Source organism: Acipenser ruthenus, chromosome 3, assembly GCF_902713425.1.
Source record: "Acipenser ruthenus chromosome 3, fAciRut3.2 maternal haplotype, whole genome shotgun sequence".
Taxonomy (NCBI): Eukaryota; Metazoa; Chordata; class Actinopteri; order Acipenseriformes; family Acipenseridae; genus Acipenser; species Acipenser ruthenus.
Window position 1 is genome coordinate 10379994 of NC_081191.1, and position 123064 is coordinate 10503057.

The 123064-nt window shown below is 38.8% G+C and overlaps 2 protein-coding genes across 6 annotated transcripts; one reads left to right on the forward strand and one right to left on the reverse strand.

Annotated features, from left to right (window-relative positions):
- The first annotated feature begins 14425 nt into the window (after positions 1–14425).
- LOC117394214 (islet cell autoantigen 1-like) lies at positions 14426–40942 on the forward strand. 3 transcript variants are annotated; one of them, XM_034920922.2, is made up of 15 exons: positions 14427–14598; positions 15044–15107; positions 16513–16549; positions 16853–17024; positions 17374–17446; positions 17785–17908; positions 18300–18498; positions 25303–25428; positions 25597–25695; positions 33449–33558; positions 34964–35010; positions 35959–36036; positions 37795–38067; positions 38757–38852; positions 39507–40942. In XM_034920922.2, exons 2-15 carry the CDS (start codon positions 15095–15097, stop codon positions 39626–39628), a joined length of 1569 nt encoding a protein of 522 aa, XP_034776813.2. In that variant the 5' UTR covers positions 14427–14598; positions 15044–15094; the 3' UTR covers positions 39629–40942. The 3 variants fall into 3 exon arrangements, with proteins under 3 accessions (XP_058868084.1, XP_034776813.2, XP_033848186.3); XM_033992295.3 differs by lacking the exon at positions 15044–15107; XM_059012101.1 differs by lacking the exons at positions 25303–25428; positions 25597–25695 and having other exon boundaries at positions 14426–14598.
- Positions 40943–41365: 423 nt separating this feature from the next.
- Positions 41366–116620, reverse strand: glcci1a (glucocorticoid induced 1a). 3 transcript variants are annotated; one of them, XM_033993487.3, is made up of 8 exons: positions 115859–116620; positions 97408–97559; positions 70297–70386; positions 60113–60253; positions 55717–55866; positions 51586–51799; positions 44910–45030; positions 41366–43613 (listed from the first exon to the last, which is right to left on the reverse strand). In XM_033993487.3, the coding sequence occupies exons 1-8, from the start codon at positions 116238–116240 to the stop codon at positions 43289–43291; spliced, it is 1575 nt and encodes a 524-aa protein (XP_033849378.3). In that variant the 5' UTR covers positions 116241–116620; the 3' UTR covers positions 41366–43288. The 3 variants fall into 3 exon arrangements, with proteins under 3 accessions (XP_033849378.3, XP_033849381.3, XP_033849379.3); XM_033993490.3 differs by having other exon boundaries at positions 60113–60226; positions 115859–116617; XM_033993488.3 differs by having other exon boundaries at positions 60113–60229; positions 115859–116617.
- Between the last annotated feature and the right edge of the window lie 6444 nt (positions 116621–123064).

Consider the following 123064-nt stretch of genomic DNA (forward strand, 5'->3'; position numbering starts at 1 on the left):
TTAGACATGTTGCATTTTTCTACTCTGATGCATTATGATCATCAACAATTTACTCAAAGCCTCCACTAGTGTTTTCTACTATTATAACAACCTTGACTTGCATAAAGAAGTCCAAAGCACCTTTGACCCTTGTTCCATAGTCCAATTTCTGTTTTTGTGCATATTTTAGCCTTTTAGTCGTGTTCCCTTTCTTAACAGAGGTATTCTTACTGCAACACATCCTTGAAGTCCTGATTTCAAGAGTGACCTTCGTACTGTTGATGGATGGACAACGACACCTGTGCCTTCTGCCAGTTCTGTTGTCAATTCAACATTTGTATTCTTTCTATTCCTAAAGGATATTATCTTCAAGTATTGCTCATCCTTATTAGACAGCTTTTTGGGTCTTCCAGTCCTGGGTTTGTCAATTACAGGTGATGTTTCTCTGTACTTGTTGATTATGCTTCAGATACCACACCTTGAAAATCGACTGATGCAAGCTACTTCACTCAATGTTTTTCCTTCTTTATGCAAGGCAAGGTTGTTATAGTAGTAGAAAACACTAGCGGAGGCTTTGAGTAAATTGTTGATGCTCATAATGCATCACAGTAGAAAAATGCAACATTTCTAAGACTTTTGCACAGCAGTGCATATGAAATTGGGATTTCACTGCTTCAGGGTATCTTGCATAGTATGTAGCTGCATTTTGCACAAGTCTGGAGGTTATCTTTTGCCAGTCTTCTAAATGATTAGTTTCAACTGCCAGTCTTCTTTTCACCCATTTCCTGAAGTATTATACCTGAACGTTTACCCTTAATCAGGGACATAACATTGCAATTAGAAGAGAGTGCCAGTACCTATGGACACCACTGTATGATTATATAAAATACATTTAGAGAGCAAGATGAATATAATTTTATTGTATAGTTTGTTTACTTTGATACCAACAAAGTTAAACCAAAAAAAAAATACAGTAAATGCAACCCTGCAACAAACAAAAAGCTATAATCATTAAAGCCATTTTTCACACATCTAATAAAATAGGCCCCTATTTTGTTTATTGTCATCTGATGTTATAGCATCTGGTTATTCCTGCTAAGCCTTTCCAATGGTATATTAATCCTTGGCTTTACAACAGAATATATCAATTCAACATCATCTCCTGTTTGCTCAAAAGGGTAATAAGAAACTAGTTGTGCCATGAGGTCACCACTGTTCACTGTGTAATCAGAACCTTTAGCTCCTCATCCAAAGACCGTAACCTCCCTACAGTGCCCCATAATACAACAGAACTCTGGCCTGAAGAGAAACAATGTGTACAAAACTCTATTATACAGTATATTAGTATAAGTGTTTCCACCAGGTGTACCAGTATGTGCAATTGTAAACGGATGAAAATGTGAAGGCATCATCTAATTATTTGACAAGAGTTCACAACAAATGCCTCTCATCATAATTTCTAATTTCTCTGTGATTCAGCAGTACAAACAGATTGATACATTACGATAGTGTGAATAAGGGAGTATTGTGGTTGAGGAATCATCATAAAGAACAACTGTGGGTGTGTACCAGTTGCAAGCCTGTCACGTACCAGTACTGGTACAGTACCACAGGCTGAAAACTATGGAAGGCCACCTGGGCCAAAAACACAGTACTTAGTATACTTTCTAATTTGACTTTAGTATGTGTTGTGATTCTAATTATTACACTACTAGTCTGGCCAATCAGATCACTGAAAATTAAATGAGAACCAATGACTTTCAAGAAAATAGTAACCCCACTGTAACTAATATGTAATTTTAAACAAGTGTTGAAAAATCTGACATTGAATCTAATATTACCTATGGTAACTTAATATTTTAGTCTAAAACTGACATAAATATAATTAGAAAATAAAAAACGATTGTGTACATTGTCAAAACAAACTGAACCGTGTCACAATCAACATTGTCTGTCTCAAGAAGTCGGCAGCACTCAGCAAATCTATATTTGCACCATAGAAGAAAATCTCTCGACGCCATGATTTACAATTTTCCATATTCTTGATTTTTTTTAAGCGTATTTCATTTAAAATGGCTACTCTTGTAATTACGCTGCATTACTGTAAAATGACCAGCCCCTACGTAGGTACTACTGTAAAATGACCAGCCCCTACCTAGGTACTACTGTAAAATGACCAGCCCCTACCTAGGTACTACTGTAAAATGACCAGCCCCTACCTAGGTACTACTGTAAAATGACCAGCCCCTACCTAGGTACTACTGTAAAATGACCAGACCCTATGGAGAGACTACTGTAAAATGACCAGCCCCTTCATAGGTACTACTGTAAAATGACCAGCCACTACCTAGGTACTACTGTAAAATGACCAGCCCCTACCTAGGTACTACTGTAAAATGACCAGCCCCTACCTAGGTACTACTGTAAAATGACCAGCCCCTACCTAGGTACTACTGTAAAATGACCAGCCCCTACCTAGGTACTACTGTAAAATGACCAGACCCTATGGAGAGACTACTGTAAAATGACCAGCCCCTACCTAGGTACTACTGTAAAATGACCAGCCACTACCTAGGTACTACTGTAAAATGACCAGCCCCTACCTAGGTACTACTGTAAAATGACCAGCCTCTACCTAGGTACTACTGTAAAATGACCAGCCCCTACCTAGGTACTATTGTAAAATGACCAGCCCCTACCTAGGTACTACTGTAAAATGACCAGCCCCTACCTAGGTACTACTGTAAAATGACCAGCCCCTACCTAGGTACTACTGTAAAATGACCAGCCTCTACCTAGGTACTACTGTAAAATGACCAGCCCCTACCTAGGTACTACTGTAAAATGACCAGCCTCTACCTAGGTACTACTGTAAAATGACCAGCCCCTACCTAGGTACTATTGTAAAATGACCAGCCCCTACCTAGGTACTACTGTAAAATGACCAGCCCCTACCTAGGTACTACTGTAAAATGACCAGCCCCTACCTAGGTACTACTGTAAAATGACCAGCCTCTACCTAGGTACTACTGTAAAATGACCAGCCCCTACCTAGGTACTACTGTAAAATGACCAGACCCTATGGAGAGACTACTGTAAAATGACCAGCCCCTACCTAGGTACTACTGTAAAATGACCAGCCTCTACCTAGGTACTACTGTAAAATGACCAGCCCCTACCTAGGTACTATTGTAAAATGACCAGCCCCTACCTAGGTACTACTGTAAAATGACCAGCCCCTACCTAGGTACTACTGTAAAATGACCAGCCCCTACCTAGGTACTACTGTAAAATGACCAGCCTCTACCTAGGTACTACTGTAAAATGACCAGCCCCTACCTAGGTACTACTGTAAAATGACCAGACCCTATGGAGAGACTACTGTAAAATGACCAGCCCCTACATAGAAAATGTGTACTTAATTTATATTTATTTAGAACACATAGTATTTTATGTATTCTGATTGGTCCAAATCAATACGTGTACTAAATATTAGAAACGTATACTAAATAAGGCGTTTTTGACTCGGATGGCCTTCCATAGAAAACCACTGGTATAAAGTATGGTCATGCATGTAATGACTAATACTGGTAACACTATAATATTTGTCAGTGCAATGGTAAAGGAACATGAAAAAAGCCCTCTTTGGAACATGCGTTAAACTTGCTTCAGTTACTGTGTGTCTTACTGCCCCTTCAGTGTACCTCAGCCCCAGTCTCAATGGACTATTCCTTGCTGCATCTGTCTGTGTACTCTTTCTGCTCCACTCAGCTGAAACTGTTGAACTTTGTGCCAAGAGTGCTGTTTGCTGCAGCTGTCTGTGATGCAGACCCCTGTCCACCAGGGTATGAGCTTTGACCATTAAAACCTGTTTATTTTGCTTAGATCCCAACATGTATGCAATCATCCACATGGCCTCGATTTAAAAGGCGAAAAGCCACTGCCATTACCATGGGACATGTATGTATATAACAAACCCTCTGCACACAGAACCAGGAATAAGATATTTTCACACACTTTCTACTTTTGTTTATTGGTGTTTCAGCAGCTTAATATTTCTTACATGAATTCATTGACATTATGCTATTTTTTCAAGGTGTAAGATATCTATTCATATATACAGCATATTGTACTGCATTTTTATAATATATCACAAATAAGATTATACACATATACACTTCATTTACTCAGGTAAGCAGTATAAATTATTGTTACCTCTCATCTGTTTCAATTATTATTATTATTATTTTTTATATTCAGAAGGACTATTTCAGTTTAATAAAAGGACAACACATGAGCAAGAATATTATATGTACCCATTCCTGTAAAGAATACAAAGCAGTGTGTGTATATACACACGTCATAGGGCTTCTTGCCCAAGCAGGCCTTTACATTGCAAAACTGACACTGCTTCCAAAAGGAACAGCACAATGTCAGCAGATTTCAAATGAGAAATCAGGAGCATTGCAGTCCTATAGCATCATCCAGTGGCTGAAAAGATAACTGCTCCAAAACATAGCAGCCCATTTGCTGCCCGGTGCACTCAATGGCTTGGTTTACATGCAAAACATTAAGTACCTTTCAGGCAATTTGAGTTGACATGAAGTTTTTTTTAAGGGAGAGAAACCCCTTCTACTATGCATATTTATTTATTTATATTTTGTCAAAGAAGGTTGCCAAGGTTACTTCCAGCAGATCTCAGTTGTTAATATATATATATATATTGCATATACAACCTTATGTGTAACCACGCTACATTTGGATGTATGAAATGAGGGAGAAAATGAGGGAAAAATTGAAGTGTGATTCTAGAGTTTGAAATATTAACTGTGTAATGCATTGTGATTGCAAAGTATTTAGCTTACAGGGTGATATTACATGTCCACCATCTCAGGTCCATATTTCAATTTGGCTAATGCATTAGATGTCTTGGATGAGAAGCAGCAATAAATATGACAAATTAGTATGCAAATGAGGGCATGCAACGCATGATTTCAATGTACCAGTTTACAGATTGTACACAGAGAGCAAACAACTTGCACACATTCAGAAAAGCTGTTAAGACAGTTATGACCAGTTTTAATAACTAGCAAATATCATAACCATAGAATCTGAAAACTTCTATTAGGATGTCAAATGACACTAGGAAAATAAAAATAAAAAGCACATTGGAAAAGCACAGCATTGCATGATACAGTACCCTATAGCAATATAATGTAGCATGTATTCACTGCTACATACTGTACTTACACCTGCAGCCTAACTCAGGGCCACGTTTGCTCCTAAATTTCCAAGTTGTAATTACATTTCAGTTAGGACATCTCTATCTCATTGTCATACAATCTCCAAATGACACAAATTTAATTTGATGTTTAAAAGCTACTATATGATATTTGAAAGTTACCTTGTGTACACAATTTGCTGCGTATTCAATTTGTTTCACAGGATCGTCATGCCGGTAAGTATTTCTGTCAGGCTCCTTTATAGTCTGCAGATCAACATCATGAGTATTTTGTCACTGAGTGATGGTTTCATTTTCAATAGAAATGATAAGAATGTCAAAGAACTCCAAACACGTCAAACATCTAGAATATATTATAGGAGGAAAGCTTTAGTAAGCAGAAGCTGTAGTCATGTAATAAAATCGTATTTCAGGGTGAAAAGTCTATATAAAAAAACATATACAACTAAGAAAAACAGCTGTTGCCACAAACTGAAGTGATATGATAAATTAAACCAGTCTCATTTTCTATTTAAACTGCTACAGTATGATGTACACACTGCCTTCATTAAACAGTGCCATTTAAAAGCTATATACAATAATGGTGAACATTTTAATGTACATTGAACATAAAATATCATAGTGGTTGTGATCAGCAAAGCACAGTCTAATAGCTACAACATTAAGTGCCATATCTACCAAACCAAGTGCTGTACATCTGTACATTCTCTTTACTCTACTGATCCAAGGTTCTGCATGAACCTCTGTTATATTTCTCTTCAAGTACATATACTTTTGTAGGGCTCAGTCTTGTACCAACTCCTCTTACCCTGTGCCTTAAAAAAAACATCTCGCTAGATTTTAATTCAACAAATGCATACATAATGATTTCTATTACACGAGAGTAGATGTTAAAACTTCATGCTGATTTGAACTCGGCTCTCGCCAAGATAAGCACCAACTAAGACGTAGCTTTACAGTAAACTAATGTGATCCATATGTGTCTCCATCCATTTACGTTTCCTTCCATATGATAATGTAGATATCCTTCTGTCTGGTGTTAATGGCTGAAGTGTAATGCTGGCTCCAGGGATCAGCTTATTTTGCCTCCCTGGCGCATCAGCACACACAACGGCTGCGATGCTGGCTCCGGGGATCAACCACAGTGCGGCCTCCCCAGCGCATCAGCATGACAACCGTCTGGATTGAGCTAAGTAGGGTACATCTCTGGGGTTTTCAAGTGGGCACCTTCCATCCTCAGTGTTTCGTCGACTAGCCCACGACACCTCAAGAGGGCTCGACGGTGATTCTGGCGTCCCAGCATCACCCCCCTCCGTCCCCCACTCAACTCAGCCCAGCTTACTTACATATACATCAGCGTTTCTTTCTTTCTATTGTGCTTGAGATCCCCAGCCAGAATCTTTCCGTCTCAACCACAGCCAGTTGCATATAGAACAATTAAACGTAACATTACAATGTAAGTATGTAAACCAGAAATAACAGTTCATTATGTTTGCTTTATATACTTCATTACATTAAAACATGCTCACACTGCTAGCAGGTACAGCTTCACTTTACAACATATTACATTTTCTCAATGTGTTGCAGATTGTGCCTGCAGGCGATATCAAGTTCACCAGATAGTGCTGCCTTTATTGCTAAAACAAATACGGTATACAAATACAGTTATCTGTGGCTTTCAGTCTTGAAATGAACAGCTGCTAATGATATTTAACCCTTTCTTTTGCGAGATTGTGACTATCAGCCAGGTTCCTTTTCACTGAAGTGTGATGTATATTCAAAAGCAGTTTGTAACAGACAAGTTTACTTCATATCTTTTTAACCTTGCTTCTTGATTTCTCAATATACCCTCATTTTACTGGTACTGGTACTAGTATTTAAAGGAATGCTTCTTAATTTACATGTTATAATATTAGATTTGTTACCTGCCTAATATCCTATTATATATCTATCTATCTATCTATCTATCTATCTATCTATCTATCTATCTATCTATATATATATATATATATATATATATATATATATATATATATATATATATATATACATGTCCCTCCTAAAGTCCAACTTCCACTGCCTCAAAGTGGCAGGGGGGTGACAACGGGTTCTCAAGACAAAATACAGCAGGGTCCCCTGACTCTAGCAGGTTTAACCATGCTATGAAAGCTTGAATTAAATTGACAACATACTCACCAACAAGAAGCACACCGTACAAGATTTCTCAGTACTAAACAATTTTAACACAGGAAGTGACCACAGACTTGTAAGATGCAAAATACACCTAAACACAGGAGAGAGCAAAACTTGTGATGATGAAATCCAACAAAATCAACATTGGAATGTTCCAGAAGCAAAGCTTGGTGTTTCCACTGGAACTGAAGAACAGATTCAGTGCTCTTCAAGATCTGCAAAAAGATGAAGCAATCTAGGTAAATGATGCAAGTAATTGCACAAACAGGAGAAAAAAAAAACATTGCTGGAACAGAGTACCAAATGCGACCAGAAGATCATACAAGAGACAAAAGACCTCATGAAGAAAAGAAGGGACATTAAACAAACAGCAGCTGTGAATTCAAAGATTGAATACATTGAGCTCTGCAAGACAGTACAAAAGTGCATTACTGAGGATATACTGTCCTTCAATTGTAGGTTGGTAGAGAAAACTATTGAAAACAACCAAAGCATGAAGAAAGCAAAACAAAGACTAATAGGCAGAGGAAAAAAATGATTTTAGCAATCAAACAACAGGATGGGACTGTCATCAAGAACCGCAAACTGATTTTTAAGAGAAACGAAGACTTTTACAGAAAATTATGTCAAGATGAAAAGAGCAGCATAGCAGATGACGAAGACGAGACGGAAAAAACACAACCCGAGGAAGAAGTTCCAGTCGTTCTACCGGAAGAAGTGAAACATGCTATCAAACATATGAAGACAGGAAAGGCACCCGGAGAAGATGGCATAACGATTGACATCGTGAAAGAAGGAGGTGAAGAAATGACAAAAAATACTGTCACGTATTTTTACAGATTGTATTAAGCAAAAGAAAGTGCCAAACGACTGGAACACTGCATCGCTGATACTTTTACATAAGAAAGGAAATAAAGAAGACTTCAAGAATTACAGACCTATTAACTTACTTCCTATAATCTACACAATTTTTACCAAGATACTCACCAACAGACTTCAAGATAAATTTGACTCGGCACAATCAAATGAGCAAGCAGGATTCAGGAGTGGATTTAGCACAATGGATCATCTTTTCGACCTGAAAAAAGAAACAAGGACCAGGGGTAGATAAAGGGGCATTCAGAACAGAAAATAGGGGGCACTTTTTTACACAGAGAATTGTGAGGGTCTGGAACCAACTCCCCAGTAATGTTGTTGAAGTTGACACCCAGAGATCATTCAAGAAGCTAATTGATGAGATTCTGGGATCAATAAGCTACTAACAACCAAACTAGTAAGATGGGCTGAATGGCCTCCTCTCATTTGTAAACTTTCTTATGTTCTTATGTTCTTATATTCAAGTTGTACGGCAAGTGATTCAAACCAGCAACGAGTACAAACTATCACTTTGCTTAGGATTCATCGACTATGAAAAAGCCTCTGTTTACACAAGATCTGTATTAATATCTCTGAAAAAACAAGGAATTGAGAAAACGTACAGACACTTGATCAGCACCATAAGAATGCAACATCCACAGTAAAACTCCAAAAAACACAGTCAAAATCAAGATTGAAAAAGGAGTTTGTCAAGGAGATACAATTTCGCTAAAGCTCTTCACGGCCACCCTAGAAGACATTTTCAAAACACTGGATTGGGAAAATAAGGGGCTGAAGATCAAGGGAGCCTACTTAAATCACCTACGATTTCATGTCGACATCCGCATATTTGCAACGTGCCTAGAAGAATTACAAACAAGAATACAAGAACTACGCGAGGCTAGCATCAAAGCGGGTTTGAAAATTAACCTGAAGAAGACTCAAGTCATGTTCAATAAATATACCACTCCACAGGCAATTGAAGTCAGTGAGATCAAGCTTGAAGAAGTCAATAACTACGTGTACTTAGGACAGTTAGTTTCGGCAATGGAGAACCAAATGTGAGAAATCAACAGAAGAGCAAAAATGGGCTGGAGTACCTTTGGAAGATTAAGCATGGTTCTGAAAGGGAAACTACCCTTATGCCTCAAGAGGATAACCTTCGACCAATGCGTGCTGCCAGTGCTAACTTAACAGATAGGAAACCTGGACCCTCAATGCAAAAATGATTCAACGGAGTATGGAAAGATGCATGCTGGAAATAACAAGAAAAGACAGGAAAAGGAAGGAATGAATAAGAGCGCAAACAAAAGTACCGTAAAACTTCAATTAAACGGCCCTGGCGTTTATTTACAATATTTGCCAGCAGACCCAGTGCGTATTGGAGACCGGCAATTATTTGAGACCGACATTTATATTAGATCTCTAGCTTCACATGCTTTATGCAGTCATTGAGAAGCCGCTAACACACAACCTTGTAGCATCGTAACTCCATTTAAACATTCCAGCAACTTTGTTAAAAGGTTGTGTGTCAGTGGGAACTAAGTAACAGTTTTGTTTCATAACAAAATTACACTGTATTGTACACCCTCAAGTATAAAGAGAAAGTGTACAGTCTTTTTAGGCCTATATGCACTGGTTAACAAGGATACAGTATGCAAAACGCTGGAAAATGAACAAGCAGAAGTCTGAATTTGTATTTAAAAACGAAATTAGATCTACCATTATTATTATTATTATTATTATTATTATTATTATTATTATTATTATTATTATTATTATTACTATTAATAATAATAATAATAACACTATGTAACACAATTTTTGTTCCTGAGTAGTAAGTGTTATTTCCTAATTGCTTATGCCTCAAAAGTATAGAAAATGGCTATTATTCCCCACAAACTTTGCTTTTGTGACCAGGACAGTGATATTTTGAAATTTACCTATTTCCAATGAGAAAATGGGCGAATTTGTGTCTTTTCGTTCACATAAAGTCAGAAAAAAACAACATATGAATCCAAATTAACATGTATTTATACTAAAGTAATACAAAAATGACTACAAAAGATTTAGAAGTGAGTAGTTTTTCGAGATTTACGATTATACTGTAAATCACTTTCACGCATCAGCCCCCAAATGTAGTCTCCCATCATGTTCTCGTTATACTGTCCTTGGTAGCGGCATTCAAAGTCCAGTATATCCTGGTGGAAGCGTTCGCCTTGCTCCTCCGAGTACGCTCCCATGTTCTCCTTGAATTTATCAAGATGAGCATCAAGGATATGGACTTTGAGGGACATCCTACAGCCCATTGTGCCGTAGTTCTTCACCAGAGTCTCAACCAGCTCCACATAGTTTTCGGCCTTGTGATTGCCCAGGAAGCCCCAAACCACTGCGACAAAGCTGTTCCAAGCTGCTTTCTCCTTACTAGTGAGCTTCTTGGGGAATTCATTGCACTCCAGGATCTTCTTTATCTGTGGTCTGACGAAGACATCGGCTTTGACCTTTGCCTCAGACAGCTTAGGGAAGAAGTCTTGAAGGTACTTGAAGGCTGCCGACTCCTTATCTAGAGCTCTGACAAATTGTTTCATAAGGCCCAATTTGATGTGCAGTGGTGGCATCAGCACCTTCCGGGGGTCCACCAGTGGCTCCCACTTGACGTTGTTCCTCCCCACAGAGAACTCGGTCCGCTGTGGCCAGTCCCGCCTGTGGTAGTGCGCCTTGGTGTCCCTGCTGTCCCAAAGGCAAAGATAGCAGGGAAACTTGGTAAAACCGCCTTGGAGACCCATCAGGAATGCCACCATTTTGAAGTCTCCTATGACCTCCCAGCCGTACTCATCATACTTCAAGGTGTCCAGCAAGGTCTTGATGCTGTTGTAATCCTCTTTGAGGTGCACCGAGTGAGCCAGGGGAAGAGACGGGTACTTGTTACCATTATGGAGCAGCACGGCTTTGAGGCTCCTGGATGAGCTGTCAATGAAGAGGCGCCACTCATTCTGGTTACAGGCGATTCCGATTGCCTCGAACAGACTGGTCACATTGTGGCAGAAGCAGAGCCCATCTTGACGGGTGAAGAAGCTGGAAAAAGGTTGGTGACGCTTCCTCTGATCTGCGACTTGCACACTTTCATCCAACAAGTTCCACTGCTTGAGCCTAGACGTCAAAAGCTTGGCATTGGACTTGGTGAGACCAAGATCTCTAATCAAGTCGTTGAGGTCTTTTTGGTTGGGGTAGTATGGGTTTCTCTCCTCAGCTCCACCTCTGAAATTGTCATCTGGATCTACAACATCTTCCTCGCTCTCTGACCTGCTGCTCTCTTCTAAAGACGGCTGCTCTCTCTCCGGAGGAGTGGGTACGGGGAGCTCATGGCAGTGTGGCACCGGGGCGATGGATGAAGGAAGGTCCGGATACGTGATAGCAGGTGCATTCTTGCCAGTCTGACGTTTGGAAGGGTCCACCATGCAGAAGTAGCAGTTGCTATCTTGGGATAGCGAACTTCATGGCTCTCTTTTCCCCTCTGTACCATCCTACAAAAATACATTTATTTCACCCATGACTAATGTGTAAGAGATTCTCGCAACATTTTTCATATATGATATATTTTTTCAATAACATTGAAAATTGTAAAACATTTTAAAATTAAAAACTTTTACAATTTTAAAAATGTTAACAAATTTTATAACATAAAATTCTGAGCAACAATTGTCCATCTTACCTTCCAGAGTTTTTTTGCAGTGCTCGCAGGTGAAATGAGGTGCCGAGGGTTTGTCTTGAACCCCGACAGGCATGCCGAAATATGCCTTGTAGGCCTCACACATCTTAGCAGATGCTCCCACGGAGTACTTTTTCGCTCTTGTCTTGATAAATTGGCCGCAGACATAGCAAAATGCGTCTGCCGGATGCTTGCAGCCTCTTGATGCCATCTCAGAAAAATGCAGATATGTATCCACTTAGGAACTAGCAGCTGGAACTAAACTGAACTGGTGGGCTTAAGGCCCCTGTATTTATACTACTATTTATATTACTGGAAAGTTCTAGAAAGTTCTAGAAGTTACTCCAAGTTTACTCAGCATTGAATCTATCTTGAATGTTCTGGAAAATAGGTAAATTTCAAAATATCACTGTCCTGGTCACAAAAGCAAAGTTTGTGGGGAATAATAGCCATTTTCTATACTTTTGAGGCATAAGCAATTAGGAAATAACACTTACTACCCAGGAACAAAATAATAAAAAAAAATTGTTACACGGTGTAATAATACAACCTTCTAAAATGTTTTAAAAATGAACAATAAAAGCAATAAGTAATCATTATCAAAAATAATTTATTGTTTAATCTCAAACTTGTTTATTGTTAACACAACAAAACACGTTAAAATACACCTAGAGGTTTGTATCTGACCTACTTTCAGCACGCTTAAAATCGGACGCTTAAAACTGCAGACGTGCAGTCTCAATGCATGGGCAGGTCCACACCAGACAGAGAATATCGGCAGCAGCTGCTGGGGATGTTGCATGCTTGCCTTTTAACAAATGACAGCACTCTGTTTTAGTAAGGAAGCAAGTACCACCATTTTTAGGCTTTTATAGTGCTGTGAAATATTATCTAGGTGTATTTAATGTTTAAACAGGTCTGCAAAATGTCCGTGAAATCCTAATTATAATCCTAATCCTAACTGGATGATTTGGCCATGCGCATAACATCCTTTTTGCCGATGACATAACTGTAGAACTCCTTGCAGCGCATGCTGAAATTCATTTTTACTTTTGAGCTTCGATTACTCGCTCAAACTTCAATCTGTCACAACAACAACAACAACAATAATAATAATAATGTTGAATCCCACCGGCGTGATGCTTCACATCCAACTCGCCGTCCTGTGATGACGCGCTCTTTTTTTACACAATTTACCAAATGCCTTTGTAACACAGTCATACGATCGAATCCAGTTTTTTTTTTCATGTGTTTTTTGCTTTAGTGACAAGATCGTCAATAACCAGCCACCATGACACTTCGCCAGTAAAACCAGACGCACCCAAATAAAACACATGACGCATCATATTATGATTGCAGGTTAACGTGATTGGATAGCCGCATAGATGCAATGCAAACAACTCACTCACTCAAACAACACGTCCTGTATGCTGTTGCACTGCGAGACAGTACAGCAGCCACATATACGAAATTTCCTAACGAAAAAAAAATTACATTTTACACAGGGGTTTTCAACGTTTACTCTAAAAATCGCGACAAATGGCGTCCCGACAGTACCTCAATCGGGACGCGGGACAAAGTCCCTATATCGGGACGATCCCGATTTTATCGGGACGTCTGGCCACCCTAGCACTGTGAGAATTTGTTACCAGCAGTGTATGTTCGTAGCAAGTACTGTACTACAAGTACTATCAGTTACCTCTTGGCAATAGAGGGAAATAGTGGGGTGGTACAGGTAGTACAAATATTAAGGCACACTTGGTCTGCTCAAGGATGGTCCAGGTCTATCTGATTCTTAGCCCTTTGGCTGTTTGGAACAGTGTATTCTTGTTGACAAAGATTTAATGACAAAATAAGAATATTTTTGTAAAAAAATTTGTTAGAAAAAAATCTATGTTCATCCTAAAACGGAGAAGGGGTGCATGCAATGTCAGCAGCTGAGTCGTGGGGTGTGTGCGCGAGTGCCTGGGGCTGGGGGAGCCTGAGTGGGTCGATGTATGTGCGCTCAGCTGGGGGCGGGACCTAAGCTTGAAGATTCGAGCGGGGCTACAGTCCAGGTAGTCTGAGAGCGAAATTTACGTTCCCTTGTTTTTATTTATCTTATTGTTATTGTACAATAAATTTGTCTTGAGCCTACAAATTACGCCTGCTTCATTCGCCATCATTTGAACCCCGAAAACGCTACACTATATAGATATTCTGTATATAGGCTTGAAAGGAGGTGTAACTGTGTCGTACAAAAATGGGATGTACACAAAAGGTTTTTTCAGGTCATCACGGACAAACGCCCTTCTTCAGCTGTGTAGAAAGAAAAGTAAACACGGTGCAGTGGAAAGTAAACATACTGCAGTGCATACGGTATATATTTTAAATAACCATCTCCTGATTCCCTTGCTAACTCCCACAGCACGGTATTTGTTTAAGCAACAGGTGCACCAGGTCCCCTCCCTTTGCTGTTGTGGGAGCAGCGCCGAAATGCTACGTGGCTCTTGTATATTCGTTGTTGACGTCAGCACTGAGTCATCAAGAGCTGATGCATGGGCTGAGACACCTGAATGTTTTAATGTAGTGATGGAGGAGGCAAGTTTGTGGGATACCCAAAGGATATAGTCTTCATTAGGTAGGTTTCTTGTTAATGTTTCTCAGAGATATTGCGTATGGGATTTTTAGTTACAAATCTCAAACGCCTGTTGTATTAATTATTCAGGCTGATGCAGGGAGCCTACTCTCTCGTTTTGGTGCACATGCAAGAAAAGCAGTTTGATTCTGGCGTGCCTACGTACGGAAACAAGTGCACCATTCTACTTTGCAGGTTGATTATATATCATTTGCTCCTGTGTGGAAAGTAATGGCAAGAGGCCTGACGAAAAAATTAAATAAAGAATAAAAACTAAAATGGTTAAGTAGTAGTAGATTTTTTTTTCATTGTTTTGCTCAATCTTCATGTATATCCCAAGTTAACTACGAAATTGCATGCCATTTCCATGTAATATGTCTTTTAAAAGACAAACACGTGTATAATATGAAAGTGTATTTTAACAAATGTAAGCTGCTTTATGGTCCAGTCAGGGCAGAGAAGGGAGAGGTTTCTCATGGACCGCAGACTGCACTAGCCTATGGATATTGTTGGTAGGTTTCGTGACTGTTTCTAAACCCCATATCCCACATGGACTGATATTAACTATTACAAATCATTAAAAGATCATCAGGATTTAAATGTAGAAAAACGCATTGTCTTATGTATGCTGTGGTATGAATGCTGCACATCATGTATACATACAGAAGTAGACTTAACCCCTAGGGAAGGTGATATTACACAAACACTAGTTTTCCAGTGCCCTGTCATCAGTCGTGTTTAACTGTACAAGGGACTTTATTGTATAAACTAAAATGGATTGTGTGGGCATATGGCATGGGATGTACACCCTGCAAAGATAGTTCTTCCTACAGTCTTTGAACAGCTTTGGGTAGCCTTTTGTGACAGGTGTTCCCAAAACCTGTGGCAGGTGCAAGTTAAAGCTGGCATGTCCAGCAACCATGTCCAGTTCTACACTAAAATGTAAATACTTGGTTTCTGATTCTATTCTATTTTCTTTCTTATTTTTGTCCACTATTAGAGAACACACCTTGCTGACTTTCCAGTTTGGTCACACATTTCCTCCTAATGCTTTATCATTGCTGTTTCTGCATTATTTACCATGCTTTATTCCAGCACACATTTCCTTTTCAACCAATTTTTCTTCTGAAAAGACTCCTGAAACCACTTAGCTTCAAAATGTCACACTTCTGTATGTATTTGAAAGTAAATGTCCCTCCACCACGACTGTTGTTGAAACAGAGAAAAAAGCAATGAAGTTGAAAAGGACAGAAATGTGTGTTATTGAGATCCATAGAAAGACAACTTGTCATTTTCTACCAGCACAGTACGTGTGGGAGCTAGTGAAACTGTTTTCTATTTAAATATTTTTGTGTTCTTCACAACAGCACTGTTTAATTTTACTTTTCGTCTTGTTAATCAGCTCTTGTATCTGCCAAATGTTGTTTTACAGCTACACGAGCCCTTTGACAACTATCACAGTGTCATAAACAAGGGCAAATAGACCAAGCAATAAGTTGTAATCTTTGCACTTTTACCTACAAGTTTCTTGTCTGTTGTTTTTTTTCTGTGGCTGTCTTTTTTTTCTTATTTTTTTTTTTTTTAAACTAATCATTTTCTGCTCCTGGCAGGCCTGTGTCCCTCCTGGTTTTTGTTCTAACTCTGCACTAAATTAATTAATTGGACCAATGCAGCTTCTAATAAGCACTTAATTGGTCCAATTAAGTAATTTAGGGTACAGTTGGAAGAGAAACCAGGAGGGACACCGACCCTCCAGGACCAGGTTTGGAGACCCCTGCTCTAGAGTATGCTAATGGTGATACCAGTTGATTATTTTTTTACTTTTTTCTTTTACTTTATCCAAATATAATAAAAAGTTGAACTTTATGTGGTACACGTATTTATAAAACTAAAGTAATGATGTAATTTGCATTCCAGGTTCTGAGGACATTACAGGAAACATGGATAGACGATGGTGAGTTCTTTTTTATTTGTTTTATTTTAATTGCCAAATAAAGGTTATGAAAATATGCTGTATAGTAATGGATTATGTCACAAATGTACTGAAAAATGTCATATCAACAAGTCTTTTCCTATTGTGGCTTGGAAGATCATTATCACTTCACTTGTCTCTTTAAAAAATAACACACCCACGAATATTGGTTCACATAACTCCTACTGGTTTTACTATTTGGTATTGTATTGTTTTCACTAATTTTACATAATACTTTTGTAGGTGGTACTGTGGTTGTAACGTTTCCTTTTATTTATATTTCAGTGGATACTCTCGGGAACAGTATGACCGATATGTCTTAAGCCAAGATAGATCCGTCGTGAACAAATTTCAGCAGAAATACTGGAAAACCAAGCAGACGCTGATTAAAGTGACTGGGAAGAAAGAAGATGAATATGTTGTTGCATCCGATGCAGACCTAGATGCAAAGCTAGAGGTGTGTTTTATTCAAGTCCTTTGCTAATCGTGTCTATTTCTCTTCTTCTTGGATCATGACAACAGTACATTCATAGTCAACTTGTTGTAGTTCTGAATTGTGTTTTGGATTTTAAGTAATCAAATCACTTCACAGGGCAAAGTGTGTTTGTGCCTGTATGTGCTCACCTAGTGCACTGTAATCAGGCCCTAAGAACCTTTGCCTTGGTGTTAGTGCCTTGCCCTGTAATCAGAATTGGGGCCAGTGGCTTTAAAGTTGGCATTGGTCTTTTTCACATATTATCCAATCCCCTTACTTTACATTATTCTTTGGATTTGTTAACTATTTTTGCTTTTGTTTTACATTTTAGGTGTTCCATTCTGTCCAAAGAACATGCCTGGAGCTATTGAAGGTCATAAAACAGTACCACAGAAGAATTTGCTGTAAGGATTTTAAAGCTTTAATACTATAACATGTTTGACATTTTCCAAAAAGGATCTATAATACAGATGGACACATCCCCTTCCATCCTCAGATTCTGATATTTTCAATAATTTCTGATAAAGAATGTGGTAAAATCTCTTGCAGGGCATGATTAGGAAATCGCCACAGTTTGTATATAACTACAGTGCAAGGTCTTGTTTATTTGCTTAATACCACTCAAGTAATTTTGTGTAATCTCACATTTGAAATGCTTTATGAGGTTCCCAAATATGATGAATTCATCTATATGGAATAAACTTGGCTTGCACAGAAGTAATGTATGTCCCATTTCTATTAGTTTTATCTCAGGAAGAAAATGAATTGGGAAGGTTTCTCAGATCGGAGGGCTCACAAGATAAAACTCGAGCTGGAAAAATGATGCAGGCCACTGGAAAGGCTCTCTGTTTCTCCTCTCAGCAAAGGTATTGCATTTGATTTATATTATCAGTGCTTTCATTGATATGCATTAAAAAATGACATCAAGACTGATATGTCTTGCCTCAACCTTTCTGTTTATTTTGACAGATAACCCTTTTTAAAATTGTGTGTGTTTGGTATAACCCAGTGGAACCATGAATATAATTAGGGCTCAACCTTTTTTCAACCTTTTTCAATGTTTATTTCTGTAAAAAAAACCTGAGCACTAATTTATCATTTATAAAACTAATTGGAATATTTAATTTGCATACTGTACAGCTTCACCAGGAACTACAGCACGAAAGACATTTGTTAGTATGCACTACCTGTGTTTTGTAGTTGCTAGAAAATGTTTACCTTAACTGATGTCTTTTTTTTCTCTTCCTCCATTTGAAGACTTGCTCTCCGTAGCTCTTTATCTCGCCTTTTTCACGAAGTGGAGACATTTAGGTACAGGGCTGTCTCTGACACCTTGCTGACAGTGAACCGAATGGAGCAGTCCAGAACAGAGTACCGTGGGGCACTGCTGTGGATGAAAGATGTTTCCCAGGAACTTGATCCTGATACCTTCAAGCAAATGGAAAAGTTCAGGAAGGTGTGTATTAACTGTTGTGTGTGTATTCTGTCTTTCTTTTACTTTGCACAGGTTTGTAAATGTTCATTGCATTATGATATTGGAGAAGTTTGTACATGCTAATGCATTATATTTACACAATAAATCTTGAATGCTGCAGTAATTTGTCCTTCCCACTGGAGGGAGCAAACTGTTCAAAAGATGAAGTGTATTTAATAAGTTGCTTTCACTTCTGCAAGTGGAATTTAAAAGAAAAGTGAATCAAAATGCCTGCCTTGAAAAGATGGCTTACTAATTGTTCATCCATTATGTTTGCATCATCAGGAACACCTTTAACATTAATTAATATTCATGAACATGTTTTCGAAATGCACATTGGAAACGGGGGGCTTGGTTTTCACACTCTGGAACAAATGTACAATCAGCATCAGTACATGTACTGGAGGGGCCGTGTGTTTGCACTGTTCTTGCAGCACTATTGTAAGGTACTTTATCTACAGTATGCTGAGGTAACAAGTCAACTCTCCCCTAAAAGAACTTGCCACCAGGCAATAGTTTTGCATATATATATATATATATATATATATATATGTGTTTATTCACCATTCTTTTATGAAATTAAGTAAAACAATAATAATTTTAAAAAAGAGTGGAGGTGGAGTTGAGACACCAAAGATTCAAAATAAATTCAGTGCCCTCTCGGATTTCAATAATTTAAGATCTGTGTTGGAGAGGGGTCTTTGGCATTTACAAACCACAAAAATACATTATTTGAAGTGAAGAAGTCAGGGTGAGTGTGTATATTCACAGATTCCCCAGTTTTCTTTTAGTTTAGACAGCGGTTTATTTCAGCTCAGAGACTAATGTAGCTTGACATTTTATATTCATCTCCTTGGACGTTTCTTACATTTCCATAGAAATACCCTAGTATTTTGTTAAGATGTATATTTTCCATAATTGAGAGATGTATTTTAATTTTGTTTCTGTTTTAGCCAGTCCTGAAAGAGGGCACTTTGTACTTTTTTTATTTTTCTCAGTTTTGCTGTCATCCAGATCATTCAATTGTTCTTCATTGAAATCGGCATGTCGACTTACTAATTTTGGGATTGTTTTTTGTTGGTTGAGTATGTTTAGAGACATCCATATTTTCAGGTAGTTTGTCACTCAGTAGTTGCTGTAACTTAGTAACTGTAAACAAGATGGCTGCCAGTACTGTAAATTCTTTGAGCCAGCGCAGTAATTTCTAATATGTGATAATGTGATAAGGCTTGAACTGTCCATATCCATCCAACATACCTTCAATCCTGGAACCTTGCTTGACCAATCATATTACTTGTTTTACATTCCATTGCCAGCCGATATAATATATATATATATATATATATATATATATATATATATATATATATATATATATATATATATATAGATATATAGACACACACACACACATATATATATATATATTGTAAAAGATTCGCACCCACTTGGGTTCGTTGCCCCTTTAAGAATAGACCCGGCACACAGAAATGGATTTTTTCAAGCGCGTTTGCGCAATTTTTTAATAAACAGTAAACACAACAAATACAAAAATCAAAATAAACACCTAGCTCTTCTGGAGCACTAACTCGACTTTCAGGAACACCCTGACTAACGCGGGACAGCTAAGCTGTTTTCCCGTCCTTCCTAAACACACTGGTTTCAAACAGCACTTACTTTTTCTTCATTTGGCTACTCGGAGACAGCGCACCTACTGCCTCCTTCCACTCAGCAGCCCCGAGCAGACTGCTTGCTCTCCTTTTAAACTTCCGCACCTGGATCTAATTTTTAATAATGCCCAGGTGCGGATAATAATTAATAATAAAACAATTAAACTAAACAATAAGCAAATCAATTAAACAAAAAGGTGCATTTCCACATGTTTTTTTTTTCTTGCAGGGAGGTTAACCCCCTCCCTGCCGTCTCTCACAACCCGCTATATTACACATCCCCCCCCTTGTCTTTCCAAGACACCGGCCATGAGACGGCCACCTCCTCCCCTAAAACACAACCACCCACCCTCGAGTCCATAAATGTCAATTTTCGCCCTCCTCCACGGGCGAACTCGAGGGTGGATCGGTCCACGTCCTGGGTCAGCCAGGTAGGGACCGCGCACCGGCGACGAGGGACCCCACCGGTTTGTCAGGGGCGACCGGCACGACAACCGGGGCACTGGAGGCTGCAGTAGCGGGCAGAGGTCTGCAGCTGGGACCCAGTGCAGCGACGTCCGGTCAGCAAGGGGGAGCGACGTAGCGACCAGGGGGAGCGTACGCGACGTCTGGGAGCAGCACAGCGACGTCTTAATGTCCGGGAGGAGCGGAGCAGGGGACCAGGTGGAGAACTGTGCCCGATCCTGCCGACTCCTGGGCTCCAGGTCAAGTGAAGGGAGGTCCAGGCTAACCGACAGGGTGTCCAGGAGCAAGGGGTAAGGGACTGGACGCAGCGACGCCGGACTGGACCGTAGGGGTGGTGGTCGGGGCTGTGGTGGAGGTACGCTTTTCACCTCCTCCCTAGGCTCCGGAAGCGGCAGCTCCTCCCCTCTGGGCTCTGGCAACGGCAGCTCCTCCCCTCTGCGCTCTGGCAGCGGCAGCTCCTCCCCTCTCGGCTCTGGCAGCGGCAGCTCCTCCCCTCTGGGCTCAGGCAACGGCAGCTCCTCCCCTCTGGGCTCAGGCAACGGCAGCTCCTCCCCTCTGGGCTCTGGCAGCGGCAGCTCCTCCCCTCTGGGCTCTGGCAGCGGCAGCTCCCCTCTGGGCTCCGGCAGCGGCAGCTCCTCCCCTCTGGGCTCCGGCAGCGGCAGCTCCTCCCCTCTGGGCTCCGGCAGCGGCAGCTCCTCCCCTCTGGGCTCCGGCAGCGGCAGCTCCTCCCCTCTGGGCTCTGGCAGCGGCAGCTCCTCCCCTCTGGGCTCTGGCAGCGGCAGCTCCTCCCCTCTGGGCTCTGGCAGCGGCAGCTCCTCCCCTCTGGGCTCTGGCAGCGGCAGCTCCTCCCCTCTGGGCTCTGGCAGCGGCAGCTCCTCCCCTCTGGGCTCTGGAAGCGGCGGCTCCTCCCCTCTGGGCTCTGGCAGCGACGGCTCCTCCCCTCTGGGCTCCGGCAGCGGCAGCTCCTCCCCCTCTGGCTCTCGGGACGGTAGCTCCACCCCCTCTGGCTCTCGGGACGGCAGCTCCCACTTTTGTAGCAGCCGCTCCAGTTCCGTTGGCTCCCGCTCTTGTATTATCAACGGGGCCCCGCCCAGCTCCTGTCTCTGCCTCTCCATCTTCTTAATCTGCTCCACCTGAGCAGCGGTGTTTTTATTGAACATCTCAATTAATTCTTTAAAATCCATTTGGGTCTCCAGGGGCGCCCACAATCGCTGCCACCAAATGTAAAAGATTCGCACCCACTTGGGTTCGTTGCCCCTTTAAGAATAGACCCGGCACACAGAAATGGATTTTTTCAAGCGCGTTTGCGCAATTTTTTAATAAACAGTAAACACAACAAATACAAAAATCAAAATAAACACCTAGCTCTTCTGGAGCACTAACTCGACTTTCAGGAACACCCTGACTAACGCGGGACAGCTAAGCTGTTTTCCCGTCCTTCCTAAACACACTGGTTTCAAACAGCACTTACTTTTTCTTCATTTGGCTACTCGGAGACAGCGCACCTACTGCCTCCTTCCACTCAGCAGCCCCGAGCAGACTGCTTGCTCTCCTTTTAAACTTCCGCACCTGGATCTAATTTTTAATAATGCCCAGGTGCGGATAATAATTAATAATAAAACAATTAAACTAAACAATAAGCAAATCAATTAAACAAAAAGGTGCATTTCCACATGTTTTTTTTTTCTTGCAGGGAGGTTAACCCCCTCCCTGCCGTCTCTCACAACCCGCTATATTACAATATATATATATACATACACATACATACACAGTGGCCCCGAATACCACACAAATATCTGCAATCTCAATGAGACTGTGGTCTAATGAATTAAGAAATGAAATATTTGCAGAAATAAGTCTGTATCTATCATAACATAAGTAAAGGATACACCATGAACATTCATAGAGTACTGAAGGTTGATGCATTGTTTATGGCTGTACTCGTGAATATGAAAAAGTTATTTCATCTGAACACTTGTTCTGTAATTATATAAACACAAACACACGTGTGTGTGTGTGCGTGTGTGTGTGCGTGTGCATGTATGTGTGTGTGTGTGTGTGTATAAGAAATCCAGTGACTGAAATGGAGAAAATTGAGAATATCTGCAAAATAGTAAATTTAAACATTTTTTGGCAAAAGCAGTTTTGTCCATCAAACACCGAAGTCCAATGGGAGTTCAATAAATAAATACCAGAAATGTCCAGCAGATGGCAGCAGCATCATTGGCTATAAAAAGTCAATGGGTGCCATCACTATAGCAGAGCATTTTGTATCACCGAAATATAGTCATCTTGACACATCCAGCCTATTGATATGCTGTTTCTACCACTCGTGGCAACCTTTCCATGGGTTATTTTGTATGTCATGTTATGAAAAGTTAGTGAACAGATCTTTTTTTTTTTTTTTTTCCCCCATTGTGACACACTGCCTGACAAACACATTATACTGCTAAGCATACTGCATGTTATTTAAAACCAACACGATTTACAAAGTGCAGGTAATGAAGATATTTTAATAGAGGAATTTCCGAAAGACTTTACAAAACACAAAGTGTGAAGAATGCACTTCCCTTCGGAATGGACGAGCGCCGTACAGACTGCTCCGTATTGCCTTGTAAAAAGTAATAGATTACGGTATTTGTGATAGACGCAAGGATAATAAACAAACCTTCAGGCTGTAAGTCATGGTTTTTCATGAATATCCTATGTACTTCAGGGGTGATGTGGAATGTTATTTAGTAAATGCAGCCTGTGGTGTTGGTTTTGAGAGAGATTTCTTTTAAACAACCCATTGTAAACTAATGTGGTGGCGGGCAAACTCCACCATGTATATGCACTTTCCATGGAGGTATAGAGGGGAGCTATTCAACCCAGAGGAATGACAAGCCTGATTTAGTAAGCGGAGGGGTGAATCAAAGGTTACCTCCTTCCTTACTGAAGTGTATCTTTAGCTAATTTGTTTGGTAAAGCAGCAACCTTCAGACTTGAGCACTGGAGCCTTTTGTCATTTCCTCTGCAATTGCATGGCTCTGCAAGTGAACCGAGTTTTAGGATTTTGGAGTGCCAGGAGTTTCTAATAACATGTTTATTAATCTCATGAGCTGGAAGTTTGGCTTCACTGAAAGAACATCTGTGCAGTAGATGAAAGATGTATAGTGATGTATGTTTACAAATTATGCATTTGGCAGTATTTCTTGCTGTCACCCCTAAGGACAAAAACATAGCGATTGACGAGTTCCACAGTCTCTTTAGCTTACAAGAGTATAAAATGGGTTTGGGTTTGCAGTAGTGTGCTGCTGTTCAGTGATGCATTGACATCTTAACCTGCTTCTGAGTCCAGTCCTGTCTGGCATGGATTCAGCTGTGTGAAGCTTCTAAACTGACAGGGAGACCAGTAAAATGTAATGCTGACATTCATTAGGATTAGAATCCAGAGCCTTAATACTGTTACGAGAAAAGTTCACAGTCCAGAGTATTACCTTGGCCTTGGAATTTCTTTCAGGCTGAGATACTGACTGTGTTCCTCAAACCTTAACTGCAGCCCATGTTTTATTGAAGGGTATACTCTTTTCTTGCCTTTCACATTTGAGTTATCATTGGTGTGGTTTCCATGCAGTTTAGAAACTCCATTCTATCTCCGTTGGTTGTGAGACTGTGACGTACCGTGCACATCTCGCACGCATTCCTCTCACTATAGGAAGTATGCGACCAAAACATGGCACGACTTAAAATTGCAATAGTCAAGTCGGGAAGACACAAAAGCATGAATTAGTTTCTCAGCATCAGACAAAGATAGAAATGACCTAATTTTAGCAATGTTTCATAAATGTTAAAAGGACACTTTGGTGACATTGTGACTATGCAACTCAAAAGATATAAAGGGGAGCACTGTACTAGGTCCCCAATAACAAAAACTATAACAACATTCTTCTGGCAAGAGCCTTGCACTGTCCCTGCGGAATTGGAATTTAGGTTATTATTATTATTATTATTATTATTATTATTATTATTATTATTATAGGAACATTATGTAGTGAGAAATGTGGGTGAGCAGGGTAGCTTATTGTAGATTTAGTACCAATGTTTTAAAAATGTACTCTACTAACATTTTGACTGGATATTTTTTATATTAGTAATGTACAGTGCTGGATATTAGCAAAGTTCCTAGACTACCATAATGATCAGCATTTCTGAAGCTATCCTTCTGTAGGTAACCTTGTATATTATTATTTAGGTAATTTGCATTTGAATTAGAATTTCTGTAACTAAAAGAAAACTACATGTAAACCCAAAAAGTTCTACCAAAATAGTGTGACAACAAAGTGAGACGTATTTTTATTTTTGCATGTAAACCCCACCATTGAGTGAGGCCTTGCTTACTAAGGGTTTCACCAATATATGATGGTGAAGCTAGCCCCTTTGATTTAAATTCTGATGTGGTATAACCTTCAGCAGAAATAATAACGAGTATAATCATTGCTAGTGTAATCCAGCTTTAGTCAAGCTTGGCGGTGGAGCATTAGAGAATGATCCGGGAAGCTCTTGTGGCTATAGCATTGTGGCAAGTGCCATTTCCTTTACACCTTTCAAGATGGACTAAAGTTATGTACGTACAGTACAAAATAAATGTTTTTTCCAATTTTTATTTAAGGTTCAGTCTCAGGTTCGTCATTCTAAAACAAGTTTTGACAAACTGAAGAATGATGTGTGTCAAAAAGTGGATCTCCTTGGAGCAAGTCGATGCAATCTTCTGTCCCATGTGCTGACAACCTATCAGGTACTATGCCTAAAGAAAAAAAATGAATGCCTATATTGGGGCGGCTAGTGTTGTGGTTTTTCTTGTCCCATCACCTTCTCTCTCAAGATAACCATGACATTCATTTGACTGATATTAGAAGTATGTGAAAAAAGTGTCCTTAATTTTTACTTTGTTCTTTGTTTCTAGACCACACTTCTCCACTTCTGGGAAAAAACTTCTCACACAATGGCCACCGTTCATGAAAGTTTCAACGGCTATCAACCATATGAATTTGCAATGATAAAGGTAAAACGATTGCTGTCCTTACAGGTTTGCATAAAACCCTTTTTAGGGAGTAAAGGGTCATAAATATAAGAAGGACTGACAGAAGGCTGTAGACAATGAAAATATTTTTAAAAACTAGCAAATGCAACTGATTCGTCACATACATGTGATCTTTCCTTAGATCTGCACGAAGAGCTGTGCATACGTGTTTTTTAAAATCTTGCCCAAGACTACAATCTCACAATTTACTGCCATGATTGCTCATTAAGGATATGAGCAAAGTGAAATAAAAATGCTGTCTCAAAAGGATAAACGAAAGGAAAGACAAATAGTCGCTTATAAAAAACAAATGAGTTTTAGCTAGTTTGATTGCGATGGGTTCTATATTAAATCACACTGTCTGGTTGTTGATTGGTACTCAGTTATATAAACGAGGTGTCGCTTTGTTTGTGTTGAATAATTAATACGTTTTATTCCATTTAATTAATACCTAACAAAGGGAATTACTCTGAACATCCAAGTATTTGCACACCCCTAATCAAAACCTTTACTTTAAGTTTCTAAACACTCAGTGCACTTTGAGTTATTCTCGTAATGTTTGGTACACTTTTTACAGTGTATATGTTTTTCTAAATGTCTGATCCCTTTATTATATCTTTGTTGTTTTAATAGGAACATCTTTGTTTTTCTTTCCAAAATTTTTTGGCAAATTCCGCTTTAGCATAATGACCTTAACAAAACTGATCCAAGGAATCTAAAACAAAATAAATCAAAAGGGGATTAGGCTTGCCCTGTACAAGAGCCAGAAAACTACAACATGCTGTTTCATAAAACTCCATTCAATCTGGACCCCTTGCCTTTACCTCACAGCTTTCCCTGCATTTCTTGTGCCCACATTTGGCAGTACAGGCATGAGATGCATCTATTATAAACTGCTGCTTCGCCCCACATGAGGAAGCTGACAGTATTCATTATTTGCAGTGCAGAACTCCCATGCTGGGTAAGTCTGCTTTTTTGATTATGCAGGGATATAAAACACATTGAGCACTCCATGATGATTGTCATAATAAAAGAAGGCATATTGAAATGCTATATATAGAGGCTGACAACTGTGGTTCGGAAAAGGATTATAAACAGTCAGAATACATGACTCGGCCATATGCTACAATCATGGGAGAGATCTAGGATTACAGCTATGGACTTGATGAAGCAAAATTAGTTAATTATATAGGGTGATGCAAAACTTTTGGCAGTAGCTGTAGTTTGTTCTTGACTTTTGTATAAACTCAAAATGTGATACAGACAACATCAGTTTCTGTTGTTTGCTACAGTATTGTTGCATTACTTTAAAAAAAAAAAAAAAAAGATATTTTATTAATTACACAAGTTTGCTTCAATTTGATTTAAAATGTATGTAAATCCAGCCTTCTCATTTCCAGCCATCTACCGGTAAATTGCCGTCTACTTTGCCAGATGATCCACCTAAAATAGTTGTTTCAAAAAGTTTTTTTACAGTGCTCATATGTTCCAGTGAATAGTATTCAAAATGTTTATGCTCTTCCCATTTTTTCTTAAAATAGCTGCAATTTCCACATTTCATTACGTATGTAAGTCGAGGAAAACATTCCTTCTCTGAAGGCATTTCGTTTCCGGAGTTATGTTTCCATGGACACCATGAATCGCGATGGACCAATCAGTTTCCAGCTTACTAGCGATGTTGGTGATGAAGGCTGAACTGTACAATCATATACCAAAGCTAGTAACCATACAGCAGAATTATGAAATTGTATAATTTTTTTTTTTTTAAAACAAACGACCTGCGTTTTCTATGTAGGATCGTCTTTTTTTCACTCTAAGTGTATGAAATACAGTGAGTATATGTTATAGCATTGTAAAATGTCTTGTCATGTCATGCAGCGACTTAGAAAGAAGATCGATCTGAAACCTAGCATATACAATTAATTCAGGAAACGATATTCACATTGCACAATTAATTAATATGACTGTTGATTATTTTGTTTGTGTGCTTTGTTTTGCTGATTCAGTCTTTATTAAATGAAACAAATATCACTATATGAGCTACAAGATGTACCGGTCAGATATTTTGCTGAATAATCAGTAGCTGTAAAACTGGTCTAGTATTGACTGTTACACACAATATGTATATACAGATAAAAAGTACACACACACACACACACACACACACAAATAAACACAAACACACACGTACAAATACGCATACACACATGCTGTGATTATCTATGTGTTTAAATAGGCACAGTACTAAAGATGATTAAAAACAAAGGTTCTTTATTTTAGAAGACTATCTAAATTTCCTTTTTAAGAAGTTCAAGTCAAATGGAAATGTGTGTTCAAAAGTATGTACAGTACAAATCTCTTCTTCTTCCTCCTCTTCTGTTGATGTCACACTTTCCATGTCTTCCCAAAACACAGCCATATTTTCTTTGTATATTAGGTAACAGCAACACTGGGGGGAGGGAGGCTAAATGTAATGCTATAGATGCCATTCCCTGGGAAAGGGAATTGATGCTTAGATATAGACACGCTGGTGTGGCACTGTCCTACTGGCCATCAAAAAAAAAACAAAAAACAATGCGAAGCGCTGGTGTGTCCAGGTCTTTATAGATACACAGTATAAAAAATGTAGATAGGCCTATTAATGAATGGGTGAACTCTGCATTTGCTTTCGCTTTGAAACTTTTAACTCCTACGCACTCACCAGCTGTATAGTTGGCTTATTGATTTGACTGCCTCTCGTGGCAACACGTTCTGGTAAAGTTGAGCTACAACAGTACATTCAAAGTCTCAAATACAGTATACAGTCTACGTTAATAACGTGTACCCTTTCCAGGGTCCTACATAAACATTAATGTGATTTCTACAGGAAGCAGTCGTACTTTTAATTTAACCACTCAAACTGAAGGACTTGTGAATGGGAAGTTTATTTAAAAAAAAAAACAAAAAAAAACTTTTTGACCGTTCATTGTATAGAAAAAGGGCATCTACTGTCAAAGTGAGTTCCAGTATAACAAAAGTTCATCTAGTCTGCTAAACATGCTTTCACTTCTCAAAATACCATTTCTAGTAGTTCTTATGCTGCAGACAACAACAAATAAAACCCATCCGTTCCCACAGAGTACTCTTTTAGAAATTCGGGATCGCTGCAAGCCCATGAATCAAGCTAAGTACGATACTATAACCAGTGCTGTTGCAAAGTCGATAGCTACCGACTGCAGACCCATTAACATTGAAGTTTTGTTTTATTTCAATATCCACATTTATTTTAAATGATATTATGTTTCAAATGTATTATTTAAACAGCAATGAATAACATCAGTTTGAGTAAAAGAAAATGATAATTGTAAATGCAGTAAGGTGAGTAATAAACTGACTCCATTGTGATTTAGCTGTTGGTTCAAACAATTTAACAACAACATGCTAGATTGTGAAAAAATATAAAACTATAGAGAGGGACCAACAAATAGGATCCAGAATCCAGAAATAGGAAAACCGTGTTTCAATGCTGGGTTGTTTTTTGGATTATTATTATTATTATTATTATTATTATTATTATTATTATTATTATTATTATTATTATTATTATTATTAATAATAATAATAATAATAATAATAATATCAGTAATAAAACAAACTTAAATGAGATGGATGCAGTAATTGTATCAATGAAGTATAAGATTTAAAACCAAGATTTTTATATTGGATGTTATTGTCCTCGGACAGCAAAGCTGACGTTTCGACATACATAGCAGAGAACACAAAAAAAATGGATTTATTGGAAGGTTGCCTTTTGAGTGCTTTCTTGCCTTCCCGGAGGAGTCGGAGCCTACAATGCACCAGGCTACACCCCCATCACCCCAGCAATAAACAGCGTGTGCTCTGCTCTCATATCTTGCATTGTGCCCCTGGGGATGTATTTTTTTTGTTCACAAGAACATCATATTCTATGTTTTCGTCCACTTCATCTGAAACATTAATTGACGTGTTCTTTTCTATTTTAGTTCTATTTAAACCATGCTAATGTTAGCACAGCATGCCTCTTGAATCATCAGGTGTTTTATAGCATGGTTGAAAGGATTAGCACATCATGATATACATGGATGATTCATGCATTCTCAGTTTCATATAACTTGATCAGCCAAGACTTTCCAAAATAACAGGTTCAGGTTACAGCTTGCAATTCATTTCGATGCAAAGTAGGTGGGGAGTAAAACACTCAAGCTGTTAAAAATATTGTTCGAAATTAAGGTAACCACACAGCTAATGCCACTTGATATTTAGGTAGCTTAGCTTTGGAAATTATTTTCATTTGTCAAGTGTGTTTGTTACAAAAAATCAAATCAGGAAATACCTATTTTCGTATTAAATTTGATGATCCATCTGTTCACAGAAACTGGGATTTTACACTGAAACAACGTCCCTATATACACTGTAAAACACAAGTTACTGTAAAACACATATGTTAACTGTAGCCAGCTGGAGTACAAAAAAGGGTTAACAACATGTGTTATTTACTACAGTTGTGTTTTTCTTATCATGGAATCCCTTAATGCTGGTTTAGTTTTCTTCATGTGTAACCAATTAGTGGATGCTGTATATTAGTAACTACTTCTTCTTTTTTTTTTTTTTTTTTTTTTTTTTAAATTTAGTTATTTTTACCCCGGTTTTCACCCCAATTTAGCATGCCCAATTATTATCTGTATCCCCGGCTCACCGCTCGCAACCCCCCCGCCGACTCGGGAAACGGAGGCTGGAACACGCGTCCTCCGAAACGTGCTCCTTCCAAGCCGTCATTTTTCGCACTGCAGATCCACAGCAATGCCACCAGACCTATAGTGCCGGAGGACAACACAGATCTGGCGGCTCCGCTGCAGAGCCACAGGCGCCCTATCGGCCACAGGGGTCGCTGATGCGCGGTGAGCCGTGGATTCCCCTGCCGACCTAAGCCCCCCCTACCCGGGCAGCGCTCAGCCAATTGTGCGCCGCCCCCTAGGAACTCTCGGTCACGGTCAGCTGTGACATAGCCTGGATTCGAACCTGCGATCTCCAGGTTATAGGGCACATCCTGCGAGGAGCGCCTTTACTGGATGCGCCACTCGGGAGCCCCTATTAGTAACTACTTCTAACACCCACATTTTTGAAGGAAACATTTCTTTATGTGATGTGTTGTGAAAAATATGGTGCCAGCGAAACTTCTCCTTACTGCCTTCATGAAAACAATGAAAAACTGGGTGAAAGGGCTGGGCAGTCCTGTGTGGTTGTATAACAGGCCTGTTAAAGGAATGTTTTCTTTAGTTTTGGTGTAAAGCCATAAATATTTGCGAGCCTTTTACTATGCGTTTTTCATGTGTGGGAAAAAACAAACAAACATTTTTGGCACGAATATCAAATTCCACTAACAAAACAGATTTTGTATATTGCAACAGTTTGCCAACATTTCTGGAGCAAAATAGGTTTTATGGGTGTGATTCGCAAATACCTATGGTTTTACAGTATTGAAGTTTAAAGAAGATAATTGGAGAAGCAGTATGAATAGCAAAATGACAATGTAAGAAAGAGAAAAGTGACATGGTCTAGAGTTTTTAATCTAGTTAAGAAAATGTAATCACAAATAAATAGGATAAATAGAATCTACTACAGTGGTAATATTTTATTTACAGTATTATAAACATACACTCACTTGATATTCCAAAGAGGGGAGTGGGAGTGGGAGATCACTTGCTACCAAAGATCCTACAGGTCTGCCTTTGGTATAGAGCAAAAGAAGTTGATGGGCAACTGTCCTGTCAGAAACAGCAGAGGAGCAGGGTGTGTAGGAAGTGATGAGCAGATTCACATGTATCCCTCAGAAACCAAACCTGCAAGAATGCTAGCTCCAGGGTGTCGCCAAGGTGGATGTTAACTTTCTACTGTATGCCCCTTAGGCCCCTTTTGATTTTGTGTAACAAATATAGTCCATTGCTGCTACTGAAGCGGTGCTGTTACTGTTAGATGTGCTAAAGGTTTCTGACCCTCCAGGGAAATTACCCCATTAATGGGTTTCTATCTGTAGCTCTGTCATAAAAAAAACATTTCCAGATTTAGAATAATAGATGCAGATTTTCTTTTATAAAGGAAGAGAAGTGTCCTGTTGTATAAATAGCATGTTTTTTCTACAATACCTAGGGAATGGTTTGCATGCAAAGGGTGTGCTCAGGAAGTGAATGCATTTTTATGGATTCAATATTTTAAAATTAGAACAAAGACATGACATTTTCTGTGTCACCCGTGCTTTTCACCAGACTGCTCTGTCATGGACTGCACACTCCCAGATCCTTCCTGAAATGATAACGATCATTGTGAAATAAAGATGGCAGGGATCTTAGGTTTGCATTAGGCAGTGTTTGTTTTTTGTTTGATTTTTGAATAAACTGTTTGTTTTATTGTTCATCTGTTTGTTTCGATTTCAGTGTTGTTTGTACACCATTGTCTTAATTAACCCAGTTAGTGGGTTAAAGGTTTGTCATACCAGAACAACCACTACAGGAGTGTTTTACTATCATTTTATATAAAGTAGTTTGCAAAAGTTTGGGACCACCTATGAAATTCAGTATTCTGGCTTTTTCTAATTATATTAATAATGTTTCAGAATGAAAGTAAAACCAAATAGTGATGGTGACACTAAAAGAAGAAAAGGCTCTAAAATTAGGCAGACCATGAAAGTGCTGTTAGCAAGAGAAAATGAAGCAAACTGATTGTTTAGAAAGCAAGGTATGGCCTACAACAGACACTTTTTAGGACTGATAGGTACACGCCAGTAATTATTGTGATAAATTGAATACTGTGGCAGTGAGTGAAAGCTGTGTAGAGATAGTGCTGTGTTAGCAAGGGCTGTATGGAAGAGTGGTGGCTATAAAACCCTTATATGAAAAGTAAAAATAACAAAAGGATATTGGCAGATTGTTTTAGCCACCACTGATCCTTTCAGTCTTTAGGTATTGTATATAGCAGTTTTCTAACAGGGTCAGCACACTGAAGAAACCAGTAGCCGTATTGTTTGTCTGCTTGATTTTAGCGCCTTGTATTTTTACTTTAACATTTTGAATGCATGTTTTTAAGTTGTGTACAGATGATGATGGGTGTACAGTAGGTCTGGTGATCTAATTAATATTTACAGTCGTGGTGATCGCTGTGTGTCACTGGCTTGCTTGTTAGAAATGCAACTTTGTAAATAACAGGATGAACTGGTGGTTTTAAATGTATACCATCAAGAGCCATTAGGAGGAACTCAGCAGTGCATTTCTATAAATAGTCAGTTTCCTGTCATTTCATTCACTGTGTGGGTTTCATTTTTGTTGCAAGACTTTCCAAAGTGTGGTGTCGATTTGTATATATACTTTTATTGTAATGGGGTTTAGCAATTTTCATGCTCGGCACATAAACTGAAGACTGTTATTATCTGGTGTTTATTGTACAACTGCATCATATTTTCTTGATTTCTTTTGTGAAGCATGTGTAAATGATTAGGATTTCATGGTACATTTGATCATTCTCAACTGATATTTAACACTGAATGCAAACGGTCTCGGTTTGTTTAGGTGTCCTACATACAGTTATCTAAAATAAAACGTTTTGATGACTTGTATCTGACTACGTATACTCTGGAAAGAATGAAGACTATATTAAATAATTAGTGCTCCTCTTGTACTCATTTTTATTACCTTAACATATTACTGTTTGTTTGTTTTGCTTTTAGAGCTTGCAAGATCCGATGAATAAACTTCTTGATCAAGGTGAAAAGAAAAAAGGTAAAAAGAAAATGAAGGAAAACAAAATCTCCAAGAAAACACCAGACATGGATGATCAGTAAGTCATTCAGAGTGTTTTTTTCTGATAAATTTGTTATTTATTAATATGTAAACCAACTATGTGTTGTATATTTTTGTGAAAGGCCTACCAGTCCAATGCACTACTGTTGTCTGGGTAACGCATAAACAACATATATAATCAAATTGAAGGATGTCATCGGTCTTGTGTTTCCCAGTGAATACTATTATTTTCAATGTTATTTTACAATAGGACCCCTCCTCAAGACAAATGGTAGACATATTTAACACTAAATGCAATAACTAGGCATTGGTGACAAGCACATCTTTCTTTTGGTCCCTTCACCTGCCAGGTTTCATGAGTGCTGAATGCCACACAAAAAGTAAACTCCCAGTTTCCATGTTGGTTGGGTCATGAGAAACAAACCAATCTTTTACCCAGAGATCATTGTAATATAATCCTTTTTGGTGCCACAGTCCATAAAACCCCACGTTATTCAGTGTCGTTGTCCAAATTTCTCCTGCGAAGTTCCATTTCCCCAGGGTCCGCCAGAACCAGTTCAAGGTGCTTCCTTTCGGGATTTCTACAGCCAAGGTATGTCCGAACTGGCAGTGCATTTCCGAGGCATGGTCATCAACGTATACCCCTATATAGACGACTGGTTTGTGTGGGTTATATAGACTTTCTCTACTAAAATTGAAGCTATCACCCTCTTGTCCATATCCTTTAGTATGGTTCATTTTGTGTGTGGAGTTCATCATATGAGGTAAGAAGACGAAGACCTGTAATATGTTTTTTTCATAGGATGATAGACTCCACACACCTATATCCCAACCCCATTCCCCTTTCTGGGGACATGGGGATTTACAGAGGAGGGAGACTGACTTTGGCACCAAAAAGGATTATTTTGCAGTGATCTCTGGTTAAGAGATCCGTTTGTTTCAGGCAATCTTCATATTCTATTGTATAACAGTTTGATCCGTACTTGGTTTTACTGTCAGTTTAATAAGACACACCTGAGGTTGTTACCTGTACGCTGTGGCTGATCAAGCTCGTATTAAAACCTAGAATGGGTGAAGCTGCATGCACTAGAAGTCTTATTTTCATCCCTGGAGGGGATTATTCACTTTAGTCACTTGCTACAAATTCATAGATACAGATGCTATATATATACTGTGTGTGTGTGTGTGTGTATATATAAATATATATATATATATATATATATATATATATGTTACAAATCATATAAATATTTAACTTTTCATAGTGAAAGTGGATCAGTGCTTTTGAAAATAACCCACTATCTGTACAGTGAACCTGTAAATCAGGACCCCACAGATATCTGGAGCCTGTTACTGAGAATTATTTGACTCAAGGCTAGCCACACGACTATTTAACATCCAATGTATTTTAAATCCCTCTCACATTTGTTTTTCTATTTTAGACTGATTTCATTAGATGATGAAAACCACAATGAGCCTAGCAGTCCAGGTAAAACACACTTCATATTATATGTGATTTATTTCTGATCTGCAGTAAGAAAAGCAAATATGGCTGTGTAAAGTCGCTGGTCCTCACCACAGACCCTACTGGTCATGCGCATAGTGAGTTCCAGCAGACAACTGCAGGGATGACCTTTGTCCTCAGTTTAAAGAGGCAAATTGGTTGGTCATTTGGACATTTCTACATATATTTAAAAGATGCTTCTGAAACAGAAAAGAGAATAGGGTTTCATTGCAGGTTGATGATTAAGATGTAAAAAATCCTAATTGTAACCTTTTAGGTATGGTTCAGTGGGCAGGAGCTAGGGCTCCTCCACCCTGTTCTTCCTCGACCAAAATATCGGAATCTTTTTTATATAAACCTAGTTCACCCCCTTATTCTCTGTCTTACTTTTTTGTTTCCTCCATCCTCCCTTCCTTCCACCACTATGCTGCACCACCTCTGCAACAGTCTTCTTCTGGGGGCAAGCAAAGCTCTACTTCCCAGTCTTAGAGGCCCAGCCTCGAGGAAGGTTTTCCACAAGCCAGAGGGGACCCCCGGCCAAAACTATCCCACCTCTTTCATTTTCTTCTTCCCTTGCTCACTCTATCCTTTTTCACCCATGCCACTCTCCCTCTGTAGGGCAAACCTTGTTCCCAGCCACGGAGCCCAGCCTTGTGGACTCGACTCCTCGGAGGTGGCTCTCTGAGAGCTGGAGGAACTTCCTGTTTTCTAGAGAGATGCTCTGCCAGGACAGGCTTACATGCTGGTTAGGGACCTACAGCCGGCAAATCCATAACTGCCATTCCTTGCAACCAAATACAGCAGGAAGCATGTCCCTGGCGGAGCATCTTGACTCTCCTGCAGACACACACATGGGCCCGAGAAGCCAGTCACAAGATGCTTCCCCTGTTACATGTATTTTTGTGAATTTTTGTCTCCTTTCTATATCTTAAGCTGCAGCCCTAAAGACACATGGGAAAGATATTCTATCTGGTTTTGAAGATGTGGATTTAAGTGGCAAGGAAAATACAGGTACGTATTTTATTATTATTATTTTATTAGGGATGCACCGAATCCAGGTTTTGGATTCAGACCGAATACCTACTTTTTGAGCAGAGTTCGGATTTGAATACTTAGGATTCGGTGAATCCAATCCGAATCCTATATCCGGCCAGACGCACATCCATTTTAATATATCCCTCCAATGTGTGCGGTTCTTCTTTAAATAAAAGACACAAATTCGGTATTGAACATAACTTTTGTATTTAATAACAAGAAAACGTTTGATGAACTCTGTCGCAGCTCTCAACTTCCTACTGGTGGCGCACGCACTAAACACGTCACACAGCTGCTGAATACCCCCGTATGCAACAGCACATTCACATCACACTTTTCATGGAGTAAAGTTATGCAGTAAACCTGTAATATATAGTAATGGCAAACTGTTGTAGACTTTTGTGCTTTGTTGATTTGTCTGAGACAAGCAACAAAGAATTGCTACACAAAAATATATATTTTGTGTAACTTTACAACTGTCAGATGTGCATGACATTGTTTTCCTCATAGCTCTCAGATAGGGTTGTCAACAGGTTCCAGAATCTCGGGACACTTTAAGGCAGGTCAGGTTTTTTTGAACTCGCCTCTCTAAACTGCAGTGTATTCGATATGAAAAGTGAGTGTGAATTGCTTGAGCAGTTTAGTAAATGTTTTTCATTGTTTAATAGTGGTGGCGATTCTATCCGGAGAGAGTCGTAACAACGATTAATCAAATTGCTTGTTTTGTTTTTTTTATATACAGTAAACAATATCTATCAAAACAGTACAATACCATTATTATACATAACTTTGCACTCACCTGCACTCTTTAACCTTGTGACAGCAGGTAAAGTTTCTGTTTATTAAATATTTCTTGCTTCACACAGTCCTGCCCAGTCAGAGACTCAGAAAGCCAATCAGCTGCTGTATAGGTCTGATTGATGGAAACGATCCTCGCAGGCAGGCGTGTGCTTTTGGTAACAATTAAGTAAAACATTCTTGCTGGTTTATACTGATAATAAAGCATCTGTAAGAAATAATAATAATAATAAAAAACTGGGCCAAGTATCCAGCTCATGGCTTATGTACATACACCATATGCCTTCACAAATGGAAGTATCAGTATTTCCACATAACTGGTTTATACTTTTTTATGGGCCTTTTGATTGTTACTGTGCTTATATTCTGTAGTAAATACTGTACAGTGAAATTTAAATTTACCTAAATTGTTATGCACTACAAGAAACCCAGACCACAACCCCTTGCTTCAGTTAGTTCACCATAGCGACTGCAATCTGCAAAAAGCAAACAAGGTACCTACAGTATAGCATCCCTTTCTCTGCTGCTTAATGTACTTGTTACATCTGATTGGCTTACTATCTCAGAATAAACTCAAATGGAGTAAGAGCCACTGCTATACCTTTTAACCTATCTAGAAGTGAAATACTGCAATATGCACAAACTCTTACAAAGATGTCCTTTTATATTTTACATTTTAAAAATATTTATGTAAATACTGTAGTAATTGGCCAGCCAGTATTGACCACAGCACCAAGTTTTTATAATACAGATCTAGATGTATAAAGCAATAAAATAAAAATATGCATACATATTAAAACATCATTCCTTACTGTCTACATTTGATTATTACATTATAGATGTCTGTACACAAGATGTCTGTACACAATACAGAAAAATATTAATCATTAATCAACTTTTAGTTTTTACTAGACCCTATTTGCCATTTTATTTAAGCCCCACAAGACCTGCTCATCGACTCCTCCCAAGAGCATGATGGCGGTGACAAGGATGAAATGGCTTTCATGAATGAGATTCTCAATACCTCACCCCTAGAGGATGAGGATTTCAGCAAGGAGTGGCAGGCAGTGTTTGGGGAAGATAGCTCACTCAGCAGTGCCAACACGTCCGCAGCAGAAGAGCCATTCCATGATGACCCGTCTTCTTCTGGCTTCCTTCCTTCTCAGCTGCTTGACCAAAACATGAATCATTTGCAAGCTTCATTTGCTGGTAAGTGGTAGTGCGGTCAACACAAACTATAAAATGGAACTGTTTTGGTCACACTAAGTGTCTCTTTCACAGGAATGCATGTGTAATGTATCAGCAATTGATGATTGCTTTTACTAGAGTTCAATAGTATATTTCTTTCTTTTTATGTTAATAAATCTGCCACCATAAATAACACTTTGTAGTAATTTGATAAAGCATTTTATATAAAAGAACATTTGAGGTATTGATTTCAAGGCAAGACTTTATAAACACAGCAGGCTAAATGTTTTGGTAACCTTGACATTGATCTCCGATTCAATATGGCTGACGTTGAGGTCTGTGACTTTTTATGTATGATGGAGACCAGATCTTACTGTGTTTTGAGTAAAGTTCTCCATCTGAGACATTTTAATGATTGGTGTAAATGTGCCTGCAGAAAGATAAATTGTAAATACTCGGGTCTAAACATGAATAAATAGCCTCCTTATCCTGAAAACAAAGTACATTGGTATATATTTTTTAGTATTGTATTCATACTGAAGTGTAGCAAAAGAAGTAGGCTTCACTAAGAATTGCCACTAATGATGTCCTCTTCAGTTTTTGTGAATTATTGGAATCCAAATAGAAGCAGGGTAGCCAAGTTCCATTAATACAGTAATACACTGTATGTTACCAAGGTTGATTGGACACCATTGCATTTCACTTTCCAGACTGGGCAGTAAGCAGCACACAGCCAGCGGCGCCACAGTCAATAGAGCAATCAGATGGGTCTAATCAGAATATTATTACCAAGACCTCAGTGAAAGGTATGAATCCCAACTGTTTTCTGCATAAAATATTTGATTTGATGATGAATATTTCATAGCTTCCTCAAGATGCATTTTAGTATGTCATGACACAAGTTGAAAATAGTTTCACAGTTGGTTAGCTTTCCAGCTGTTTAAAGATCAGTGTGACAGGTAAAACAAATATCACAGTATGATGTATTTTGTTTATATTGGTGCTAGTTCTTAAATTCTGTTAATCATGTTTATTATACTTGGGGCTTCTGATTTTTGGTTTTAACAGATAAAAACCGATACAAAAAAATGAATTCGGTGTATAGTCAATAAACACAAAAAAAACAGTGGAAAAGGTTATTCAATTCACATTGACCACCACTTTTCCCATTAAAAAAAATAAATAAATAAAAAAATGTTATACACAAAAACCCCAGAAGAATGTGCCCATGACCATAAGGAAACCGCCCAAGCATTTCAGAAAGTAACCGAAAATAATTATTTCATACAGTACAGACAAAGCGAAAGCCCTGAAAAAAATATATATATATTTACATAACTCAAATGGCTACAAATAAGCAACGAAAAATGAAATTAATAAAAAATGAAAAACAGAAGCCCTAATTATACTGTATAATAATGTTATACTGTATTTACCATTTTTCCCCCTTTTATGTATAGAAACTCCAAAACCAGCTAAAGACCTGTCTGCTTGGTTCAGCTTATTTGCTGACTTGGATCCATTATCGAACCCCGACGCTGTTGGAAAAACTGACAAAGAGCATGAGCTGCTCAATGCATGAGTGTGATGTGGTTTCCGTTCTGCAATTTATAATGCAGATTAATAGTTGCAATCAGCACATAAGTACATTATACTAAATGGTATGCCATTAAAATGATTGGGTGTAATGTCGTCCAACTGTTTGTAAACATTATTCATAAATATTTTGTAATTTAACAATCCAGTTTCAAGTAAATCTTCGAATAGTTGCATTTACAAAAAGAGGAATATTGATATCTGCAATGCAGTTCAAGTATATACATTAGATACACTGACATGTTGCCTACCTCAGATAATCACTTATTTTTATTTGTATTTTTTAATTTAAGGAAACAATCATAACAGTACAGAATGTAAGGCATTTTTCATGAATAAGTTTTATATTAACTTTCTACATAATAATAACCTGATATTTAACCTTTTGATTTTACTATGCAAGTGAAAAGATTTCCTTCTGATTGACTAACCTCTGATCAGAGTGGGATCAAGTCAGGGTTTGCTTGTAACTGAGCTGAGCTTTATGGAGCATTTTTAAACTGCTCTTCCTGGGTTCTTATTACAACATAAATTCAACTTTGCATCAACTTTAAAAGCTGTGGGCCGAAAAAAGAGAACTACATTTGTCTGGTCTGTCTTGAATTAAACAAAGTTACATGTGTTATTGCCAGTAATTCCTGATTTGAATATTTGCATTTGGGCATTTTAAATTACAAGCTTCAAAACAGCAACACTGAGAACATCTTTTATAATGTGCTAATAATTTAGTAGATCCTGAAACTACTTGTATAGTTCCCCTGGGCCTGAAAATCTAAAAGCAAACTGCCTTTTTAATTCCTTAAAAGGAAGGGGCACAGAGGCATGGTTTTGGCAGACCCAGTATTGGCCTTCATCATTATCCATATTTTATTCTAGATTATTTATAGTAACTATTTTCTGATTTTTATCATGACACTTGTTTAACCCAAAATACAACTTGGGAACATTACCCAAAGGTTCCTAGACATACACTCTGTACTGTATTTATGGCTGTTTAGGTTGGTTATAATGATCCAATAAACACTACCTTAGTCTTGAATGAATTCTGTTCTAGCTGCTTAATATACTGTATCTCTAGAACAGCATGTTTAACCACAGGTTTTGTAAAATTCTGTTGATGCAGCAAAACTGAAAGGCAAATTTGTCACGTGTGCCCACCTCTCTTTTTGTTGTTGTTGTTGATAATAATGATTCATTGTAATTATTAAGGGATGTAAAACTGTAGTCTAACAGATTATATAAATGAAATATACCTGTGTCTTTATTTATTAAAACAAATGGGATTGAGTCTGCAATACAACTAATACTTTTTTTACCTTGGTAATAACACCAGGAGACAAATCATGGATTGAGACGTTACCTGTAGTAGTTTTCTTAGTCATCAGACGTGTTATTAGCAGGTCTTTGCAGGCTCTCGTCTCTTCTAATCTAATGTACACTTTCTTGGTATTTTAAGTAAATGTACAGTAAATTGTTAGGTTTTGCTTAAAAAAAAAATAATGCCTCTCCATTGAATAATACAATAGCCATATGCAAGAAGTACAGAGAAGGTTGGCAGTAATGAAAGCCAAATGTGTGACTGTATGCAGTAGGTAAAACACTAGCATGGCTGAACCCAGGAGGAATAAAACAATCAAAGCTAGATGTAAATCAGAGCTAATGGCATTCAGCTATCAAGAACGTGACCTTTTGAAGAATAACTTCCATTCACAATATGTATGGTTTTGGTTCCGCTAATAACTTTATTTAAATAAGACACAAGAGCTAATTCTTGAAAAATACAAAACAAAAGCCACACACTGCATTATTTAAAGCAACATTGTGTGGCAACTCATAAATACTGTTTAGCACAGTGGCTTGATATTACAGTGAAACTATGTACAGACTTCAAACAAGCTTTTAAACAATGTATGTCAACAAACAAATCTACTTCTGTCTGTAGGAGACACCTGAAATGTTTTAGTTTCCTCTTTTACGGGACAAACTATTAGCCTTTTTTATTTTTATTTTTTACCAGTTTGGTTAATAACTTTAAAAAGATATGAGCAGATTTACAACAATGATATATACAATTAATATTTAGTTCCTCTGCTATTCTGTAAATGTAAGATAGCAATGGTAACATTTATAGTACCATTTCAAGTTGTTACCTTCCAATTTAGACCTACATTGCCTTTATTCCACACAATTGTAGCTTAATAGAGATTTATATACTGTGTTTTTAACTCCAGGGTAATAATAGTATTTGAACTTTTAAAATATGTGTGATGTAATTTCATATTTATTGCAAGCACAGATTTTAAAAACCTGCTTGAGTGTCTTCAGAACAATAGCTTTTAAACATTTCAAGAAATACAAAGAAAAAAGGTAACCTTTTGTTGTGCATGACATGGTAACAAATAAAGCATCTAACCCATCTTAACATATTCCTTTCAGCAGGTCATAACCTTTTTCTGGACTGTTTTGGTGCCATCTCATTTAGTGTAAATTAGAAATAACACATATTAAAGTACAAGGCCAACATACATACACATTCTCTAATTCTCTACGGACTGACTCCATTGTACACATTTCAAACATGCTGTTATGAATTTAGAGGTCAAAGTGAGAAACTAAATATTAATCTGGTTAAAGAAAAGCAGCACTTCACATCTTTAATAATTAGGCTGACAAACAGGACAGATCACATGCGATAACCTGATATGTTCTTTTGTTATGTGGATATTTGTTTATCGTGGAATGTTTATCTTGTACAGCCGACTACTGAACACTTTTTATTTTGAAGAGCTTAACAGTCGTACAATGAGAAACCCCTGAAGCTTCTGAAATGCCTCACATTTTGTTTTGTTTAAATCACAAGTGTGATGTCAGACATCACATTTCTGCTGGTTATGATAAACTTAGGCAAGTCCAGGAAGCCTTCCCTGGATCAGGATATACTTTTTCCAAGAGCATGGAATGTAATGTGGAAAGATGTACAAAAAAGGAAAGGCAAGAGAGTGATGCTTATTGTTAACTTCCACAGATTCAGTATACGTGGATACATTCCAAATTACCTGAGTTTAGACTTTCGATAGAAGTACCTGAAGCTAAGCCAATATATGGGCACTGTGCAACTGTTGTGGCTATTTTTCTTTCTTTTTTTTTCTTTTTTTTTTTATTATTTTTTGCATTGTATGTATTAAAGAAGTTAGAAACATAACCTGGATCGATTGTAAACATAATCCTGAAAAAATACAGCATTTTCTGTAGCATACATGACAGCAATACACAGTTTCAGTTTAGACAGGCTTTTTATGTATTGAGCTTAAAGAGCTTATAGAGCTTATTTATACTGTAGATGCTGAACAGAACACAGGACGCAATACTACTATGATTAAACATACTATGAAATGCATAGTCCCCCACTAAAAACACTTAATGAAGCATGTTATGATTTTCATGTTGCAAGCATTCCTGCTTTCTTACAGTTATTTAAACGAGATGAATTCTGTCCCTGCCAAGAACAGTGTTTAAAGATATGCTACTGAGAACACTACACGTTTTTGTTCTGTACATTGTTGCTACTCCATGCAGATGTTTAATATAGCAAGATTAGGCCCCTTCACTAGGCAGAGGCCTGCTCTGCCAGAGACTAAATGACCACCTAGTTCTGAGGAGAGGAGAGCTCCTCTGGGGTTGCCTCCTGGCATGACGGCTGTGCTGAGGCCTCAGCAGAGTCTGCTGTGCTGGTGTCAAATGAGGCCTGAGAGGAGAGCTGCTCTGCAGTGACAGGGCTGCTTGAGGCTGTGCTTTGACCAACATTTAGAATAGGAACCGGGCCAGGAGAGTTCATGAGCATCAGGTCAGAAGATGACAGGATGAGGGATCCAGGTAGTTTCACAGGACAGAAAGCCGAGCCGGTCGGGATAAAATTTACCTTGTTTTTGTCGGGACAAGAAAACAGAGGGACCGAGCTTAATTGACGAGACCTATAAAAGAAAAAAAATAACAGCCTTTTTCATTTCATGGAGAGGTTTCAAATTATATTTCCCTAACCTATTAAAAATGTACTTGTTTCTTTAAATGGTTGATTTAATGGATCATAGTAAGAGGAGAATATTTCCAAGACAACTGAAATATGGAGGAAGATGGGGCACATAACAACAGCCAACACAATGCTATGTTTAGCCAAGTAAACATTTCTGGAACTAGACGTTTTATTTTCCAGGTTGTAAGTAGTGATCACAGATCACATTGAGTACTCTAGGATCACATTCACCCTGAGTGGACCAATAGCAAATCACATTCATAGCAAAATATATGATTTACCAATGGATACCTATAAATACATAAACCGTCGGTCCAGCACAGTTACACCAGTAGACACGCACACTGCAAAACTAATTTACTGAAATGCATGCATGTACATACTGTATTTCTTAATTATGATGATATGATGAATGGCTCTAGTTAAGCCTAACTGTATCTTTCTATATTGAGTAGCACCAGTTTTTTTATTTTTATTTTTTAATTTAGTAGTTGCCAATTGATTTTACCCAGTTTTTCTCCCAATTTGAAATGTCCAATTGTATTCTAGGCTCAGCTCACCGCTACCACCCCTGCGCTGACTTGGGAGCGGCGAAGACGAACACAGCTGTCCTCCGAAGCATGTGCCATCAGCCGACCGCTTCTTTTCACTCTGCAAACCCACCATGCAGCCAACCCAGAGCTACAGCGTCGGAGGACAACGCAGCTCTGGGCAGCTTACAGGCAAGCCCGCAGGCGCCCAGCCAGTCCACAGGGGTTGCTGGTGCGCGGTGAGACGAGGACACCCTGGCTGACCTAAGCCCCCCCACCGGCACTCGGCCAATTGTGCGCCCGCCCCCTGGGAACTCCCATCCACGGTCAGCAGTGGAATAGCCTGGACTCGAACCGACGGCCTCCAGGCTATAGGGCATCTTACATTCCATGCCGAGCGCCTTTACCAGATGCGCCACTCAGGATCCCAAGTAGCACCGGTTTTTATGAACATTTTATCAGATGGGATACATCTTAATATATTAAGAAGAGTTTGTCTGTCTGTCTGTTCCTTTATGCATTCGGACCCCGCAGGAGCCAGTGCAACCAAACTTTGCATGGCCTCCTCTTTCATCCAGGGGAAGGTCGAGGGCTATGTTTAGCCGGGTACTTCAGCTAGTTTCTTACACTTGCTATGTCCTTCTCAACAAAAAGGGAGTACTGTCTACGGTTTGCAGAAATCAGCCAACATAAAAAGTATTACTTACGAAATTTCTTCAAACACCTTGACTCGCTCGCATCCCTCTGGGGGCTCTCGTTTGAACATGTAGCTGTTGTTGGGTTTGGGAGAGGAGGCAAACTTAGGCAAAGGTGAACTACTTCCACTGTCTGAAAATGTAAAAGGAGGTATTTATCAATGGCTGTGTGGTACACTTCAAGTACAGGACAGTCTTACGACCATCAACTACCTTATCTGAATTCAATTCCGATTTCAAATGACGTTCTGACATTATTGTACAGTAATCTCCCTCCATCTAATCAGCTTAATATGAAGACCAGCTGATCATTAAGACGTGTCAGACGCGTCTAATTTGGAGTCGATCACCTTCTAGGACTACTTAGTCCCTTTAGTTATTGTAACGGGTTAACTTGGGAGTAATCCATTCAGTAACCACCTTTGTTTATTCTCAGGGAAAACTGAGGCCTATGTGTTTTGGAATGTCCTACCATCCTTTCTGTGGTAAAACCAATAAGGGTTGAATTTATAAAACACCTCAGTTTAACAGTTACCCTACAGCCAAATCAATGTATGAACTACAACAAAAAAAACCCCACACACTATTCGCCAAGTCTGAGACAAACAGACTTGGAGAACAAGTGGTGGGTTTAACCTCATGGTTAAGACCTGTACGGATCATTTCCTGACAATTCCCACGTACACGGCCAACCTTAATAAATGAGGTCAAGACGCTCCTGAAAATTGGATGTTACACCTTTGTAGCTCAATCTCCACAATACACAAGTTTAATAATGAAAAATCTTATACTTGCCAATGGTCCAATGTGTATAATTTAGCCAATGCAACAAACATTAACATTTTCACAGAATGGCTACTGTATTTACAGGTACCTATACAGTAATCCATTCAAGTACTTATAATATGCTTTTTGTATTTGGATCCCATTGGAACAGAATGTTACTTTTTCAGCACTATCACACAGATAACTGCAACAGTGTGTATTAGCTATGCAAATAACTTTACAGCGATATCTTACGATTTCCTTTTGAAGTAATTACCACTGGACTTTACCAAGAGAAGTGTATTGATAACTGAATGTTACCACTATGTTGTTTACTACCGTATATATGGTATCCATTGCACTAAAACAGTATCACACTCCCTACTTATTTTTCCATAGTGTGAGAAATACCTTTGTGTCTGTGTGTGTTAGCTGCAATACACCGCCCTAATCTGAAAGAAAGTTGCTTATTCAACACAATAACAAATGGTCATATGTATAACTTAATTTACATATAGATAAGCTCCATCCAGGATCTATGCAAAGTGGTACAGTGAGATTCTGTTTTTGCGCAGTATGATGTTCTTTATACAGGGGCTGTTTCTATAATCTAATTAAAACAGTATTACAAGTTAACTGCCATACCTTGAACTCATGCTTTATTCATGTACAATAGCTATGGGACAACCAAAAAAAAAAAAAAATCATTAAATATGCATATACTATCTATTCTCGGATACCCTTATATTACTCCACAGCTCTCTGTTGGGATGCAGGTCCATTAAATCAATATGCAGCTGATTCTGTCTAATATACTTTCCTTACACAGCATGAAACAACGGGCTACATTCAAGCTTTAACTCAATGTTTTAAACATTTAAATATTTATGAAATTGTGTTGAAATGTTTTGTGAATTGCGTCCACTAACTTCAGCTGTCTCATGATGGGGAAAAAAAATAAATACAAAAAAGTATATGATGGGAGTTCCCGAGTGGCGCATCCAGTAAAGACGCTTCGTGTGGAGTGCAGGATGTGCCCTATAGTCTGGACGTCGCCGGTTCGAGTCCAGGCTCACCACGCACCAGCGACCCCTGTGGTCTGGCTGGGCGCCTGTGGACTTGCCTGTAAGCTGCCCAGAGCTGCGTTGTCCTCCGACGCTGTAGCTCTGAGGTGGCTGCACGGTGAGTCTGCAGTGTGTAAAGAATTAGAAGGTATAAAGTATATGCAAATGTGTACTTTACATGTTTGTAAAAATAAATCACGTTTTAATAACTAACTATTTACTCTCACAAAAAAGGGAGGACTGCCAAACATTACATTATGATGTTTACCTTAATATGTAGTTTCTAAAAACCAAATTGATTACCTTAGACAAACCTTCAAGACTGTAACAATACAAAAAATGTATTCTGTTGTTAGCATGCAGACAGCGTATTTAAAAATACTAGTAAGGACTTGTGGTTTTGAGAATCACTAGACTCATCTCCGGTCAGTGTTCTTGCTTGATAGACACATCCATATTTAAATCTGCAGAGCAGGTAGCACCTCTGCTGATTACTTTTACTAGTACTGATCCAATAGCTTTTTGTGATGCTGTTGCAGTTTTGGTATTATGCTCTTTTATTAACCCTCTTAAATGTTTGTGAGCTAATAAAGACAAGACCGTAACAATTCTCTTCACAGAAAGGCAATGATTAGCTTTGAGGCCGTCAATGTGGGATCACTTCTGTAGAATGCACAAGGAGTGTCCTGATGATCTGAGCCTGTGCTCCGTGCAGATTAAAAACAACCAATGTGTCTTACATGAATGTTATTGAAAGCCGTCACATATTTAGGACAATACAACCATCTTCCTGAAAACTCCACTCTTTGTGGGGACTGAGGGAGGCAGTTCTTAAGAGAGTTTGCAGGATCTTCATTCCGTTTCCTTATGCCACTTGATTGCAAGGAATTCAATCTACTTTCTGTTACAAAATAATCCCCATGTCCATAACAAATGATTAAGCCCTCCCTTGGCAAGTCACAGTGTGAACAGGTGGCAATCTGGCACACTTAGGCTGTCATTTGGCAGGAGCTTCCTTATCCAAGACGGCACCTATTTACAGAGAAATTGTTTCCAACGTGATTACTTAATGGGAATACTTGCATCTCAAACTTTCCTGATTGAATGAGAAGTGGTAATCACTGAGTAATGGTCCCGTAGCCCTCTAAACAATTCATGTTTAATCATGTTGTAATACTCATGGTGACCCTATACCATGTTGACAATGCTAAGGCATCAGTTTGTTCTTTCTAGGGGGGTTGTAAAAGATGTCTGGCATATATGCACATGATGACATGATAACAATAATATTTTTATATTGTACTGTTTGAAGAAAAGCGGTTTAAACAGGCCTATGAATAACAGAGCTTTCAGATGCTTAACCGTTTCCAGTACCTCTTATTCCATTCCTTGAACTAGACGTAATATAAATTATTTGGGCTTTGGAAGCATAAACCTGTCCTTCTGTGGACAAATTATGCTTTGCTTAATTGTCTTTTTTTTCTCCTTGATCAATCCCAGATCTTTTGCTGCCTCTATGTTATGGGGTGATTCTAAAGTCAGTAGGCCACTTCTAATGAGGAAACAAAGGAAATTAACCAACCATGACAACATTAGTCAACCACTGGAAGTGTAATTGCATCGATTTCTCAACCTGGGCACCATCCATCTCAAGGAAGGGTTTTACAATCAAGATAACATTCACATCAGAAAGAAGCTTTTTTTTTTTTACAGGGACACACAAGACTGTTTCATGGGCGGCAAGGTACAATTAATATAAAATATATACATATATAAATATCCAAACTATCCTAGTATGGATTCATCAGTGACCACCAGATAAGAATGACAGTTATTCTCTCTCTGTGGTATGCAAAGCAGTCATCTCTTGTTTTCAGAGCTATGAATAATGATGATAACTCAAACCGTACAGTAAAATGGGTCATATTCTCAACGTGTTTGCTCGGGTCTTTAAGTACCTGTAATTAACAGTCTTTAATAAACTTGAATTAACTGCTAAGTTTCTTAGTTTCAAACTATAAAAGGCTATGTGGCTATACAGGCTCATTTTCTTATACAGTAATACTGTGGTGTTATATTGATACTGTACTGTTGTGTGTCAATTTCAGAATTTCAGTGTGGTGAGGAACAAATGGAATTTAACTAAATGGGTGGTCAAGAAGTGCTTTGTGTTCTGTGTAATGTGTTTTTTTACTAGATCTCTGTGACAGGGTGCAAGCCGCTGTAAAAAATATTTATTCTTATTCCAGTTTGGCAGAGATAGGGTTAATACTATCCTGCCAAATACATGTGCAGACGGTGACTGGGACTTAAAGTCCCGGGCAGCAGTGTGGAGTAGTGGTTAGGGCTCTGGACTCTTGACCGGAGGGTTGTGGGTTCAATCCCAGGTGGGGGACACTGCTGCTGTACCCTTGAGCAAGGTACTTCACCAACTATATAAATGGGTAATTGTATGTCATAATAATGTGATATCTTGTAACAATTGTAAGTTGCCCTGGTTAAGGGTGTCTGCTAAGAACTGGACAGTGATTTCTTTGACATTACAGAAAATGTATTAAAACAAAGACGCTGTAAACACTAAAATTCTCATAAAAACTTTGCTTTCAGTGTTTTCTGACTTCCTAAAATTCAAACAAATCCAGCTGGACGATGAAAATAACTACGACGTTCACAAACTCAATGGACTCCTCAGAGAACATTATGCTGCAGTGAGAAAGTTATTTATTTATTTGTTCTGCAACAGCTATATTTATACTAACTATATTAAATCATATATCAGTTAATCCTGATTGTGCGCACGCACACATGTGTTTAGGATAATAGCAGTTACATCGTTAGGGACTGCCGTAAGCCAAGAAATGTACTTTGGCTTTAAAAAAAGAAAATAATGTAGGTGTATAACAGAGAAAAGGTAAAGAGACAAGCTTGTTTATTTTTTGTGAAAAGTAACTTTAATATTATTACTCCCATTAGAAATGTAATGTGTTATATTACCTCGTTATTGACAGAAGTAATATTATTACAGTAACACGTTACTTAAGTAACAAGTTACCCCAACTATGTCTATTTCTGTGGATCCTCATGTCTTGGAGATCTATATTTCTATATGTTCATATCTAGAACTAGAAGTGTTGTGGCTTCATCAAATAGATTACAAAATATGAAACTCTTATTTTCATTAAGCAGCAGTGTGTGAAACAACAGGCCTCTCAGACACCCTCAGTCTCAATTTCCAGCACCTGCCTCTTCCAGTTCACATTTGAAAATAATCTGCTGGTAAAGCATTCATGCAAGGCACTGTACAGTTTCAGATAACCCTACTCAAACAGTACTGGCTGAGTAACACTGAATGCAATGGGCTTTCTCAAATAACAATCAGGAATAAATGTTTTAAGTCCTACTCCTCATGGAGTAAAAACCCAATCAAAGTAATAGCAGTTTATTAACAAAAAGTGCATTATTCTGCTGGGATTGCTGAGGCCCATGTGTTAGGGATTAAATAGCGCAATCAGTGGCCTGGTCATGGTATATAGTGGAAGAGCAGATTTTTAAACAGCAAATGAAGATGGAGAATAATCCCCTGGCAATTACACTAAGTGAGCTCTTTAAAATGAAGCCAAGGCTATTGCCAGCAGTGTTGTGGATTTGATTACAGAGCCAAAGACAGTGATTCCACCATCTGTACAGCAGCCAGGATATGCATGAAAAAGTAACAAATGTCTGCCTCTCGATAATTCCCTGGTAATGAAATCTAAAGAAACAAAGGACTAGTTAAATTTTTAAAACGTGTCCTTGTTTGCTGTTTCTTTAAGAAGAAGAATGTATCCCTTATTGCGTGTCAGGAAGAGCCATTTACCTTTTCTCATCTGAAACAAGCCCTTACTGGGCTGCCTGGAGGTCACTATCTCATTTGAATACTGATTATCCTTCTGCATGATTGCATTCATACGTGAAAGCAAGAAGATGTACATTTAGGAATCGGCTGTCAACCAAAAAACAAGTGAGAACAGACAACTGCTTAGAGAGGAAACAGAACATTGTTACAGCCGAGAAGAAATCCTATTAAAGCCGCATTACTGCACCCAGCGAGGGGCTCAGCAAAAACGATCTGTAAACATATTTACCGCTTTCTCTCTGACCTGCAATGCTAGGTTTTTTGCAGGGGGCACTAATGTATAATGTCAAATCTGTATTAGTCAATCCTCTGCGCTGTACCTTGGTACGGGATCTGTCTGAACGAATCAGCAATTCACATCACATAGATTACTTCAAACCATTACTATTCTGAATACCCTCCAATTCAATCACCAGAGTGTAGAAGGTCCTGAATTCAATTGCCTCCATTTAAGTCCACAAAAAGTGTTCTGATTAAATTACCTGGTACTGATACATCTCCTCCAACATCTTTCTGAACTGTCTGATTGATTTAAACATTTTTAACTATGATGTAATCTGCTACTCCAACCTGTATTTCAGTGATCACAAAGATGTCATGCAAAGAAAATCAATGCATTAATGATGTCTGAAATAAACACACATTTGACTGTAGTGTAAAGTGTTTCTGTCCTTTATTTCACAGGCATATTAACTCGGGTACTGGTTCATTGCAATAAAACTGGTATGAATTATATGGTAATACGGCAGGAATTATACTTTTTGTTTACCAAACTAATTGAAAATGAAGGATTTTTTTGTTTAAATATCAAAAGTGATGTGAAAAACCCAGCACTGTGATATTTAGGCTTGCATCGCAGATATCCCGCAAGTATTTTTTTTATGCAACATGTTGAAAGATAAACTGGCAGCAGGTGGCTCGGTAGGATGACCTTCACGCTGCAGTGTAGACGACTCCTTCTCACCTTTATCCCTGTCATGCAGAAGGTCCTCCGCTGAGCAGGGGCTTCCATCCTGTGAGCCAGGAGGGCAGAAGGGGGAGACACCTGGTGAATGGCTGCTGCAGCTGCTGCTGCTCCTCTCCTGGACGGAGGGCGTCTGTGTGTCGATGCTGCGGGTGCTGCTGCTGCGGTAGTGAGGAGGGAACGGAGCTCGCCGGCCATCAGGGACCTCCAGGGACTGAAAACAGAACAAAAATAAATCACCATATCATCCCATGAAACACTCAATTCCCTGCAGAAAGTTCTGGTTAATATGGCTTGCTCACTGCCCCAAATTCATTCAGTGTGGGAATATGATGACAGTGGCCAATATATAAAGACGATAACCCAATCATGGTTCTGAAATCACATAAGTGAGATAAATGTTAAAGCAAGGATGATTCTTATTGGCTGCCTCAGTTAGGTTAAATATATCATACCTAGGGCATCTGATTGTTCGGGTTTCACCCAATCTAACCTGATTTCTCCCCCCCACCCTGAATGCTTTTTTCTGCACTGTATATGAATAAACGCATGTGCAGTTGTCTGTGATTCAAATGCAACAGCGCAGAACTGGCACCGATGACGGTAAGCTGATTAACCTATTAGAAAAATGTGGCTTCTTAGTGTAATATACTGTATATACAGTGCCTTTAGAAAGTCTACACCCCCTTTCAACATGTTCACCTTTTGTTGCCTTATAGCCTGGAATTAAAATGCATTAAAATAGTTTTTTTTTTCATTTATCTACACATCCTACCCCACAACTTCCAAGTGAAAACAAATATTCTAGAAATTTGTAGAAAATTAATAAAAATAACTGAAATAGCTTGGTTGGATAAGTGTCCACCCCCCTTTGTAATAGCAATCCTAAATTTAACTCAGGTGTAACCAATCACCTTCAAAATCACACAACAAGTTATGTGGTCTCCACCTGTGTTAAATTTTAGTGATTCACGTGATTTCAGGATAAATTCAGCAGTTCCTGTAGGTTCCCTCTGCTGGGTAGTGCATTTCAAAGCAGACTCAACATGAGCACAAAATTACAAAATTACACCAACATATCTTTAAGGTTTTTGCTTTATTGCACACTTTTCTTCCCAGTTATTTGTTTTATGAGTGTGTGTTTCGGCAAAGAGCATTTAGATGTAACAGTCGATCGTTTCTCTTTGTAAAACAGCATGGAGTAAAGTTGTTTAGTTTTCCCGTATGTTCTGTGTGCAATTATACTTACAACTCCGCTACAAAATAAAACTTGATTGGAACGGAGAAATGCCTCCATAAACAGTGTGTGTGTGAGAGAGAAAGAGAGAGGGGAGAGAGATAGATGTCGTCAAACGTTTGCATATCCCAATGTGTGGAAATATACATACAGTACGTTGGGGATTTAAACTGTTGACATCAACTTTGTTGTCAACACTTTGTACTTAACCATTTGTTTATTTCTTTCTAAATAAAACTGGATTTCTACCTGAATGTTTATTCTTTCTTGATTATATATAAAAAAAAAATCAACCCGATTTCAAAATCAGATGCCCTAATCATACCCCAAAGAAGTAAATGAACATCACATACACCTCTACCTACTGTACAATATGCTTAAATACCTTTAAGACAGTTTATCAGATTAGCCATGGAGTGGGTAAGCAAGTTAAGTGATCTTAAATCTCCTCCACTTACTCTACACAATGTAAACATGCAATGCAGATGTTAGAATGATATGATTATCCCCAGGTGGCTAGCCATACATTTCAGGTGATTTTATTCAAAAAAGAGAACAGGCAAATTGGCCATTGTGCCAGTGCAGTGTAAAACCACAAGGTAGGAGAAATGGGGTACGCTACTTATATTTATTTATGCAATCTTCTAAATATCAAAAGGCATTCATATCCACAACAACTAAAGCCTTTAAAGACTGTAAAGCCTTCAAAACAAGCACACACACACACCATACGTTAATCCTGTTTTGTCAAATTTGCTTTTAAGCAACTCTCTATTTATTTATTTATTTATTGCATTTATATAGTGGTTTTTATACAAAAGTATCACAAAGCACTGTACAGCGCATAGCAGAAAAAAAGAACAAACCACAATACATTTGTATAGCATGTCACACATACAACTGCCACTGTCAGACCATTTAAATAACATATTTAAATAACAGTATACACACAATATAATTTTAAAGTTACATTAAAACCCACTAAGATAAACATTTAGTTGTTTAAATTCTGTTTGTCATTAAAATAAATCATGCAGTACATGTGGGAAATGGGAGGTCGTTTTGGGTTATTTGGAAAACCCAGCTGCTAAGTTACCAAAAGGCAAATAACAGATTTGCAGTGAATAATAATGGCGCAAAACCAATTTCCTCATTTGATGAGTATGAAGTCTGTGAATAATTTGAAAATGACTGAAGTGTCGGCCTAAGAAAAAGCCATTTGCTGCCCTATATTATGCTGTTCATCATACTGTCAGGTTTAAAAGCAACCTTTGCAATGAGTTCATTGAGGCAGTTCGTCTTCCATTGACAACATATGATAGGTGATACTGATATTCCAGACAATAGGACAGATGTTAACATGTCAGAGTTCTTTTTTTAAATACAGTACCTACTTTAAGGCATCTGGTTTTCATACCTTACCACACAATGACCTGCAGGCATCTCTAGTGTCGTGCCTTTTTGTTGATTTTACAAGATTAGCAGCTTAATGTTTTAAGATTTAAAATGGAAAGAATTTGAGCACCACCATGTTTTAAACATATCCTGTATAGCTGAAAATGTACAATCGATAACAAAAGTGCAAACTGCTGCCACAAACACATGGTTGATGGGTGTTATGTCATATTAACCATTTTGTTGTGGTCAAAGTGTAAAAAAAAAAAAATGAAGCATTCGGAAAAGAAAAGAAAAAAAAGAACTGCTGTCCTTTAGTTCTTTTTTTTTCCCCATGGCCATGGATTCCCTTTCTGAACAAGCTCATATTTACCATAGTAATCACTGTCTTAGGGGATCATTTTGAAAAAGTGTCATTTTCATTGTGTGGTTAGGACTTACCATAAGCAAAATAATCTGTTACGCAGTTACAAATCTATTTTCAAAACATAGTAAAGTAATATGAGCATGCTCCTGACCAATTCCGTGTATAACACACACGCGCGCACCCTGGTCTTGTTCCATGTATAACACACACGTGCACGCCCTGGTCTTGTTCCGTGTATAACACACACATGCACGCCCTGGTCTTGTTCCGTGTATAACACATGTACGTGCGCCCTGGTCTTGTTCCGTGTATAACACACACGCATGCGCACCCTGGTCTTGTTCCATGTATAACACACACGTGCACGCCCTGGTCTTGTTCCGTGTATAACACACACATGCACGCCCTGGTCTTGTTCCATGTATAACACACACGTGCGCACCCTGGTCTTGTTCCGTGTATAACACACACATGCGCGCACCCTGGTCTTGTTCCATGTATAACACACACGCATGTGCACCCTGGTCTTGTTCCATCTATAACACACATGCGCGCCCTGGTCTTGTTCCGTGTATAACACACACGCGTGCGCACCCTGGTCTTGTTCCGTGTATAACACACAAGCGCACACCCTGGTCTTGGAAGTCCCAGAGCACCAGCAACAGTTCTACACAGCATTACCTAAACTTTGACTTTACTTTTAATCAAATAAAGTTATGGGCAATTTTGAGAAACAACAGGTTGGTTTTGTTTTTCTTTTGCCATAATGTAACCTTAATAACTTTTTCTCTTTTGAAAAACTGGGTAAAAAGCCCTTACTCAATGGGTAGCACCATTACGTTCCTTTGAAAATAACTACCTCAGTGTGAAACCAATGTGTTAACCAGTCACTGCTGCAATATTATATTTGACTTGAATATATATAGAGAGAGAGAGAGAGAAAGAGAGAGAGAGCGAGAGAGAGAGAGAGCGAGAGAGAGAGAGAGCGAGAGAGAGAGAGAGAGAGAGAGAGAGAGAGGACACTAGAAAATGATCCTGAAAACTGAAAAATGAACCTACTGTATATTTTTATCAACTGAACAATAAAGCAGTGCATTTTAACCCAGGAGATGCATGTAGTCAGACAACGTACCTTCAATTCTTCCTTCTCTTCATTGTCTTTAATAAACACTTTCTCTAATTCATGATTTATTCCCTCCATGCTACTTGGTACCCGGGAAATTGCGGACTTTGGCACTGGAATGTTTGATAATGGCATTGGGACTGATCTTGACACAGATGCCTATGGAAATGAAATCATAAAAAATAAATGTCTTATTAACTTAACAGGCAACATACTAGTGAACTACACTTTGACAATATAACAAACATTCAGCAATATGAGTCATCACAATATTGCAACTACCAGATGGATCACTGTTTTGGATCACTCCGTGAAGTAGCGGAAGTGAATCTACCTACGGTGATGCAAGATGTCTCCGGGTTGCACTGGAAACACCTTATTTTGTGCTGGCAGCACTACCAGAACAAATGGAGCACAGGTGTGTTGAAGAGGTCCACAAGATGGAAACAAGGGCTAGTGATCCCACAAGACCACACATAAACTGGCTTTATTTTCAGATCTGATCTGATTGGTTACAGAAGTGTTGGTGAACTGCTGGACGATGATCCTGTTCACACACCTACTTTTCTGCTCCCTTTTTAGGGATTGCCGTGGCGGAGGGCTGGTCTAAGCATGTTTCCGCACTTCCACAAGCATTCATGACAGATGCCTGACTAGATCATTCATGAATGCATGAGTCTTGTAGTTGATTCATTCAGTCAAGAATTATAAGGCAAGACAATGAAGAAGACACTAGCAAAAACGTCTGTCTAGTTTTTTAAGAGGTATTAGAAAAATCTGAATCCATGTTTAAATTGTCGGTTTAGTATAAGAATTGTGAATATAGAACAAGAAACATAATACAGTACAAAACAAGCCCCATTTAAAATATGTAAAAACTTACTTCCAAATAAACATACAGTAAAATGCTGACAGATGTAGAAGAAAGCCACCCACCCAGTTATATCATGAACTAACAGACATTAAGAAAAAACAACTGTACACAGTAATCTCCTCCTTCAGTACAACCAGCAGAGGAGACTATCTTTGTCACATGCAAGCCATCTGTTCAACTGGCTTCAAACAGTTTGCTTCTGTATACAGGTTTGCGTCACTTTAAAACGTAAACCGAGGAGACACAAATACAGTGATTAAGACTTACTGTAAGGTGAAAAGGTTATTACCGTCACTGTATTGATCAATGACATTTGTGCACCTACAACACAGGGTATGGCAGGATTTAGTTCTGCTTCCTCAGTTTCTCTTCCCAGTTACAATAGACATTAAAGCATCTCTTTGTACACAGTTATAATCTTGTGTGGCTTTAATAGTATGCAAATGACCCAGAAAAGATTGTAAATGATGAACATTTATTTTTGAGACAGTAACAAATAAATGATACTCAAAGCCTTCTTTACAATGATAGCTAACTTTTTTACAGCAATGGTGTACGTTGGGTTATGGTTGTAAAACAGCAATGTAATTTTGGAAACAAACCACCACCACCACCTGCTGAGCTACTGTACAGTGGAGCTGTGGATGACATTCAGAACCTTTAGCTGCTGCTGCTACTGTAGTAACAGGAGTATGTCTGAGTGACAGGAAGTTTTCAAACAAGAAGGCAGTGGCCTGCAGCTGACCTTTAGGGAATGTAAGCAAATAGCTAAGCCAACAACTTTATCTTCTTTTTTCAAATGAAGTATAGTGCATAGACATGTTTACTAGTAGACATACCTGTATGACAAAATGTATTATCAGAACATTAATTGGTTGTACAGTAATGCAGTGGTCATTAAACACTCACAAAGCAAACCTAAAGAGTGTACTTATTACTGTTTTCTATGATTCTCAATTAATTACATTTTTTCTTTGAGGATGCATGGCTAATGCTGTACTATTGACCCCTACAATTCTATTTAATAAAGTGTGAACATTCTACAGTGACTTGTAAAAAGGCTGTGGGCATGTCCAGGCATGCTTTATCTGAATTTTGTATTCTCCTAAAGTGATTGTTTGTGATATGTAGGGTTGAAGATATAGGAGCAAACTAACAATAAAAATTGACCGTGTGCTATTAATTGGCAACTCGAGTTGTCAACAAATTTTCAATTGCCAATTGAGTTGCTAGAATAAATCACTACTCTATTTTTAGCAATTCAGTTGACAATTATGTGCCTGTCTGTGTTCAGCCAATCAATTTTGCTAAATAGGACATATGGCTACAGACAAGTGGATGCATACTAAATATAAAGACTGCAATAAAAAAAGAAGACAAATATAATAAGGAATGAGCAAATATTTTCAGGAAATCACCAGTGGAGGGTAAAAGACTGTACAGCCACTCTATGGTCCACGCTCAAGTTTTTCTATGTTGTCACTTTAGAGTGATTGCCTATATGTCAAAACAGCTGATTTGTGCATGTGCATTATTTAGTTATATTCCCTGTTGCGTTTTGTCAGTTAAAGGTTATGAATACAATTATTAGGGCTCCCACTAGTTTTGAAAGACTCATAATTAGGTGAAATACTGTAAAGCAGTATGGGAAAAATATAATGGTCCACATTCAAAATAACCAGTTTCCTCTAACAAAGTCATGTAAAAATACAGACAAGCTTTCTAGATATAGACAAGCTCTCTTATCTTAGTGAACAGCACCTTTGGTAGCACTTAAAACAGCGTTCAAACATCCAAATACAACTGCTGGTACTAAAGCCTACCACCCAGAATCACTGTCCAAGCCCTAATAAGTCCGAACAGTCCTTAATTTGCCTATGGAGGATCAAATAATGAATCACGTTGAATTGATTTATGCACAAGGGTTTCTCTTTACTATCCCTGTAAACATGGCTGCTCTAACATAATCATGTGACTGGCCACCACAAAGCACACATCAATTTCACTACTGTATCATTATGGGGAAGATAAGCCAACGTTCTGTAAATATCAGGAGGTGATTTTTTGTGTCAGTAATTTAAGTGTGAAACCACAATATTAAAATTTTAGACAGGATTGACTAGATGTTTCTGTTAGAGGCAGAAAAAATGATTAGAATATTAGATTATTTACTTAAAACTGAAAGTGTGCTACTGGATGTTTGTGCTTCAGCTGAACGTTGAATGTCCTGTAACACCATAGCATTAACCTGCCAAGTTTTTGTATTTATCTTTTCAGGCTACGGTCCGTGGCACAGACTTTTCTGATTCTGATTCTTCAGATAGCAAAAGCTAAGCAGATTTTATTTTATTTTTTTTACATTGCTTGTATGGGAGATGCCCAATGAACAGCAGACGCTGCATGTGTTGGCAGCATACTCTTCTCTCTGGGCCTGACCCTCACCAATTCCACAGCATAGTGGAGGTGCTATCCTATTGACGAGACATTAAATAATGGTTCTGACAACTTTTATATAATTAATCATTTTAACTATTCTTTTTTTAACTATAAATTGCTGAGGTGAGGTATGATTAAAAACAGGTTGAGAACAGCCACAGATCTGTGAACAGGAACTGCCTAGAACACAGATGTGATACGGGAGATTCCAAACATACCCTATTCAAATAACCCTGGCTGGGCCATAAGGAAACAGTAGCACTATGTCTGGACAACAATCTGTTATGGTTCATGTCCAGGTTCTGCTAAGGTGTGGTGTGTGAGAACTATAAAGATGTACTGTATCTGAACAGGATATTCTTTCTTTGGTAGAAAAAGCATGTAGGCAAACACCAGATCGCATATTCAAAGACATAATAGATGTGTTTATTGTTATTCGTGTGATTCCCATTAAATTGAATTAAAAACAAAGAATACAGCTGTAAACAAAACATTTAGACAATAACGCAGTGTAATGACTCCTTAGCGGAAAAAACATATCAAATGGTTTCTGATACAGGATGCCTAGATACTGGGGCAGTGACAGCTTTTTAAAACAACAGTCCATTTTTCTTGCACAACACCCACAACCAAACTTGATAGAGATATTGACAGTATACAGCTGTGTGTCAAGCATGAAGTCAATGGACAATATTCACAAAACTTTAAATACTGTTTAAGGACTATTTAAGGCCTTGTTTTTGAAGTATTCAAAAGTTGACCTAGATTAAAACAAAAAAGGTTGAAAAAAAGTTTCATAAACTGCAATCTTGATTTAATTAAATGTACCAGGCCTAAAAAATAAATCAGTCTCTCAACTATCAAAAACAGCCATTAAAGTTTTGTGAATTGTGCCCAATATCATGAAGCAGTAGGTCCTGATCATCCAGAAAGTCATATGATCCCAATATGACAGTGGTGGATTGGCACATTTATACAAGCTACCCACAGGAGGGTGCTAATGACGCGCGGCACACAGTGAATCTGCCTATAGCAGCCTCATACCTGTACATACTGTGGAACCCTAAGGATTCCAGAGGATCTCTCTTCACCCACCTGAGTCTGGGTGACTGTGGTGTGGTTTCCATGGAGAGGAGAATGACGTTCCTTCTCTTTGCTGTGCCGACTGCTGTGCTTGCTGCGTTGGAGCTGCTGTCTTAGTTTTGCAATCTGCTGGAAATAGACCAGAGTGGAAGACTGAGTGAAACGACAAAAAAGAAAAAGGAATATCAATTACAAGATACTTATTATTAAGTACGGGCAAACACTGTTACAACGACATAATTACAGCCTTTGGCCATCATGTGACACATGATAAAATCCACATGACAAATAAAAGGTAAAAAAAACAAACAGACAAAAGCAAACAATGTTAAAGGTGATTTTCAGCCACAACATTCTTATTTTTCACACATCCCTAAATGAATCCTAGACAACTACCAGTGTACAATAAAATACACCAAAACCAATCCTCCAGATCACTATTCATTATCCTGCTAGTGAAAAAGAAAAAAATCTTTATCCCAATAAGAATGTACAATAGATAACTGCAGACAGTTATACACCCAGAAAATCAATTTATATTTTACAGCTTAGTCTCCTATCTGTGACAATAAACTATTTTGTATGACTTTTCAGTACAGGCAAAATATGAAATTACTTAATTCAATGAAGGATTCTAATGAAGCCAAAAAATAAAAATCTGCAGATGGACAGCACAGCTACAGTGTCCATGACCCTTATTTGGCAGTGTCTTGGCACCATGAATTATCAAGTGAAGGCTGCAACAGCTCCAGTTTTAATCCATGCAACAAATCTAACTCAAACGCTGGAATCCGAGCAGTGATGGATATTTAGGCCTGTTTGTTTGCACTCAGTCTATGGCATGTGTTTTGTATTTTATATATTTTTTCCAGCAGGAAAATATTCTCATTTATAATCTTGTGAAAAGGAAAAGATTGTCAGTACTGAAGACAGAATCAATCAGTCTTTCAGATCAATCAGTCTATCGGAATAATCAGTCTATCAGGTAATCCCCTGCACCAAGTCCCTCTTTTCAACAGATTAGAGGGCACTTCTTTAAGTCCCTAGCCCTTCCGACCTTGTGACGAGGGGTTTTCTTGAAAGACATTACTCATTTTGTCTCCTTCATGATTCTAATTCAAGGACTACTACTGTACTCATGCATGATGAACCAGGAGACCTATATTTTGCCTTCTGACAGTTTTATCCACTTTTAGATAGACATTAGATAGATAATCCAATGCTGTATTGTAGCAGTACCAAAGCATGGCAGCGTTCCGTGAAGTATTTCTTTCCAAATCCACTTTATTGTCATTGCTGGTAATGGCAGAATGAACCACTTCCAAATCGCACATCCCTTAAGACCAGAACACAGTCAATTAGGTGTTTACATCTATGCTCACAGAAGAGATACTTACTATAAGGCAATACTGTACATATTACTTGTATTGTAACGCTTGAAATGTTTTTGCTTACGATTGTAAGTCGCCCTGGATAAGGGCGTCTGCTAAGAAATAAATAATAATAATAATAATACATAAATGAACTGTTCTGACATAAATTAAACCAGTTACTACGTGATACATCCCTTATAAAACTTTACTGCTATACCATGGTAAAAACAGAGCAAAATGTAGTAAAGCAAAGTAAAATGAAAAGTAAAATGATAGTATGCTACAGAACAAAAGGGCTTGTAACCAAAAGGTCCCCGGTTCAAATCCCACCTCAGCCACTGACTCATTGTGTGACCCTGAGCAAATCACTTAACCTCCTTGTGCTCCGTCTTTCGGGTGAGACGTAATTGTAAGTGACTCTGCAGCTGATGCATAGTTCACACACCCTAGTCTCTGTAAGTCGCCTTGGATAAAGGCGTCTGCTAAATAAACAAATAATAACAAGTAAGTTGAATTGATAAAGCATTGTAAAAAACCTAGTATAAAAGCAGGAATGTCCAGCTATAATATTGCATGCTGAGTTTTCATTAAAACCAGTTATTCAGGGCAAATTCTGACTTCATTTTTAACTTCAAGTCTTGTTACAGTATGAAATAATCAGTAAAAGTAAGTACGCCAGTATCATTTGTGTGCCATAAAAATGTGGATTACCATTCCTACTTGCAAATTTTCAATAAATTGCTTGTTTGCCTGTCTTTGTGTAATGTAATGTTATAAATTATAGGAAACGCGGTCACCGAAAATATTAATGTACTGTAGCTATCTGATTAATGTTTAAAATCTCATTAAATTTCCGAATGCCACAGTATTGAACTCCTGACACACACATTCTCATTGTTCTCTGTTAGATTACACAAAGGCTTTCTGTACTACAGTACTGGGTATTATAAAGGCAACTTCTTATCAGTCCTGCATTACTTATCAGTCATGTAATGTTCCATGATAGTGGTGCATCGCCGGGTCTTTCTAAATTCCTGAACTTGCCTTTAATTTATTTCCATTATCAGGAAAGGCAAGCCCAGGCCTGCTGTGTTTGTATCCCTGCAAGGCACACACAACCCTTTATACTTTCACTCTGTAGTTAATATCAAGCATGAAGAACGTACTGTGGTTCACATAAACTCAGCTCTCCAGAAAACATAAAAAAACTGCTTTAACCTTAAATTCTTATCTTCAGAGCCAATTTAATTACACTAATGCCGTGAAGCCAAACAAAAATACTTAATTATTAACAAAATACATTACAGCGTTATGGGGGTGTTGCTATGAAATAAAAGCTTTCAGTCTCCCTATTAGTCTATGCGTGGTCTTTACACAAAAATTATTACATTGTTAAACTCAAAACAAGTTTCCTATTATCAGTAATCATTCCCTCTGAGTGCCATTAAAAATGTATGTGGTGCAGTGCCTCTGTACACTGTGCTTGGTTAGTCAATGCATACCTTTTGAATTTTAAAATATAAAATACAAGGAGTGGTCATTGTTGTATAGAACAATTATGTTTTTTTTGGTTTTTTTTTTATGTAGACGGCAATTGATTTTACCCCATTTCTTTCTCCCAATTTGAAATGTCCAATTGCATTTTAGGCTCAGCTCACCGCTACCACCCCTGTGCTGTCCTCCGAAGCGTGTGCCATCAGCCGACCACTTCTTTTCACTCTGCAGGCCCGCCATGCAGCCAACCCAGAGTTACAGTGTCGGAGGACAACGCAGCTCTGGGCAGCTTACAGGCAAGCCAGCAGGCACCCGGCCAGTCCACAGGGGCCTGTGGTGTGCGGTGAGCTGAGGACACCCTGGCCGACATAAGCCCTCCCCCCCAGGCGGCGCTCGGCCAATTGTGCGCCGCCCCCTGGGAACTCCCGTCCACGGTCGGCAGTGAAATAGCCTGAACTCGAACTGGTGACCTCCAGGCTATAGGGCACATTCCAGCACTCCACGCGGAGTGCCTTTACCGGATGCGCCACTCGGGAGCCCTTTTAACAATGATAAGGGGACCTCCGGGTTCCAAGCCCTTTTCTTTAACCACTGGACCACACAGCCTCTCTTGATTTACAAGAAAGGGTGTCATTTGTGTTTGAAATGACCAATGGTTTTCCTCCAGGATAGGCTAATAATACCACTTCCTATGGGGACCTGCAATACAGTACATTATGCACAGTTTTGCTGCAAAGTATTTTCACTTGGTCCAGCCTAGCATAACCACGGTATTTTTCTGCTACATTTACAGTCTAATATAATGCACTAATAAACATACTATATTAGCAGCATTTGTAATGCACGGGGGTTGGACACAAAATTGAAAGAATAACTGCAACATGTACCCCACGCTGTGTTCAAATGGGCTGTGCTTCACATGAATTGTTATAGTGTTATGGAAATAAAATCCCTGACTGCAGTTATTGAAACTGTATTAGCAACACAGTCAGTCGATTCTCTCGTATCCAAGGCATTACAAATTATTGATGTTTCACAAAGTCTCAAAGATGAAGATTTTTGTCTCTGATTTCTACCCCTAACTTCCATAATGGTCGTGTTGAATCGTCCTACATGTTGTATAGTGTGGATCTAAACCCCATTCAGTGTAGTGGCAGGCGTTTCAAATGTTTGTACAACCTTCTACAGTATGCACACTTTTGTTTTGAGAATCAAAAGCATGTGTTCTTTTCAACAGTGGCAGCTGGTTTTCAAAAACTACTACAATCTCCATAAAGAGTGATAAAGTGTAGGTACAACTAGGTTGTCTTGCTTACAGTCATTATTTTTTTGTAGTAAACAAATTAAAAGTATTTTGGAATCTAAATCTCTTAAGTGAAAAAAAAACCCAAGCCTTTCATTTTGTTTAAATTTTTCCCAATCAGAAAAATATACAGAAACCTTTTGTGTTTATGCATTAGGCACAGGACCTCCTCCAGTACTACAGTATTTAAAAGCATGGTTGCCCAAACCACATTCATGTATACGGTAAACATCAGCAGTTTAAACTATCTAAATCTTCCAGTTTGTTTGGAACATTGCAAATTATTTTAGAATATGCAGAATAATATAGTTAAGCAAAGCAAATAAGAATGTGTATATAAACTTAATATAAAATTGTGGCAGTGGTTGAAATGGAACAGCATGTCATTTCTGTTCTGGCTAAGGCAACCCTAATACAAGTTTCTCATAGTAAAAGCATAGCAAACTGTATAGTGAAAGCACACTAAATTGAAGGTACGCATTGTATTGTAAAGTATGTATATAAATATATATATATATATATATATATATATATATATATATACACAGTGCCTTGCAAAAGTATTCAGACCCCTGAATATTATAACCATGGGAAAAGCATGGGGAAAATGCAAAAATACTGTGCAAAATTACAGTGGTAAACTTTTACAAGTAAAACCCAGGTGACCTGGACCAGAGGACACAGCTGGAAATGAAGTACAGACAGAGCAGAAGAAAGAAGACACTTCTTCACACAGAGAGTGGTGAGGGTATTGAATGGGTCGCCACTTTAGATTAATACATTACTTGAACCTGAAATATCTACTTCAGTACAGTAGTCCCTCGTTAAGACAGACACCGTTATGTCGTACATTCGGCTATGCCGGACACAACGTACGTCCCCCAATAATAGCGAATTAAGTGTGACGTTCGGTCACTGTGAATTGTATGATCCAAAGAGGCACACTGAAAAAAAAAACAGCTGTTACACTGACACCATCGACAATTATTTTTTGCATTAAGCTGCAGAGCTTCTCTGCTCCCCTCAGGTCTGACTCTATGAATCTGCATGCGACTGAGCTCACCTTCTCCCCCCTACTCTGCCCCATTAGCTGTGACTGTTTATTGATGGGATCTGTGCAGAAGTCTTCAAAGTAACAGAGCAAGTTAAGAGCCCAGTGTTAGAATTACAAATACTGTATCGACTGGGCTACAATGACTTTCAATGTTTGGCAATTATTTTCTAAAGTAAGACGGCAAGAAAGAAAAGTAAAGAAAGTAATACTCCGGGATACTCCGGTAACACAATTTGCATGACCATTTAATGAGATGGCACCCTACAAAACTTCAAACAAAATCTGCATTTATTATGAACTACCCCTGAGTTAAAATAATGAAAAACATACAAGATCGTTCCAAAAGTTGTATCTATAGAAGTATGAAGCAACCCGGCAACGTCCGTCCCTAGTGAGCAGGTATTCAGTAGGGCTGGGCAGATTGTAAGCAAGTGCCTGATATTGCTTAAATTAAAACAAAATGTGGACACTATCATGTTCCTTAACACAATGAAAATATAAGCCATGGACAACATTCTTGTTACTAAACTGCTGTGGACAGTGATAAGTTTTGATTGGTTGCTACTATGGATTTAAAAAACTTTTTGGGGGGGATTTTGCTTTGACCCCCAACTGGTACAAATCAACATGAATAAGGTAAAAAAAAATATTGTATTTATTATTTAATTACTATATGCATAAACTGATGTAATCAATTTAATATGCATAATAGTTTTTACAGCGTTATTAGCAATATTACACAGTAATCCACAGCTCCACATGTATTACTGTATTACACTATATCGATAGTGAAAAATTAGTCATCGCCCCAGCCTTATACTCTACAGAGTTTAAACTAACTGCGATAGATCGCTTAGAAAAGGGTAAGAACCTTTCAGTGTTTCAAAACACAAGATGTGGACTAATAATTAAAATTGAAGTCTTTAATTGCTTTAGTAAAGAAAGTCTGACTCATACCAACAGCTAACAAAAGTAGCAGGTACTGTTTTACTTGCAGCCACACATACACTGTAAAATGTTCTATGTAAATGTAAAAAATAGGTATTTCTGTAGTGTGTGCAGTATAGGTACTGTATAGTATCATAATGTGTCAACGCGGCACTGTGACAGAAATAGTGATTCTTGGTGGTAAATCTTCCTCCTGACCTGTGATGGCGCTAAGTAGCGAGAACAGAGTACCTTGGACGGGCTGGTCCGACAGTTCTTTCCCAGGGTTTAAAGTTGGAACTCCGGTGCATTAACTCATTGACCCGGAAGGGAAACGATGTGGCAGTCGCGGATTGGAGGGGTGATGTGTGACGGCATGAAAGGGAATGGAGAGACACAATCTGTTCCTTCGCTTTGGTTACGAGAAAATAACCCGGAAGGACCTGTGCAGTATTGTGATAACGTATCGTGAGTGTTTGTTTTGTTTTGTCTGTAATTGTTGCTTGTTGTATTAAAAGACGGCTAACACGTTCTGGAGCTGTCGACAAGGGCCAGCACAAAACCCGGCACAGCACTGCACCATTGTCACGCAATAAACTGTATCACCCACCACGAGCACTAAAGCACGCACCCAGGACTGGTGACCATGTTTGTACATTGTGGGAAGGATACTTGTGTTTATTATTTGAGACTGCAAACCCGCTATTATTTACCCCATGCACTACACATTGCTGTGTATTGCCGGCGATCATTATTTGGTCACCAGACCTGGATTGTTAAAATAAAAATACTTTTCCAACTGGATTACAAATCTCTGTCTGCTAATTACACACCGCATCACTCCTGCACCTGTACACTGCAAACCACTTTGCCACAGACACCATGACCTATTTTGTGTTAATTGTGTAAAAAAACAAAAAGAAAATGCACTAAAGTAATTTAGTTTCAATTTAAAATAATCGTTGTATGGGCTCCCGAGTGGCACATCCAGTAAAAGCACTCGCGTAGATGCGCCCTATAGTCTGGACGTCGCCACTTCGAGTCTAGGGTATTCCTTTGCCGACCGAGGATGGGAGCTCCCAGGGGGCGGCGCACAATTGGTCGAGCGCGGCCCTGGGGGAGGGAGGGTTAGGTCGGCCAGGGTGTCTTCGGCTCGCCACGCACCAGCGACCTCTGTGGTCTAGCCAGGTGCCTGCGGGCTTGCCTGTAAGCTGCCCAGGGCTGTGTTGTCCTCAGACGCTGTAGCTCTAGGTGGCTGCATGGTGAGTCTGCAGTGTGTACAAAAGCGGGCGGCTAACGGCACACACTTCGGAGGACAGCGTGTGTTCGTCTTCGCCCCTCCCGAGTCAGCGCAGGGGTGGTAGCTGAGCTGAGCTATTACTGGACACTACTAAATTGGGGTGAAAATAACAAAAAACTAATTGGTGACTACTAAATAAAAAAAAATGGTTGTATTATTTTCACATTGTACATTAATGTGTACAATGCAGCAGCATGTTGTGTTATCAGTAGCCTATAAGTTAAAGTGAAAAGAAATTGCGCAATGTATTCATTTGATTTTACTATTTTATTATTATTATTTATTTCTTAGCAGACACCCTTATCCAGGGCAACTTACAATTGTTACAAGCTATCACATTATTATTATTATTATTATTATTATTATTATTATTTATTTCTTAGCAGACACCCTTATCCAGGGTGTAAAAATTATGTCATTTTACATACAATTACATTATTTTTACACATCATTTTTACATACAATTATCCATTTATACAGTTGGGTTTTTACTGGAGCAATCTAGGTAAAGTACCTTGCTCAAGGGTACTGTACTGTATACTGTAATGTAAATGTAAAATGTGCAGAGAATATATTAATGTTACTTCAGCACAATGATTTATACATTTGAAATAAACTGAATGTATGTGTGTGTAAATGATTTTATTTTATTTAAACCGAACACCTCGTTATTTCTAACAATATCCTGACATCCGGTTTAGTGAGGGACTGCTGTACTGTGTCATTCTGAGTTTGGATAATGGAAAATGAAAGTACTGTGAAACAAAAATGTAACCCAGTTTCACTTGTGTGGCATTAGAATTGTGATTAACTGTTCCTGTCTGCAAATGTTATTTGGGCAAGAAGGTTTTTTCCAAGGCTGCAATACTGTACAATGTCAAATGAAGCAAAAAAAATCTTTGGCTGAATCGAAAAAACATCAGCTTCATAAATAATAGTATGAGTGAGAGAAAAAGTATGAGATAGTTGTGTCTGATTCTGTGTTAATATTACCTTCCAAAATTACGGGGGGGGGGCGGGATATTAATGAAAAAGGATTGCATTGGACTTCAGAAACGTATGTCCCTGGGCTCTATTCCTAGCTACAGTACATGGGACTATGTACTCATTTTATTTATGTTACAGCTCAGTAGGAAAGGCCAGACAAATCATCCAGTTGCTGCTGTCAGCCCAAAAATAGGGCCATAACAGAAGAGAAAATGTAATCATTTAGCTCCCTACGGACGGCTTATCTGAGGCGAAAAACTGAGGACGGCCGATTAGCAAGAGTTTCTCTTTGCAGACACGTCCTGCTCTGATAGTGAAAGAACCATGGGTACACAAAGAATTCAAAATGCATACAGGAAATCAAAGATATCGCAGCGTAATGTGGTTGACTGGGACACGTTTAATTGTCGAATGCAGAAATAAGAACACCACATATTAAGACATCATTTTAAAAAAGTTATTTTCATGGATAATTCACCACTCCCAGTAATTCTTCTCTGTGCTTCTGCTGCATGTATGCCTGAAGTTGCCTCTAAAATCTAGTCGTCTGGTGTGACAGATTTCAAGAAGCAATTAAAGTGTATCCCAGGGTCAGCTAAGATTACTTGGAAATGGATACCCAGCAGTTGCGTATATATACTGGGCCACTGGGTGTACAAATATACTGTAGGCTATTTTTCAATCACCTGCAGTTATCTATGAAAGCTGTCGTGAAACAGGATAACAACCCTTTAAATCTCAAATGTCTTTGACACTTTACTTTTAAGTTTCCTTTCAGGAACCAAGGTGCAAATACTAATTATTATGCTGGGCAAGCAAACTTGTGTCTTATTTGACATACAATCAGTTCTTGGCAAGGAAGTATAATCTCTCCAGTGTGTGCTTCGATTATCTTTTGTCAACCTCATGTTTTTGTTGTGTTTATTTTTTAATGAGCAACAATAAGGTCCCCATTATGGCCTGTGCTATGGGCAAATTGAGGGCAAATTGCCCACTCTGTATCGGACTTACACAGTGTTATAAATGGTTTTGTTTTTTTAATGTGAAACCTATATAGCACATTTTTTTAAAGTATATGACAGTTACATTTATGTAAATCCCTGATAACTGGGATATAGTGGAAGCAGGCAGTGGAAGCAGGCATACAGTACAGTAAGTCTGCAAGTCTGTATATCCGTATCTACGCTGTATATGTCACACTTCACATTTTTACATGTATCTGGAAAATCACACATCCAATTGTGAAAATTTGTAATAAAATGATTTAGCATGTTATTGGGTGTTTCAGATTGTGGAACTATACGGAGGGGTCTCTCTGTCTGAACTTACATTTTAACATTTATCTTGAGAACATAAGAAATGATTCCATATACTGTAAATCAGTCATTTTAATATACTTAGTCGTTTACTATAGTTAAAGAATGCGTGTCAAAATACTGCATCTGGTTCTCTACCCCCACACAAAAAAACCCAAAAAGAAAACTAAAATAAATGTTATAAATGTGAAATATGAGAATTCATTTTCATTTCCAGCCACTGGGAAATGGTGTTACCCAGTACAGCTTTCTAGTGTCATAGGAGATAATTGAGTGTCTATACTATAGACACTCAATTATAGTATGCATGTTTCTCGTTGTAATAATTTAAATGATGATGTTGTTGTAGCGGTACATTGTGTTGTACTACAGTATACATGTCAGCACATGTCTGTATTTACCACATCCTTTGCTACACCATTTTGTATCATTGTCCCCCTACCTCTTTTAGCTGATCAGCACTGCCCCAAGAGGCAGAACGCTGATGTGTGCTTCTCTTCTCTGCTGCCTCTTCAGTCCAGCAATTTGGGGTCTGAAAAAACAAACAAACATTGGTCACCTCACCTACAGAATGACATTGGAGCAGTCTGAGAACAAATGATGTCAGCAGCCACTAATATCATAATGTCAGGACAACCTATTCCCCAGCTTCCGTTATACATTATGCTGATATTTTTGTCGGAGTATTAATTGCAGTGCATGTGTTTTTAGACTTTTATTCTATACAACTGAACTGAAGAAGGCTGTTATTTATTCACTGTATTTTAATGACCATGTGTTTTATTAATGATTACCATTATTACCAAGTATGTTCTACAACAGTCTTCCAACAAATAGCAACTAGTATCTAAACTGTAGCCCACATTATAGGCTACGACAGAAGTTAAGGGATGTATTGCTACACTGTACCTAACAGACAGAAACAAGTGTAATTAGAAAATGGATCGGAGATTTCCTTTAACATGATTGGTCCCTAATCTCTGGTAAAGGGCCTTGAATGTTATCTTTCAAACTATGTTTAATCACTGTTCCAAATCAATCTGCCGGAAAATAATTAAATACACTATCCATTTATGTGATTTAACTTTTATTTTGCTTGATGATAGAAAATAAGTGTTCTAGTACACAGACTCTGAATGTTGTCATTTCAATGCTGTCTTTTAAAGTGGATGCACACTTTTAGCAGCTTTATTTCAGCATATCATAACAACAACACAGGGACTGTGCTGCTCTCTTCTCTAACAAAGCCAGGAGGCTTTGAATAAACTTCATGAACACATTGTGAACAAGTTACTGAACAGTTTTTTTTTTCAAGGATCAGTAGCTTAATAAATAATAAATAATTAATAATTAATAAATAATTAAACAAACACAAAATGTAAGAAAACTGCCCATTATTACTGCATGGAATGGTGTGAATGTCAGGACCACATCTCAGTCATCAACACAGTGTGAGGTGACAACAGAACACTGGCCTTAACCACAGTTCAAAACACCAGAGGTTTTGAAAACACACCTACAGTTACTGTACTAATGTACTGCACTGTCAGCTGCATTAGGGCATTTGGAGTCCACAGCCAGCCTCTGCTCTCACTATCTATACATGGCAGATGCTGTGTTTTTCTGGGACTTTCTTTTCAGAGTTTTTAAAAAACACCATTAAAACTTTCCCAACCAAAGACAGCACTTTAGTTTATTAACTGCACTCTTTATTTTAACACTTCCAAGTAAGTTCACCTTCTTAAATATTCTTAACAGTTAATGTACAGTACACTTGCAATAAGCCAGGCCAAGATCTCTGCTAGGTGCATTGTTAGGCATGAGCACAATAAATATTTGCTCTCTGTAAGATCTGAAAAAAGCGTAATATCTATGTAGCCTTGTGACCAGGTAGCGTCAGCAAGGAGACTCAGAGACCAGAAGACTGCAGTTCACGCGTATTTATTTACAATTACAAAAACACCAACACAACAAACACACAGTCCAGCACCCCACCGTACCTTCGCCACCACAATTCTAAACTAACGATCACCATTTTTATACACCTGTGGCTGCAGCCTAATTATTCATCATTTATTCAATTGTAGTCTCCAGCCACATTCCCACATATTTTTGCATGAATTTACCCCCCTCTGAACCATTGGTTGTACTGTTTTAACCATATGACTATATTTCCAAGCAATTTTATAATAGAAGTTCTAAAATGTTATATTTATTGGGCTTTGCAATCCAAACACAGCACCAGTTCATTGTTATACCTGTACACCAGAAATGAAAAGCGTAGGAGTTAAACTGCTGAAGTAACGTGTGGTATTGTGAACAATAACCAAACACCCCCACAACAAAGAACAAAGTGCATTCACTAAGAAAGAAACCATCACTACTGAAAACATTCTAGAAAACTCAATACACCCACCTTTCATCACAGAAAAGTTGCTTCTCAAAAGTCAGCTGACATTGTAAAACAGACGGGGCTAGTCATCTTGAAAAGAACAAGATTTGTTTAAAAAAGGGTCTTCTTTAAAAAAAAAATGAATGAATGAATGAATGAATGGTTATCAAGCTACAGGCAATTCATACATGTCATACTGAAACCCTTATTTCAATTTAAAAGGAACCAATTCCCCTTTTTTGTAGCAATAAATGTGAAGGATTTTATATAAATAATGGCCCTTTTTATTTGATCTACCCCCAAATCAATCAACAAAACTTTATATGTACCACAATAACATACAGTTTGCAGGTAACCTATTTAGCCCTTTTGGAGATATTGGTAGCATTAGAAAGCCTGCCAGGTAAGGATACCGAATGCATTCCCAAGAGTGTACAGCAGCACGTTTACAGGTTTACATTGTGCAGTGGCAGGGGTCACACAAACACCACTGATTCATATACACTCCCCCACATAGCGTACATAATGCTCAGAATGCTTAATGACAATTTTATTCACACGCAGTAACACATCAAGGTACTATTTAAAGCCACAGTACAGATTCATTTCACCTCTACAGATGTGAGATTATGGGTATTATTTTTTTAATTGGATTTCTGCATTGCACACAGTGCCACTAGTCCTAAAATAAAGTTAATTCACAAATTCTGTGCTACAGAGTTCAACCATGGAAAGAGAAACAGTTTACACCTCACTGTGTAACCAAATAGCCTATTACTGAAAGAGTACCCTGGAGCCTGGATCTTGCATTGCTGCTGACAATAAAAATGACTAGCTCTTCACTGGAACTTGTCCTCCAGTACAGTAGAGGCATGCTCTGTATATTTTTTACATTAAAAATTATGGTTTCATTGCCAACTCTAAATGCCATCAAACGGTACTTTCCGCTCACAAGCAGCTAAAAATCTGTGTGTCAGACATACCCTCTGAAATGGTGGTAATCTGTAATTAACCAACACATTGCAGAGCTTCTATTGAAGAATCAGATTAAACTAAATAATTCAGATTACAAATGCTGTGTACAGTACCTGTTGTACAGCTCACCAATCATGGATACTTGCCATTAAAAGAGAACAAAAACTATGGCTGGCGTTGAAAACAAAAAAAATAACATGTTTAATACTTTAAAAGAGTAATGGGTCAGACACCAATACTTAGTACCAAAAGTGGGAACACGAAGTACTGTATTTTAACAAACTGGACATGGTCCTGCACTATATATCTGGGTACAACTATTGTAATTAAAAACTGGTCATACTGTAAGGCATGGTTGTGTTTCATATTACTGTGCTGATAACACTGCCCACTAAACCCTTTTCCAGTCACATGTAATAAAAGACTTCCACCGGCTCCATTTTCAGTAGCCTTGTTATATACAGACTCCATGAATTAATTTTATTCACGCTATTTGTACAGTGTGAACCAAAGTGCCTCACTGTGTATACTAGTTTAGCTCTTCACTGACATTGGTTTTATGGACAGTTTTAAGTGGCAGGCCTTGTATTCTCAGAGTGCATGCATCATGTACAGTGCATGCATCATGTACTGTAGTACACCAGTATAATGTCTTTTCATGAGCAGGAAGTGAACCAGTGAGACTGGAAATGGGCTCATCACATTCTAAAACTACATTACTGATGGAATGCAGTTTTCAAAGCCAAAGGAGTGTTTTAATAAACCAAAACTAGCCTTTCAGTTTCACTTAACTGGTTTTAGTGCACCAGCACAGGTGGGGAGGATGTGTGCAGTGATGATGAAATAAAACAGATTACATGATATTTAGAGGCTTCAACTTTGTTTCTACATTTTCATGAGTGTACCGGATGAATGATACAGACTGACGCACACCCACATATTTCTGGGCTGATTGCACTGACACTCATTATCATAATGTATGACTATTGTAAACTGTAATTTACTATAAAAAAAAGAAAAGAAAAAGCATCTATAGGGTGCAAAAAGAGAGGTATCAAAAGACTGCGCTTTTTTTTATCCAAGAAAAAGCATAACCTATTTTGAAGATTTGGATTGAGAGCTTCTTTGTGGAGGCATTTTGTGTTTCACAGAAGCAATCCATTCTGAAGTCAAGATACACTTGAAACAAAAAGAAAACGAAGAATAAACTAAAGCTGATATTTCACTTATTATCTGTCAAAGTCTTTTCCATATTTAATCTGCAGTAAAAGACAAATGTTTATAAGTTTGGGGTTTTACCATTTGGTGGTAAATACAGTATTGGGTTAATTTATTTCACCTTTAGACGTTTTTAAAAATAAGATTGGCTGAAGAATCCTCCACTTATCATGTTTTGTATGGGTTTCAGTGGTGTCTGATAAACTTCCTAAGTGGTCCATTATGATGGCTGACGTTTATCATTCAACTGAGTTGAGGATGGCTGCGTGCGCCCAAATTTCATTCCAGGCCCAGAATGATTAATGCATTCAGTATTGCAAGGTAGTACAGTAAGGGCAGCAGTGTGGAGTAGTGGTCAGGGCTCTGGACTCCTAGCTGGAGGGTCGTGGGTTCAAACCCAGGTGGGGGACACTGCTACTGTACCCTTGAGCAAGGTACTTTACCTAGATTGCTCCAGTAAAAACCCAACTGTATAAATGGGTAATTGTATGTATAAAAAAGATGTGATATCTTGTAACAATTGTAAGTCGCCCTGGAAAAGGGCGTCTGCCAAGAAATAAAATAATAATGTGAAAAGAATGCAGTTATCATGAGAGAGAAATACACATGAGAATAACAGAGGGCAGAAAATGCTGATATATTTGTTGAAAAAAGTTTTAAATGTATATTTTTTTTGTTTTGTTTTGTTTTTTACTGTATGTTTGGGATGCACCGGTTAAATCCATTGCCACAGTTGTTCATGATAACCTCTTGATGCATACATGTTCAATTCTAATAATTATATTTCATAAATGTATTAAGTACATTCATTTTCAGAATGACTTACTGTAACATGAAGTAGTGTAAATTCCTAAACACACAGTAATGTACAGTAGTAGAGATTCTCTTAAAGTCTTGGCACGTTTGCTGTTTGAGTGTTGTGCATCAAGCAAGCCTTTGAAATCCATGTCCTAAGCCCCTTCACACTGCCTGAATAGAGGATTTCAGCATTTATGTTAAACTGTTGGCGAAAAAAATAAAATAAAACATTGCTTATAATTCCATAGGTGCTGCCAAAAATAGCCATATGATACAACTTTCCAGTTCCCACGCCGTGCTGGAGTTACAGTACTTTATTATAGTACAAGCAAGATCTTTAACTCATTAAATGACATTTTAATGCACATACAGTTTTTTGATGAAGTGATTAGGGTCTTTCTCCAATACTTGGTAACAACAGGCACTGTAACATTGGTTCAAGTGCATCTTTATTAAGATCAATGTTTTTAAATGTTTGGTACATTATACACACACACACACACACAAAATATATTTTTACTTTAAGTATATTTAAGAACAGTGCATAACTGATGGATTTAATGTGCTGCCAAGCATGTATCAGAGCCAAAATAAGCATTTTTTTTTTTTTTAAATCAATTAACGGATGTCTGTAGAACATTCTTGAAATATTTTTGGAAACAACAAAGGTTGGGTGGACTGCATACTGTACACCAAGGTTGCAACTGATTGGGGATGATAGACAGGTAATAACAACAGGTGCTGTATACAGTAGTTTACCATGATTTCATGCCATTTCACTAATATCAGCTACCTGTAGAAAGAAAAGCATGCTGAGACAATGTACAGTACGGTAGATGTTTGAATTCTCCAAAGAACAGTTTGTCAATTAACACAGCCGCTTATCAGTCAGCTCCTGAAGTGTCGCTTCTGTCTAACTGGGAATGTCACAGATCATTGCAGATCTGGTCAACTACACACCGCTACCCCATGATAAGACAGCACGTAAAGTAATAATATAGGCTCATCAACAAAGATCATCCAGGACAGTCCCAAATACAGTAGCACTGTCCTGTTATACAAAATAAATTAGTGATTGTTTTTTAACTGCAGTTTCAAAGAACCACCCAATTGTACTGAAGATTTTGGAAATTGAAGACACTTAATTAGGGCTACTGATTTTCCATGATGGCGGAATCGCGGACGGAATCACGGAACGGAATTAGGCATGTTTCAGAATGGAATTTTGCAGGGTTGTCTTTTTCACCTCGCAACTCCACTGTTCTGCTTTTTTTTTTTTGCACTACTAGCCAAGTTGAGTTCATTTTTCATGTGACTTCACTCACGTGTCTCTGCTGAAACTCAACAAGAAAAAAAAGAAATGTTTCAGCAAAAGACAGATTTAAAACATTTTCTGATAATCTATATGAGGATGGTAGGATACGTAGCGAGTGCATTTGAGGAGATTTTCTGAATCGGTTCTGAACGGGTATCTGTCATTGGAACCGGGTATTCCGGTTCCGGTTCCGGTTCCAAAACTATTTAGAAAAACATGTCCGTATGTCAGTGTGTGAGCGGAAGGGGGGATAAATAATAGACTGCGAAAAACAGGATACATAAAAGATGTTATGAAAAGGAAAAATATTTGACCGAGACTGTACATATAAGTTATGGTACAAAAATGATGCAGCTTTTGCGATGCTCCGACAATATTGTGCAATCTATGAAATCGCCCTGTATAATTAAAATTAACAAAATAATCAAAAATCTGCAATTTGCACAGTAACAGTTTTATTAAAACAGTGAAAGTCATTGTGTGCTTTTATATGAATCTTGTTAATTGCAAATTTCACAAAGTTTACAATTAAAAAAAACATCTTTAACCACATGGTGTGCAAACAGGTCAGTGTATATGTTAGGATCCCATGCCGAAATACGACCCCATTGGCATGGAGTTAAATTACAGGTCGTGTTCGGCTTGGGGTTGTCTTGTGAATGATCTATCGAAGATTAACTTTACCCAAAGCCAGTCTGAAGAAGATCCGATCATCCCTTCATGTCAAAGTGAGACTAGTTTGAATTACCCAAAAAAAATAAAAAAAATAAAAACTGTTAACGCTGTAATAAATACATTGCAGACCCTTTTTTTCTAAAATGTGTTTTTGACAGTTTAATTTTTAATCTGTTTTATTAAAAAAATGTTTTATTAAAAACATAATAGCACTCACTGGTTATAGTAATGCCAGTAAAACTTAATTTGTGGAGTACTGTAAATAGGATTACTCTCACATGACATTGCTGGACTGTTACTAAAGTGTTTAATATATATTTTTTTATTATTGTAATGCCAGCAATAAGCTAAACAGGTCTTTTCAAAATGTCTTCATTTGCAGACTGAACTACAGTGTCAGTGGAAGACTGTAAATATGATTCTTTCACACTACTGCTGAACATTTGGTTTCTGAACTGTTGTAATATAATTACGTTTCCTTACTTATTTTAATACCAGCAATGAGCCAAGTGAAGTTTATAAACATTACGACAGGAAGTCTGATTGGCCAAGCACAACAAAAGAGTTAATAACAACAAGGAGAGACTAGAAAATACTGTAAGGCCTATATTTGTATTCACACAGCATTTTCCTGTCCTGTTGTCCAAATAAAAATATTTATTTGATTGTGACAGTCTACTGAATGTTGAACTTTCCTTTAAGCCAAGTTTTGGTGTTCCAGTAATTTGAGAACTCCAACATGAAAACAGATATAAAATCACACGGTTTCCAAACACCCTGTCTCATCAGATCCTGTGAAATAAATCCAGAACTGCTGCTTAAAATGTTCAACCCAAGCAGAAAACATGATACTGTGAAACTGCAAGCAGGCTACCTCCAGTATCAGTGGGTTATTTCATGCCAGAACTAATTGCACATAAACCGCAGCCATTGAAGGCACACCTTTAAGAAGGAATTGGATTGGCTTTGTTCACCATCATAAAATATTCATTTTTTTTCTCAGATAAATGTCTTGACAGCTGCAAACTGTGAAAAGGTCCACAAAAAAACAGTGCCTGTTATTGGCAAATGTCACTGTAGTCCAACCAAACATGCATGCAGCATCCACCCTGGGCTATTATTCTTAATTCATCAGAGCTGGCTCTTTGTAATCTCAGTAAGCAGATATCCATTCAGTGAATTCAATACATGTCGGTGCCACTCCTGTAAAATGGTCTGAACTTTTCATCCTGCTCAAAATGACGGTTGTATAAAGCTTTAGGAAGCTCTCAATAGTTGTGGATAATATTTCAGGGTAAGCTTTTCCAGATAAAGGATCTCCCACAACAAAGACAGTCATATTGTTACAGTGTGCGATTTTAGAAGACAGAGTATGAGATGAAGGTGAAAGTGAGTCTATTCCTATGACGGAATATATAAAAAGACTGTTTTGCTGCATACTCTAACAGCTAGAACCAATACTATTGTACCTGCACTGCATCACATCCTGCTTATTGTTACTGAAACTGTAACAGGGAGATACAACCTTTTATATGTAAAGGTGTAGCAGGTGTTTCAAATTCTCTGTGCTTCAGTTCATTTGAGTTATTGTTAAGCATGCAATTGTAATGTATCTACACCCAATGGTGATGGAAAATCAATTTTCATGGTAGTACTTGGAAGCCTCTGTGCCAGAGTTTTCATTGAGTAGGCTTCACTTCACACGTTACAAAACAGAACAAAATAGTCAGGTACAGTATAATACAGTATCTCATCATCGCTGTTATCCTGACAATCATGCTGCAAGGAGCTACGAGTCCTGTTTCGCTTAATTACAAGTTCCTGATAACCTTTTCAGAACTCTAATCCATGCATAGAGTGATTGATGATACTGTCAAAGTCTACCTGCAGCACATGCAATTGTACAGAACAGCCCTTCAACCTGGCACTACTGCTCAATCCAGAAGAGTCAACATTTTGTGTTTGAGTAGTTTTCTGAAAGCAGCTTTACAAACAGTAAAATGTGAACAAATGGAAACCCTAAGCGAGAAAGGTATCACAAAACGAACAGACTGACCATGACCTTGTGAAGCAGGATGTTAGTGGTTCATGCAACAATAGGTAACGTGCTTACCAATGCCACCGGCACTTACAGAGGTGTTGCACTGATGCAGCTCAAACTGTGTATGTAGTACAGTACCTTAACTACAGTACCTTTGTGTGCATACTTAAAGCGCTGCACACAATTACAAAAACAATGCAGCTATTCTCATTGTGGTGCTTTGAAAAATTAACACTCTGTATGTGCAGCTGTCATTTCTGTTCCCCCAGAAATTGTGAATTTGTATAGAGAGTTCCATTTTCACAATAGCAGAGGGGGCAGTTCCACGCCCGCAATGGTCATTTGTAAAAACAAACTCACTTCAGAGTCTTTTCAGAACCACCTGGTAAATGATTAAGCAGAAATAATAACAGATAACAAAGGAGAATGTACTTAACATGATATTAAACTGGAAGAAATGTAATATTAAGTGTCCCTTTAAGAACATATACAATGTTTATTTTTAATTTACTTTGCCTACAGTACATGCAGCGTGATTGTAGTGTGACTTATGCAAGCTCACGCCACCACCACCATGCTGCTTTCCTGCAGCAGTCACTTGGTCTTCACTGTACTTTCACTCCATCTTCACTGTACTTTCACTCCGTCTTCACCTTCACTGTACTTTCACTCCATCTTCACTGTACTTTCACTCCATCTTCACTGTACTTACACTCCGTCTTCACTGTACTTTCACTCCGTCTTCACCTTCACTGTACTTTCACTCCATCTTCACTGTACTTTCACTCCGTCTTCACTGTACTTTCACTCCGTCTTCACTGTACTTTCACTCCATCTTCACTGTACTTTCACTCGGTCTTCACTGTACTTTCACTCGGTCGTCACTGTACTTTCACTCCGTCTTCACTGTACTTTCACTCCATCTTCACTGTACTTTCACTCGGTCTTCACTGTACTTTCACTCGGTCTTCACTGTACTTTCACTCGGTCTTCACTGTACTTTCACTCGGTCTTAACTGTACTTTCACGCTACTCTCCTGCACATTTCACCCCACTCCACGTGTTGTGGTCAAGGAAAGCAACTGCAGCAGTACACTCAACAACCGATACAAATATACATTGAATATATTTATGAAGCAATTCTGTGCATTTTGCATATTTTCAGAATGCAATTATTAATATGAACCAACACAAATAAAAGTGTTTTTTCCAAAACAGAAAGAAAATTACATATAATCCCAAATAGGCTGTCGGAGACGTGTAGTATACAAACTCAGAGCAGCGTTTTAAACTAGGCTGAAGCAATCTGAAAAAACGCATTTTATATGCAAATAACGTTCATTAAGTCTATTGGACAAGGCATATAGTAAGTTGTTTTACAACATGTAAATGGACAATGAGTGGAGAAATAATTGTAAACAATGAATTTTTATAATTTCAAATACCAATACTCATAATAATTGCATAAAGATTGAAAAAAAAAGCAATGTATAAATGATGTCTGGGGAAAAAAAAAAAACACATTCTGCTGTACAGAAGAGTGTTATACCAAAACTATTTGGGGTATTCTTTTTGTCATACTGAGTGCAGATGTGTTATCTAAGTCTGTTAACTCAGTGTTTCCTGTATGCACTCGGTTTTCAAACTCTGTGTAGAAAGTGATAACATCTTATAACTAAAATGTTAGTCAAGTACTGAATTTTAAAGAAAAAATATTTTTCAACCTGATCACAGTAAATGTGTTTTGGCAAAATTTATAGTACAAGACATACGTCAATGGAAAAATTCCCTGCACTCTGATTGGTTGAGCTAGAAGAATATAATTAAGCAACAGAACCCAAAAAACAAAAACAAAGGTACAGAGGGTTTTTTTTTTTTGTTTAAAAATGTGACATTTGTTATCTTTTCTATCTAGTTGCAAAGTCAATTCATGTTTAATTTATTTTTATCTTCAGGAGATCAATCGCACCATTCAAATATGTTTATTTTTTTTTCATTCTTTAACAAATGGCTGTATTTGAAGATTTAATATTTTACAATCTTATGGTAACAAAGTTAAAACAAAGATATAGCCTACAGGCTGTTCAACAATTAAAGAACACAGACAGAAAATGTCGTCTGGCATGAATCCTCCCTTAATTACTATAATTATTGTACTGTATTATTAGAGAGTTCACCTCTAGAATGTTTAACCACTCCCCACTGCCCCAAGGGGTGCGCACCCCACTGGTTGACTGCAGAACACACTGTTTATTGTATATCTAAAATTAAATCTAAAATGAAACACCAGCATGCCTCACCTCACCAGTTTGTCTTAAATAAGAACATAAGAACATAAGAACATACGAAAGTTTACAAATGAGAGGAGGCCATTCAGTCCATCTTGCTCGTTTGGTTGTTAGTAGCTTATTGATCCCAGAATCTCATCAAGCAGCTTCTCGAAGGATCCCAGGGTGTCAGCTTCAACAACATTACTGGGGAGTTGGTTCCAGACCCTCATAATTCTCTGTGTAAAAAAGTGCCTCCTATTTTCTGTTCTGAATGCCCCTTTATCTAATCTCCATTTGTGACCCCTGGTCCTTGTTTCTTTTTTCAGGTCGAAAAAGTCCCCTGGGTCGACATTGTCAATACCTTTTAGAATTTTGAATGCTTGAATCAGATCACCGCATAATCTTCTTTGTTCAAGACTGAATAGATTCAATTATTTTAGCCTGTCTGCATACGACATGCCTTTTAAACCAGGAATAATTCTGGTCGCTCTTCTTTGCACTCTTTCTAGAGCAGCAATATCCTTTTTGTAACGAGGTGACCAGAATTGAACACAATATTCTAGGTGAGGTCTTACTAATGCATTGTAAAGTTTTAACATTACTTCCCTTGATTTAAATTCAACACTTCTCACAATATATCTGAGCATCTTGTTGGCCTTTTTTATAGCTTCCCCACATTGTCTAGATGAAGACATTTCTGAGTCAACATGAACTCCTAGGTCTTTTTCATAGATTCCTTCTTCAATTTCAGTATCTCCCATATTATATTTATAATGCACATTTTTATTGCCTGCGTGCAGTACTTTACACTTTTCTCTATTAAATGTCATTTGCCATGTGTCTGCCCAGTTCTGAATGCTGTCTAGATCATTTTGAATGACCTTTGCTACTGCAACAGTGTTTGCCACTCCTCCTATTTTTGTGTCGTCTGCAAATTTAACATTTTTGCTTACTATACCAGAATCTAAATCATTAATCTAGATTAGGAATAGCAGAGGACCTAATACTGATCCCTGTGGTACACCACAGGTTACCTCCCTCCATTTTGAGGTTTCTCCTCTAATCAGTACTTTCTGTTTTCTACATGTTAGCCACTCCCTAATCCATGTGCATGCATTTCCTTAAATCCCTACTGCGTTCAGTTTGAGAATTAATCTTTTATGCAGGACTTTGTCAAAAGCTTTCTGAAAATCTAAATAAACCATGTCATATGCTTTGCAATTATCCATTGTCGATGTTGCATCCTCAAAAAAATCAAGCAGGTTAGTTGGACACGATCTCCTTTTCCTAAAACCATGCTGACTGTCTTCCAGGATATTGTTCCCATATAGGTAATTTTCCATTCTGGACCTTATTTAGTTTCCATAAGTTTACATATAATAAAAGTCAGGCTTATTGGTCTGTAGTTACCTGGTTCGGTTTTGTCTCCCTTTTTGTGGATCAGTATTACATTTGCAATTTTCCAGTCTGTCGGTACAACCCCTATGTCAAGAGACTGTTGCATGATCTTGGTTAGCGGTTTGTAAATAACTTCTTTCATTTCTTTGAGCACTATTGGGAGGATCTCATCCGGCCCAGGGGATTTGTTTATTTTAACAGCTCCTAGTGCCTTTAACACTTCTGCCTCTATGCTAAAGTTATTTAAAACTGGATAGGAACAGGTCAACATGTGGGGCATGTTGTCCGTGTCCTCCTTTGTAAAAACCTGTGAAAAGTAATCATTTAATATATTTGCTATTTTTTTTTCTTCATCTATGATTTTGCCAATACTGTACTTTTAATTCCAGACATGGTTTATTATACTGTATATTAATTGTAAGCAAAAACAGTGTAAGAAAATTATTAATGTTCGATGCCCAGAGTTAATCTGTTCATTTAAAAAACGAACCCTCAGCATGCTGCTTTATTTTCTTTATTCTTCTAGATTAAATGGTTAACCTGCTTTATTAATTGTTAAATATGTTTCCCGAATATTCCCACCGAGGGAACCATTTAAATAACCTACTGAAAAAGAGCATATTTGCCAAATAAACATAGCATGTATGTACTGGGTTCTCTACATAGGGTATACTGTACTAGAAACGTATAGTGCTGGGCTTGACTGGGCATGCTAATACTTTAGTACAAGTACAGTAGGAGAAAAAACATTTGCAATCATAAGCTAGTAATCTTTGTGTACACTAATACTGTTATATTGTTATAGTGATTGTTAAGAACCTTAGCACAGAATTGTGATGATATTTTCCACTCAGACTTGTACTAATTACAGCACACTAGACACAGTGTCTGACTTGTTATAGATACAACTAAGAGATAAACGTGTTTCAAGCACAGACAGCTGACACGGTTACCAAGAGAACTAAATATTCTGTAACTAGGATTCTCAGAAACAATAGCACCCTGACACGACTAACCCTTATGTTGATGTCACAGCAGGCTGTCAGCATTTGGCGTGCAATACATAGCAAGTAGAGTTTCAGTACATAGTACATAGAACTAACAAAATAATTGCAGTAAATGTTATCTAGTTTGTATTACTGCTGGATAATGAGACAACAGTTATGTGCCCAGAGCCACGTAAAGATCCTTGCAAAGGATGCTAACATACAAATGTTTTTGTGAATGATGACATTTTTTTAAATGTGTTTGTAGGTTATATTTTTGGCTGAATCGGTTAGGCTGACTGAAACTTGTGTTGAGGTTTCAAGTGAGTTACAAGATTGTAAAGTCAAGTTAGCTTGTGTAGGGTAATTACTTCCTTACTAGGAACCCACGATCTGTAAGATTTATAATTTCCTATATGAAAAGACAAACGTGTTTTGGTGAATGTTTCTTTTTGGATGAGACGTACATCCAGATATTTCAATGCTTCACTTACACTGTGTCTCTGCATTCCACTTCAAGAGGTCACATGAAGGAATGCTGGGAGATTGAAGCATGACAGTCACTGGAAAAACAGCGATAGGTTATTGAGAAGGACAGCCAAAACCAGAGGCTTCTGGGAACGCTTGGAAAACAACCAGAAGCAACACAGCTCCTTAGTTACCAATCAGTGCTTTTCCTATGACTCACATGTTTTCAATCTGTGCGGCATTGAAATGGTGTTAAGGGTAGCTTTGAAAACATTTTATAATTTATTATTATTATTATAATTTATTATTATTATTATTATTATTATTATTATTATTATTATTATTATTATTATTATTATTATTTTGTCATTTAGAAGACACTTTTATCCAAAGCGACTTACAGAGACTAGAGGGTCAACTATGCATCAACTGCTGCAGAGTCACTTACAATAGGACCTCGGTTTTATGTCTCATCCGAAGGACAGAGAACAAGGAGGTTAAGTGACTTGCTCAGGGTCACACACAGTGAGTCAGTGGTTGAGCCGGGATTTGAACAGGGAACTTCCTGGTATCATTTGCTTTAACCACTGGACCAAAATAGTATGTGTCATAGTAATTCATATTGGGAGAGATTTACTGGAATTATTTTTTATTATTTTATTCTATACAATATAAAGGCCTACTTAAAAATAAATAAACAATACAGATTATTAATTTATTGCTGTAATTTTTAATGGCCATTTTTTGCAATCCAGCAGCAGTACCCAAAAATAAAATCTACAGTGAGAATGTACAATGTACAATGAGGTCTAGTGTAATAACATTTTGTTGTAGCTTGTGAACAAATTAGAGTACGCTATTTTTTAAACTTACTTTTACATGTGTCATGAAAATGTTTTAAAAGTTTCATTCTATTTTATTTAAAATTGCTATGCATATACAATTATTTTGACAGATCCACAGTCATTTAAACACTCTTTCAGAATCCAAAAGTTACAAGGCTTAAACATAAATGCATACTTGCATACTACACTTAAAACATAAATGCATACTTGCATACTCCACTTAATTTGAACATGTGCCAGTACCATTACGGCTTGCTGTGACTGTGTGAAGGACATACTAGTTTAGAAAAACAGCCAATGGTCTGTTACATTTGAGGGTCCCTACTGTAGACATGGGGCTCTGTGTACTAATATGACTTATGTGTTCGTAAATACTGCAAATTCGTAGCCTCCGTCCTTCGTAGAATTTTTGCATGTGACGTACTAAACAGTTATTTTTCTCGTGAACAACTACCATAATATCACCGCAAGTTTACGAACAGCATAAATTACTGCTCATTATACAAGAGGGATCAGAATTCGCATCTCATTATAAATAGATTCGCAACGCCGAAAGCCAAGATTTAGAACTTCCTTCTGGCAAAGATAAATGAGTGGTATAGTGAACAGAAAGAAGTAGTATATAAATAAATATAACAGGATCGAGCTCTGGCTTCTGCAGAGCCCGACCGTGATGCAACTAGGGCACCGGCCAAAAAGAAAAGCAAAACAAATGTCCACAAAGACCAAACTGACCTGTTAGTTTGTGAAATGGAAACAAAACATATTCTAACAAGACAGTAATCAATCAAGTAACAGTATCTCCAAACATTTACTTAATATTGAAACACATTACTATCTTCAAATTAGTCACAAAACTTATTAATCATAGGCAAATGATTTTTAAATTAAAGTACAAAAGTTAGTATGAAAACATTTATATAAAATAAAACACATGTGCATCTCAAAACCTAGCCCACAGTACAAATGCATTCGTTTCAACTCATAAGTGAAAACATAATTCTGTGAACACACTTAACAAATTAATATCACAAAAGCATGTTAATTTAACAGTATCATAGAAAACTTTTGCTTGAGTCTATGTATATTTTAGGTGTGTAAAGGAAAAAAGTACAGTACATACAGTCTATGCACTACATAATTAATTACTGATAAGAAAAGATTTCAGTTTGTGTTTAATTAAAGAACTCTTCAATGATTTGTTTCCATGCTTCCCTCATTAATAAAGCACCTTGTAGCGAAATAGGTTAACGCAGGCAGGCACATCACACAGGGCGAGGCAATATATATACATATCACACTAAAGCACAGCGCCGATACCGCTGAACAAAAGAGCCGGCTCCTTTTCAAGGAGCGTATATCGGGCTTATGTCCCTGTGTGTGATTACGTCACCTACTAGCCCTGCTGCTGCCTACCCCCGTGCACGCTACACTATAAAAGAAATCAAAACCAAATATATTTATTGCCATTGTTATTTAATATAGACTATTAATATTTTATTTTTATTTCTGTGGTTTCTTTTATATTTTAAGGTACTTTGTTTTAAAGTAACTAAAAGCCCAGAAATGTTTAAACAGTTTCACATACAAACAGCTAGTTGAATCTATGCCAGTGAGAGGTATGCATAAAATAATAGGCATAAACCGAAGTCATAAATCAGGAAAAAACAATAATACATCAAGGGTAAGCGCAACATTTCGATATTATAGTAAGCTTCATACATTTGCATACGAAAGTAGTTTGAAATAAACAGTCGTAACTAAGCTACCGCAGCAGGGATGAAAGTAAGTTACGGGACTGAAAATTACTTTAATAATAGCGGGTAGTCCTACGACGTCACAAAAAACTATGAAAAGTCTAATACGAAAGAAAAATCAATAATACATAGAGCCCATGGTGTTTGAGATTCGTCTGATGTATTCTATGTACTGTTACACAGAAGACAACACCCGCAGTACTGTATGTTATGTAGTCGATTTTTATTCACACACCATAAATCAAATTGGGAATAAACAAGGAACATTTCTCAACTTGTCAGAAAAAAGATTATTTAACTTATGAGCATCATGGTGTATCCACATCATACTCCCTCCTGCAACAATGCTGCTGGTTTTCTGTTCCCACACTAGCCATTCATTTCAATCAGAGCAAACAACAGTGTTGCAGGAGGGATCGTGATCTGGAAAATTGCAAATGTAATACTGATCCACAAAAAGGGAGACAAAACCGAACCAGGTAACTACAGACCAATAAGCCTGACTTCTATTATATGTAAACTTATGGAAACTATAATAAGATCCAAAATGAAAAATTACCTATATGGTAACAATATCCTGGGAGACAGTCAGCATGGTTTTAGGAAAGGGAGATCATGTCTAACTAACCTACTTGACTTTTTTGAGGATGCAACATTGAAAATGGATAACTGCAAAGCATACGACATGGTTTATTTAGATTTCCAGAAAGCTTTTGACAAAGTCCCGCATAAAAGATTAATTCTCAAACTGAACGCAGTAGAGATTCAAGGAAATGCATGCACATTAGGGAGTGGTTAACATGTAGAAAACAGAAAGTACTGATTAGAGGAGAAACCTCAAAATGGAGGGAGGTAACCAGTGGTGTACCACAGGGATCAGTATTAGGTCCTCTGCTATTCCTAATCTAGATTAATGATTTAGATTCTGGTATAGTAAGCAAACTTGTCAAATTTGCAGACGACACAAAAATAGGAGTAGTGGCAAACACTGTTGCAGCAGCAAAGGTCATTCAAAATGATCTAGACAGCATTCAGAACTGGGCAGACACATGGCAAATGACATTTAATAGAGAAAAGTGTAAGGTACTGCATGCAGGCAATAAAAATTTGCATTATAAATATCATATGGGAGATACTGAAATTGAAGAAGGGATCTATGAAAAAGACCTAGGAGTTTATGTTGACTCAGAAATGTCTTCATCTAGACAATGTGGGGAAGCTATAAAAAAGGCCAACAAGATGCTCGGATAAATTGTGAAAAGTGTTGAATTTAAATCAAGGGAAGTAATGTTAAAACTTTACAATGCATTAGTAAGACCTCACCTAGAATACTGTGTTCAGTTCTGGTCACCTCATTACAAAAAGTATATTGCTGCTCTAGAAAGAGTGCAAAGAAGAACAACCAGAATTATCCTGGGTTTAAAAGGCACGTCGTATGCAGACAGGCTAAAATAATTGAATCTATTCAGTCTTGAACAAGGAAGACTATGCGGCAATCTGATACAAGCATTCAAAATTCTAAAAGGTATAGACAATGTCGACCCAGGGGACTTTTTTGACCTGAAAAAAGAAACAAGGACCAGGGGTCACAAATGGAGATTAGATAAAGGGGCATTCAGAACAGAAAATAGGAGACACTTTTTTACACAGAGAATTGTGAGGGTATGGAACCAACTCCCCAGTAATGTTGTTGAAGCTGACACCCTGGGATCCTTCAAGAACCTGCTTGATGAGATTCTGGGATCAATAAGCTACTAACAACCAAACGAGCAAGATGGGCTGAATGGCCTCCTCTCGTTTGTAACCTTTCTTATGTTCTTATGTTCTTATCTGGATACACTATGACACTCGTAAGGCAAATCTTCTTTCCCCTAGCCAACGCTCCTGAGTGAAAGTTGAGAAAGGTTCTTGGTTTGTTTCCCAGCAGATTAAAGTTGCCTCGATACAGACAACACAGGATACACCAAAGAGTATTGCAAACACTGCTGGGTGTAATGTAGGTTAACTAATGAGTCAGAGGTCTTGAAATAAGACATCATGCTAAATCCAAAATACTAACCTTAAATTTGTTTGTTTTGTGCCCCACTAGTAAATTCTTACCATTATGACAAATTATATTTGATCTTGAAGCACCAAAAGGACTTGCAGATCTTAGTTACTTGAGCTCAGATACCACCTGCTGTTTCTAATTTGTGAGCTTCTGCACCTTGATTACATTACATCCGGTGAGCATGGTTTGATTCAAACACAGTGGTTCAAATATCCACCACTTTGATTTGCTCACTGTATTGCTGGGTCTGTCTCGTGTCACCAACATAGCAACATGTCTTTGGGTTGATGGAAATAAGAAAATATAACTGCTTTTAATATGGTGTCCAAGGACAGTGTTTGAAATAGTCTCGTAACATTTAAGACTTTTCTGTTCCTTAGCAATAATATGCAATTTATTGTACACCTATCATGGGCACCTACCAAGGATAAAAAAAGTCTGACTCTACCACAAAATGTATTAAATTAGCACAGCTGGAAATCGGTGCCAGTGGTTTCCTGTATTATTGCTGCGGGCTACCAACTGCACCAGGCTTGAGCAACCACCTAGAGTTGAAGTAAAATCTCCTACACCTATTCATTGAGCAAGATTTGAAAAGAAAACATGAAAAAAAAAAGTTGGTTCCACAAATTTGTTCAAAAAGACAAATACGGGGCTTAACATCTGCAAGACTTACACAACAAAGTTCCAGAAAGTCCCGGGTGGAATAGCATCTAGTGAGAAATGTATTGAACTTGTATGGACTACCTGTATACTGGATCCCCAATAACAACAACAACAACAACAACATATAAACATATATAACCGTATTCTACTGGCAAGAGCCTTGCACTATCCCTGCGGAATTCAGATTCAGGTATTTATTATCATATTGTAATTGTTAGGATTATTATTATTATTATTATTTTATTATTATTATTATTATTAAAGTCTTGAAACTTGGTATGTAGTAGAGGCCTATGGGAAGTTGTGTCAGAGTGAAAACAAAGGTCATAGGTCACATGGTGTGGCAGCCATATTGGATTTTTCGCAAAAATTGGCCAATTTTCAAAAACCTTCTCCGAAATCGCAATCAGCCGAGATCTGAAACTTGGTGCACATACTCCCCTCACGGCCTATATTCAGATTTGTTCACAAGAAAGAAATCTGTAGCGTAGTTTGGCGGCCATATTGAATTTGTCGAAAATATTCAAACGTCTTCTTCACTGAAGCGGTTATGCCGATTGAAGCGAAACGTTGCATACATAGCCTTGGCAAGGTTGTCTATTAAGTTTGTTAAAAGCAAGTCGCTGCATAAAAAAAACAAATTTCAGATATGGTCAATGGTAGAATGCGGTACGGTGATGAAACTTCATACAGTAGTAGAGGCCAATGAGGAATTAATGTCAACGAAAGAATGAAGTTGATTGGTCCCATCGTTTGGCAGCCATATTAGATTTTTCGAGCCAAATTTTTGTATGTCCGTAAAATCAACACTGTTGCAAGTTGCTACATAAAAAAAAAAAACAAGGCTGTCGCGAGTCAATCAAATTTGAGCTTAGGTCAATTTGCACATATTTGCACATCTTACCTTACTAATATATATATTATGGCAGGGCGGAAGCCCTACACATGGGAAATATGTAGTTTTATTGTATATTTTTGCGTTGGATGTTGTAAATTGATTTAATTAATTGTTTAACTGATGTGGCGCTCCACCGGGGATGATTACCTGTCTGCGTGGAGCAGCAGCTGAAAGCACTGAGCTGTTCCAGCAGGCAGGTGGGCGTGTCTCAGCGGAGCGTCAATATAAAAAAACATAGAGATCACTATGATCGGGGCTGCTGCAAGGCTTGCCGTTTTCACGGCACCTTTGATTTATAGTTTGTCATATTGTGTTTTATTTTGAGTGTTTGTACAGTCATGTATTCGTCCTCTGTGCGCTACCATTGCTGGTAGTGTCACATGACATTATTGTTTACTTTTTGTTTGTGTTTATTGATTAAATCCCGTGCGCCTGTGTCGGCGTATCAACGTCAAGCTCTCTACCTCAGTCTCTTCTGTGTTCTCCTCGGCCGCCTGAGGCAAGAATACCAAGACTCTATCACAATATATATATATAGTAAAACTTGAAGAAGATTCAATTGAGACGGACCTCTTCTGTAAACCTACTGACATGCACCAGTATTTACACATGGCCTCTGCACATCCAAAACACACTAAAAGGGCAATCCCAAAGGGTCTAGGAATAAGAATACGAAGAATATGCTCAAAAGAAAGTGACTATGTAAAACAAAGAAATGTATTAAAAACAAATCTTAAAAAAAGAGGATACAAAGAAAGAATTATAGAGACGGAGTTAAGAAAAGTGGATAAACTAAAAAGAGATGATCTACTAGATTATAAAAATAGAGATAAAAAGGTCAAAAGAGTCCCATTAGTAATGACTTACTCTAAACTTTTGCCCAATATTTCTAAGATAGTTTGGAAACACTTGCGGATTCTACATAATTAAAAAAATAAATAAAAAAGTATTTCTTAAGGACCCAGTTGTAGCATTCAAAAGAGAAGCTAATTTAGGTGATATTTTAGTTCACAGTAAACATAAAAGAATAATTGACAAAACAGGTTCTACAAATATGTGCACCAGTAGATGTAAAGTGTGTAAATACATGGACAAAAGTAAAAATATAATTAAACATAAGAACACCACATATCCACTAAAAACTAATACCTACTGTAAAAATAGCAATGTTGTTTATGGAATAGCCTGTGAAAAATGTGATGAAATCAAATATGTTGGAGAGACTGGAACAACTTTATATAAAAGTATTCAGAAGCGCCTTTCATTAATTAGAAATAAAAAAAAAATGAATGAACCAATAGTACAGCACTTCACCAGTCAAGGACATGACATAAATTATGTAAAGTTTGCAGTATTAGAACAGCTCAAATTAGACAATGCGACATACAGAAGAATAAGTAAGAAAGTAAATGGATAAATAGACTGAACACGATTATGCCAGCGGGACTCAACAGAAAAGAATGAACTAATTAACTTCAATAAATATCTAACATTTAAATAAATAAACAAAATTCATTCAAAAGTTGTGCATGCTGATGCGCTGGGGAGGCCAAATCAAGACTGATCCTAAGTTTATATAAAGTAATGTTAATTAGAATTAATACAGATTCAAAGATAGAAGTAAAAATGATGTCACAATATATAGAACACCATTACATCATGTAAGAATAAATCATGGATTTGAATATAAACAATAACAAGTCGTTGTCATGCTGTCAAAAACCTATAAATACCTCCAATGTTTTGATTCAAACACTGGCTCCCTTGAGAAAGATATGTACAACATATCGAAACATTGGGCAGCTGGCTCTTTGAGCTTAATATAGCAGTGTGGAGTAGTGGTTAGGGCTCTGGACTCTTGACCGGAGGGTCGTGGGTTCAATCCCAGGTAGGGGACACTGCTGCTGTACCCTTGAGCAAGGTACTTTACCTAGATTGCTCCAGTAAAAACCCAACTGTATAAATGGGTAATTGTATGTAAAAGATAATGTGATACTTTGTAACAATTGTAAGTCGCCCTGGATAAGGGCGTCTGCTAAGAAATAAATAATAATAATAATAATATATATATATATATATATATTATATATATATATATATATATATATATATACAAACACACACACATATACATACATATACTAATATGGAACCCATATATGCTCTATTCAAAAATTGCCTTGACCGTGACCGTGAATGCAAAACTAGCTTATAACTCCTTCTAGAGTGCAGATAAGGTAATGGTTACTATGAAACCCATATCTGCTATGGTACAATATGTTACACAGATTAGTAGAGGCCAATAGGCTACTATGCCACATGTGAAATACAGTCATAGGATGCATTGTCTGGCACCTGGACACCGGTCATTGCTGCTTGCAGCTATATTTATTATTATTATTATTATTATTATTATTATTATTATTATTTAGGCATTTTAGCACCGTTCGTAGACTACCATAAGAATTGCTGAAGCTACGGTTCTGCAGGAAAACGTGTATATATATATATATGTACGTGTATAATAGGTTTATAGTAAAAACAGTGCTGGGACAAATATCTGAATATTCGAAAGAATATTTTTTTACATGTATTTGGATACAAAAATCAGATGCTCGTATTCACTACAAATGACAAAAATACCTTGCACTTACTTACCATCTCACCAGAAGTTGCGCGACAGTTTTAAAAATAGCAAATGAAAATGAGCTTCGTGTGATATGTGAGATTAATATATAAAAAAAAAAAAACACAGCAGCTCTTGAGCCTCTATTTGAAAGTTTTAGACAGCAAAAAGTAAACAAACCAGATTATGCAGGTGCATTCATAGTGATCTCTATGGAAAGCCATCTGGGTCAAAAACATGTTGAGCTGTTAGAGTGAGTCAGACTCATCAGCTTGTTCAACTACAAAAAGGCACAAGTAAACCTCATGTTATTACTTTATGAAAACGTGTCTATGGCCACTGTTTACTGTGAAGAAACAGCAATGGCAACGAATGAAAAAAAAATACAAAATAAATCAAATGCGGTGTCAACTTTATCTACTATTTATTACAGGAATAAACCAAACAACTTTTAACTTGAACTGCTATTTGGCATCCTTTGTTTTGTAGTTAATTCACTGGGATGAAGTAAGGCCTACACAACATATTCTTTACTCCTGGGATATGTTTCTACTTTAACATGTTACATATTGTAACGTCTTGCTGTAAAATAAAGGCACACACGCATGGACCACGCCCACCCTGCCCCTGCTGCTATGCTGCCTGCGTTCTGAACAATATAATAGCTTTCACTACTTTTTGAAAATGAACGAATATCTAAATTATGATCAAATATCTGAACATGAAAATCCCTGTTCGTCCCAGCACTATAATAAACAAATACGCAGTCTTATGGGATGTTTTTATTTATTTTCTGTATTTGTGTAACGCTGTGTCTGGGTTTTTGTTTTGTTTCCTTTGCTTTTTTTATTACATTTTTTTCGTGAGACAGGCTGCATTTGCGGAGCTTCAACACAAAGTAAAACCTCAGTGGAAACCCAGTTAAAGAAAGCTGCACGATATCAGTAGTCACGCAAGGCCAAATTGGAATGCAGACAGAAACACTTAAATATACCCTCCCGTATTTTAATATTAGTTAGGTTATTTGCATAAAAGAAAAGAACATGTAAACCCAAATTACCCAAGATACTACCAAAATAGCGTGAGAAGACTTTTATTTTTCCATGGAAACCCTGCAATGACTGCTGCAGCACTCAATCAGTCAGCAACTCTTAAATATCAATACAATACAAAAAAATAATAAGAATTTTCTTTCTCTGTCTCCCTCATTTTAAAAGTATCTCTGCAAAACCACACTGAACATAAGAATATAAGAACATAAGAAAAGTTTACAAATGAGAGGAGACCATTCAGCCCATCTTGCTCGTTTCATTGTTAGTAGCTTATTGATCCCAGAATCTCATCAAGCAACTTCTTGAAGGATCCCAGGGTGTCAGCTTCAACAACATTACTGGGGAGTTGGTTCCAGACCCTCACAATTCTCTGTGTAAAAAAGTGTCTCCTATTTTTTGTTCTGAATGCCCCTTTATCTAATCTCCATTTGTGACGCCTGGTCCTTGTTACTTATTTCAGGTCAAAAAAGTCCCCTGGGTCGACATTGTCTATACCTTTTAGGATTTTGAATGTTTGAATCAGATTGCCGCGTAGTCTTCTTTGTTCAAGACTGAATAGATTCAATTCTTTTAGCCTGTCTGCATACGACATGCCTGAAGACTGCATTGATAAGGTTGACCTCAATTAGAGCAGTATTTGCAAACATTCTACCAGTTAGGAATAAAAAAGGGTCCACCATCAGACATGCATACTTAGTTAATACATTGTAAAGCAATACAAACAAATTTGAGAATCTGGAATTGCTGTATTTTTGGAAAACCTAAATTATGACAAGAGTAGTGCACATACTAATAATTGTTCTTATTTTTGAACCAATTTTAAATGGTATGGGCCCTTTGAATGTTGCTATAGTAACAAATGGAAATGTTTGTACTAACTGGAGTTCTATAAATACCCTACCTTATCCTTGATACCTTAATACACACATAGAAACACAATCCATGTACCACACAGCTGTCCCTTGTAATGAAATGCAGAGGCCTGTGAGTGAATGGATAACAACAGTTCTAAAGGTTTCTTTACTTCAATGCACGTAATAAGCCACCTGGCAGACATGTTTAACTTCCTTCTTTACTACTGATCAAACTCTGAGTCCTTTCAGCGTAGAACAAGGCTTGCAGTGTTAGAATTAAATAGTCTCACCTATTCACACTAAATAAATAAATAAATAAATAAATAAATAAATAAAACCGGATTCAATATTATTTCTTATAACAAAACTTCACTGGCTTTATTTAATTTGTTTCAATCATTTTCCTATTTACTGGAATGAAGATCCCCATCCAGTCAACATTTACCAAGTAAAGCAAAATAAACATGGTAACACTTCACTTCAGACATTTACCGGTAACTCTCAAGAATAACCAGATGCCTTTACCAATATGCTTTGATAAATCATAAGACTAACCGGTGAATGTCCAAAAAAGCCATACATCTCTTAATAATTCCAGACATTTACCACCTTACTTGGTAATTGTTGACAATTACCGGTAAAACTTAAGATTTACCAGATTCAAACTTTTACCATAACACATGATTAATACATTTTCTTTCAGTTTGGTCAGATAACTACAGTAGTGCAAAGGCAGTTGCTAAAGTTATGAATTATATCAACTGCAATCTAGCAAACCCACATTCAAAAATACATTGAACTTCAAACAGTACAACTTAAAAATGCTTTTCAAATGTTACAATAACATTACTGTGACCTATAAAACACAAACTACTGTTCCAGAATCTTCAGGTTTTTAAGCACCTGTCTAAACCTTGATAACTGCCTTATAAAATAATAATTAAAGTTATTTTAATTATAAAGATACAGTAACCCGTCGCGTATCCACCCGTCACAGATCCACCCTAACCGTTTATCCGCCATGATGAAGCTCTTCAGCAACGTCACGCGTACAGCGCTAATTCAAAAAGGCTACAGGAAAGCAAAAGCGAGCTGTGCTTACAACTGAATGTTTTTTTGTTGTTGTTGTTTTTTTTTTTCATAAATCTATGCATTTTGCACTGTGTGAATTACCTGACACTAATGTATACAGTACTGTGGCAGGGTAGGAGACCCGCGCATCAAGAGGGGCTTTTGTGTAAATGTATACTGTAAATAGTATGTATTTATTGTAATTAATTAATTAATTAATTAATTAATTAATTAATTAATTAATTAAGTACCTGACACTCCTGGGAGAGCCTGTCTGCTGTTTGTGATTACCAGGTGTTGAATCTAATCAACAGGTAGGTGTGTTCCAGCAGGGCGTCAGGTATAAAAAGGTTCCCTTTATTCACCTCAGGGCTGCTGCAAAACCAAGGCCAACTGGACTAAAGAAGCTGAAATTCACCGATGTGTGTGTGTGTGAGTGAGCGAGAACCCGGGCTGGATGCCGAAGATTGAAACCGCCGACTGCCGGGCTAGTAGCCGGAGTTCAGAGATAGTTCAGAGATTGTAGATCCCACCCCACCAAAGTTTTCATACATTGTGTTCTATGTATTCCGTGCACCACCATTGCTGGTAGTGTCATGTAAGCTGTTCAGTGCGTTGATATGTAAATACCGGTAAATCCTGTTTTGCCTGCGGCATGTATCAACTTCAACCTCCATCTCAATCTCCTGTCTGTCACTCAGCAGCGAATGCACACACCCACATGACCGACGGGCTACCCTGTCACAAGCATTAATACCTTGTATCTTTCTAAACAACAGATTTAGGGGAGCTCCCTAATAAAAGCTGAATCTCAAAACAATAATTGTGTGAATATAGTAATTGTTACAGCTGTGTATAATGGTATTTAAAACAGGATTTATTTATCCGACTTTTTACATATCCTCCCTTACTTTGGTCCCACCGCAGTCAGATACGTGATAGACTACTGTACTTATATATTTGCATAACATATTGTTTGTTACCTGTATAGGCCTACACCTCACATTTACAGTACATTCAACAGTAACTAAATCTACGCTGCATCTTACTATTTTTTGACCGTGACTATATAGTTTACTAAGCTGATAGTGATTGAACAGTTAACAGTTTTGATGTGTTTTCTACAGTGGCCAGAGTCATGAAACATGTTCAAGATTGATTACACCAGAGTGATAAGATAGAGGGGTATTGGTTGTACCTGAGTCGCTTTATCTTTCATGCATGAAGGGTAGTGCATGTGAGGGTCACGAGGCCACTGTCCAGCGAGGTAAGGTCCTGTGATTGTGTCCAGGGAGGAGGTCCGCCTGATGGTGTTCGAGGTTCTTATTTGTTGGGATTTGGATCGCTCAGCTGTGAAAATGAAAAGATACGTGGATTTTATATTTGAATGGAGATCATAACTTTTTCATGACCTTTTCCCTTCTTCACCGCTTTTAAGGTGAACTTTGGTGTTATATGGCAACTACTGCATCTACAGCATAATCAAGATTAGACAGCTCTGCAAATCCACTTACCATAACCTTTAGCCTGTACTTTATTTACAAATATGCTCTCGTGAAAAACACAAGGTGACATCAGCTTTAACAAAATCATGCCAGAACAGGTATCCGTAGGATCCAAAATCTCCTTACAACCCTATACAGTAGCATTAAGCTTTTAGATTAAGGTCTTGAGGTAAAAGCCTATGCCATTTGTCTCAATACAAGAAGAGCTACAGTACAAGACAGTCATAGAAGTTTTGCATATCTAACCACCACAGAACAGACACTTTGTCTCTTCTCAAGATCAGTTTTTTTGTAAAGCACATCAGGCCAATTTTTACTATGCATTTTTTAAGCTTATGGTAATTAGCAGCTAATGTTGTACTATTCCTTATAGCTGGTCCCTGTTATAAGACAACAAATGTCTGTGTATCAGGGAATAAGCTTTGGAGAAACTGATGCCACCAATGGGTTTCTCTGTGATGTGTTTTAGCATACAGCATGCGTAACTGGCACTCTGATTGGCTCAAATATCCTGAAAGATCCTGGGCTGTCTATAATAGTCTTTAATACTATACTGAATTTATTTTTACCTGTAAGAATATTTCTCTTTGCACTTACATGACCCAGTTTTGTTCTTACCCAATACAAATCAACAGCTTTTATTGCTGAGGGAAACATCCCTTTAGATTCAAACTACTTGACCTGCTCTTAAGACTGAAAAAAAGAGCAAGAGAAAAATGATAAATGAATTGGTCAAACACAGCTAAAAGGCAACGTTTGTCTTCAGTGAGATCTGAAAAGTGTCCAATAAAGTCTCATCATTTCTAGATGGGAATCGTATGGCAACTTGAGATTATTTTCCTGCTGAAATGGCTTCTGGAGGAGACAGGAAACCATTTAGACAATGATGATACCTGTAAGAAACTTGTGTTGAAGCCATGTCTGTTAAAGCCATCCCCACTCTCCCTCCCTATTCTATTGATTGCCCTGTAAAGCACAGTGACTAACAAGATACTCGCCCATTTGGCAGTAAACACATGACCAGCCATCAGCACCAGACTTTAATAACGAAAGAAACGCAGATTGCCATTACCACTGAGTCCAGCCACTGTGTACTCGTGCCCACTGAAGCCTCTGTTGCTTGTGTCTCTGGGGACAGATTAGTTCAACAACGGCAAGCTGGAAATCCTGTTTCACATAAATGGAGGTAAACCATTTACTGATTGATTTTACAAGCTCATGCACTCCACATACCTGTTTATAGTCTTTTCTAGCATCCAGTAAATGAATTAAAATGTAACAGGCTTGGCATGGTGCTATAACCCCTGGAACATTGATGTACTTTGTCTGAGATTGGAAAGTGTTGTTTTAGTCTAGACTCGAGCATTTGTCAAAAAACGTCACTAAACCATATGGCCACCTGGCAAATGCTCATGATAAACTCATATTCCTTAGTCATAGGGACATTCCTCTCTTGTCAATTGTGAAAAGACAAACAGACAGCTCTACATCTTTATATACACAAAGTACAAACATGAGAAAATATACACCTGTAATCAAGAGTAAGTAACAGGTAACTCAACCAAGAAAGGCTTGAGCCGACTTTGTTCTTCTTAGTGGAATGTTCTAATAAACTGAATCATTAATTAATTTACAGAAACACTAAAATGAACTAGCTGATTATTATTATTATTATTATTATTATTATTATTATTATTATTATTATTATTATTATTAGACAAAATATAACTAGGAGGGGTAGACATTGTAGCTTGGCATTTACTGTACATACTCAACAAAACTAGCTTTGCATAATGAACTGTCTATGGCACGTGATGCAGAACAAACAACAATCATGAAGCAGTATAATACCAAATGTACTCAAACAGATTGTGGGTGTCATGTAAAAACATTGCATTTGGTGTAAGTACATTACCAGTATCTTTTTCAAAATGTGCCTGCATCATCACAGATGGAAAGAACTGGTCTGTGTCAACAAGAGCAGACACTTTATTGAGAATTCACTCACACAGCACAAAAACAAGTTGCCAGATATTGCACTTCTAGATGTTTATTCATGTTTTGATTAGAACTCTTCTAGGATTTTACTAGGAAACTGTCAAATTACCAAAGAAACATGTGCTGGCATCAGTATGTGCCAGTCATACCAGACTCCAAACACACTCAAATACAGGCCTATATCCTGCTTGTAATGATTGTAAGATAACAATAGTTTAATTGTTCTAACAAGTAAACCCATTTGAATGTTCTATTCCTTTTACTACAAACAACTACTGTACACATGTACTACAGAATTGAGGGTGTTCTTCTCACAATGGTGTAGTAAGAATCCCCACTGCATTGTGCAGGTTCAAACTTGATATTATGTCAATACAGTCATTGTGTCCCAAAAATAAATACATTATTTTGCTATAGTTTTATGTTCTAAAGCATGTCAGATGATCCAGTATTTCAGAATGGTCCCTTGTTTCTAGATATCTTTCAAACTGAACACTGTATACTCCAGTGCTAATATCCCACGTCTCAGCTGTAAATGCTAAATTGTATTGTGTAGCGTATTATGAAAAAGTAGCCGTAGATCACCATGATCTACTTGTACAGTACATCCATATATAAATGTACTGTAAAAATGTAAGCGTGTCATATATCCACATTCCTACCCAAATTTTAATAATCTCACTTACATAACGTCATAGCCCACTGTTATCACAACTGGATAAGAGATTCAACAGATACAGCATGAACATCTTGCACGTAGTACATGTACAGACAACTCCACTATATCCCAGTTATCTGGAATATTCTTTTCCAGTGTGTAATAATAATAAGAAGAAAACAAATTTAAAAAACAATAAGAAGCATTGATATGCAAATTACCAATATGTGTGTTACAGTATGTTCGATGTTTGTTAGCACTTTTAATTAGTTAATATGTTTACTTATAGGTTAACAGCTTTGTTTTATTTAAAATATCTATTTTAAAAACATGATATATAGAAATGTGTGTATCGTAATTCTCCAGCAAAGGTTTACAGACTAAAGAATAAGCATGTGCTTTCTTGAGAAACATTTTCAGACTTTAAATCTGTGGTATCGCTGCTCCAAGCATATGCCTAATCCATCTGCACACCTCTGTTAAAGCAAATCAGTGCATCTACAGCAGGCTGCTTCATTCACTTGCAGATTGCTAGGAGGAACCTTTTGTAAGCAGTGAATTGTTTAAAATGCAAATAAACCACCAGCACAACTGATGTTTTGCTTGACTGAAGACTTCAAAATCCTACATTGCAGGTGGCGTATAAAAATAGTACCCTGTACATCTACTGCATAGAATATAAAAACATCAATAAGCAGCCGTGTGAATTGAATATATTATTGTGAAACCACGTGGACGACCTGACTTCTTATACTTTGCCAATAATCGTTATCAGCAAATGTAATATTTATCGTGTGTTATAATGCACATTTAAGTACAGTACTCAAATACAGAATGCACATGACCTTTGGTTCATACAGTACATTGTAGATCCCTATGTGGAAAAGAGGACTGTGTGCTTGCATAGCGTAGTGATCATGGCAGGATTAAACAGGAAGATCATCTGAGCATTAACCAGCCTGTAACAGAAGGGAAGACGTATGAACAGGACGGACCTTATTAAAGTATAAGGAAACCCAAAACGCACATAAAATTACAAATGAAGAAAAAGTACAGTATTACAGTACATCAATTTATTTAGTGATACAATATACCTATACCTGTTTAAACCCTGTTTTTACAAGGCTACATTGATTTAGAATATATACTGATGCACAAAAGGAACGCAACACTCAGGTCTAATGGATTTAATCAAATATTTTAAACATAGATATCAAATAAAATCACAGAAAATGTGAACAAAAATATAGATCAAAGAATCAGACAAGCTCCAGAGTGGCGCATCCGGTAATGTATTGCTGAGCAGTCAGATTGCCCTCAATCTGCACCAAAGGCGTTCTTGTGTTAAAGAAGATTCCTCTCCACATCATCAGAAATCCACCGCCCCACAGGTTGGCTTGAACAACGCAACAGTCAGCATAACGGTCCTGGGCTGGTGTGGTGACCCTCTGCCTTCCAGGATGTGGCTTGTCCCTCACAGAGCCGGTTTCCTGGTTTCTCTGGACTAGTCAGCTGATTGTTGAAGCAGAACATCACCTTCCCCGGACAACTTCTGTCACAGACAGGCCGCCTTCAATCATGCCGATAGCAACCAGGCAATCTTCATTACTCAAGTGGGCCATGGTCGTGTATTTCGCTGTTCTTGAATTAATTAAAATCATGTCTTTTCAAATGGCTATTTATACAGATTCTTAATCAACTAATTTTGGCAATTTTAACTCAACTCAAATACCAAACACTGAGCACCTGTCGTTTTTATGAAATCACGTGACTTGAGCTCAGTATTTTGTTATCCCAAGGAACAATACTACTCAAACAATCAACAAACATATCTGCTCACTATTTAAAATGTAAATAACATTATGTATGTGCCCAACCATCTGAAATTTCTGTATCAGAAAGTTCTTTTTTTTATAAAATAAGGTATACAGTTATTGTTGTTTAATTACAGTATATAGAATGTGATGGATTGCCTTCTGGTCACAGGTTTTCAAACAAACACTTGACAACCAGGATGCGAGAAAACACTGTACCGTGTGTTTATAATTTAAAATAAAAATAAAATAAACAAAACTCACCAACAAAACTCTTACCATCACCCTCCTCGAACCACACATGCACACCTTTTAAACATAACTAATTACATTATTGAACAATTACAAACTATTAGCGTAAACTGGATTCCATCCTGACCCCAGTGACTTCTGCCCTCATGTATTGTCTCTCTACAAAACTTATTCATTTGTACTTTCCCATCCTCTGAAACGTGTGCCGTCAGCCGTCTGCTTCTTTTCACTCTGCAGGCCCGCCATGCAGCTACCTCAGAGCTACAGTGTCGGGAGGACCACGCAGCTCTGGGCAACTTACAAGCAGGCCAGTCTACAGGGGTCGCTGGTGCACGGTGAGCCGAGGACACCCTGGCCGATCTAAGCCCCCCCCCACACGGGCGGCACTCGGCTAATTGTGCGCCGCCCCCTGGAAACTCCCATCCATGGTCGGGAGTGGAATAGCCTGGACTCAATATCTATGTGTGAAAAAGTATGTGAACCTTTAGATTAAGTAACTGGTGGCACCCCCTTGAGCAGCAATGACTTCAGCTAAGCGTTTCCTGTAACTGTTGGTCAGTCTCTCACATCGGTTTTGAGGAATTTTGGCCCATTCCTCCTTACAGAACTGCTTCAACTCAGTGACATTTGAGGGCTTCCTTGCATTGACAGCTCGCTTCAGGTCCTGCCACAACATTGACTAGGCCATTCTAAAACACGGAATTTCTTCTTCTGCAGCCATTCTTTTGTAGATTTGCTTGTATATTTAGGATCATTGTCTTGCTGCATGACCCACTTTCGGTTCAGCTTCAGCTCACGGACGGATGGCCTGACATTCTCCTCTAGAATCTTCTGATACAATGCAGAATTCATGGTTGTGTCAGTGATGGCAAGCCGTCCAGGTCCTGAGGCAGCAAAGCAGCCCCAAACCATCACACTCCCACCAGCATGCTTGACGGTTGGGATGAGGTTCTTCTGTTCGAACGCAGTGTTTGGTTTTCGCCAAACATAACGTTTCTCATTGAGGCCAAAAAGTTCTACCTTTGACTCGTCTGTCCAGAGAACATTGTTCCAGAAGTCTTGTGGATCATCTATGTGCTCTTTGGCGAAAAGGCAGCAATGTTCTTTTTAGAGAGCAGTGGTTTCCTTCTGGCTATCCTTCCATGAACACCATTCTTGTTCAGTCTTTTTCTGATAGCTGAGTCATGAACACTCACATTAGCCAAGGCGAGAGTGGCCTGCAGATCCTTGGATGTTACTCTGGGGTTCTTTGTGACTTCCTTGATAATTTTCCGGTTTGTTCTTGGAGAGATTTTGGTAGGACGACCTCTCCTGGGTAGAGTGACTGTGGTCTGTCTGACAGTGGATTGGTGGAGCCCCAAATCCTTAGAAATGGTTTTGTAACCCTTTCTAGACTGATGAGCATCAATAACTGTTTTTCTGAGGCCCTCAGAGATTTCTTTTGATTGTGGCATGACATGTTTCCACACACCTGTATGGTGAAGACCAAACTCACGAAGTTTCTGATCTTTATATAGGGTGGGGCCTCCCAAACTCACCCCTGAAGATCTACCTAATTATTTAAACACCTGATTTTAATTATCCCCTTAATTGAGCTGATAAAACCAGGGGTTCACGTACTTTTTCACATACCCTGAATCTTAATTACTCATTGTTTGTCTAATTCATACATCATTTTGTTTCAAAAGACATGGAATTGGTTAATATAAACCATATTGGATATTTAAGAAGGCTATCATGGTTAAACTATAGAATTTCCATAATTATCATTGGGGTTCACAAACTTTTTCTCAGCACTGTACCTACGCAAAAAGGAGAGGATCTTAAACATTTAAAAAGTTGCATGCAGAATGTGGTTGGTTAACAACTGCTATAGAAACCACACATCACGAAGTTCAGTAATCATCAAATTTAAAATATTGCAGGCATGAACTGGAACAGGGAGCGAAATTTTCTTCACAATGTTCTTCTCTTTCCTTGTGGTTTCTCTCCAACAAAAGAAAACTCATTTTTATAGGGTCTGGGAGAATTGACTGATTGGCCAACCATTCATGAGAAAGCAATTTGCTGCATTCTCATGCTTGCCAATCGGTCAATTAAGCCTCCTGGGCAGGCACACCTGAAAGTCTTTGGTGTTTAAGACTTCAGTGGCAGGGAACTTCTACCTTGCCACAATAGGCCAAGTCCTATTTCTTCAGGATGTGCCAGTTGCCAGTATGCATGGTGCCAGGACACTGGAGCGCCGCACGAAGCAGTGTTCAAAATCACATGGCAACCGTGCTGCATTGTCAAGATGGCAGAAGGCATGCATTTGCAAACGGTGGGGTTAACAAGGAAGGTTTTTTTTGTTTTTTTTTCTAAACAGACCTCACAGCCAAAATACATTTTGAGAATCTACAAAAACTGTCAAGAAAACTGAAGGAAACTGTTGAATGAAAAACAGACTGGCAGCTAATAACAAGGGGCGTGCACAAATTGTTTTGATGCTTTTAGTTCATAGTATTTGTATTATCAAATGAAAATTACACAATTTACCGCTAGCCCCCTCCCCCCACAATAGAAACATCAAAATACAGAACCATTTACTTTACCTTTACAAGAAAGGAGAGCTGAATCTTTGCCATAACCAACTAATTTCTTTAATGACGTTTCAACCTGTGTCACCTGATCTGAGAACTATGAGGAAAAAATTACTGTGATGAGTGACCTGAATCTCCCTGCGAAATAAAACCCACGTTGATTTAAATGCACCGTGTGTGTAACACATATCAAATAGGCTAGGAAATAGTTTAAAAATCGAGGTCTATTGAACAATTACTTTGCCCGCTACGCTGGATTGGAGCCAAATATTCAACAATCTTCTTGTCTTAAACCGCAACGTCAATCGACAACTAAATTGGCACGCATGTTCATGACCAGGTCCTTTCTACCATTTGTAAAATCCACGCTTTTTCGTTACAAAACATGGCCACGACATGCAAATAACCGCTTCACAGCGGCTCTATTTTCATACATTTGTGCATAAATCCAAGGTGCAATACACTAGTCATGAAACTTTATATGACCATAGAGACTCACGTAAAGTACTGGTGATATGAAAATAACATTTTGGTCACATGGTTTGGCGGCCATATTGATAATTGTAAAAAAACTTTTGCAACCCATAACAAGAACACCATTCCAATTATGCTCTTCAATGTCAACACAATTGCACAGACCATTGGAAAGTAATAACTGCTGAAGTTTGAAACAGATTGCTCACACGGCGCGGCGGCCATATTGGAATTTACGTTGAAATTTTAACTCCTAGGGCGTGTCGATAGGGTCATAGTTATAATGGAACACGTATAGGAAGTCATATGTGCTCTATGAAAAAATGTCATTGCCTGTGACCTCTGACCTCTCTTAAAGGTCAAACGTGATGCATGACATCATCAACATACACAGCTGGCTATAAAACTGCCTATAACCTTTTATCGGCTGCACCAAAATGCACGAAATTTGACATGGATGTAGAGGACTATGGGATGTTGTGCCGTGGTCAATATGGCGGCCTTTGGTCACATGGTGTGGCAGCCATCTTGGATTAAATGAAAATTGAGCAATTTTCAAAAGTCTTCTTCTCATGAACGGTAAATACCACAGCTGTGAAAAATGTTGTACATAGTACGCTACCCAATGCGCTTAAATTTCACGATAACTGCTTGGAAGCCTTTGTAGTTGCTAGCAACTCTAGTTACTAATTGCAACGTTGTTACAGTATTTAAAAGTGTTGTTTCCTTCTCTTTCCTTTATATAAGTGTTTGCAGTGTTGCAAATATAATATACGCCAGGCATTTGATTTTTGTCTGACGTGTTTGTAAGTAGTATTAATAATAATAAAACGACAAATACAAATTGCAGTTTCGTGAGTAGTTTAATTTAATTTGTAAGCAATTTTTTAGTTAAACTTTGGAGGCATTCCCCTCGTACTCATTTTTTTTGTTTCTGGCCCCCAGAAAAATTGCTAAGAGACTTCTACCCCTGTGCGCTGTAGCCTCTCATGGAGTGTGTAGTAGCTTATATCGTACAGCCCTTTATACATTATTCTATCAGTGTAGGCTCAAATGTAGAATACAACATTGCAAACTAGGTTTCAGAAAAGCCTCAGCCTAGTATAAAGAATGGACAACTTTGTGTTTGAGGGCTCAAAAATGAATCTGTAACTGGCATGGGTATATTTTGAATAAAGACTGTATTTGATGTACAGTATATGCTACATCCTGTGACCTTCAAGCACTTACTGTAGGCAACAGATACATTTTCCATAATCAAACTTGACAGTGAATTATAGAACTGACTCTGAAAGCAGCAGTGTGGTAGTTATCATCTGGAAATGAAAAAGTTTCATAACAGCAAAAGTTCAAGGTCACTGCCACCCGAGGTATTCATTAAATGTAACAAATTAGGAAGTCTTAAATCTAAAATGGTTTCTGTTATGGCTAGAGGGTACAAGAAATGTGTCTGCAAATTGGTTTATTTTTTATTAGATAACGATCATTATGAAACTGGAAAATGAGAATCAAAGAATACAGCTTAGTACCGAATGAGAAGTCATTGGGGCAGTTTACAAGTAAAAACTGAAAAGCGTGACAACAGATCTCTCGCGCTTTTATGGTCATGACAGTTCTGCTTCCACGTTTACATGAGAGTTTATTTTAGAGAGAGAATTTAGTCGTCCAAATACAAACAACCTCATTAAAAATAAAATAATGGGAGGGTTTATTTAAATATCACCAAACGCGCTGAAAAGAGATGCTGCGCGATAAAGGATATCGTTCAAATAATGCACAGGGGTTTACATGAGGCTTTACGTGCTAGGCAGAGATGAAGAGAAGGTTACCCCCCATCTGTCTAGAATGCAAAAGGCTTGCAGTTAAAACGGTTCATGCTGCCAAGAAGAAGAAAATAATAATAGTTATTACTATTATTGTTGAGAATTAGATGTTCTAGAAATGGTAGAAGTAGCATGTATACAAAAACCGACAGCACTCACCAATTCCCATTACTGCTTTTCTTATGCTTCTTAGGCTACTGATGTCCTTTCACACACCCATGTATATTAGTCTTAGCCAACTGCGTAACTGCTAATGTGCTAAACAAAAGGATTATGCGTTCAATAATCACAAATATGCGTTAATGTGGAACAAATATATTAAAAACAACTAATGATGTGTTGGTTTCAAACACTGGTACTTTGTTGAAATATTAAAAATAATTATGCAGAAAATGTGGAAACTTACACAAGCTGTATATAATAATGAAAACATAATTTGTGTGTATTTGCTAATTAGTTATAAGGGTATATAAAATCAAAAATGGGTGGATGGAGAAGACGCAGACAAACACTAGCTAGATTAAGTCTTGTATGGGAACTCCTTCAGACCCATGCAATGGGTTTGCAGGAAAGGAATCGTGCATCAATTGCTTTCTTATCTAGAGCTTTCTTTCCAGCAGACACCCTCATCCACTTCGTCCCTATGTACAGACCTCTATTTGTGCATCGGCAGGAAAGATGAATGCGGGCGCATCATCGTCACTCTGTTTGGTGGGAGGAGGTTGCGCTTCACGAGTCTTTCTCTGACGAACAATGGATTGAAACATTTCGGGTCATCCGAGCTACGTTTGACCAACTGGTGGAACTTGTACGGGTGGACATGGAGCCGTCACCAATACATGTCCGTACACCTGTGTGCTGCAGAAGCCAGTGGGTATTACTCTGTACAAACTTCTCGGACCGCTGATTCGGCAGGACTGGGCACAGCAGAACGGGTGCCCACCTCAGCGGGAGCTGGGGTAGGCACCTGCAGTTCTCTTGTTATTGTGTGCAGAAATGTGGCGTACAACGCAACCACCTCTTGGTGCTGTTGATCAGCGTGGTCCAGCCTTTCCAAGTGGTGGCTGTATTGCCGATCCTGCCTGGCATCGGTGTGTGCAATCAGACGGTACATCCTTCTATACTCCAGGCGCATCAGACGATGCTCCTGGATCAGCAGCTACAGCGTTCAAACCAACTTAAATTTAAAGAAGAACAGTTGTGAATTGCTTCAAAGCTTTTGTTTTACATGTGAATCCTAAGAATAATATGTGAAAAACAATACATATCGCATATGCGCACACACTTAGTCTGACATTAAGTAACATTAAATTATTGATAATAACCTGATAATGAATATGGCAAGACCTCTTGCAATTCACACATTAGGAGTGACAATACAAAGGCACTGAAAAGGTTAAAAACCTTAGCATATCAGTTGAACAAACACTCTGGGGTAGATGTACTAAGATGGGCCAGACGCAGCGCAAACAAACTGCAATTTGCATTTCTGTTGCAACAATTTGCAAAGTATCCATTTTATCGTATGTATTAAGAGAAAATATGTTAATAAAGAGAGCCGAAATATACTAATTTAAATATTTGTTACGTCATCTTAGCGAGATCTCTAGCATTGCGAGAGTCATGTAACATTTTTTTTAATAAATAATTAAAGGCAGTTTAATTCCATCAGATTCTATAGTGGGGCCTCCACCTTCACCCCCAAATAAAAAATGTGTTTCTAGCAAAAAGCTTTTCAGAATCATACAGTAGCCCCTCGCTAAACCAGATATCTTTGTCCAACATAAGGAGGTGTCAGGTTTAAAAAAATACAATAAAATCGCACACACATACATTTATAGTGCTCAGTGTATTTTAAATATAAATCATTGAGGTGAAATACCAGTAATGTGTTTTGGGTAGGCTACACATTACATTATGAAATAAAATAGAATCTTTTCTATTTTACGGTAATCTGTACGGTATGTTTATATTGTATACAGTACAGTAATAAAATCAAATGAAAACCTAGTGCACTTTCCTTTTTACTTTAGCCTATAGGCTACCAGTAACACAAAATAAATCATGCTGCTGCATTGCAGACATTGGTATACAATGCAAATAAAAGATTATTTTAAATTGAAAGTAAATGATTTTATCTTTTTGTATTATTATTATGTGTACTGTGATTCTTGAAATGTATTTTTGTTTACGACTGTAAGTCTCCCTGGATAAGGGCATCTGCTAAGAAATAAATATTATTATTATTATTATTATTATTATTATTATTATTATTATTATTAACTTGGCCTACTTAGTATCCTAGACAATTAACACAAAATAGATCATGATGCCCCATTGACAAGTTATGATACTTACAGGAGGACAGTCAATTCCTGTTAATATGAATTTCAAGGGACCAGCTACAACTTTTGCATTACACCACTAATTCATATTATCACGAGTAGCCAATAAGCCAAATGTATACTGTCAATTTGTATTTAAGTTAGTCAGGGGTGCAGTGCTAAATTGTGCACAATTACAAACCACCTGCACATTAATAGAATAGGTGGGTTTCTATTCCTCAGAATGAGCTGGAGGGGTTATCAGCACAGGTGTGCAGTCTACTGGGGAACCAGAAATGTCAGAGAAATTTATTTTCAAGGCTTGCAATTACACCCTGCTGTTAGGGGAAAATAGGTATTTGGGTGTCCACCTCAAAAATATGGTTTAAAACATGCTTTCGAAAGTTCTTAACAAATTGATGCAATTGTCAGTGTCATAATTGCCGGTAGTTTTAGTACATCTCATTGTAATATTTGAGAACCCTCATTTGCACTACGCCACCCCCTTTTTGCAAATGTATGCAGGAACGCCCATAATTACATATTCATCTAAGGTTGCAAAAAAAAAAATGCTGCCGCAAAGTATTCCCTAAAAAGTTGCAAACAGCATTGCGCATGTTTAGTACATTTCATCCTAGACTTCCGACTCGTTTGCAACTGGTTTGCAATTATTTTAATAAAGCTGGTGTTATTTTCTGCAAATGTGTGACTCAACCAGGACGTGACTTAACACTAGAACAACCAAGGCGGTCATTTTGACCGTTTTTGGAATTTAAATTTAAATTGCTGTGTGTGTGTTTAAGATACAGAGCTGTGCTTTCTTGACTTTTCCTAAATATATGTACTAATTAAAAGAAAGAATCGCATAGCTGCAAAAATTAGGGAGATAAAATACTGTCCTTACCTATTTTGACCAGAAGCGGTCAATTGACCGATACATATAAAACATATTATAACAATTAAATGTTGCTGTCTGCCTGCACTCTGGTTACTATACAAGTCACTCATTTTTCTAAGAAATTCATTGTTACCTCAATACACATTGAAAATGGATCGCAGAAGACGCAGTACAGCAAAACAACAATTCTGATGCAGCTGAGACAGACAATGACGAATCTGGCTCTGAAGCAGACTGGGTTTGCAAAGATGAATCTTCCAGCAGCAGTGACAGTGAGGAGGATGCCAGCGAAGTGCCAGGATGGAGTGCGTGAAGAGGGCACAGGAGATCCCGTGGCAGACCTTGCAAGGATGCCAGCCACTTCACCTGCATCAGCCCCTGCACCCGATCCAGCCGCTACTTCACCTGAGGCAGCCGCTTCTCCAATGGTAGCGCCAGGACCACCGGGCACTCAAGAAACTGGTAATGATGGCACTGTTTGGAACACTATAAATCCTGCTGTTGAAGCTGCAGGTAGATGGAGTGAACACAATATTTTGAAGGAAGTTCCAGGGCCCACGGCATATGCAAAACGCAACATTGATGAGAGCGCATTGAGTGCTTTTCGTCTATTGATTGTCATGCATACGCTTCACCACATACAACGCTCCACTGAAGCAGAAGCCCACCAACAACTACAAGATGATCCCTGGTCAATGCCTTTGGAGGAATTAGAAGCTTTCATTGCACTAGTATATGCCCAGAAGCCTGGGTTACTGTTGATAGCTGTGCCAAATGCGCAAAGACAGTCTGCAGTAAGTGCACTGCATATTTTGAAAAGCACATGATCTGTGTGATTTGTGCCAGAACTTACACTTTGTAACCGATTGTAAATGAAGCCCATTCTGTTCAAATGTTTATTTATTCATGTCATTTTGATTATAGTAAGTATACACGTTTTGTTTTGTAGGTAATATTAACCGTTTGCGGTCCTATGTCGGTCCTGGTCCGACATTGCAATTTTCCCTTTCCGGTCCAATGTCGACATCATCAAAAAGACGTAAAAGACAGGTCTCTAGTCGTTTTTTCTCCGGAAAAAGCCGATAAAACCATTCAATGGCCGAGTGAGATGGATAGGAGCCGAGAGAAGCCAAAAAAAAAGGGGGGGGGGGGGTATCTCATGAATACAGATCACATAGATAACACGGACATAAACAAACAAGATAGCTGCTTCTGCATCCAGCGCTCAAAGAATATCAGACATTTGCAGAGCTTTTTTTAGATGTTATGGTAATAAAATAATGACTTGGATCGCATTATTGAGGAGTTTGGTGATAAAACGAGTGATCAGGAGATGATTTATCGGTATGCACTACTATATAGAGGTATGAGAAAAAAACAGCGAATGAGGGGTGGGGCGGGGCTGGAGATGCAGTCCTGAGTGTCCTGTTGATATGCAGTGCCTTTTAAACCTGTTTTACTGTGAAAAAAATACTTATAAACTGCGCGTGTGAAAATAAATTGGACCTGATGCGCCTGAGACGCACTGAATAAATGGACTGCAAAGGGTTAAACCATTTATTAAAAAAAAAGTATACTTTTATACATTGTTTCAGTTGTACAGTTTTGTATGTATATGATATACCTGTATATACACACATTTATTTTCAAATATTTGTTTATTTCATGTATTACTGTTTTTTGAGGTTGCGCTTTATGTAATATGTCTGTATATAAACAAATTTTTGTTCAAATGTCTATTTATTTACAATGTTTCGGTTGTGTATATGCTTTATATGACGTTCCTGAATAAAACTCTGACATATCCAATTGTTTGTCCTTTCATTATAATATTTATGTTGTTTTTAATATGCCGGTCAAATTGACCGGTCATGGTTGTTCTAGGTATTCTTATAAATACGGTCGTTCTAGTGTTAAATCATCGCTTTGTTTGGCAGCAAAACTGTTATGCCCTTGTACACTTGATACTCCCTGTGGTTATCACATAAATATTTATATAGCCTCATTTATTTTAATCAATTTTGAAATGCATTTAGCTTACTCAGTAATACATGTTTACCATGTACCTGTCATAACAGCAGAGGATCGTATTGTAAAAAGTCTGAAACCTGACACTGGATATCCTACAACACATGAAAATGACTAATGTTAAATTACAATGTCAGAGAACTATATGTTTATTTTGATTCAATGTTTTAGCACTGGGTGGAAACATCAACGTTCCTGGTCCATAGTCCAGATTATCTCCAGTTCTAAATCCACTCGAGCATTGCTGGGTCGTGACCATCTTCAGGAGGTGAAACTGTTGGCATGAGAGACCAAAGATACCTGCGATCCTGAATTCATGTATAAAACTGCACAATGCACAGTGCAAAATACATTGGATTTCCAAGCAAGTAACTTGAACTCCTATTTCCACATGTTCTAATGTACAGGCAGGCTAAGCACTACAGATACTGATCTGTGAACTGTATTATTTTTTTTTTATTTCTTAGCAGACGCCCTTATCCAGGGCGATTTACAATTGTTACAAGATATCACATTATTTTTACATACAATTACATTATTTTTTACACATTATTTTTACATACAATTACCCATTTATACAGTTGGGTTTTTATTGGAGCAATCTAGGTAAAGTACCTTGCTCAAGGGTACAGCAGCAATGTCCTCCACCTGGGATTGAACCCACGACCCTCCGGTCAAGAGTCCAGAGCCCTAACCACTACTCCACACTGCTGCCCTGTATGTACATTGCCATAAATATCCAGACTGACAAGAAAACAGACAAATTACTTGGGTGGACAGCATTGTTTCCTATACTCTTTCAAATACCAACGCAATTACAACATTGTGTCAAGTTCAATACAAATGCCAAAGGAATCAAAAGGGCCTTGTCAAGTTTCCAGAGAGATTTGCCAACCCCTTGTGTGAAATGGTGATGAACCAAGAATAGGCTGAGAGGATACATGTCAATTTACTCTAAAGACCTACTGCAGTTGCAACCAGACCACATGAGCCATGGTACAGAAAGTGACTTATAGCTTTAAAAAATAACTGCAATAACTCAGGTACAAGTAAGCAGCAAATACAATTTTCAAAATCTATAGTGTGAAGAGCCAAAAGAAGTTAAGCACAACAATAAGGGAACCATTTAATGATAATAAGAGGTATTTTGTATCATCCCTTGTTGTATTGTGTCCATATATCAAAATAAATCTCCAGTAAATCATACTGTACTCGGATGATTCAGTAATCAGTACTGTACAGTAGCCACATGGCATGGAGCTGTTTCACAAACCCTACCACACTATACTAACAGTGTGTATGCAAAGTGTACCTATAGAGTTAATTAAATGTTCTGCTATTGTACACTGATGTCTCTTACTTAGAGTAGTTCAGTACATTTAGCACAGAAAGCTCCAGTAAGAGACATCACTACAATAAAATAAATCATGAAAAGCAATGCCCGTTGTGTAAACACTGATGATGGGAGTTCATTAGAAATGTTACTACAGTAGAAAAGACATAGTTAAGCTGGGAAGAAGCACTGGTTCAATATAATGATTTGTCATTTGATCAAGGGGCAATTGTGTTCAAGTTACAGCCAGTTCATCAAGCTAACAGAATTAGCATGATGATAAAATCAATTTCAGGAAAGTCCAGTACTGACTGGGACATTAGCTTCCTTCTTTAGAAAGTGCAAATAGATGGGTAAATATGCCAACCGATGCTGGGATATTTTGAAAATGGATCAGACAAATTATTAACAAGCTTGTTATTGGTGAATTTATTTCAATTAGAGGAGGGTGACTACAAACGCTCTCTATAAACTCCATTTCCACTTCCAGCTTTCATTTGCTGAAATCGACAGTACAAAGACCTGCTTAATTTGCCAGAGGCACTCCTTATGTCTCAGAATGGGTATTAGATTAAAGGAAGCAAGGAAGCTAGATGAACTGATCATTAACAATTCCTGCAAGCATTACTAATATGATTAGGCTAATAAATGCATGCCTGAAGCTAGATGTTACTGTTTTTATTAGACGTTTTTGAACTGTGTTTTCCGTAAAAAAAAAAAAAAAAAAAAAGGTATCATTTTATTGCCATATTTGCTTTTTTTATGCATATCATTATTTTACATGATTTCCTGTTTGAATACATTTCCCCTGGTTGGCATTTTTCTAGGTTTATCTTTTTCACTTGGAATTGGTTTCCTTCAAACAGAAATTATTGTGTGTTAAAAAAAAACTTCAACAGAGACATTCTTAAACACAACCTGAAGTCTGGAACAGAAATATAATTTTGTGTTTCTTCAGTACCTGTGTCACTGTACTCTAAAGCCCCTTTCACACTGGCACTCCTACCCAGGTCCGGACCCGGGTCCTGGCTAACCAGGTCACAAGCCCGCGTAGGGTGAAACCACATACCTGGGTAAACCTGGGTCCCAGTGACCCACCTCAGGATGTGGGTTGACACGCTTTGACCCGGGTTGAGCGGACGTTCGTGCGCCGACGCAATAACAAACAGCCACGCCTGCGTGATGGTTTCACTTCCGCAAGGAACGTTTCTGTTTATTCTGTTTAGCCATGTTTTTGTTGCTTGAGACAAACCAGATTGCAGCAGGGATGAAGAAACATTTGCTCTAATCAACATTTAGGCAGACAGTTCGATCCAGAGAAGCTTCCGGGGCATTGATATGCGCATTGTTTACTTGCATCTGTCACCCAGGTCAACCCTGCTTCTTTAAAAAGCAGTGCGAAATCGCCTACCCGACCCGCATGACACCAGTTCCTGCCCGGGTAGATTCTGACCAGGGTAGATCATGCCAGTGTGAAAGGGGTTTAAGTTACAAGACGCTTAACAAGTGGAACACAGCTTTATTCTTCAAATATACCTCTGGTACACTGGAAACTTCTAATCTAATGAGTGCACCTTGTTAATTTACAGTATGTTTATGAAATGGTCTGGTCTCTCCTGGGACTGTGCTGTCGTGTTAGACATACAGTGGTACAGCATAGAACAGATTTGAGTAAGCAACCAGCAAATTACATTCTATTGGCTATGCATGCTGTATTCATCTTGTGAGTGTGTGTGTGTGTGTGTGTGTGTGTGTGTGTGTGTGTGTGTGTGTGTGTGTGATTTTGAAAACAACGGCAGTGTTAGTGTACTAGTAAAGCTAATTGAGAAACATCAGCTGAACACGATTAGTATTAGTAGTCGTAGTAAATCTATGTGATTAATTCCAGGGTAGTCTGTTCTGTGCAAAGTATCATTCTCATTAAACACACGCATGGTACTCTCATTTCGTATCCCAACTTTACCTCTGTATACAGGCGAGCTCGGGCTGCTTCGCTCAGGTGAGCTCCTGCTGTCTGGAGATCGTCTCTGCCTCCCAATCCGTCTTCCTTCCACGGAGCTGCTGCCCCCCGGGTTCGTAATCAGCTGCGTCGGGCTGGGTGGGCTAGAGCACCGGGAGGATGTCAGTCCTGTGTTACTCCCCACTGAAAACGAAGAAGGAGAACGGGTAGGGCTCTGTTGGTTGCCACGAAGAAGCTGGTAGGGCACGGTGGCGCGGATGGGCTGCAGCAGGCGGTTGCTGCTGCTGCCGTTGTTGCTGTTGCTGGTTGAGGTGGGAGAACCTGCATTGCCGCGTCTCATTCTTTGCTGCTGGTGGTGAGATGTGTTTGAAGTTGATGCGGACATGATCGTTACAGTACACTGCACTTCAGTCCAAATGAAAACGAAATATCCGTCTCACGATCAGTAAAAGTCAAATAATGGTTTGAAATTAGCATTTAACTTCCTTTGGGTTATAGGTGTAGTAGTAGCTAGTTATAAATTATCAGTAATACAGCCAGCTTTTTTTTTTTTTTTTTTTTTTTACATTCATAAATGTTGTGATCACTTCACCATGTCCGATATACTTTTAATATACGAATCATTTATTTAATAATAATAATAATAATAATAATAATAATAATAATAATAATAACCTGAAGTTGAACGATAGTGCAATTACCCAAGCCTCTGTTACTCAGCCCTACACAACACTGTCATCTTCCCTGTCTTTACTTGAAATGACAGCTGCAACGACAGATCCAGTTGCTGACACACAGGGGTGGGTCACATTTATTGACTGTACTCATCTGGTTGGTGGTTGTAAAATTGAGTGCTTTCAGCTATAGGCCTTTATCATAATACTGACGTTTTATTTAACCAATACATTCACAGGAGTTTCTCAAAACTGGGATCAACACATGGTTTTAGCACTCTATTGGTTATTGAAAGCATCTGACATTCCACTTAAAGCATAGTGCAGGAGGGCTGCTCGCGCAAGAAAATGTTATGCTCTTCGTAGAGACTGTTGATTGGTGGGGTGACATATGACTGGTAATTTACTACTGTATGTGAGTATTTAGAAATAATCATGTAAAGACAATCATATTAAAATACAGTACCCCCGTAGCAGGTTGAAGTGGAGAGTTTTATCTTTAAAAAAAAAAAAAAAAACATATTACAACCACAATATAGTTTAATGGACCACCACTATACCTTGTATGGTGTCTGTTTGACAGCTTGACTGTTACAAATGAATTATTCGCAAAATAATATTTAATTATATTTAGTTTCATTTGTATACATATTTCTACAGTAGGTACACACTATTTGCGAGATACTTGATAGTAAATAAACATGAAAAATGTTTTATGTAAATGATGGGTTTAAATCACCACCAAATAAAAAGGTTTAAATGATTTTACAATCATTTATATCATATCAAAATCATGATCATTGCAAAATGCCAGGAAAGAAATCTGGAAAGTCCCTCCAAATAATAGGGTGGAAATCACAAAGCTTTACAAAAAAGGGGATACTATAATATGGCAAATTGCACAGAAGAAAAGCAAATTATAATAATTCTCCAAATACTTTTTAAAGCCACTGCAAAGTGTTTAATGATGTGCTTCTTTTTAACAGAAATGGTTAAATCCTCATACTAAGGTGGTTCCTACCAGCTTGTTCTTAGCACGTGATGGGCCTACTTTGTAAAGTATTGAAAATTACCATCTGAATTGGTATGATTTCATTCTCCTGAAATACAAGCCAGTAAAAACAAGACACATCTATTTGTTTAACACAGATATCAGTGATCATTAATTAAACAGTGTGATTTTCTACTATAACCTCAGGTTCTGGTATTTGAGTAAAGCCACAAGAATAACCAAATTACATTGTGTGTAATTTGTCCCTCCCAGCCATTGCAGCCATGGTGTGCAGCTACCTGGCTGCAGATATGGGAATGGCCACACAGGAGAAGACTCGGTGCTCCCGCCTCCGCCGCCATGGAAAGCCGCATCAGTCCCCAGCGTCTGAAGGAGAGCCTCATCAGTCCCCCCCAGCGACTGAAGGAGAGCCTCATCAGTCCCCAGCGACTGAAGGAGAGCCGCATCAGTCCCCAGCGACTGAAGGAGAGCCGCATCAGTCCCCAGCGGCTGAAGGAGAGCCGCATCAGTCCCCAGCGACTGAAGGAGAGCCTCATCAGTCCCCAGCGACTGAAGGAGAGCCGCATCAGTCCCCAGCGGCTGAAGGAGAGCCGCATCAGTCCCCAGCGACTGAAGGAGAGCCTCATCAGTCCCCAGCGGCTGAAGGAGAGCCGCATCAGTCCCCAGCGGCTGAAGGAGAGCCGCATCAGTCCCCAGCGACTGAAGGAGAGCCTCATCAGTCCCCAGCGACTGAAGGAGAGCCGCATCAGTCCCCAGCGACTGAAGGAGAGCCGCATCAGTCCCCAGCGACTGAAGGAGAGCCTCATCAGTGCCCAGCGACTGAAGGAGAGCCGCATCAGTCCCCAGCGACTGAAGGAGAGCCTCATCAGTCCCCCCCAGCGACTGAAGGAGAGCCTCATCAGTCCCCCCCAGCGACTGAAGGAGAGCCGCATCAGTCCCCAGCGACTGAAGGAGAGCCTCATCAGTCCCCAGCGACTGAAGGAGAGCCTCATCAGTCTCCAGCGACTGAAGGAGAGCCTCATCAGTCCCCAGCGACTGAAGGAGAGCCTCATCAGTCCCCAGCGACTGAAGGAGAGCCTCATCAGTCCCCAGCGACTGAAGGAGAGCCTCATCAGTCCCCAGCGACTGAAAGAGAGCCTCATCAGTCCCCAGCGACTGAAGGAGAGCCTCATCAGTCCCCCCAGCGACTGAAGGAGAGCCTCATCAGTCCCCAGCGACTGAAGGAGAGCCTAATCAGTCCCCAGCGACTGAAGGAGAGCCGCATCAGTCCCCAGCGACTGAAGGAGAGCCTCATCAGTCCCCAGCGACTGAAGGAGAGCCGCATCAGTCCCCAGCGACTGAAGGAGAGCCTCATCAGTCCCCAGCGACTGAAGGAGAGCCGCATCAGTCCCCAGCGACTGAAGGAGAGCCTCATCAGTCCCCCCCAGCGACTGAAGGAGAGCCTCATCAGTCCCCCCCAGCGACTGAAGGAGAGCCGCATCAGTCCCCAGCGACTGAAGGAGAGCCTCATCAGTCCCCAGCGACTGAAGGAGAGCCGCATCAGTCTCCAGCGACTGAAGGAGAGCCTCATCAGTCCCCAGCGACTGAAGGAGAGCCGCATCAGTCCCCAACGACTGAAGGAGAGCTGCATCAGTCTCCAGCGACTGAAGGAGAGCCTCATCAGTCCCCAGCGACTGAAAGAGAGCCTCATCAGTCCCCAGCGACTGAAGGAGAGCCGCATCAGTCCCCAGCGACTGAAGGAGAGCCTCATCAGTCCCCCCCAGCGACTGAAGGAGAGCCTCATCAGTCCCCCCCAGCGACTGAAGGAGAGCCGCATCAGTCCCCAGCGACTGAAGGAGAGCCTCATCAGTCCCCAGCGACTGAAGGAGAGCCTCATCAGTCTCCAGCGACTGAAGGAGAGCCTCATCAGTCCCCAGCGACTGAAGGAGAGCCTCATCAGTCCCCAGCGACTGAAGGAGAGCCTCATCAGTCCCCAGCGACTGAAGGAGAGCCTCATCAGTCCCCAGCGACTGAAAGAGAGCCTCATCAGTCCCCAGCGACTGAAGGAGAGCCTCATCAGTCCCCCCAGCGACTGAAGGAGAGCCTCATCAGTCCCCAGCGACTGAAGGAGAGCCTAATCAGTCCCCAGCGACTGAAGGAGAGCCGCATCAGTCCCCAGCGACTGAAGGAGAGCCTCATCAGTCCCCAGCGACTGAAGGAGAGCCGCATCAGTCCCCAGCGACTGAAGGAGAGCCTCATCAGTCCCCAGCGACTGAAGGAGAGCCGCATCAGTCCCCAGCGACTGAAGGAGAGCCTCATCAGTCCCCCCCAGCGACTGAAGGAGAGCCTCATCAGTCCCCCCCAGCGACTGAAGGAGAGCCGCATCAGTCCCCAGCGACTGAAGGAGAGCCGCATCAGTCCCCAGCGACTGAAGGAGAGCCGCATCAGTCTCCAGCGACTGAAGGAGAGCCTCATCAGTCCCCAGCGACTGAAGGAGAGCCGCATCAGTCCCCAACGACTGAAGGAGAGCTGCATCAGTCTCCAGCGACTGAAGGAGAGCCTCATCAGTCCCCAGCGACTGAAAGAGAGCCGCATCAGTCCCCAGCGACTGAAGGAGAGCCTCATCAGTCCCCCCCAGCGACTGAAGGAGAGCCTCATCAGTCCCCAGCGACTGAAGGAGAGCAGCATCAGTCCCCCCCAGCGACTGAAGGAGAGCCGCATCAGTCCCCTCCAGCGACTGAAGGAGAGCCTCACCAGTCCCCAGTGATAGAAGGAGACTACCCGCTGCTCTCGCCTCCACGGGTAGACTGCCTTCGGCTCCCGCCTTCGCCGTCAGGGGGAGACTGCCCGCTGCTCTCGCCTCCGCCACCAGAGGGAGACTGCCCGCTGCTCTCGCCTCCACCACCAGAGGGAGACTGCCCGCTGCTCTCGCCTCCACCACCAGAGGGAGACTGCCTGCTGCTCTCGCCTCTGCCACCAGAGGGAGACTGCCCGCTGCTCTCGCCTCCGCCACCAGAGGGAGACTGCCCGCTGCTCTCGCCTCCACCACCAGAGGGAGACTGCCTGCTGCTCTCGCCTCTGCCACCAGAGGGAGACTGCCCGCTGCTCTCGCCTCCGCCGCCACGGGAAGACTTGCTGCTCTCGCCTCTGCCGTCAGGGGAAGACTTGCTGCTCCTGCCTCCGCCACCAGGTGGAGACTACCTGTTGCTCCCACCACCACCATCACAGGAGCTGAAGCTACCTCTCCAGGATCAGCTTCCTCAATCGCCTCCCAAGGAGATGCCGAGCCTGCACCGCCGAGGGCTGCCGTTTCTGCAACGCCTGGGGAGGCTAGTTCACAATCACCTGGGGATGCTTGTTCGCCATCGCCGGTGGATGCTTGTTCACCCGGGGCTTTGTTATATCCAGCAGCAGCATTTGCACTGCCGGAAATTCTGGGGCCAGAGCTCAAGAAAAGGGAGCTGCCGGCTACAGAGAAGGGTGGAGAGGTGAGGAGACCACCTCGACCCATAGCTGTTTCACTGTCGGAGTGTCCTGCGCTGAGAGCAGCATGGCCGCTGCTAGCGCCACCGCCATCGCCCGGGGATGCCTGTTCGCCATCGCTCAGGGAGGCCTGTTGTCACCGCCTGAGGGTTGTTTGCTGCTCCCAGGGATTTGCTGTGGCCTCTGGTGGAGTGGGCCACACCTCTGTCCACCTTTCTGCTGCCGGCACTGCCCATGGCAGCATGTCCACTGCCACATCTGCCTTTGCTGGAGAAGCCAGCCTTGCTGTTGTCAGCACATCCGCTGACAGCATTGCTGTTGTCAACGTTGCCCATTGCAGCATTTCCGCTGCTGGAATGTGCCACCCCATTTTCAGCATGTCCGGTGACAGCATTGCTACTGGCAGCATTGCCCGTGGGCCCATCACGGGGGTTGGGTGTTCAGTGGGGAGAGAACGGGAGAGAAAGTCAGGAGTAAGCTTTATAACAACAAATAATTAGAATTAATTACAATTTCGATTTGTGCTGGTTTTGCACCAGTGCGATACTTCTTTTATTTAGTAATATTCGTCCACTGTTTGTTTTGTCTCTCTATCTATTTTGGCCAATGCGCCGTTTTGTTTTGCTACAGCAGAGGGTGCCCGAAGGGTAACATCTATGCATGCAAGGGTGCAAGAATAAAAATAACATTGTTTTTGTTTAATCTAAACGTCATCTGTATACTGCATTCTGTTCCGTATTCATTGTACCTATTTTAATACTGTTATATATGTAAAAAATGAAAGGCAGTTTAATCCCATCAGATTCTATAGTGGGGCCCCAGCTTTCACCCCCAAAAAGCTTTTCATAATCATACAGTAGCCTCTCGAGCTTTGCTTAAGTGCTGATTTAAAATTACTGAATCGCTGAAGTAAAAATTGTTTATTTCTAGCTTTTCTTGTACTACAGCCCTAGTGCTGGTGAAGTCCCGCCACAGCCTAGTGCTCTGCGGGAAGCCTGTGGCTCAAGTGCCGTCCTTCCTGGGACCTTAGCACACAAAGTCGGCTGACTTGTGCTCCGGTATTCTACTCCGGCTGGATTGTTTTCTCTTTGTGTTCTACTGATTGTGTGTATTATTGTATATTGTTGTATATATTATATTATTACATTTTTCTTACACGAGGTAAGTATTGATACGAAACCGATTAGCTACTGTGGGCGTGCCTACATTAGTAGCTTGTTGCTGTATTAGTGTAGCTATTCCAGCACACTACTGCACAGGCTTGTTTTCAAGCAGGCTGCTTCCAGCCTCGTGCCTGTACTGACTGGATGGTTATTCAGTGCCTGTTCTGCAGGTGGGCATCCCTGTTAACGCACCACTAGCGGTAACTGCGACCTGTCGCTCCCAATCCCAATCCCGGTACCAAGGGCTGAGGTTACCGTCCTGGTACCAAGTGCCGGTTCCGAGGGCATCGCGATACTGACTGCTGTGTGCACTGACACTCTACTGTGGGTATTGACACTGTCTATTGTGTGCACTTCTGTGTGTACTGACACTCTCTACACTGTGCACTGCTGTGTGCACTGACACTCTCTAATGTATGCACTGCTCTGTGCACCGACACTGTCTACTGTGTGCACTGAAACTCAATACTGTGTGCACTGCTGCGTACTACCGAGGTCCTGCTTGTGCCATGCCTGGGTTTCATGCATGTGTTTCTTGCAAGGCCAAGCTGCCTGCAGAGGACAACATGATATGCTCAAGAGGCCCTGGCGGGTCACACTTCATGTGATTTTTGTGCCCCCTTCTCCAAGCGTACGCTTGAGAGTCGGATGGCCCGCCATTCCAGGGAACGCTTCCTCATGTCTGCTCAGAGCTCAGCATCACCGCACTCTTTCAGTGAGACTGGACCCGGCACCCATGGCTGTGTCTCAAGGGAGGGTTGGCATCATGTTCGAAGGAGTCCTCCTCATCCTTCTCCCCCTCCAAAAAGGAGGGGCAAGAAAGCTTGCCATTCACGTTCAGCACCTAGATGGCAGATAGATAAGATCTGAGAGGCCATGTCATGCCAGCAGGTTATCC

Coding starts and splice junctions, on each gene's coding strand:
- LOC117394214 (XM_034920922.2), top strand. Junction 35,011..35,958: donor CAATGAGCCTAGCAGTCCAG/GTAAAACACACT, acceptor CTATATCTTAAG/CTGCAGCCCTAAAGACACAT. Junction 36,037..37,794: donor AAGTGGCAAGGAAAATACAG/GTACGTATTTTA, acceptor ATTTTATTTAAG/CCCCACAAGACCTGCTCATC.
- glcci1a (XM_033993487.3), bottom strand. CDS start 116,240: ATGTCCGCATCAACTTCAAACACATCTCACCACCAGCAGCAAAGAATG. Junction 55,867..60,112: donor CCACAGTCACCCAGACTCAG/GTGGGTGAAGAG, acceptor TCATTTCCATAG/GCATCTGTGTCAAGATCAGT. Junction 51,800..55,716: donor AAGAGAAGGAAGAATTGAAG/GTACGTTGTCTG, acceptor TTCTGTTTTCAG/TCCCTGGAGGTCCCTGATGG.